We start from the raw sequence: 121,896 nt of genomic DNA on the forward strand, positions 1-121,896 counted from the left end.
TCTATTAATCACCGTGGTCATTTCTAGGTTCTCACAAATCCAATGCTTGATTACCTTTTCTAGCATTATCTTTCCTAGGATAAATTAGTTTTCTATATTCCTGTGAAAAGCACACTGGACATATCACTGCAATGACATACATGTGATGACCCAGAGCATGGCACAAAGGCAACACAGTCAAATAATCAATAGGAGTCCCTTTAGCTCCAACTTTGCCCCCAATGTCCTGGTTACCTTCTGGCTTGGAGAAAAACTCTTCCAGGAACAGCCTTTGGCTGCAGAGAATCAAGTCCAAAACGTGGTCAGCAAAAACTGTAACTATAAGTCCAATTAAGGCAAAATGACGTAATTATTCCTGCAGGGCAGGAGCAAGAATTCCAGATGTGAAGGCACGGCAATAACTCAACATGGTTGGGTAGATGGCAGGAACACAGATAAGCAAAGTCAACAGAAGATAAGTTCATGTTTGCTCCCAGCAGCTGCTACACTCAGCATGCATCTCTTTTAAACTCTTTTTTCAGCTGTGGCTAATAAAGACAATCTTCCCCCATAAACCACACAGCCCACGTTGCTCTCTTTCTGTTCCTCCCTGCATGCCCTAGGATGAAGAGGGGGTGGGCCTGAGTCTTCCTCTGAACTCCCTCTCCCTTGTTCTACTTCTCCCCTGCATTGCCCAACCAGACTTTGCCCTTCCCCGGTTTCCTCCACAGCCAATGGAGCCACACTCCCACTCCCCATCAGCTGTTCATCTTCCTTGGATTCAGACTCCGACAGGGGCATGACAATACATCTGAGTTTCCAAATCCAACTACCTGTAGATGGGACCAAAGTGTCTCCTCCCCGCACCCCTCTCCTACCATCTAATGATTCACTGAAATGTTGTAGTCCTCCATTATACAGAAGAAAGCAAATGGCTATATTGTGTTATCACTGAAGTCAATAATATATGCTAAGGCCTTTGGATACATATATATTCATTTTGATTCAATAGAAGCAGAAACTTTTAAAACAATTTTATAAAATTAATTTGAAAAATTCAATACTTTCTAAAATTACTCATTGGGAGCACTAATAGTGAAGCTAAACCTGATATAGCTTGGAAATATAATGCTATTGGAGAAGACCCTAATGCTTGGAAAAATGGAAGGCAGTAAAAAAGAGGCTGAAAGAAGACAAGATGTCGAAATAAATTTAAAAGACAAGTTTATAAACACTCAAGAGGACACTGATGGATGGTATTGGTGCAATGGTGTTTATTGGATAATTAGTGACCAAAGAACAATAGTTTGATACTCTAACCAGTTATCTACAATAGAAAAAGAGGTTGTGGTTGTCATCTGTTTCTCAACCAAAAATGCAGCCTGGGGTATTGGAGCTATCTGGAACTTATCTTTCTTAATCTAGATGGTTGTGAATTTTTACTTGAAGTCTTCAAATAACAAGATACAGATTTTATCTTTATATGAGATATAATTTATTTAGTTAATTAATTCTAAATAAAATTCTTAAATAAGTCAGATTATTTATTTAAACTTAAAAACACAGCCAAAACTTTTATACAATATATCTAAATTGTGGCTTGGACAGTGATGATCATATTGCTGAAGTTGAAGAAGTAGATTTTTTAGAGAAATTCCTTTCAGTTTTAATATTGTGTGTTATTAAAAAATTATAATATATTACTGTCATGAGAAATATGATTGGTGTTGGTATGGGTTTTCTGCTATATTTCTGCCAATCTCCTTTTCTTGCCAGGTTCTACTTCCAATAAGTATACATGAATTTTATTTTTAATAAATGACCACTAAATAGTTGTATAAACAGAATGAACTAGCAGCAACTAAGGATTATAATGAATATCTGTTACTGGATGAGTAATAAATTATTTATACTGGCTGGCTTTAGGCCGGCACCATCACCACTGGTGGGTAGTGATCAGCAATTTCTCTTGGTGAATAAGCCACACTGTAGTTCTTCCAAAATTTACAGCCTTGAAGCTTCTCCCATGATTATACATCCAGACATCTGGTTTTAGAAATATGACTATAAATACAAGGGTAATCACCATGCTTGCTCACTGACCTAGATCACTTTTACAAGACTTTCTCTGATATTAGAGCAGAGTGGCATTTATTTCTATGAAACTGGGAAACAGGCATGATTCTAAATTTAGGCTGCAACCCTATGCCAAATCATTGGGACTCTTTCCAGCTCCATATTAGTTGCTGCCAAATAGTTATGCTATGGCTTTAACTCCATGAATCAAAATGTCGGTGCAGAGGAAAAATTGAAATAATGAGGGCAACTGTACAACAAAGTTCTGAAACTTTTTTTAATCACTCAAAATTTTCTCAAAGAAGCCATTTAATTCTGCAGCCTTCAGCCTACTAGGATATTTTTGAAGTGCTGAGCAGAAATTATTTTAATTAGATTTATCAAAATGGCATGGATCTCAGTTTGTGGCTCAACTGTAATTCTAAAAAACACAAAAATTGATAAAGGCAAAATCATTACCATTAACTTGAAAATGGTTAGATTATGGCTTTTATTTATTAAATTCACATCCCCAATAAATATGTCATGTGTGGAGCAATAAATCATCTATTTTCATTAATGTATATATGAATTTAGGCATAAAATGGATATTTGCCAACTGTGTAATACAACGACAGAAAAAAGATCTAAAGTTCTGTTTAATTTTTGATAAAGTCTGTAAACATTTTGTTCCCCAAGTCTGTCTACCTAAATAGATTTTGAAGTAATATTATCATACTTTGGTGTCATTTATCAAGCTAATTTTATAGCTGCAAATTTTTTCAAACTTTTCTTGTTTCATTGGGTTTGAAGTTTGTTTCTTGGCAGTGGGGATATCTGAAGAAAGGAGAGGAGGCAATGGTGGATGGAATCCTTAAGTTTATTTGATTTGCTAGACCACAAGGTTTATCAACTGGAGTCAGAAAGAAAATATACAAAGGAGAGGGTAAGGAAGAGACTGTTGAACATATGATGTTGAACAATTGACAGAGAATGAAAGATACTTCAGGTTGTATATGTTAAAAGGCAAGAGTAGCAGGGAGATAGTGACTTATGTCATATGGTCTTCTTGTACCCAATAAGTTAAGCTGCTGCCTTTAGATACATGGGAAGACACTAACCCATAGCCGGCAGTGACACACAACCTGTTTTTTCTGCTTCTCTAGTTGTTTATACAAGGATGAAAAGAAGGAGCCATGAACAAAGCATGAAGCTTTGGATCAACCCTGACAGATAGAAATTATATGCAGATCTAAGTTATATCCCTGTCATTTTCTTTTCAGACTTTTATTTTCATAGCCTAAATGAAGGGGGAAAGCACATTTTTATTGGAGAATTAATGGAATTTGCTTCTTTACTGAAAATCACTGAATGATGTATGAGTAGATCCGAATATTCATTATTCTCGCCCTTGGGACAAAATAGGGTTCTATAACCTGTTCACAATTTTCCAAATACAACCCTCTTTTTGTATGCATGTTTGTTATTTAAAATATCTTTTAACAGATTCAGAGAATGATCAGGATAGATCTAGGGGTGGTGATACAGTTTTCATGTTCTCTCTACTTCTCTAATCCTGAAATTCCAAAACTGGGCATTGCTGCATTTGTCTAAAGGTGAGGAAAAGAAGATTCTTCTGCCATGCTTGCAAATGTACATAGAAAGAGAAGGTTAGAATGTTGAAAAAGAATTAAGGAGATGCAATTGGATTTAAATACTTTGGAGCTGAGAGTTTGAGAGCTTGCAGCTTTTAAAATATATAATAATACAAATAGAGCCAGTTCCTTTCTTATTCATTTTTTATTGCTGCTATCTGCCCTAATAAAGATAGTTGTAATTTCCCCCAATTTGTCAGGTCCTTCTTTATCTGTTGAAGTAATTTCTTATAATTGTTCTCCCTTATAGAGGAACATCTCCCTGATAGCCAAATTCCCAAATATTTAGGTTTTTTTGCCATCTGCAATCCCGTTTTTTCTTCTAAATCTTTTTTCTGTCTTTCTGTCAAATTTTTAGCTAACATTTTGGTTTCCTCCTTATTAATTTTTAATCCTGCTACTGCCCCATATTCCTCCAATTCTTGTAACAAATTTATACCTGTCTCCATTGGTTCTTCAATAAAAAAACACCAGGCCATCCGCAAATGCCTGTACCTTATATTCTTCTCCTTTAATCTTCTTCAATCCACCTATTTCCGTGTTTTGTCTGACCTGAGTTAATAGTACTTCCAGAGTCAAAATGAAAAGTAGAGGCAACATTGGACATCCCTGCCATACACCCCTCATTATTTTAAAACTTTCCATAGTTTCACCATTTATAATCACCTTGGCTTTTTGGTTTGAGTATACAGTGCTTATCATTTTTCTAAATTTGATTCCAAACCCCATATTATCTACCTGTTGAATTAGGAGCCAGTTCCTTTCTTATAAGCACTCCAATCCCCTCAGAGGTTCTGCTTCTGATATTACCAGTGATGATCAGGTTCTACATATCAAGTAACAAACTTTTTTTTTACAGAATGTAGAAATGAGTCAAAGATATTATTGTGTTTGAGTGGATGCTTTTCTGTCATATGGGTAATTGCCAGACAGAAGAAAATAGAAGTGACAGCCAAACAGCAGTTTGAGTTATGCTGAAGTGATTCCACACATGGTGTAAAAAGACAAAAGCACCAGCAGTTTGATTACACAGTTTTCTTTATTTTTAAGTACAAAGACCAAATTTATCACAGGTTATTTGGTGACCGAGTTTGCTGACATTTCAAAGTCTAACATGTCTGCTTTTGTGTCTGAAACTTGGCAGACAAGGACAATCTCTCTCCTACTTTTCTCCTTAAGTACTGTGAACTGATCAGGATTTCAGCAATATTTGCACAAAAGAGGTTGGTGAGATTAATTTCAAGAAAGGGTAATTAGTCTAAATTTAGAAACACAAACCAAAGTTAATAATACCTTTGAAATACAATCTACATTATCCTCATGAGAAAACAAGGAGAACTATAAAATAGATTGGTACTTATTACTTTCTAAAACAATTTATTATTACTGAAATTGAAACTGAAATAATATATGCTGATGTTTTTTAGGGAATTATTTTAAAAAGTGTTTTCTTAGGCCACAAATATTTCCTTGTGCTATTGCATGTTCCTCACCATTCTGATAGACAAATACATATCTGTAAAGTGAATGCAAAGATTGGGTACTAAGTGAGGACAGGGAATGACTGTGATAGAAGTATATTGTAGCCAATAGGTAGAGATAAAAGATTCAAGAAGAATCATAAATTGTGTTAACTGAATGCTTTATAACTCAGCTATGATGGTTGATTGTTATGAAACTGTTGACATGATATAAGAATGGTAAAAGTAGCTTTAAGCTAGCTACTTAAATGTTTGCTCCAGGGCAAATAGTAGAAATTTTATTAAACAGAAAATAAGGACATACCATGCTAAAAAAGAACCAACACAGCTTCTCCAAAGTCAGATTTCTCTAACCTTCTAGACTTTTAGGAGGGTATGAATAAGTATATAGACAAGCATGATTCAATGTTTTTTTAATATACTATAAAGAGAACGGTTACCAGAAAATTCTCATTTAAAATGAAGAAACAGAATGTGGATATAACAAATATAACAGATAATCAGAGTTGGAAGGGATCTTGTAGGACATCTAGTCCAACCCCCCGCCCAAGCAGGGGACCCTACACCATTTCTGACAAATGGCAGTCCAATCTCTTCTTGAAAGTCTCAAGTGATGGTGCTCCCACAACTTCTGAGAGCAAGCTGTTCCACTGGGTGATTGTTCTCACTGTCAGAAAGTTTCTCCTTATTTCCGGATTAAATATCTCCTTGTTCAGTTTCCATCCATTATTCCTTGTCTGGCCTACAGGTGCTTTAGAAAATAGCTTGACCCCTTCCTTCCTGTGGCAGCCCCTCAAATATTGGAAGACTGCTATCATCTCCCCTGGTCCTTCTCTTCACTAGACTAGCCAGGCCCAGTTCCAGTAAATATTCTTCATATATTTTATTCTCCATCCCCTAATCATCCTGGTTGCTCTTCTCTGTACTTTTTCTAGAGTCTCAACATCTTTTTTATAGTGTGGTGAACAAAACTGGATACAGTACTCTAGGTGTGGTCTTACTAAGGCTTTATAGAGTGGTATTAGTACTTCCCTTAATCTTGATTGAATCCCTCTGTTAATACAACTTAGGATTTCATTAGCTTTTTTTGGCTGCTGCTGCACACTGCTGGCTCATATTTAGCTGGTTGTCCACTAAGATTCCAAGAGTCCTCTCGCAGTTACTGCTATTGAGCCTGGTTTCACCCAGTCTATATGTGTACTTTTGGTTTTTCTTGCCTAAGTGTAGGACTTTACTTTTCTCTACATTGAATTTCATTTTGTTAGATATGGCCCAGTGTTCTAGTCTGTCAAGATCCATCTTCTTGTGTGTTAGCTATTCCTGTCAGCTTAGTACCATCTGCAAATTTGGTAAATTCCCCTTCTATTCCCTCATCTAAGTTGTAATGAAGATATTGAAGAATAATGGGCCTAAGATGGAACCTTATGGCACCCCACTGCTTACTTCCCTCCATGTAGACTTAGACCAATTAAGGATTACTCATTGAGTACGGTTTGCCAGCCAGTTGCAAGTCCACCTAGTGGTGGTGCTATCTATTCCACCTTTTTCTAGCTTACTAAGAAGTAGGTTGTGGTCTACTTTATTGAATGCCTTGCTGAAATCTAAATATATTATGTCCACAGTATTTTGGTGGTCCACTAATTTAGTCACTGTGTTGAAAAATGAAATAAGATTGGTTTGGCATGATCTGTTCTTAACAGATAAAGCTGTGCACTATGAAAATAAGGATTTAATCTGGAGAGGAACTGACCTTGCATACCAAATGAATAGATTATCTAATCAAGAATTCTTATATTACAACAATCAATAGCTAATTAGTAACAAAATTATAGAAGAATTAACATTCATAAATTAAGACTGTAGAAGACTCAATTTTCCAAAGCAATTCCCTTAGACAATGTAATGTACTTGCTACATATTTTGATATACTTTTGTTGACTCATTTACTTGTAAATTGGCACTCCAAGTCTCAGTAGTCTGCTTAAAAATGTAATTGTGCTGTGCATTTAAGTTGATTACTATAGTTCTAAATTGTTTGAAGAAAAAATATGTTAATTTAATAATTTCTGATTCAGGTTTTGTTATTGTAAATCTCTTCAGTGTCAACTCTTTGAAAAGCTATTTCATATATAAACATGTTGCCTATTTATCATGATCCAATATTTGTCAAGCTTCAAAAACAAATTGTTTCTTTTTATAAGATTAGAAACAGACAATAACAGATTCCTTTATTCTTTGATCTTGCACTGCCAATCTAGTCAAGAAAGACTAAGCTGTTCTCAGAAGATTTTAAAAAGACTTTCTAGGATATTTCCTAAATTGCTCCTAAAATCTTAGAAGCAGAATGATTCCCATAAATTATTATTGTGCCATCCAGCAAAAGACAAAATGATTTTGGATGATGTTTCCACCACCACCTCCTTCCTCTGTTCTGCAATTCTAATTTGTTTTATATGTAATTCTTGAAATATACAAATCTTTAACCTAGTTAAATTTTTAAAAAGTATTTTAGTTATAGTAGAGACAAAAATGCATTGGTAAGCATTACAGTGTGTGTGTGTGTGTGTGTGTGTGTGTGTGTGTATGTGTATGTCTGATATGGGGAAACAGTCCTTATGTTTATATACACAATGAAAGACACAAATTACACATGTTATGTGAAAGGTAAGATAAGCAGAAACAAGTGAAAACAGAGAGGCTGGGAAGGCAAAGGTGTTAGGAAGACTGAACCAATTATCAATTAGGAAGTAAATTCTTGAATCATGTTACAAATCAGCATATCCTACCAATTTATAGAAGAATGCACCAATTAGTGTCTTTCCAAAGGCTAGAGTCTCCATCATAACTTGGGTAAAACGAAATATTCAAAAAAAAAAAATCTAAACCCTAAAACATAATTATAAATAAAGTATCACTTTTGGAGGTGTATGTTTAGACTCATTCATGCCAGATTTGATTCATACAACCAGCAATCGTTAGAAGAACACTTCTGTTTCCCAGAAGAATAATTTTGCCAGCCGTTCAGTTTGGCCGTAGTTATTTACAGGAGCTCTTTATCCCGGCTGAGGAAGAGAGATGTTTATTAACTTTTCTAAAAAAAACTTACAACAATGCCAGTTATTTGTAGATTTGGAAAGAAAAGATGAAACACTAAATGTATACATGGGTGAGATGGTATGTAGTATTTATTTATAGTCAAAAGCTAAAATACTAATACAGCATGTCCAAATGAAAATAAAATGGTAAATTAGCATAATAAAAATCAAATTAACAAAGTAGATGAGTCATACTTAACACTAATGTCAATCTATAAAGTGGTTCATATTTCTTTTTTATTTTTTATTCTTTTACAATTATTAATATGCCAACATTATTTCTATCAGGCAATAGTGTTTCAGGATGATAATGACAGAACTGAACATTGCTACTGTGTATGTTGGGCTTTATCTATAAGAATAATTGTACATAATTATACATAGCCAGGTAAGACTATTTAATTTTCATAATGTCTGTTTTTGTGCCATCATCGTTATCACTACTGTATTTGCTATCCTTAGTTTTTACTACCATGTTTCTCCAACAATACGCCCCCCCAATAGGAAGACCCAGCACATTTTCTAGGCATAAAATGAAATTAAGCCCCTCCCCCCAAATTTAGGCCTAGTTTAAAACATGCAAAATTTGGGGGGAGGTGGGGGGAACTTGCCATTAGGAGTGCCCGTGGGCAGCTATGCCTCACCATCAGCCGCTACTAACAGCCAATCATGGTGGAACATGGAGGGCTCCCTTACCCAGGTCAGCAGGCAGGTGGCATCGGCGTGGACGTCTGGCAGCTTTTCAGCCACTTCTCAGGCCTCTGTAGCTTCTATGGTTCCCACTGGTGCTGGCACCTGTCTTGCCAGTGCCGTCTCCAACAACAGCGTCTGAGTCACTCCAAATTTTCCCCTGTCCCCATAACAACAGGAAAAAAAAACATTTTGAGGTACCTGGGAGTGCCGCGCGCTGCGTTTTGGTTTAATCCCAAGTGGCTGGGTAGGCGTGAGAAGAGCCAAGCGAGCATCTCTGCTGCTGCTACCCTTGGTGCTCCAGCCTCCAGCTCTGCAAGTTTGCAAAAGTCCCAGTGCACAGCCCATTCCTGCATTCCAAGTGCCCAGGCTGTCCCTCTCTCACCAGCGCTGTTTCCAATAACAGTGGCAGAAGCGGCGGGAACCACGGAAGCATTTCAGCCACTTCTCAGGTGGGGGAGCCACCTCCGTAACTTCCACAGTTTCCACCGCTGCTGCCGCTGTTATTGGAGACGGCACTGGCAAGAGAGGGACAGCTGCAGCTCGGCCTGGGCGCTTGGAATGCAGGAACGGGCTGCGCAACGGGACTTTTGCAAACTTGCAGAGCCCAAGGCTAGAGCACCAAGGGTAGCAGCAGCAGAGACACTCGCTCGGCTCTTCTCATGCTCACCCAGCCACTTGGGATTAAACCAAAACACAGCGCATGGTGCTCCCAGGTACCTCAAAATGTTATTTTTCCTGTTGTTACAGGGACGGGGGAAAAGCAGGAGCAACTCAGATGCTGTTGTTGGAGACGGCGCTGGTGCATGGGGGGGGGGAGAAATTAATTCACCCCCAAAAAGACATCCTAGCCATTTTTTCGGGGCTCAAAAAAAAAAAATAAGGCCTGGCCTTATTTTGTGAGAAACACGGTATGAAAATGAAAGAAGACTTGAACAAATTGATCTAACTTTGAGAAAGGCTATAATAATCAAATGTACCATTTTAATATCACATGCCATCAATGTTGGGTCATCAAAAAAGCACAACAAAGAATGTTCTTTCTGCAACAACTCAGAAAGCTCCAACTGCCCAAAGTGCTACTGATTCAATTCTACAGAGGAATTATTGAGTCTGTCATCTGCACTTCTATAACAGTCTGATTTGATTCTGCAACCAAACCTGCCTTCCATTGAGGACCTGTATACTGCAGTAAAAAAGAGGGCTGTGAAAATATCTACAGACCCCTAACATCCTGGACATAAATTGTTTCAACTTCTACCCTCAAAACAATGCTATAGGGCACTGCACACCAGAATAACTAGACACAAGGACAGTTTTTTCCCTGAATGCCATCACTCTGCTAAATAACTAATTCCCACAACACTGTCAACTTATTTACTAAGACTGAATTACTATTATTCCTCTAGTACTAGATTATAGTAACACTTCCTAGTATCTCTTCCCAATTATGACTATAACCATGTTGCTTGTATCTTTACAATTTATATTGGTTTTTTTTGTTTCCTAGTATTTAATTTCTATTTCAATGCTTTTTATCATTAGTGTTGCCTTGTATCATCCATTTCCTGTAATTATAAAATATTACTAAAAGTAGTATAAATATTATTAAATACAACATACAAGCAGATCAACTGCTGTCCACATTGTTCATCCCAGTTTCAAACACTACCATATTATCTGCTAGGAAGTTGCAATTGACTTCTTGTGGAAGAGAATCAGTAAAAGCTATAACTTAGAGAAATGAAATGCATTATTTGTTGTATGATTTGGGGCATTGGAGCATATAATACAGTAATATAAGCTACACAGAATATATAAGTTTTTACATGGTGGGTTAAACAAAAGACAAAAACCCATACAGTTTTCATCATCACCAGAAAGGAAAGATAGCAAATTCCAGAAATTCCATGGTTCTTGAATTTCAGTGCTGAGTGCCTATTTTTGGCAAAGGGCCGAAACATTACACATGTATATCTAAAAGGGAAGACTAGCAGTCAGGCATTGAAAGAACAAAGAGAGTTTGCAAGAATATGTCTTTCTATATTATTATTCTCTATACTGTATGGATATTAAGCACTACTGACTATCAAGTAGTTACATTCAACAGTGACACTGTTGTGTAAATATCAGGTATTTCTATAGATATACACATTAAATGAATTAATTTCAGTCAGATTAATACACATGTATTTATGCGAAGAACTATAGATAATTCTAAGAGCAAAGAGGATTAAACCTAGATGGATATATGACACTTAAAACAACATTTACAAATTTATTTTATGTACAAGTTTACAAATAACTGTAGCTATATGTGCATGTTAATTTGTAATTATCAATGATCTGCTGTACTTTTTATATTACAGATACTCCTAACATATCATTGATTTTTCTGAAAGAACAAAACATTTAATCTTAAACACATAAATAATTAATCAACACTCTTTTTAAAAAGTTAGACAATATGCAAATAAAAGCAAATAAAGTTTTATACCCAAGTATATTTATTTATTTATTTATTTATTTGGTTTGTCAATTGCTTACAAGATAACAGGTTTAAGTAAAAACATAGTTATGAATACATGGATACGTATAAGAAAAATAAAAGAAACAATAGGACAGGGACAGTAGGCACGTTGGTGCGTTTATGCACACACCCCTATAGACCTCTTAGGAAAGAGGTGAGGTCAATAGTAGAAAGTCTAAGGTTAAAGTTTTTGGGGTTTGGGAAACAAACCACAGAGTCAGGTAGAGTATTCCAGACATTGACCACTCTGTTGCTGAAGTTGTATTTCTTGCAATCAAGTTTGGTGCAATTAACCTTGAGTTTGTATCTATTGTTTACTCTTGTATTGTTAAGGTTGAAGCTGAAGTATTCATTGACAGGTAAGACATTGCAATGTATGATTTTATATACTATACTTAGATCGGACCGAAGGCGGCGTAGTTCTAGGTTTTCTAGGTCTACAATTTCAAGTCTGGTGGCATAAGGTATTCTTCAACGAGTAGAGGAGTGGAGAATTCTACTTGTGAAATATTTCTGAACTTTCTCAACTATGTTAATATCAGATACATAATATCTTTTTCCTTCCCCCCAAAAAAATTGGACAATGCAGCAATCATGTGAAAACTTCAAAAGTTCTATTACAGAATGAACATAGTCTAGAAATCAACCAACCAACAAAAATGCCTATACTTCTGAAATAGAAAAGTTTAGAACATCATCCTGTCCATTCATATGATATCCCCATTCACTGTGATGTTTGTATGCTCCTAAATAAATATAGTGCCTAGCTACCAGATGATTCTATAATAATAAAAATGATGATAGATAGAAATAGAGACAGAAACGGAGAGGGGGGAGGCCAGAGGGGAGAGAATCATCTAAGTTATGGTTTATAAAGTTGCTCGAACACTGAATTAGTGAATACCAACCATTGTTCCCACAGACCGCTCGTTTATAGCATGAACGGAAACAAGATACTATTGCATCCTTTTTTACAACTTCAGCTGGGAACATGCACATCAGGCAATTCAAATGATTGCAGGTGCATTGTGACAATTGACTTGGAGGTTACAAATATATTTTAGACAGTAACCAAACTCACCAATAAGAATCTGTGATTAATGAGGATCAGTTTGCATATTAAACATTCAATATTATATGCTTTTCCTTAGGGAACTCAAAATGACATATTTTGCATTCCCTCTTTTGTTCTTTCCTAGTATTTTTTTTAGATTGATCAGAATAAATAAACACAGAATTGTTCATCCGTGGTTGAGGGTGGATTCTCTGTAATCTTAGTTGAACCCTTCAACGAGTTAATCTAATCTGCACTAGTTACATTAGGATTTAACTGCCATCTGAATATGAGCTTCAGCGTTTAAAATTAGATTAGGCAAATCACAGAGGATATATAACCTTCTAAGAGCTATAACTATAATTCTTGATCAGAGACAATTTGCCTCTAAACATCCCTTAAATATCAAAACAATGGACAAAGACAATGAAAAATCTTTCTGAAATAATTTATCCATCAATAGTTAAAATCTGCCTCATTGAGAAAATGCTGCCTTTTCTGGCCTGGAGATCATCTAAATACCAACAGGGAACTAGTCCTCATACTGTAGTATTCTGATTTGTAGGGCTTTTGTTTTGTCATTTCCAAAGTAATTAAGCAACAGATATGTCTAGATTACATTCCAGAATTTTGACTTTTATAGCTCTTTTATGGATTTGAGCAGTAAATATCCCAAAGAAATTTAATTACCGGCATGTTTGCCAGAATAGATGTGGAAATATACAGTTATGCTTAGGTAATAATGCAGCTTTCCCATGCTCTGAGACCATATTGCTAAAATTTGGCATCATGATTCACTTTCTCTCTCCCCCTCCTCCCTTCCCCCCCTTAGGAGAATTCTCCCTTTTCCACTCTTAAAACCCTTCCAAAATCTGAAAAAAGACTTGAAACACCATGTGCTAAAATTCAGCAGCAAAAGGGAGACATTTGGAATAGTGTGAAGAATATTAAAGAGAAAGAATTGGAGGAATCCTTTGCCAGGCAAATAAAATTATTTCCATGCTTAAAACCCCTGACCTTTTCCTTAATGAACAATCTCTCTCTATAGATGATAGAGAGACAGACAGACAGATACAGATAGATGTAAGTATATTCATTGACTGCCCATCTTACCACAGGGTAACTCTGGCAGAGGCAGATCTTTAGACTCCTACAGAAGGGTCAGGAGGGTTGGGGCCAACCTCAGACCAGAAGGCAAGATTTTCCAAAGGACAGGTGCAATGGCTGAGAAGGCCTTTCTCCTAGACCCTGCCTACCAGAATAATTGGACTGACAGGACCAGCAATATGCCTCCTCTGCATGTAAGAGAGAGAGGAGGCGAGGTAAAATATGAAAAAATAAATAAATTAGATGCAAAGAAATGGAGGAATAGTACAGGACTTAGATAAAAGGAAAATTGAAAGAGTCCAACTTTTTTAGACATACTTAGAAATATAAAAACATTAACTTTTTGTCCTAAAATTAATAATATATGGTAATCTATAATCATAAACACATCTAATCATCAAAACCCAAAATTCAAATTTCATTTCTTTCTAGATGACATTTAGAGATATGCTGTTCTGAAAATAATAAACATCCAATAAACTAAATGTCACCTGAATTTCCATCCAGCAGATCTGTAAATTTAGATCTGGCACCTGATTTTTTTTTAAGTCATCCATACTGGCCTTCATATACAATACCAAGCAATCATTTGAACCGTTCCTTAATACATATCTCAAGGTTGTTAAAATTAATATCAGTATTCATTGTTCATAATTTTCAATAGTATTGTTATGCATGGCTCTCTGGAAATCCTATTGTTCATCAGTAATTAGATTCACAAGATCAGAGAGCAATCCCTAATCTAGGTTATTGTTGGGTTTGCTTTCTAAAAGTGAGTTTGGGTATAAATGCTAATAAAAATAAACTCACTACAAAGCAGAATGTCAAATTGGTTACAAAATCATCAAGATGTGTGCTAAATCCAAGAGATTAAATGAGAGCTCTTTATTGCAACTCAAATTTGTGAAATCAACTGCCACATGTACATTCTGAAATCATGAGAAAACACAGGGGAAAAATAAGAAATACAGACTAAGCACACGAGAAAGCAAAACTTTGCCAGTAAAATCTCAGAATTCCATCACTGCTGAAATTTGATTTGAATATACATTTATGTCTGTGTGTCCTCCCAAAGTAATGGCTTTTCATAAGTTAACATCCTCTCACAAAAGGAGAGTCAACAGTGTCTTATTTTAGACACTGGTATAAGCCAAGATTTCACACTGTGCTAAAAGCATTACAACATCTACCAAAAGCGCAAAATGTATTTTAGAAATGGTCAGGCCATGCACAGAATAGTTGTGGTTTCTGAACTCTTGCCAAGTCAAGTTGGAGGCTTCCCTCCTTCCCAAAGAAACTAAAGCACAAGCTGGAAAAGATATCTACATACTGACCTGTAGTCTGTTATATCAAAGCAAACAGATTGCATTTACTCACTGAAACACACTAAAATCAGGCCCACCCTCTAAATTTCATTGGTTGTTAATCTGCCATTATCCCATTCAGAATGAAATACCCTACACTACTGTTGTTCTTTGATAGTTTAATGACAGTAGCTTAAAGGCACTTTAGGGATTGGGGAGAACAAAGCATTGGGGACCAATGCTAGGACTGAAAGAAAAAAGAGGAACTTACTTCTCCATTTTTAGAAGTCTAACTTACTTTTTTAAAAAAACCTGCACTGACAGAAAAATAAAAAAATTCAATGTAGTTAACATTAATTGATAAAAACAATATTATGTATTCTGATGCTCTTACAAAAGAATTGGGTTATGTACATTTTCATAATATTTTCTTTTGTATCCAATAGACTATCAACAACAAACACATAATGTGACATTATTCCAAAAATACATCATGTACTTCATTAACAGTTTTCTAAAGATTAATAGAATGAAAGATACATGTGCAACTTAGAGCCAACAACACTTAGCAAAATGAAATCATGAATTATATAGTCAAAAACTTCATCAGACACATTGACATGCGAATATAAAAGACTACACTCAATACATTGTGGAAATATATTGTCATATCTACTCCTTAATACATTGTAAGAATATGATCTTACTTCAAAAGAAAGGCTATAGCAATTTTTATGTTTTTAATATGGAAATTAATCTGGCAGTTTGGACTTTTTTTGTGAACATGGACCTTGGGTTCCAGCTTGCTGCTTTAGAACAACAAGTAGGTAGTCACTATCTTTCCGGATAGCAATTGACAAAGAACCAATGTTGAATATTGATTTGTATTTATGTGTGCAATTTATCTAGTGCTTAAATTCAGGGAATTAACAAATTGGATGATAATATGGTAGAATCTTTCCAAATTATTCTAATTTACTCTTGAACAATAAAAGTTACTTCCGAGCAGAAAAAGATAAGAAGACATAAGATGGAACTTAGGAGAAACAAATAAAGTTGTCCACTTTCCAGTTAATATATAATATTGGTTAGAAAATTGGACACAACATCCAAAATGAATAGGTTGATGGATCAGGCAGTCTTTATTTCAGTTTAGAAATCCTAGGCAAATTATATACCCTACTCAGATTCTGTCACTGAATAAATTAATTGATCACAAGGAGATGTGTTGAACAAGGAAAGCAATTTTTTTCCTCAAATTCCCATCCTCTTTGTCAAAAAAATGAGGCTTGTATTTGGCATCTGCAGAATCTGCTTCAGCAATAGTCAGAAATTTGGGGTCAGGATTAGGGCATAGCGGGAACTGGCTGTGGCTGTGTCCAGGGGTGGGTTTCTACCGGTTCTGTCCACTTCTGTAGAACCGGTAGCTCTGAAGTTTTGGCCTACACTCCCGCCCGGGCTCTTACCTGACCTTTATTTCCTGCTTTTTCAACTTCAGCTGCCATGCAAGGCACAGCTGCAGTTTAAAAAGCAGGAAAAAAGTCCTTTTTCAAAGGCTGCTTCTCTGCACGCAGTGCTGCTCAGCTGTCCAGTCACCAAGCTGATGATGATATACAGGCGTGTGCGCCAAGTGCACTGAACCTCGTAAATCACTGAACCGATAGTTAACCCTGTCGGATCCCACCTCTGGCTGTGTCCCACCTCTAAGTTCATTGCCTGGTCTCACTGGTCCATTTGGTAGTCACTTAGTTCTGGTGCTTGATCAAAATATTAGCAACCTGATCAATAGTTAGAAGGCAAGAGGGCCTGTAGCTTCTTCTCTTATTATGACAGAAATAAGAGTGAGGGAATCAAGCTGAAGAGTGAGGGAATCGCATTATAATATTATTCAACTTTGAACATCAGACATGTAAGTGTTAAGTATTCAGCAGAAGATTCTCAGACATCTTTCTAGGTTAATGGATACATACCTAGAATCATAGGACAAAACTGATACATAATTACCTAAATAACAATTTTCCCTAGCCTAACAACTACAGATTCCTACTTTACTAGTTTCATTACATACATTTATACATTATTTTTTTTTCATATCTATTTAATGTATAGAATGGCCTTCAACAATAGCATGTTGAAAATGCAGAAGGTAAAAAAATCCTAGTATTTAAGTTCACCATATAATCAAACACTATACTATTACTTTTATGTAGTATTTACAACATATTATTAAGTAAGTGTGAAGCTAAGCTAGAGTGAAAAAAATACATGCAACAAACACTCCAAGAACAAGTTTATCTAGATTTTGTGGTCATGACCAGATAATGTGTTGTTCAGAAATTCATGAATCATCAAAAATCAATCATCACCAAGATAACTTTTATAAGACAACATTCCAGGCACTCATTTCAATGGAGCATCTGTGCCTCATTATTGTGAATTGTTAAGAAAAATGAAGTAGTGAAGTGTTTGTCAACCTTGGCAATTTTAAGACGTGCAGACTGCTGGCTGGAGATTTCTGCAAGTTGAAGTCCACACATCTTAAAGTTGACAAACATTGAAGTAGTGAATATGATTTCAGAATTCTTCAGAAATATATACATAATACTGCTCATACCATAAAAGTCATCTCATGAAATGTCCTGTACTCCTCTATGTTCATTCACATCCTTCATCCTTTATTGATGTGTTGATAATATGTATAATTTTATTCAATTATTTATTTCTTTGTCCGCATACTTATCTTGAATAATTCTCCAGAAACAATTTTCTCTGGTTTCTTATTTGTTGAGTCATAATAACACAGTTCTAATACTTCACTATCCTGACAGTAAAACAGAAAAAAGGTATAATTTCTTCCATTATTTCCTAAAGTAATAAACATGGTCCAGAAAACCAATGGTCTAGAAAATAACTTATAAAGATAGCTGTGGCATGCAAAACATTATAATTCTGTTCTACATGTGCTAGCATCGTTTTAGATCACATATGTAAATTAAATTAGCTCTTGGGGTGGCAGAACCCATTTAAAAATTCTTATGTTTTAATAGTATTTTCTTAATCTCTTTGAGATATTTAGCATACATAATCATGCCATGATTATCATTAACCATTAACCAGGTGTTAAAACTATGATGGCAAAGTTTAATTCCTTTTTAAAGAGGCAGTTTGGTTTGAGGAAAAAAAGGCACATGTGGAAAAACCATTTTTTCATGTTTATACAGAAGATAGGGGGACATAAAGGGGAAAATAACATCAGAAAAAATAAACATGCTGACACTTAAGTGAAAATGTATTTTGAAATGCATTAATTTAAAGGCATTAAAACATCATTTGCAACCAATTAATTATCTGCATTTTTTATAATTTTATTATCTAATAGCTTTGATTGAGTATAATTTAGGCTGCAAGGAAACTACTGAAGAGTTTCTGCAATGAAACTGTTAACTCTTTTTTAAAAAATGGATATTTCGTGGCTAATTTCATTTCAGACTCATGTCTGTTCCAGAATGGAAAAAGACTTCTCTATTTGCCTCTTCCTGATATAGGAAGTTTAGGCTAGATAAATTTTAAAGGAGGAGAAAGGCAACTAAATTTTAAACAACTCATTCTTTTTATTATTTTTGTACCAACTTAATTGGGCTTTCTTTTTCATAATGAAAGAATTCCTTTTGAGATTGTATGCATTCATGGTTGATGTATTTCATTGTACCCATTGTTGTAATTTATTATTTACTTTAGCCATCTATGTTTTTGCAACATATTTTCCCACTTAATTCCATCTTTTTCTTTTTTTTTTAATATAAATTTTATTTGGGTTTTCACAAAAACATAGTACAAATAAAACATCTTTTTTTGAGAATAGCATGATCCCGGCTTATCACTTCTTCATACAGACACAAACTCAATTTCATATTCATCTTTGTGTTCTATTCCATATCTTATTACTGTTTTAATATTTTCTCCATAATTTTTCCCCTACGTTGGTTCTCTCAACGTTATTTTTAATTATCTATCTACATTCGATTATATATCTTTTTCTAACTTTCAATGTCTTTCCAATCATTATATTTATACTTTTGTCTGTTCTGTTTCAATTTCATATTATCTATTCTCATTGAACAAATTTTCCTCTGTAGTTACTAATTGAAATATGACACCTTTATATCTTTTAATTTTATCCATTCAACTCTTATTTAAACTTCAATTTATTCCTTTAAAATTATAACATTCAATATAGTACATAACTTCCAACTGAATTCTGCTTGGTACATTCTTCAAACACACACTATGTTCTTAAAAAAATTATATATATATGACAATAGTAAATAAAACACTCATTCCATTCCAATTCAATTCTATCATTAATATTAGTTAGAATCTTAACATCTTTAATATTTCTTTTCAATTGAGTATCATACTTCCTTGTGAACTTTCCATAATTAATTCTTTTTTAAATCATTAATAATTAAAATGTTCCCATCCTTTCTTAATTTCATTCTCTCATTCACTTTATTTCATTTATTTATTAACAAATATTCCACTGCATTACAATAAGCATTTTGTCCATCATTTTAATCATACATTGTTTCATATTTTCTAAAATTATTTCTATTTCTAATATAACAATATTATGTACCCTTGCAGAATCCCCTTTTCAATTAAATTTTCACCCATTATCTCTAAATAGACTTATACTTTCAATCCTTATACTTTTTCCCTGTTTCTCTATATCTTGTTTCTGTCTTTTATAACTTCTTTTCCTTTCCTTCTTCCCCCTCTTCTTCTCCCTCCCCTTTTTGCCCCCTTGTCTCTCTACTTCTAATTCTCTCTTCTGTGATCCTCTCTCCTGTTGCTTCCTAATATTGTAATTATTTTTCAAACTATTCTTTTTTGGGGGTTGTTTTTTCAAATCTTAAACTTTTCACTCTGTTTCCCCCCTTTCCTTTTTTTTCTCCACATAAAATTACTTGATCATTAAAGATGGCTTCTTCTTTGTCCAAACCTTCTTGTTCTACAAGCATTTCTTGTTGTTTCTCATAGTTCCAGATCTCCATTTTTAAAAATTGAAATATGAAGCCAAAATAACCTCTTCCTTCTTGTGCATCTTCTTTCTGTTTTTTAAGTTCCATTTTCAGTTCTTCTAAAAGTGATGCCATTTTAAACACTTTTAAACAACCACCTGATTGATTTTAGTCATTTAAATCCAATAGCCAAAAATCCAAAAATCACCAAGTAATCCAAATAATCCAAAGCTGTTTCTTCTTGCTTCTTTTTTCCACTTTCTCTTCCTGGGGTTCTATTATTTTGTTACAAAGTTTCAGTTAAAATGTATCTTTTAGGAATCTTGTTAAAGTTTCACTGTAGGTTCCTTTTAGTTCCAGGCAGTCTCCTCCATTTTTCCAGATCCAGATCTCTCCTTTCCTGCTTTTAAAGGTTTTTGAGTATCCAAAAGTCTTTGTTATCCCTTTGACATTTTATTTTCAGCTTAAATACCTATTGATGAAGTGGATTTTTGTCAATTTCTTACTTAAATTGCTTAGCTGTCAGTATAAGGAAGGGAAGGGGGGGGGAAGCTAAATCCTTTCCCTTCCCTCTCTCCTTCACTGCTTCAAAGTCTTCTTTGGGAACAATGTTATTTTTTATAGTTGTACCTTACATTGTTGCTTTTTCAGTTTAACCCAGTCAACCAAAACTTTCTCTTCTTATCTTCCTCCTGCACATTCTTTTCTGGACGAATTCTTCTTTGAGATGGCCATTTCTGACCACTGCTGCAACCGCCTTCGGGAAAGGGAGTAATGGCCAGCTGAGGAGGAGAGATGCGGCTCTCCTTGACCCTGCTGGTGGTCTCCCCCCTCTTCACAACCTCTACAGGATGGCTTAGCCCCAAATCCAGCCAGCTCGGGGTGCTCCAGCAGTGAGCACGGATCGAAACCGCGCATGATCACGGATTTCGGTCTGTCACCAAAGAAGCTCAAACTGGAAGTTCCTTAATACCATCTTTTTCTACAGATAATTATCCTAGTCTATAAGTGGGCAAACTATTGACTTGAGGTCAAAATATAAAACAAAAATCTTTCAGGAATTTATTTCTAACCATTGTCTGGACAATGTCTGACAGTTTTCTTGGTAACATTTTTAGAAGTGGTTTGCCATTGCCTCCTTCCTAGGGCTGAGAACAAGTGACTAGCCCAAGGTCACTCAGCTTTGTGCAGGATTAGAAATCACTAGATGATGCTTTATTATTTTTTTAAATTGATTTTATTACAGTTTTTAAAAATATAAATCTCACTTATATTCGTAACAATGTTTTGGCATCGACAAATACTTACATCCTATATACATTATTATATACATGCCTATATTGATAATTTGTCAAGGTCTCTTGCTTTATTTACCACAAGGATTATGGTAAATAAAGCTCTAGTTGATGCTTTAGCCATTGCACCAAAGTGCGATTTAACTATCACTCTTAACCAACCTTATTTTGTTGTACAGTTTTCATAAATTAAATCTCTGATTTGAAAGAAAAGAAAAAAGAAAATCCAGGATCTACAGCATGAAACAACCCTATTCTGTTGGCCTAGCTATACTTCTTCACTTGACATAATTGGGAAAGGATAGTAATCATGTTTGGGCTGCAAAAGTCCAGTAAGCCACCAGATGGCAACAAAGAACAATAAGGAAAATGAAAGAAAAATACCAAAAATGGAGGAGGGGGGAATAGTTTCCCAGCCACTTCTGAACTTGGCTACAGACATAGTTAATCCAATCCACTGCATCTGAATAAGACTGCCACAATAACATGTTTTCTTTATGGTCTGAGGACAGTTGTGCCAGTTCATAATCCTTTGTGGAAAGAGAAGACTATTAGCAGCTATAAGAACTGGATCTCTATACAATTTAACTGTGATGACAAGCCTTCTTCAATCAAAACACATTTTGAATACAATTCTGAAGCACAAACATTTATTTAGCTAGCAAAGGTATTGCAGATAATCATTATAATTTTCTGCTAAAGTTTACATTTCAATTTGCATTTAAAGTACTTTATAATTTGGCACTTGAGATGCTTGAGTGCAATACTAACAGTCAAAAGACACGTTTATATCAAAACACTCCTTTCATGGCATAGAATTTATATATATTTAAATATTTATTTATATCCAAAGGAAGTGAGAAAAACAAGAGCAATAAGAAACGCAAGAACTAAAAAATATATATAAAACGTAACTATGCATGAAGAAACAAAAAAATTATCATTGAATATTAACGGTTTAAACTCACCCCAGAATAGGAAGAAAATTTTTGCTAAATTAAAACAGCTGAATTACAATATAATTGCATTGCAAGAGGTTCATATTAATAAATATCAAAAACAAATACTAGAACAGGCTAGTTTGGGGAAACTTTTTGTGGCCTGATCACAACAGAAGAAAAGAAGAGTAGCGTTATACATCAAAGAAACAATTTAGACTAAACAAATATTTCAAGATGAAGAAGGAAGGATTTTGATCACTGAAATAACATTGAATCAAAAAAAGGTACTGTTAGTTGTAATATATGTACCAAATGATAGACACGAAAAAATTTATAAGAAATTACATAGCATTATTGTGGCGCAGTGGTTAGATTGCAAGCTACTTCTGCAGCCAGCTGCCTACAATTTGGCAGTTCAAATCCCACCTGGCTCAAGATTGAGTCAGCCTTCCATCCTTCCAAGATCAGTAAAATGAGGACTCAAATTGTTGGGGGCAATATGCTGATTCTGTAAAATGCTTAGAGAGGGCTGTAAAGCATTATAAAGTGCTATATAAGTCTAAGTGCTATTGCTATTATCCATGAAATAGAAAGTGATAAGATATGCACAATATCTATGCATAGATTTTAATGCCATATCAGTTGAGAAATTAGATTACAAGAGTGAAAAAAAAGAAAAGGATCTAGAAGAATATTGTCCAGAACATTTTTTTCAAATGACAGAAAAGTTGAATATTCAAAATGCATGGTGTGAGATAAATTCAGAAAGAAAACAATATACCTTCTACTCGAATAGACATGAATCCTGGTCAAGGATCGATAGGTCAAGGTCTGGATTTCGATGGAACTGATTTTGGAAATAAGGGAGGCAGAAATTGATTCTAGTCTTTGGGCTGATCATAATCCCATGGGAATCATTTGGAAAGAACAAAAAAGAAGTCAATGATGGATATTTAATTGAACAATTCTAAAAGATAAATAATTTATTAAGAGAATAAAAAAAGATTTGGGATTTTTCTTCAATGAAAATAGACCAGGGGACACATCTATACAAAATCTATGGGACACAACGAAGGCATTTATAAGAGGGGTTATCATTTCTGCCACAGCTAGGAAAAGAAAAAGAACCAAAAAATAAGAGATCTAGAAAAAAAAATAGTAATTTAGAGACAGAGCTACAAAAGAAACCACAAAACAGAAGATATGGCACTAATTAAACATAAATTGGATATACTAATTGGCACAGTGTATAAAAAGGCAAAACAGAACTTTTTAAAAAAATGCTAACAAACCAGGAAGATGGTTAGCATATAAATTGAAGAAATTTAAGAAAGAGAAATGGATTAGCAAATTACAAGATGAAAAGGGAAATATCTGTCATCAAAATGAAGAAAAGAAAAATATAGCTCAGGCTTTCTATGAACAGTTATATGAAGAAAATCAAGATTATACAAAGGAAGAAATTCAACAATATCTGGATAAATCTGAGTTGCCCAAAGTATCAGAAGAAGTAAAAGATATGCTCAATGAAGAAATAAAAATGTCAGAGTTAATTAAAGCTATACAAAAACAAAAGATTAACAAAACTCCAGGACCTGGTGGATTACCAGCAGAATTGTATAAAGAACTTCAGAAGATTTTGGGTCCAACACTACTAGAGGTATATAATGCTGTACTAACAGAAGCAAAGATCCCACTATCTTGGACAGAGGCCAATATAGTATTGATACCAAAAGAAGATGCAGATCAAACGTTAATTCAAAATTATAGACTAATTTCATTGTTAAAAACAGATTAAAAAATCTTTGCTTCTATAATATCAGAACACCTGAAAAATTTCTCAATACGTTCATTCATTCTGATCAAAATGGTTTTTTACCTAGAAGATATATAAAAAACAACATGAGAATGATGCTTGATATATTAGAATACTATGAAACACACAATGAAGAACAAGTGGCACTGCTTTTTCTTGATGCCCAAAAGGCATTTGATAATGTAAATTGGGAATTCATGTTGCAACAATTGAGAGACATGGATTTTGTGAACAGATTAATAAACATAGTTAGAGCAATATATAAAAAACAAAAGGTCAGAATAATAATTAATGGTGAGGCGACACAAAATGTAACAATACAAAAGGTACAAGACAAGGCTGCCCATTATCCCCATTATTGTTTATTTTGACACTTAGAAGTATTGTCAAGAAACATTCATAAAGAAGATTAGATTAAAGGTCTGGAAATCAGACAAGAACAATATAAACTACAAGCCTTTGCAGATGATCTAGTGTTTATATTAGAAGAACCCTTAAAATCAGGGATGAAACTTATGGAGGAACTGACAGAATATGGTAATTATATTAAATTAATAATTCAAATTAAGAAGGATCTAGAAAGATGGAAGAATCTACAATTTTCTCTAATGGGCAGGATAGCTGTTATAAAAATGAATCTATTACCAAAAATACTTTTTTATTTCAAAATATTCCTATTAAACTAGAGAAAGGCTTCTTCAAGAATCTAAACAACTAATGGCAGGGTAAGAGACCAAGAATTAAACTGAAAGTGATGCAAGACACTAAAGAAAAGGGAGGATTTGGTTTGCCTGAATGGGAGTTATATTATTATGTAGCAAGAGTTACATGGATAAAAGAATGGATTACGTTGAGGAATAAAAGATTTTTAGAAGGTCATGATATTCAAATAGGTTGGCACACCTTCTTATGGTACAGAAAAGATACAGCACATAATTATTTCCAGAGACACTATTTAAGACAGACACTGTTATCAATTTGGAACAAAATCAAATTTCAAAATTACATGAAATATCTATTTTTCTTTCCACACTAGAAGCATTTATACATCCAAACTTGATAAATATGGAGAAAATAGTAACTTATAGAGATATACTGAATAAACAAGGAATACTGAAAACTAGATTACAACTAGTAGCACAAATATAGAATGGTGGTCTTATCTACAAATACAATCAAGATATACACAAGCCAAAAAAATATGGGGTATTAATAAAGAATTAAGAATTCTGGATAAACTATTGTTAGAGGCAGATGATAAATTAATAAAAATATTATATAGATAATTATTAGAATACAAACTTGAGGAAGAGCATGTTAAAGAAACAATGGTGGTATGGGCAAAAAAAATCGATTATAATATTGAATTGACTAAATGCTAAAAACTCTGGACCACAAATTAGAAAATAACATTGGCTACAGCTTATAAAGAAAATCTTTATAAGATGTTTTACAGGTGGCATCTTCTGCCAGCAAGGCTTTCTAAAATGTTTAAAAATATATCTCCAAATTGTTGGAAGTGTAAAGATGTATCAGGCACATTTTTTCACATGTGGTGAACTTGCAATGCTGCCAAAAAAATATTGGAGACTGATTCAAACATGGATAGAACAAATGGTGGGAGAGGGTATTCCATTTAAACTGTAATTTTTTATCCTAGGTATAATGTCAGAAAAAAATTAAGAAGGAAATAATGTATCTAATAGTACATGCATTGACAGCAGCTAGAATAATATATGCACAATACTGTAAAAATGAAATCATACCTCCAGAAACAGAAATAATAAGAAAAATTATGGCATGTGCAGAATCAGATAGGTTAACTTTAGAAATAAAAGACAAAGGGGAGTCTAAATATTATAAAACATGGATTAAATTTCATCATTGGTTATATAGCAGAAGAAATGTAAGTAGTTATGATTAGATTAATTAGTAATTCATATATTAAATAAGGAGATTACAAATTATGAAGTAATATGTATATATGTAAAACAAAGAACTTGGATGTATTGTGTTGTATTTTCATAATTAAAATTTAACAAAAAATTAAAAATGATCTTAAAAAAAGAATTTATATACAGTTACTTCGTATTGTATACAGTTGTGTTTCAGAAATTCAGGGAGCAGGATGAGAAGACAATTGAAACCAAAACGAAGTATTGTCAGTTTAAAAATGGAATATTGTCATCCATCTGTTTTGATGTGTTATTCAAAGGGATCTATAATATAACAACATTTCTAGTATTGTCAGCAGATGGATTTTTACCGCACCTGTAAATAAATCAAGCTATCAAAGTAACACTTTGCATTAGAGTAAAAAGCATTAAAATAGAATATGCAAAATTCACTGATTCAGAAATAGAACATTCTAAACAATTCCAGAATATTCCATTGTTTCTAGACCATGTCAAATTTTTCTGGATCACACCATCCCAAGTAATTTCTGCAAGTAAATTCTCCAAACAGAAGCAGTTGTGAGGTGCCCGGGACAAAGAACAAAACAAGTGTGTCATATCACTCAGATTGTTTTATTAAGAATTTGCTAAGAAATATTCTATTGGAAAATGATTCAACCGTTTCTGCTCTTAATATTGCCCATCTTCTGAGGCAAGCAGCAGATGACTTGCAAGCAGCAGATGAGAAGGCACGGAAAGGAACAAAAGAAAAAGAATTCCCTTTTTCAGATTCACTACATCCTTTAAATACTTTTCTCTTAGTTTGAAATTTCATTTGTATTATTCAACTGTTTCATTGTTCTCCAAAACCTTTGAATGCAGTCAATAAGATCTTCAAACAAATTTGCCAAATTGTAATATTTAGTGAGGAAGTAGGCAAATATTAAATATATAACTGGAGAGTTATATTGATTATTTTTAATTTTAATTCAGTGAATAAGCATAGAAAATAAAATTAAACCTTAGTTTCCTCCTGACCATATCAATTGCTTTTTTGCAGGTGGGACCATACTTTTTGGCATCCCATTGAAATGTTTTGCATTGCTGATTTTATACAATGTGCCCTTGAATGTGGATGGAAATCTGAACCAACCTAAATTAATATTAACTAGTACTATTCAAAATCATAAATGGTTTTTGCACAGACATGTCTATGGAAGTGCAATTGGGAGGTGGGAATGACTTCTGCATCATGATATCAATATGCAATTGCTACAATTTGTGTACTTGCGTTAGGGATCATGACATTATATAATTGACATTTGGTCAAAGATATCACGATGCTCTTGTCACTTTGACACCATCTTGACTTCTTATGAATCTTACTGAGATATTGTCCCTTTAGAATAGAATAGAATAGAATAGAATAGAATAGAATAGAATAGAATAGAATAGAATTCTTTATTGGCCAAGTGTGATTGGCACACAAGGAAAAACTGTCCTTGTGTCTAGTTGTTCTGGTGTGCAGTACTTTATAATGTCATTTTGACGGTAGGAGTTGAAACAGTTTATGTCCAGGATGTGAGGAGCCTGTAAATATTTTCACAGCCCCTTTTTTGACTCATGAAGTATACAGAATGGAAGGCAGGTTGGTAGTAGTTGTATTTTCTGCAGTCCTATTTACTTCCTGAAGAGTAATCTGAAAGTAATCTCTCTGTGTCTGTCTTGTTGGGTTGCAGAACCAAACCAGACAATTATAGAGGTGCAGATGACAGATTCAATAATTCCTCTGTAGAACTGTATCAGCAGGTCCTTGGGCAATTTGAGCTTTCTGAGTTGGTGCAGAAAGAACATTCTTTGTTGTGCTTTTTTGCTAATGTTTTTGATGTTAGATGTCCATTTTAGGTCTTGTGATAAGATAGAACCTAGAAATTTGAAGATGTCTACTGTTGATACTGTGATGTCTAGTATTGTAAGAGGTGCTAATATGGGAGGGTTTCTCCTATAGTCTACCACCATTTCTATGGTTTTGAGTGTGTTCAGTTCCAGATTGTCCCGGTTACACAACGAGGTAAGTTGTACAACCTCCCATCTGTATGTGGATATGTTGTTGTCTCGAATGGGACCAATCACTGTTGTATCATCTGCAAACTTCAGTATTTACCATATCAACTATCAGGAAGTCTGTTTCATTAATGTCCAAGATGAAATTTAGAAAGGTTTTATAGTAAACATTTAGAACTTCTGGAGATGATTTCATATTTAGTTTAGAGTTTCTTAAAAAGCAAAAGTATATTCATAGGCACTTTAAAGATAATGTGAAGCTAACTCCAAACCAGTTTTAAGCCTGCAGTGATCTTTTATTAATGTAAACATTTATTTCTGCAAACCTAAAGGATGAGAGAGCTTTCAATGTGCTAATATGAGGAAGCTATCCTAAACATAACTACTTGAGACTCAATGTTTTTCATGCTGCTGCTGAGAGGGCATATTTGCAAATGAAAGGAAATTCACAGTTCAGATGATTCATTCCAAGTTTATTGGGTGGTTCACACGCCTGTCCGGAACAGGAAGAGCCTTATTGTGCTCAACTGTTTTCCTGAATGCCTTTATGAACAACAGCAAAAGGAAATATTACAGTTTGGCAAGAAGCCATCAGCCTGTTTGGTACTGTGCTGCTAAGCATGCAGAGCCAAACGAAGCCAAGGCAAACATATCCTTAATACTACAGTTATTTTTGTCTGTATTTCAAATTAACTGCTGTGTTTCACCGGAAAACCAAATTGTTGACTGAATGATTTAGAAGTACATTTTGCAGGAACAGTTGTTTTGTCTTTTGTTTTTAAAACTTGGGTTTAATAGCCCCATGGGAGTTTTTCTGGCATTTCCTGATAGCCGCTGAAACAGACAGAGGACACTGAAAAAAGATCATCCCAACAAATTCTAGATATGTTCTGAGAATTAAGTGATGTCAAGGTTAGTGCTGAATTAGAAACAAGGAGAGCTGGCTCCAATTCCTTCCCATCAGGAAGTTGCTTCTTGAATATAAATAATTGGATTAAACAACAAAGCAGGGGAATACCCAGTCAGTCAGCCTTACAAGGTAGACCAGACAGGAAACATGACCAGATATATCTAGCTTTTCCAGTGAGCAGGAAATATAAGGCATGAAGATTTTACCTATTGGTTCTGTTTTTGACATAACTATTCAGAATAGTAATAAATCATTTAAAACATGTTACATTTATGTTGCACAATGTTAACATATCCATAATCAGATCTTTCCAAATAGGCATGTGAATTTGTTTTAAGACTTTTTCATGATGACGGGACTGCCCAATTCACAACCAATAGCTTTTACCAGTATAGGTATTTAAATACCAAATCTAACACCAAAAATGCACTGGCATAGAGTATATCTCTAGCCAGAATATTCTATATAGCCAAAAGAGCCAGAAATTTGACAATTACATATTATTAGATTATTAACTGAGAAATCTAAATTATTCTGCAAAAGATACATGGATTTTTGGTGTGCCAGTAGTTCACTCATCCTAAGCAAGAGGAAAACATTTAAAGATTGAATTAATAAGGCACTAAGAAGGCGCAAAAAATAAAGGCTAGTATGCTTTAATCCTGTGAAAAACTTCCAATAAATATTGGCCTAAGATATAATTTAATAATGAATTTATGTCTATTAATATTAAAATTTTCAGATGTTATATTGATTTTTAGAATATATAAAGAACATTTTTGATTGCTCTGTCATTCTAAATTGAAATTTATGAAGAATCCTGCTGATAGACTATAGGAGCTTTATTAGCTGCTATGTTAAAGGCACAGGATAGCATGTTTTGACTAAAATTGGGAAAGCATGATTGTTACTCAAAATGTTTTATGAAGATCTTCAATCTGGTATAACCTAATACCAGATACTAATATAGTAATTTAGAGCAGGTATAACGTAACAAGACTGAGCTTGAATAAGAAAGTAGTAGCAATCTTTCCTGCTCTTCTGTTCATCTTTCAGCTCTGTTCAAATCTTTAGCTCACTGAGAAGCCTTAATTCTCTCTGTCTTTTAAAACAAGGAAAGCAAATGTCTCACTCACTTTAGGTACAAATGAAGGGAAAAGTCTGCCCATTCCTCTCCACGAAGCCTTTATTTTGCAGGTGGTAGGAGAACAGTTCCTTTCTCCATCTAATGTAGATGTAACCTTCTACAAAAGCACTTTATCTTAGTCTCAGTCTTTCTCCACTTTCTTCAATATAGGCAATAATATTGTTTTATAGAATTGTTATATGGATTACTATAATAATGACATGAAAATATATCTAAGAAAAACATGTTAATGAATCCGGAGACTGAAGTCAGATTCTGTAATTACTTAAATTGAAACAATAGCTTTAGAATCATAGACTTCAAACAACCTAACACAAAATATGCAGATGATTCTCTTAAGGTAAAAGTCTTGGCATAGATTATAGAATACAATTTGCTAAAAATGGCAATGGGAAATTAGAGAAAGGAATGAGGATATACCAGGTTTGTTGAATAGTATGTTGCTTCAGTCATTACAGAAATATTTCCTAGACCAGGGGTCACCAACCTTTTAAACATCAGGGACCACCAAACTCATAATTTTAAATCCTGCAGACTACTAATATGAATTTTGACTCACGGTGGCTTGCTGACGTTGGTGGGAAGTTGGTCCCATATTCCAGAGCTGCAGTAGTCATAGACTGGCCCTTTGGTCATCCCAGAGTAGCTGCTCCTCCATCTGGGTGCACTGGCCTGCCATGGACTAAAGGAGCTGCTCCAGGATGACCAAAGGGCCAATTTTGTGACTACTGCAGCTCTGGAATATGGGACCGACTTTCCCACCAATGTCAGCAAGCCACCCCAGGGTGGATTTTCCTCCCCCACTGTTGGTCTTACCTTCCAGTTCCAGCTCGTGTGGCTCTACTCAAGGAAAGGTTTGTGCTCGATCGAAGGGTGGGGGCCAGCAAGTGGCCGGGCCATGTGGGCAACACAGACTTGTGTTCCTTGCAGCCTCAATTATTTGCTTTGAGGGGAGTGCTTTGGGGGTTACATTTCTCTGCAGACCACCAAAATTGTCTCGTGGACCACCAGTGGTCCCCGGCCCACCAGTTGGCAACCACTCTCCTAGACTACAATGACAATTACCTTTTCAGTGGCTCCCTATCAATCAGCTCTGCTTTTACTGTAGTATTGTACAATTGAACAAAAGTTTCCCATTAGAAAATGCTAGGTATGCGTAAAATGAAAGGATTGAAAAACAAAGACACATGCAACATTACAATGAACATAAAATCCCAGCCAATAAGCAATGGGGTTTTGTTTTCAGTTGGAGATGTGGAATTTTGATATGCAACGTTTAAGGCTATTTCTTATAAAAGAGAGGGTTCATACTATAGTTGGTTGGTTTTTTTTGGGGGGGGGAACTACTACTATAGTTACCAAACACTGACTTCAAAAAAGTACAACAAAGTCTTGAACTAAAGACTGGGTTCAAAAGAGCCAATTTAGCAAGCCCAATGAAATTATTATTTCCAGTCTCTCTTCTCCTGGCTTATCTGTCTGGCTTAAAGGTTATTTGATGGGTTTAACAGAGATTTGCTGTCCCAGAGAAGTTCATACGTTCCAGGCGGATTATAGCCAACACACAATAAGGTAGACAAAATCTTTCTGCAAGTTAGAAATTGTGCTTCTGTTATGCAGTCTAAATTGTATTTATCTTCTTTTGCAGCCACTTCTGACAGCTGACTCATAGGCTGTGTTCTCACAACGTGTTTAATATAGTTGCACAGCACATTGCAATCATAAATCCAACAAACGGCTATACATCAGGCAAAGCCATTAAGGTTAACAGTAATCAAGCTTAGTGTATTGTATAAATACAAATGCAGCTGTTTGATTTGTAACTGATCTGCATAGCTTGTAAACAGAGTCATACTTATTTTGTAAATAACTACTATTTCAAGAACTTTTTCACATGAACTTGGGAAGATAGATCCCCCCATTCTACAATGTGCATGTTATTATCACTGCATTATTTTTATTTCTCTAATTATCAATATTGTTCTAATGCATGCTTTCAAAATATTAGCTCTTGCTTGTTTTGTTTTTTCTTTAATAAACCATCCAGAATTTTTCTGCAAATTGGGTGGTTGCATACATGAATCAAATAAGTAAGTTTTCACCTCTAACTAGGAGTTCTAATTGCAAACATGTCATCTCATTGTTCAAGTCATTAATATAGAGTAAATGCTGAAGACTATAGGAACATGGCATATTCTTACTCCTCTTACTTGTTAGCTCCCTCCAGTTTAATGAAGAACAATTGGACTTTGGAGTATAGGGAGTCCTCAGCTTACACCATTTATTTAGTGACCATTCAAAGTCACAATAGCACTGAAAAAAGTAACTTATGATGGTTTTTCATTCTTGCAATGGTTGCAGCATCCCAATGGTCACGTAATGAAAATTCAGGTGCTTGGCAACTGGCATGTATTGATGACAATTGCGGTGTCCTGGGGTCATGTGATCACTTTTTGTGATCGTCTGAGAAACAAAGTTAATGAGAATGCCGGATTCACTTAACACCCCTTTTACTAACTTAACAACTGCAGTGATTCATTTAACTGTGGCAAGAAAATGGAGCAAAACTCATTTAATAACTGTCTTGCTTAGCAACAGAAGTTTTGGGCTCAGTTGTGGCTGCAAGTCAATGACTACTTATATAAGTTTCAAACAAGTTGGGAGTCTACCAAATACATATGTCACCCTGCCCAAACTTAAGTACTTTGCCAATCAAAAAGTCTTAGGATACTTTGCCAAATTGTTCAAACAAAACATATTATGCTCACTTAGTTTCCATATTTTATTAAGGAAATTACCAGATCAAAAATACAGATAGATTATTTATTAAGACTTATTCTTGGCAAGTCTATGTTGAGTTCACCACAAATTAGTACAGGTAGTCCTCAACGTATGATCACAATTGATCCCAAACTTTTTGCTGCTAAGTGAAACATTTGTTAAGTGAATTTTGCCCCATTTTATGAGCTTTTGTGCCACAGTTGTTAAGTGAATCATTGCAATTGTTAAGTTAGTAAGATGGTTGTTAAGGGAATCTGACTTCCCCATTTGACTTCCCTGGGACACTGCAACCATCGCAAATATGAGTCAGTTGCTAAGCATCCAATTTTTGATCTCATGACTATTTGGATATGGCAATAGTCGTAAATGAGAAAAATGGTCATAAGTCACTCTTTTCAGTGCCATTGTAACTTTGAATAGTCACTAAATGAACTGTTGTAAGTGGAGGACTGCATGTTATTGTTAAAAAGTCTGTCTGAATGTTCTTCTCATATATACTATAATTCATTAGCCATCTGGACAGGACCCAGTTTGATAAAGGTGATCTAGGTAATGTTTCCTGAAGATGCTAGAGAAGGAGTAACAAAAAAGGATTTCTTAAAAACTTGAGCTTCGTTAAGAAAGCAAAATAAGATAATTGTGAAGCATATTTGAAATAAGATTGTCATTAGTAGAAAAGAAGAGGGAGAGAAAAGGTATGCAACAAAATTTCATTTTGTTAAGTCTAAAAGAAAAATGGAGTCACAGCTTATCAAAAAGAAGAGTGCAACAAACTCATAGTATCCAGAGCTATCAGCCTTTACAAACTAGCCATTAAAACTATGAAATAAGCATTGTGGACAGAAAATGGAAACAAGCTGAATATGAATCTTATCTCTGGAAATTAACTTTTGATGTAAGACAAAACAAGTTCACCTTTTGATTATTATCAGGAGAAAATAATACTGTACATATCAATAGACATAAAGATGTAAAGTAAATGTTTTTTACAGGGCAGAAAGGTGACAGCATACTGCAAATAAAACTAAGTCCGATTGTACAATAGCCAATTCAAAAACTGACAGAAAAACTTAAGAGCTTTCAAAGCTTATGAAGGAATTTATATTTTCTCACTGAAGGTCATGGAAATTATGGTACGAAATCCACCTAACTTTCCATAGTTACTTCAGAGTTTGCCACTGATTAAGATTAACATCCAAATTCCCACCTACATTTGGATTGTAATTTCATAGGAAAAGTGAAGTGAAGCAATGAGGCAGGATAATCAAAACTATCACTTTGAGCCCTGGAAGCACACATCACTAAGCATTTTCTTTTTCTCCCAAAATTAGGTTATTCTAAGAGTATTTACATACATATGTATGTGACTGGGCTTTCCTGAACTCCTTTAACATTCTTGGAAGACTTATTAATTCAATATCAACCAATAGCACAGCAAGGGAGTTTAAAGAAATGTAAATAGATTGGGGTATTTTAGTGGTCCAAGTGCTTTCCTGTACTATCTGCATGCCCATTAGGAGATTAGCATCAGCTTTTTTAGAAATTTCAGAATTGATCCTTTGGGAAATTTGCTGCTGTTCCAACTGCACCCTCAATTAAATTATTTTCCTATGAGTCAGATTTCATAAAAAAATAGGTGTCTGCTGATAGGTGAATGTTAGGAGATATTAACTGAGGTGGACTAAACTGAGTTTTCCTTTTAAGGAACTACTTGAATATGCCAATCTACTTTTTAGTCCCTTATTGCCTATAAAGAGAAATTGGTTAAAAAAAAAAACCTGCTTAGTTTCATTGAACAAATTATTTGTCAAATATGTAGAAGGCTGTTTGGCCATTATCCAATCTGCCTATGTATTTATTTTCAATTCTTTAGACAGTAATATATTCTGGAAATATTAAAAAAGTATCTTCTAGGAGAATTGAAATAAAAATTATATTTGCCTACATCCAATGCTAGGGCAATTTCACAGAGAATGTAAAGATCACTTCGAGGTAGGAGATACTTCCAGAGATGGGATTCAAATATTTTAACAACCAGTTCTGTGGGCATGGCTTGGTTGGTGGGTGTGGCTTGGTGATCATGTGACTGGGTGGATGTGGCCAACCTGACATCACTTACATCAAGGGGTGCTTCTCCTTGCCTGGCCTCTTGTGACTGTGGGGATGCTGCAATGGTCGTAAGTGAGGAAAATGGTCATAAGTCTCTTTTTTAAGTGCCATTGTAACTATGAATGGTCACTAAATGAACTGTTGTAAGTCAAGGATTACCTGTACAAAAATACAAAAAGCTTCTTTGCTTGCAAAAAGCTGCCCTAAATACCAATTATTAGATTAAAAATACCTGCAAGCCAGAGTTACAAATCAGGCAGGGTGCCAAAGCACCTTGAGGAATTAAAATAGTTAAAATGCAATGATAACTATCAGCAGCCAATTCTTGCTCATAAAGTGAAACCCTTTAGCAGAGAAGTCATTTAAGTTCTCCCAAAAGAGCACACCCAGGAGAAGCAATCCTTAGATCCATTTGAACCACTTAAAGACACCAGCTGGTCTTACTCACCTCACAAGATATCCTAAGGAAATCATCAAGATTTAATCAAGATCACATGCCCCCCCCAGAAAGCAGTAAAAATATCAGTGCCAAACTTGCATCCTGCCTCTTGGAAGTACACCCCAAAAGGACAGTGCCAGATACCACTAAAGCAGTGAAGGAAGACCTCCCCCTCCCCAGATAGAAAAAGAAACCATGAGGCATGAAAAAAATTCAAACACAATACAAATAATTAAATCACAATAGTAGCTGTTACTTGTTAAACTAATTACCAGAACAAATTGACACAGGAACTACCTTGATTTCTCAACCCAGTGTCTTTTCAGGAACAGAGAATAATCTTTTTCCTTCCAAACAAAGCTGAACAGGGAAAATTATCCCATTAATAAATACAGGATTAAACGTCACCAAACACAGAATTAAATTTCACCAAAAAACAGTTTTAGACCATAACTCAAAAAGGGTATGTAAACTCACGTTTGAATGTCAATCTTTCTAGCCAGCCAAGAAGTCTTGCTGAATGTCACTCATCTTGATTCCTTGTCATTAAAAGCTTCTTTCTAGCAGCTCCATTTCATTATTCAATTATTTATTCAAAGTGCTAACTCCAACAGGAGAGTATTTCCTCCCAACTGCAGTATAAAAAGTTGAAAACAACCCTTCCTCTTAAAGTAAGTCAAGCTGTCAGGTTTCCAAGTGCAATGGCTACACATAGGTCAGTTTTGGGCTGGACACAAATAAAGTATCAGCAAAGGAAAAAAAAAACTCCAGAGAAGCTCTGGAGACAGGAAATCTAGTCCTGCCAAGAATGTAATAAGGCTTAATGAAGAGGCAGTTTCCGTAAGCAACAATACCTGAATGTTTCCTTCCAACCTTCCTTACAGGATTAGGCCTGTAAAGTGGAAAAAAAGCTATTGGAGATTTCTTCTAGCAACCGTTTCTGCAAACTGCTTAGAAAGTTAACAACAGGTTCTAGCAATTAGGTGCAAACTGGTAGAATCTGACCCCTGGATACTTCCAATGTAATCTACTGGATCCCCTGCATGGAATGAAAGAACACAAACAAGCGGTCAGACAAGGAGATCTGTAGCCTCATATTACAATGAGCAAGGACATGAATTCAATTTTTCAGCCACAAAGATTGTTGGACGAGCAGTCACAAAAATAGCTAAGAAAATGATTGAAGCCTGGGAAACGGGTCCCCCCTCAGTCAACAAGAGTGCTGATTTACCATCAGCTTATCAAGTACTTAGAAAGCAAAGGTTTGACAGCATAAGGAAATAACAGCCAATGAGTTAATAGCTGGCCATCAACACCCCAATCAACAACTAAAAAGCCACATACAACCAGGCACTATATAAATACCACACACAGAATAGCCCAAAGCACACACACTTCCAGAGAGAAGTTCCTTGAGGATGAGCTCTAGCATGAGTCCAAAAGCTCAGACGACTAAACCTCTGGTCCCGGTGACTGTCCCAGATTGGATCCTGAAACATTATTCTGGTACAGTGGTGCACATATGTTCACCTTCATTTGTTAAGAAATATTCTTCTTGAAGCAGTAAAGCTTAACCTGAGAATGTAGGTTAAGCCATAGCCAACAGTATGCATAATGACTAATAATTATGTTGTTTACATCATCTTCCATTGCAATGATAATAAGAATTATTGCAGTATAATTTGTTAACCAAGATGAATCTAATTATTTCTTATTCAGGGTCAACAGACTTTCAGCGTATCACATTTCTGTAATGAGAAAAAGATGAAAATACACTGTATATTTTCCACCTGTATATTCACTTGGGTATCATTAAATCACAATAACCACTTAGAAGGTCAGGTAGGCTTGTAGTTTGGGAATGCTGATTGGTCATTTCTATGAGAGGCTTTGTTCAGGAAGTATAAGTAGTCCTCAAGTTACAATCTTTCATTTAGTTACTGTTCAAAACTACTACATTGAAAAAAGTGGCATGATGGTTTTCACACAACCATTACAGCATTGCTAGGGTCACATGTTCCAAATTCAGACATTCAGCAACTGACTCTTATTTATGACAGTTGTAGTGTTCCAGGGTCATGTAATCACTTTTTGCAATCTTCTGACAAGCAAAGTCAATGGGGAAGCTGGATTCACTTAACAACCATGTTGCTAACTTAACAATTGACTCACTTAACAACTGTGGCAAAAAAGGTCATAAAATGGGACAAAACCTGCTTAACAACTATCCTGTTTGGCAGCAGAAATGTTGGGTTCAATTATGTTCATAAATCAAGGACTACCTGTAGGGCATGGAGATTACTGAAATCTGGTTTATTGACCAGTCGTATGCCACCAGGTTCCAGCTGATCACTGATGCTATTTTACATAATCATAAAACCATTGAAGAAAATCATTCAGAACCTTTGAGTGAGATGCTATCAATCTGCTAATGATTTCCAGATGTAGTCGTTCTTGCTATCCAATTCCAAATCAGTCAACATTGTCCAAGTTTGATAAACCAAACAGGATGAAAATGGTCTTGTTGCAGAATAAGAAACTAAACATAAAGCCTGAAATTAAAATTGGTTTGGATGAGGTTACATTCCCTCTAAAATAATAGGTCTGCACTTTGGAGCAGTCTTAGATCTTCAGCTGTCACTAGATTTACTGAAGCATACTTTCACATTTGCATCTGGTGCAAAGCTAGTCAAATTTGACAACAGTTATTCATCACCCAGAAATTATAACTGATATAAAATGCAGATCGTAGGCTGTTAACCAGAGCAAAATTCTGTACAGAGAGTCACATTATGTCTCTAGTAAAAGAAGAAGTAGTTAGCGGTCATTTACTGGATACAGTTTAACTTTTGGTTTAAATTTTAAAACCCTAAATTGTTTAAGGTTGACATTCTGAGGGTATTCTAGTTATGAATACATGGATACATATAAAAAAATAAAAAATATATAAAAGAAACAATAGGACAGGGACAGTAGGCACATTGGTGTGCTTATGCACGCCCACTACAGACCTCTTAGGAAAGGGGTGAGGTCAATAGTAGACAGTCTAAAGTTAAAGTTTTTGGGGTTTGGGGAAGAAACCACAGAATCAGGTAGAGTATTCCAGACATTGACCACTCTGATGCTGAAGTCGTATTTCCTGCAATCAAGTTTGGTGCAATTAACCTTGAGTTTGTATCTATTGTTTGCTCTTGTGTTTTTATGGCTGAAGCTGAAGCATTCATTGACTGATAGGACATTGCAATGTATGATTTTATATACTATACTTAGATCAGACCGAAGGCGGCGTAGTTCTAGATTTTCTATGTCTAGAATTTCAAGTCTGGTGACATAAGGTATTCTGCAACGAGTAGAGGAATGGAGAACTCTTCTTGTGCAATATTTTTGGACTTTCTCAACTGTGTTAATATCAGATATGTAATATGGGTTCCAGACTGATGAGCTGTATTCAAGTATTGGTCTAGCAAATGTTTTGTATGCTCTAGTTAGTAGAGTAATATTACTAGAGAAAAAGCTACGTAAGATTAGGTTAACAACTCTTAATGCCTTTTTGGCTATATAGTTACAGTGGCCTCTAGCACTTAGGTCATTTGAGATGAGTAGGCCAAGATCCTTGACAGAGTTTGGATCATCAAGAAGGTCTTGACTATTTAGCCTGTATTTTATTTTATGATTTTTTTTGCCAATATGTAAGACAGAGCATTTATTTGTTGAGATTTGAAGTTGCCATTTGTTTGACCATTCTGATACATAGTCAAGGTCTTTTTGAAGGGTAGCAGTATTGTCTGTGGTGTTGAATAGCTTTACATCATCAGCGAAGAGAACGCAGTTGGTCTTGATATGATCACAGAGGTCATTTATGTAGAGTATGAAAAGAGTTGGTCCTAGAACACTGCCTTGGGGGACACCACTGTTGACAGGTACAGAATTTGATAGGACGCTCCCAATTTTAACCATTTGTTGTCTGTTTGACAGGAATGCTTCTATCCAGTTATGCACATGTCCAGAGATACCATAAGATTTTAGTTTTAGTAGTTTGCTGTGTACCACTGAATCAAAGGCTTTACAGAAGTCTATGTAGATTGCGTCTATTGCTTTGCCCTGATCGAGTTGTGTAGTCCATATGTTTTTGCAGTGTAACAGTTGCAGATTACATGAGTTTTTTCCTAAAACCAAATTGTTTATTAGAGAGTAGTTTGTTTGTTTCTAAGTGGAGGATGATGGATTGGTTAATAATTGATTCCATGACTTTACAGGTGACACAGCATAAAGAGATTGGTCTGTAATTTTCAACTAGGCTGGGGTCTCCCTTTTTGAAGATGGGGATGACCGTGGCTTGTGACCATAGTTCTGGCAAGGAGCTGATCCTGAAAGATTTTTCAAAGATTATGTTTAGAGGTTCGGCCTTGGCAGTGGATAGCTTTTTTAAGAACTAGGCACATATTCCGTCCGGTCCAATAGATAGAGATGGTTTTAGATTGCATAGTGCTTTTTCAACACTGTCTTCTGTAAAATTGATATATATTAGATCATTGTAGTTATCTGTGGTTCAACTAGGAAATACTGGGCATGATCCATTGCTGTTTACAAATACTGAGCCAAAGAATGTGTTAAAGAGGTTGGCTTTAATAGTGTCATCATTGCAGTCTTTACTTCTCAAAACTCTATCTTCCTGATATAATTAAAAACTATTAGGAAATTTACTTATGTAAATTGCCAGGCTTGAATTGATTAAACTTAGTATTAATTTTATCTCTATACACTGAGTTTTATGTTTTGACTTTGTAAGTTCTTATTTTATTTATTTTAATATTTTTGCTAAGGTTTCACTGAGTAAAAAGATGGAGATGGAAACCCAAAAATAAACACAGAAACACAGATGGCTATATGGAATAACCATTAACTTTCATATTTGTAAATGCAGAAGACTTTTGATAAAATTTTTGAATATAGACTTATGATTTCCCTTCTGTTGACTGTGAGATAAAATGGATACGGTAGTTGACACAAGATTGTTTCCTGATCTTCTCAATTCTTTCTGAAGTTCTCCAGTTCCATGCCTTGTTACCTTATGTGTACAGTCATTAAACACCCCTAAAGTGATGCTACTGCGCAGTGTTAATGCCCATCACATTGTGTAGATTAATGCAAATTATTTCTTTTCAAAAGCATTCTTCCAGCTATGAAAACATGTCAAATAACATTTTGCTACCCTAAGGAATGAAAATAATTCTAAAGTCTTCCTCTTCATTTTTTACAATAAAGTTTTCAAGAAAAGTAGCAGTGTTTGACTTCAATAGGTATTCTGCTTTACGTATAGCAATAGCAATAGCACTTAAACTAACAGTATATACTGCTTCATAGTGCTTTATAGCCCTCTCTAAGCAGTTTACAGAATAGCATATTGCCCCAACAATCTGGGTCCTCATTTTATCAACCTTGAAAAAATGGAAGGCTGAATCAACCTTGAGCCAGTCAGAATCGAACAGCTGGCAATAGGCCGATTTAGTCAGCAATATTGCATTCTAACCACTGTGCCACCACAGCTCCAGATGTATACCTAGAAAGCTTTGGTTGGTTGTGAAATTCAATATCCAAATAAATCTGTCGTACAGTCAGAAAATTCCCTCTCCAACTCCACTTTTCATACAAATCATGAAATGCATATAACACCACCCCCACCTCCCCGCAAATATGCACTATTTGTGTTATGTAGGCTTGGGAATAGATATCAGCCTTTAAAAGATATGTCTCAGGTTCTTTGGACTGAACTAAGATGGGAAATAAGATGTAATCCAGAAATGCAACCTATAATACCATAAGGCATGATATTTAAACCCAGTCATAAAACTTTGCATGAGTAAGACTTTGAATTTTTTTTAAAAGCAAAAAAAAATTATTTCTCATATTTTTAATTTAATGAATGCTCTTGGCTACTGTACAGCAATCTAAAAAAAAACTTGCTGTAGCTTAATTGCCAAACAGGATGCTTTCTTTTTATTACAAAATTTCCCAAATGATGTCTGTCCACATGTTATTTGTATTTAGAGATGAAATATAGAAGCAAAATCCATTGATGCACCAGAAATGTTATACATAGGAAGCTGCTTACAGGTAGCACAGAAGACAGACTAATTTGATGATGCAATGTCAGGAATAGGTTCTGCTGAAAAGAAGCAATAGGTTTTCAAGATCTAAACATCCTCAAACCTGATTAATACTCAGATGGGAGACGATCAAAAATCTTAGTCTAGACTGGAAAGTTGAAAAATATTCAGAAGTCATGGTCCAACTAAATACCATAGCAATGAAGTAATCAGCAATCAAACTGTCCTTTAATATTAACCATTAGTCTAACTTTCATATTTGGACATGCAAAGTCTGTTTTTTTCATTGCTGTCAGTTATCGCTATGGAAAATTGGATATTATCACCCAAGGCAGATATGAGGGATTATGTTTTCTCATAGGTATAATTGAGGATTGATTTCAATAAAATGTTTTAAATTTTAAAGTAAATCTGTCTAACAGAAAAGTATAAAATTTTGCCATGGAGCCAAGTGTATTACCATGTATGGCATAGTGTCATGCATATGAATTATGTTTGTGTGTGCATATATGTGTATATATACTCCCTTGTGTTGAGATTTAGCACAAGCTATTCATTTTGTGTTAAGTTTGTTTCTCTGGTAGAAAATGTTTCAATGTACAGTGTAACTCAAAAGGAGCTTTTGATAGCAGCAACTGAGGCCAGATTGCAGCTTAACAGGAAACATCACTGAAGTCTTGGCTATAGCAATAGTCAGGCACATTTAGACATTTTCTGTTCTGTTTTTCAGAACCCTGTTAGCTGCTTCTCTTCCCTTATATGGTCTTCCACACATAAAAAAAAAACAAAAAGACTATATTTTCTACCCTGTAGGTGGGCTCCAGCATTTGACACTGTGTATAGCTTTTAAAAGCCTGCTTGCAATCAATGAACCAGAATTTTCTAATAAATTGCAAAGGGAATTTGACAGTTAACACTTAAAATATTTCTTCTTCTTAAATGTTGCATCTATGCAATCTAATGTCTGTCCTTAATGGCCTTTGACGTATTTACTGTTTATAACCATAAACAATTTAATCTAATCTTTCGTACCCCACTTGTGTTAAAAGTAACATGGCTCACCAATATAATTTGCATTTTGGATTTGCCAAACAAAGTAAAAAGTTAGAAAAGCTATGGAAATATTTTAAACCATAAGTCATTTGCTTATTCAATCTGTTGCTCAGTCTTCCATCCACCTTGTATAATGATGACCTTTTTCAGATATCATTCTTGTTGCAAGAATAGGCAAATCTGTCTCATGCATTTGATTTGGACATTTCCTTTTGGAAGAAAGTATTAAAGTAAAATGCAATTTGTGGCTTGTATCTCAATATTTCCTAGTTCTTCTCTATTATTCATAATATTACATTTTTAAAAAATCTTGAGATAAAATGATTGATAGAAATACATCATTTTTCACAGAACTGATTAAAAGTACATTATAGTGCAGTATCGGTGAATCTATCATGATTTTCTTCAAGGCTCCCAAAGAAGTTTTGTGAAATTGTTATCATTCTTTCTAAAAGATGCCCTAGTCATCCTCATAAAATAATCCAGATCTCCTGAGAATGCAGAAGCTAATTTGAATTCTTAATGCAAACTTTCTCTCTTGCTTAATTTGCTGATAAACTGATAATGTTTGCTGACTAGCAAACGTTATGCTAGTAAGGGTTAGAATACATAGACTATGTCCTTTAAAATTTAGTATTTGTTTGAAGAGTAAAATGTAACAGAAAGAAATGTATTTTTCAATCACAAAATAAATATGTTTTAGCATTTATGGACAAAATGCAAATATTTAAAAAGTAGCATTTAAAAACACATTTCTAAATCTTAAATAGAGGAGAATTCATGCAAATCCATAACTTTGAAGTGATATTCATCCTGAAAACAGAAACCTGGTTGTGTATCCTCTCTTAAGAAAGTGTATTTTCATTATAAAAAAAACTGAGCTTGAACCTGCTCATCTGTGAAAACACCAGAATTAACTTATCTTAATGTTAGCTGTGGTTCTATGAGAGATACTTCAGGAACTTAGGAAAATTCAGAAAGTGAACTAAGTATTTGAAATGACTTTGAATATTAGTAACTCGGGTTGGTGTTATATTGTTGGTCTGAGCTCCTAGCTTGGTGATTTGGTTGCAAATGGTTCATCCCCATTCAAGCAGTGAACAGCTCGAAATCAGATTAGGATTCAGAAAGGTATTTAAAGGCCTGTGCTCCCCCAGAAAAGCACAATCTAAAGTGCACTGAAGATGTCTCCTCGAATGGGGACAAAATATTTGCAACCAAATCGCCAAACTCAGAGCTTGAACTAAGTATTGTTTGCTTTCTAAGCAATTTTTTAGTTGGATGGGTTTATAAAATGCTTAGAAAGTGCGATCTTGTAGAATCAGTTGTGACCTCTTTTCTTACTCATTCATTATTTATAAATAGACAATGAGTTTTAAATAAAACATAATATTTTTATTGTTGAAAAATATTATCCCATCCAAGTTTTTACCAGTTAGTCTCAGTTTAATAAAACAAAAGTTATTTTCAAGAAAGTGACTTCAATCTACCTCATATTAACTAGACCTTTAACGAATGTACAACTGAACCCACACATGCAACCTTCTACAATGCAGTAACAAATCTGGGACTAGAACAACTAACAACCAACAACACTAGACTTAACAACTGCCTCAATCTCATCTTCTGCAATAGTTTGAATTCTATTTATGGAATACAAATTAAAGAACCTTTTTCTAACAGTGACCACAACATGATTGACTTTTGTCTCAACATACATCCACACAAAAATCATCACAACAATGTAATCCCCAATTATAACTTCAAAAAAGGCAACTATGATCTTATAAACAATGATCTCTCATCACTGGATGCAATACTGTAGAAGACCATTATAACATGTTTTTACTTGAAGTCAAAAGAGTCATCAAACTATATGTACCATTAACAGCTCCCAAAACCACAAAAAACAAACTATCCATAACAATAAGGAAGCTTCAATCCAAAAAGAGATCACTCTGATGGAAAAAGAAATCTGGTCACGTTGCCAACTTCAAAGCCAATACAAAATTTTATGCCAACAGATAAAGACTGAATGCACCAATTATCACATTAAATAAGAAGAAAACCTTCTACCCACCAATTCCACCCGCACTTTCTACAATTTTGTAAACAACAAACTAAAGGACTCAAGGTCCATCCCACCCCTGAAAGGACCTAATGGTAAAGACTGCAACGATGACACTATTAAAGCCAACCTCTTTAACACATTCTTTGGCTCAGGATCTGTAAACAGCAATGGATCATGCCCAATATTTCCTAGTCGAACCACAGATAACTACAATGATCTAATACATATCGATTTTACAGAAGACAATGTTGAGAAAACAGTACTCAATCTAAAACCATCTCTATCTATTGGACCGGACAGAATATGTACCTACTTCTTAAAAAAGCTATCCATTGCCATAGCCAAACCTCTAAGCATAATCATTGAAAAATCTTTTGAGGGCCAGCTTCTTGCCAATACTATGGTCACAAGCCATGGTCATCCCCATCTTCAAAAAGGGATGCCCCAGCCTAGAGAAGCTTGTGAGCATCCTATCAAATTCTGTACCTGTCAACAGTGGTATCCCCTAAGGCAGTGTTCTAGGACCAACTCTTTTCATACTCTAGATAAATGACCTCTGTGATCATATTAAGAGCAACTGCATTCTCTTCACTGATGATATAAAGCTATTCAACACCACAGACAATACTGCTACCCTTCAAAAAGACCTTGACTATGTATCAGAATGGTCAAACAAATGGCAACTTCAAATCTCAACAAATAAATGCCTTGTCTTACATATTGGCAGAAAAAAATCATAAAATAAAATACAAGCTAAATAGTCAAGACCTTGTTGATGATCCAAACTCTGTCAAGGATCTTGGAGTTCTCATCTCTTCTGATCTAAGTGCTAGAGCCCACTGTAACTACATAGCCAAAAAGGCATTAAGAGTTGTTAACCTAATCTTACGTAGCTTTTTCTCTGGTAATATTACACTATTAACTAGAGCATACAAAACATTTGCTAGACCAATACTTGAATACAGCTCATCAGTCTGGAACCCAAATTACATATCTGATATTAACACAGTTGAGAAAGTCCAAAAATATTGCACAAGAAGAGTTCTCCACTCCTCTACTCGTTGCAGAATACCTTATGCCACCACTCGAAATTCTAGACCTAGAAAATCTAGAACTACGTTGCCTTCGGTCCGATCTAAGTATAGTATATAAAACTATACATTGCAATGTCTGGCCTGTCAATGAATACTTCAGCTTCAACAATAACAACACAAGAGCAAACAATAGATACAAACTTAAGGTTAATCGCACCAAACTTGATTGTAAGAAATATGACTTCAGAAACAGAGTGGTTAATGTCTGGAATACTCTACCTGATTCTGTGGTTTCTTCCCCAAACCCCAAAAACTTTACTGTTTACTGTTGACCTCACCCCTTTCCTAAGAGGTCTGTAGGGGGCATGCATAAGCACACCAAAGTGCCTACCATCCCTGTCCTATTGTTTCTTTTTCTTTTTTCTTATATGTATCCAGGTATTCAAAACTATGTTTTTACTTATACCTATTATCTTGTAAGCAATTGACATAAATAAATAAATAATCAAAACCTAATTGCTTTATTGATTGCCATCTATATTGTGCATGTGTGGCATGGTGTGGGATTTATGTTACAAAAGTTAAACATAGGATTTAGACTATCTGATATGTAAAATCATATTGCCAGTTAGTTTTTCACTTGTATATTGTCATCCAAATCCAAAATTCAAACTTGAATTGATAACTATTTCTTAGTGAAAGAAAGGGAAAAGAACTGGTACTGTACCTAATTTATTTTCTTATGGTCAGAGCCCAATGATAAATGAACAGATTTTCTGTTCAGCTACCTGCATTTATAGTTCTCTGAAGAGTACGCAAACTATAATAATCACCATTGCATATGTTCTGATTTTTTTCTGATAAGCTAAGAATATTGTCCTCTAGAACCTATGCAAAATATTTGTAAGAAATGCTTAATACAGAACATGAATGCAAACAGAGCATCTTTCCTCAAAATGCTGAAGAAGTTATGTCTTCTAAAGACTCATACAACTACTTGAAAGCCACACTGGTATAGAGGTTAAGGTGCTAGACTAGAAGACATGTCCCTTAGGCATGAAAGATAATTGGGTGACTTTGGGTCAGTCATTCTCTCTCAGCCCAACCCTGCTCACAGGGTTGTTCCTGGAGGCAGAAGCATTAAGTATGTATGCCATCTTGAGTTGCACAAGCAAACAAGTGGGATATGAACATAATAATATTACAAAGGTGATCTAACTGTCACCATCTATAAATACATGTACAGCTGTTTCATTTTGCGGGCAGACTCAGTAGAATTGTTTTCTATGTACACACACACAGAGAGAGAGAGAGAGAGAGAGAGAGACATACACACACACACATACTTCAAATCTGCCAAGTTCTTCAGAGAACAATAGTGTTTTAATACATTCAGGATATATGTTTTACTGTGCAACATACCTTGGAAAGCACATTTCCTGAATGTATTGCATAACCAAATGGTCTTTTCCTGTACTTTGCTTCCTTTTGATTGTGTTAAGTTTGAGCAATGAGAGGCTGAACCAGAGCATGAGTGCAACAGTACTTTATTTTACAAATAAAGGGCTGACCGTGCTTGCCAAGCCTGGAACTGGCTCACAGCAATCAGCACCAGTTGGACCCCGCAGCCTGCTTTTATAGCTGGCTGCTGGGGAGAACCAACCAATGGGGAATGGGGGAATAACGCCCACACAAAGTGAGTGGACCTGAGTGAGAACTCCTTGAGTCCTCAGGACATAACACCCCTTCCCCCAGATGCGAACACGCATAGTCCTTGAGGTAGATGGGGGTTTGCGTTGGCGCCCGGAGCGGCGCAACTCGGGAACATTGTCTGACTGTTCGGTATCAGTCTGTGACGGTTGAGCTGGCATAGTGTCGCCAACACTCTCTGGACTGGGCATCCTCGGAAACCACCGGGTTGGTTTCTGGGGTCAAGCTCTCGAGGGTTGGATCCGGTTGGTCAACTCTCTGGGCACTGTCATCCGAGTTTGGGCTGACCGGAACGACGCTGGCGCAGACTGGTCACTGGGTGCGGTGTGGCTGGGTGGCGGATGAGACGGTTCCCCTTCGACTGGAGACTCTGGATTCTTGTTTGCGAGGTTGCTGAGGCGCCTTCTGAGTTGGTCTATGTGTCTCCTCCAGATGCGACCATCCTCCAGCCTTACTCTATACGATCTCGGCCCGGTGACGGCGATGACCTCGCCCGGAATCCAAAGTGGGTCCCCAGCGAAATTCCTTGCGAATATCGGCTCCTGTAACACAAAATGTCTAACCCCGAAGTGGAAGCGAGGGGAGAGTCAGGGCAGTATTGTGGGTGCAGTCTATCTAATACAGTCCTCAGGCGCCGGCCCATCAGAAGTTCCGCAGGTGACTTATTGGTGACTGTACAGGGGGTTGAGTGCTGGCTCATCAGGAACCGTGAGAGTTTGTGGTGCCAGTCATCTCTGCCAAACCTAGCGAGGGCCTCTTTGGTGGTCCTGACGGCCCTTCAGCCAACCCATTACTCGCAGGGTGAAATGGGGCTGTGAAAATGTGGCGAATGCCTAGGTTGGCTGCAAAACGGCTGAATTCTACTGATGCGAACTGTGGGCCATTATCGGAGACCAAGGAGTCGGGTAGTCCATGTGTAACGAACAGGCGCGTTAACACGTTGGTGATTGCTAGTGTGGTGGTCGTGGATAGCTGCGCCACGTCTATCCACTTGGAATAAGCGTCCATGACCACTAGGAACATCTTTCCATGCACGGGCCGGCCAGATCGATATGGATTCTAGACCAGGGCGCTGGCGCTCTCCCATCTAGTAGGGGTGGCGATGGGGGAGCAGGACGGGATTCCTGGCAAATGCTGCAGGAACTTACCCAATTGACAATGTCCTCGTCTAGACCCGGCCACCACACGTAGCTGCGTGCCAACGCCTTCATTCTCACAATGCCGGGTGTCCCTCGTGCAACGCTTCCAGGACTCGGGTACGCAGCGAGGTCGGAATGACCACCGAGTGCCCCACAGAAGACAACCCTGCAAACTGGACAGCTCCTGCATGCGAGTCTTAAAGGGTGCGAATTTGTTATCAACATTGCCTCCCGGCCACCCCCTCCTCACCCAGTCGAGCACCTGGGCGAGCGTTTGGTCTGCCTTGGTTTTGGCGGCGATGTCAAGGGCGGTGATGGGTAGGTCCAACTGGGTGATTTCAAAAATGGCATTGACAGGAGCTGGGTCTTCAGCCGGAGCGGGTAAGGGGCAGCGACTGAGCGCGTCAGCGTGGGATAGGGTTTTGCCCGGGCGGTGGATAAGTTTGTATGAGTAGGCCGCTAGGAAAAGTGTCCATCTTGTCATCCGAGGGAGAGGACTTGAGGTGTCTGTTTGTCGCCGGCCAGTAGGCCCAGGAGGGACTTATGGTCGGTGACCAGTTCAAGAAGTGGCCAAAAGGAATTCGTGAAACTTTTTCACGGCTGCAACAGCTGCTAGGGCTTCCTTGTCTATTTGGCTGTAATTTCGCTCCGTGGCCGAGCGTCCTGGAGAAAAAGGCGATGGGGGCCTCGGCGCCATTGGCGAGTCGGTGACTAAGGACCGCCCCAATTCCAAAGGGGATGCGTCTGCTGCCAGTACTAAAGGAAGGTTGGGGTCGAATTGTATGAGCACTGCCTCTGACGTAAGTAGTGATTTGACGGCGTTAAACGCCTGGTCTTCTTTGTGCCCCCAGTGCCACGGTGACTTTTTGTCTAGTAATCTGTGTAGGGGTTCGGCTACTGAGGCTTTATGGGGCAAAAAGGATGCATAAAAGTTCAGCAGCCCTAAGAAAGCTTGTAGCTCCGTTTTGGAGGTCGGTGTGGGGCTTCGTGGATCGCCCTGACCTTGGACTCCAGGGGTGAATGCCAGAGGCGTCAATTTTATAACCCAGAAAGTCCACCTGTCTAGTGGCAATGGCGCATTTTTCTTTTTTTTAACTTGAGGCCATGCTGTCTGAACCTCTCTAACACTGCTCGCACTCTCTGGAAGAGTTGGGGTCTGTCCCTGGCCGAGACCAAGATGTCGTCAAGTAGGGTACTACACCAGGAGGCCCTGTAAAATCCGCTCCATGAGGGATTGAAAATACCCGGGGCAACACTTACGCCAAATTGGAGACGCTTGCATCGGAAGGCACCCTGTGAGTGACGATGGTCTGAAGTTCCGCTGTTTTGGTTATCAACAGGAACTGTTGATATGCTTGAGACATGTCCAATTTAGCAAAAATACTGCCCGGTTCGAATGTGTGCAATAAGTGCTGAATGACGGCACGGGATAGGCGCTAACTTGTAAATATTTATTGATTGTTGTCTTGTAGTCCGAGCAGATTCTCAGGCTACCATCTTTTTTGAGGGTGTGACAATGGGCGTCTCCCACTTGGCTAAATCTGTTGGCTCAATGACCCTTGTTTTAGTAGTTTATCCAATTCAGCGCCTAGTTTTGGTCGAATAGCAAATGGAACTCTACGTGGTTTTAATCTGATTGGGACTGCCTGGGGTCAACGGTGAACGAGATGGGGTTCCATTATAACACCTCAGCTCCTCGCTGAACACATCTGCGTAGTCAGCGAATAAGGAGTCAGTGTCTGAGGTTGAGACAGCATGGACTCCTGTTAACCCTAGGCCGAGGTGGGGAAACCAATCGAGCCCCAATAAGGTGGGTAGATTGCCGTTAACTACCACTAGAGGTAGGTGGCCTTTAAAAGCTCTAAAACTGACAAAGAACTTGCCTCTGCCGATCACGGGAATGGTCTTCCCTGGTAGTCCTTCAGACCGAACTGGCATCTCTGAAGCCGGGTAGTAGATAGGCTGGGGTGGAGTCTCTTGAGGGTGTTCCACGAGATTATTGAGAGCGCTGACCCTGTGTCAACCTCCATGTGGCACGGTTTACCTTCTAGGGAAACGGAGAGAGAAATTTTACTAACAGAGTGACAAGTACGCCTGGCAAGGCGGTGCATACGACAGTTTAATACTTGCCTCTGTGGTCCCGAGTGCAGGACGGGGTCTTTGTGCAGCGCTTTGGGGGCTTGGCAGACTCTCGCAATGTGCCCCTCTTATGGCAGTTGTTGCAAACGGCTCCTTTAAACTTGCAGGTGGCCCTTTGATGTGATCCCCACAGGCTAGGCACAGGGTGATGTGCTTGGGTGGACCGGTGTATTCTTGTTTGGCCCCTACCTGCGACCGTCTGTCATTGGTGAGGCGATGGACATCGTTCTCATCGTTGTGCCTTCCTCCGCTTCCACCTCTTCGAATGGACTGGGAACGCTGCTAGCTTGGCGCTGGGCCCTGAATTTCGGTGGCTGAGTTCGTTGCTAGCTCGGCTGCTAGGGCCTCTCTACCGCTTGCTGCGCGAGGTTGAGGTCTTTTTAGCTAGCAGTCGCCTCTGTAGATTGAGATCCTTGACCCCACAAACTAATTGATCGAGGAGCATGTCCTCCAGGTATGTTCCAAACCCGCAGTGCAGGGCTGCTGTTCTGAGGGCGGCCATATATTGGTTGATGGTCTCCTTACTTGATTGCTTCCTCATTCGGAACGTGAACCTCCTGGCGATTTGTGAAGGCCTGGGAGCGTAGTGGTTTGTGAGGATCTCAAGCAACTTCGACCACGGAACGTTTTTCAATTTCTCTCGGCGCCACGAGTGCTGCAGCGGTATCGTAAACGGTGGCTCCGCAGTAGATTAGGAAATAGGATTTTTCCGATGCTCTCCCGCATCCGACAGGCCGACCGCATCGATGTAATGATTGAAACGGTTCTTATACGATTCCCACTTCTCTTCGCCTGGTTTAAACGCCGGAATACTGGATTGGAACTCATGGTGCTGGAACGGCTGGGCTACTCATGGAAAAAATCTCTCTGGGACTACGAACGCCGTGAGTTACTAGTGATATCAGCTCTGGAGAGGTTTTTTGCTACCCTCTCTTTCTCTCTCTCTGGGTTACCACGTTGGCTGCTAGCCGTTGGAGGTGTCTTGATTCGCGCAAAAAAGTGGGCGTTAGTGACTCTCTACAGCGCTGTGCTGTGATTCCTACTGGCTCGAAATTCAAATGACACCCGCTTGAATTTCGCGCCAAGTGCAGAGCGGCTGCGGCTCACAGCGCTTCACTTTCCTGAAGGGCTAACAAGCGGCTACAGACGCTTTTAACTATTTGACTCAGACCGCTTTCTCTGGCTGCGGATCTGCGTTTGCTCTTTTGATCGCTCGTTTCGCTAGCTGACCGCTCTCTGGCTGCGGATCAGCGTTTCCCTTGTCGCCAGCCGATCGCTCTCTCTGGGCTGTAGATCGGTGGCTAGTGACTCAGTGGTTGCAAGGTGCTTCTGGTAGCCATCCCATCCTCGTCGCCAGTGTTAAGTTTGAGCAATGAGAGGCTGAACCAGAGCATGAGTGCAACAGTACTTTATTTTACAAATAAAGGGCTGACCGTGCTTGCCAAGCCTGGAACTGGCTCACAGCAATCAGCACCAGTTGGACCCCGCAGCCTGCTTTTATAGCTGGCTGCTGGGGAGAACCAACCAATGGGGAATGGGGGAATAACGCCCACACAAAGTGAGTGGACCTGAGTGAGAACTCCTTGAGTCCTCAGGACATAACAGATTGCATTTGAGAATTTCAATCATCTTCTGAAAGGATGCTAAGACACCAAACATTTGTTCAATTCAGGAGTGAGAAATATCATGTTTCCTTATCTGTAAATAACTAAGCATCTCCAAGATTCTGGAATTGCTTTGCGAGTAAAATGCTGTGGTGTTATGTTATTCCCATGGGTCAACTAGCAAGATGAATGGTGATGCCATCAGCAATATTCGCTTTGTGTACCTGGGTGACCATTACATGCTACAAGAATGCCCAAGGCAAGGCAGGATGGTAGCGGCAGAAATCAGAAGCTCACACAACTCTCCCAGGAGAATTCAGGTCTGATAGTGGCTTAAATTTTTGATCGATCACCCACTGCACAAAAAAAGCTTAGTTACATGGAACCCATGGGCCACTTATTTAAGCCCTGACATACAACAAAAATTCAAAATAAATTATACTCCATGCAGTAGATTGAATTTGTTAAGGTACCACAAAGACTTTTTAAAATTGCAGAATGTATTGAGAATAAAACTTCAGCATAAATCCTTGTGGCTATTTGGAATCTGAAAGAGAAGAAACAGCAGTTGGGCTCAAAAATGATGGATCAGTACAGAAATAAAGATATTAATAACTTCAATGAATTTTAGTTCCTGACCAAACTTAAGTATTGCTTTTGTCAAGTTTTTACATTTTGGTGAGTGGAATTGGTGGCAATATATTAAAATTGTGACTGGCCATTGAGATTTGTATCCTTCACAAAATCTCAACTTCTCTCCAGCCTGCAGAAATAATTTGCACTAGCAATTACTATAAGCAGAGGCTTTCCTCACTGCAATGTCCTTAATTTCTTCCATCTTCTTGGTCAGTCAACCAGGTCATATGGAGGTTGCATTTTAACAAAATTTTCTGATAAACTCCGTGGAGAAAGTGCCCAAAGAAAAATTCTGTGTGGAAGCTCTGTGTGAAATCTTCTATAAACTCAAAGATAAACAATATGGCTTAAAAACAGTCTTTCATAGCGAATATCTCCTACTACTGCTTGGCCTGAATTTGATTTAATTTCTTCCCCTCAGAAAAGAGGAAGAGAGTTAATTAGAAAAGGTTGTCAACTGAAAAATAAGGTAAATTGCCAGAAAAATAGATTAAACAGACGCTCTGTATCAAAGTGAATGTTTTATTAATTAAAATACATTTAAACAAACTATCAAGAGAAGTGAGAAAATCCTGATTAATTTATTGCTTGGATTGATGCACAGGAAATACAAAATAAATCATATATTGATGCATTCAGGCCTTGAGGGTCTTGCCCATTTGCCATGATAAGCACAGCTATTGCAGATTATTACTAAGACAGAGGAAGTAGCTATTCAAGGACTGTGTATTAACAAGATATTCTAGAAAACAGACAATATTTGCTTAGCCCTGGAGGCATGTATTTATTTCTACAGATGGAAATCCAGAAGTGCAAAGGTAACAGATTTAATTCCCAAAGGATTGTTATTCCTGCACTATAATGGTCAGAACAAGCATATGATTATTGCCTGGTGCATTTTGAGTTCAGTAGTCCTACAGATCAGTCAGCATGGATTCAATCACAATCATCTAAAGAAGGAAAGTTTAACTGAATATGAAAACTAGTCTATGCTCAGTTTAGCTTATAGCAGCCAGGTACTGTAACCAGTTTCGTTTGTGACAGGTCCACATCTATTGAAATAAAGACCAGCAACACAAGGCTTTCTATAAAAATAAGAGGTCATCTAAATAATCCTCCAAGTAAAGCTATTTTAGAGATCTTGCCTATCATTCACAGAAAACATTTCTGGGTAAGTAATTACAAAACAAACAAGCAACTGCTTTTAGACCATCTGTTATGATACAACAAATTGTTTTCCAGGATAAAGCCAAAGTTTTTCTAGGTCACAACACTAGATAACAAAAGAGGGTGCGCAAAACCGCTAATAATTCTTCATTCCCAAATCTGTTTATTTGTAAATCAAATTAAAACATCCAATCAAATTAATTCATGTTTAATCAATTCAAATTAATTGATGTTAACATGCAGTTATATGTGGAAGATAATAAGAAAGATCTCATCAAAATTTGAAGTGCATTTTTACAGCAAACCAGATGTTTCTAACAGGGCTCAAAACAGATGTTTGCCGGGATACTGAATGTGCTAAAAGAGGATAATCTAGGAAACATCAGGTGTGGAGAATGATACAAACATTAACTTCCCTAAAGTTTATAATGTCTCTAGCAATAGACATTCTGTTTTAATTCTTGGAGATTAAAGTTATTACCAAGACAAAAGCCACTGATTATCCATTACCTTGTCTAGTTCACTTTATATGTTATGATATGTAGAACTATTTTAATATAAGAAGAGCCTTTATGAATCAGGCCATGATCTATTTAATCCAGTTTTCCTTGCTACATGGCAGCCAACCAGATATATTTGGGAAAGCAAATACCCATGATACCTATCCCAAGGGAGGAAATTTCCAAATTAATTATATTTTATTTTGCCACCTCTAGTTGAAGTAGTTCATTCTAGAGAAATTGGGAATTATCTAAATGGAAATTAATAATGCTTCCAGAAAGATGGGTCCAAGGGCTATAAATAAATAGAAATTATGCAAGAAATCAGACTTTTCTTCAACAGATTTTTCCTCTTCTTATATATTAATGTAACAAAGCAGTGAGAAACAAGAAAAGTGTCTCAGTCGAATTGTCATCTGGACCTCCCACAGAATTCCATAAATGAAGAGAAACAACTGAAAAATCATATTTGAAAGCCAACTGCTGTTAGTTTCAACAGAACATAAAGGCAACGTATCTGTGCTTAATATTGATCTGGAATAATGGTGAAATTCAAAAAAATTTACTCCTGGTTCTATGGGCATGGCTTGGTGGGTGTGGCATGGCATGGCAGGCACAGCAGACGAAGGGTACTGCAAAATCACCATTCCCTCCCCATCCCACTAACCTGCTTTCCAGCTCTGTTCTCCTGTGCAGGGCAACAAAAGAAGACCCAGCTGATCAGCTAGGACTTGGGAGGCAGAGAATAGATAGGGGCGGGGCCAGTCAGAAGTGCTATTTGAACACCACCTCTGATCTGGAACACCACCTCTGATCTGGAAATAAATTCAGCATTGGTTAATATGACTAGATGTTTAAAAGGGAAAGGGAATAAACTAGAACTTTCACATGACATAGTGATGCTCACCCACAATTTTTGGCACAGAAATGTACGTTTACATTTCACAGGCTTCATCTAAACTTTGCTGGGGATTGGCCATAATATTTACACTTTGAAAGGACAATTATGGAGCTGAGAACAGCTAAATGGAACAAAAGCAGAAGAAGTCTCATACTATTTTACATTTACATCATTTTTTCAATGATCCATCGGACCACACATGAATTATCATTTTGCATAGATCCATAAAGTGACTGCATTGCTTTGCTATGTTCCCATTTGTAGCAGAGCCTAAATATATAATTTATTGTATCAAAATATATTATTGGCAGATAATTGTATATTCCATAACACCATCTGTAAATAGCTTCCTTAATGAGCCTGCTTAAAGTTACCATCAGCAAGCAATTCCCTAGCAGTCCAAAATGTAGATAACATATATTTTGTTTTCCATTTAGTCAGAGCGGGGAGGGAGAGAGAGAGTTTATATTTTTATCTGCATAGGATCTCATTATGATACCATACCTATGTTAAATTAAATTTGAAAAGAAAAGAATAACAGTGGATCAATATTCCACTTGAAAATATCTTTATTTATAATTAGGAACAAGGAAAAACTGGGTAAAATGGATACTAAATAATTAGCAATGATTGGAACAGAAAGGACTCTATCCTTAGTGGCTAGAAACTGTTTCCTAAAACAAGCTCTAATATTTGAGCGCAGTAATCTAGACAAACATATAATGGTGGTGAATATTATCCGGTTAATAAAGTAATTCAAGGAGAACACACTGGAGACTTTTTTCAATGGCTCCATTATTGATGGGGCTATTTTTATTCTCCTTCCATTTATGGTTGTATTTAAGCTCAAATTTGGGTTTTTTAGAATATTTATTATTGGTATTATATTTGTATTACCTGTTATTTATACTTGTTGGTTTATCTATTATTGTGTGCCTCCTAGAGCTGCCTTGGTGAGATGGATGGCTATATAAATTTGAATAATAAATAGCCATAGTTCCAGGTGTCCCAACCCTCGCCAGATTTTCCTGCAAATCCAAGAGAATTGGGGAAGAGTGTATTGACAGAATGCAACCATAATTTTTCAATCAGTAACTTGGCCTACGTATCACAGGAATCCAACACATCACACTATCATTTTTAAGATCTACAAATCTAGCTTCACTGATTATATATAGGACAACTTATTTTGTATGGAAGCCACACTTAGTATCTGCAGAGCCAAGAGCTCCTGTTCAATGTGTTAGGGTTCCAAATAATAAATCCATTTCAAGCAACACTCCAAGGCAAGTAGATTCCTCAAAGAATAACTTGATTGGAAATACCATATTGGCACATATTTGGTGAAAACCGACTCTGAAAAGTCCCACAGTTTTTCACCTCATTAAAAATAAGTTTTTCTCTCAACTCCAATCAGTCACATGGTACAATCAAGGCACTGCCTGATGGTCCAGTGACATTACTCCGCCTTCCTCTGACCAGGTATGAGAATGTCCTTGGTTCCCAAAAGAAAGTATTTTATTTTGACTACACAACCCAGCTATCTCGAATCCCCCTCCCTATCCCTCAGCTCCAGTGTAGCAGCACTGAGGCTCCAAGATGCCTTCGGTGAGGCCAACTTCAGGGTTGACATGAGGATGAAGAGTGTTATAGTCTGACTTATCTGGAGAATTCTCTCAGAACATCACAGAGATTAAAAGTTTCTTTAATTAATCAAGTCATATGGCCATCCACTTGCCAAGGTTGCATCTCTAAGTGGCTATCAAAGGTTAAAAACATCCAATACTTATGGCTGAGCTCATTTCTCACCTAATCTGAATGGGCTAGTTAGGTGAGTAGGCAGAGAGTCCTTGAGAATCATTGCTCCTCAATCCTTTCTTCTAAATGGGTCAATAGTGTGACCTCCCTGGTGAACTTGTGGTCTTGATCTTCCTGGGGATTGCTGCAAGAGCAGCATAAAAATCAGGGAGAGATTGTGTCTGAGGCCTCCATCTCTATTGAGGGAAGGATTTTTCACTTTATCATAATGAAACTATCCTGGAGAACCTGTTTGCACTTAACAAATGTGGCAAAAAAGCAGAAATATGTGGCAAAACTCACTTAACAAATTTCTCACTTAGCAACATAAATTCTAGGCTCAATTGTGGTCATGAGTCAAGAATTACCTATAGTCACGTGTTTTTGGATTTTTTTTTACTTTTGTTTTCTTTTTTATCTTTTTTTCGTTTTTGCATCTTTTTTCTATTCATTTTATTTTTTCTTTCCTTGAATATATTACTAATTGTCTATGTAAAATCTTCTAGTAACAGTATCTTTAAAAAAAAGAGATAGAGAGGGAAATGTTTAATTCATTTGACAAATGTGGTCAATCATAAATAGTCATAATATTGCTTCTATAAACAACTGCAGCTGCCTAACTAGTTACGTTTTTTTAAAAAAAATCAACCTAGTCTGCATTAAAAAACATGGAAAATAATCTACATTTTATCTTATTAACATTTGTATGAATGTTGCAAGAAGTTTAATATACTAGCATTAGCATTAAGCCCAAAGGATAGGAAGAAACTAATTGTAATATAATTTACAATTCTTTATTGAAACACCTGTTCATTTGTTCAGGTACTATTTTAATTCTGGGGATTTCTGACCTTGCACTTATCAAGAGATTCATATTGATATAATATATATGAGATTAGCCATACATACATTTCTTTCAATATACATTATAAGGCAGGCTTTAGCATAATGCAGTTGAAACTGTATTCTTTAGAATATTGAGAAACGAAACCTCTAAAATCACTTTCTAAAAAAAATTAAAACCTAGAGACTTAGTTTTATTTCAGTAGTAGCCTCTGCTGTAATGTACTATATAACCTGAAGGCCACACATTTAAAAATATCCAACTTCTACAAATTGCAAAGAACAACTCTTTGATAAATGCAAATATGATAAATTACTATTTTACTGTACACTTCTTTTAAAAAGCCAGAGAAAGAAAAGAGAATTAATAGCTTGGAACATACTGCACTTGTATTGAACTCCTTCAACATATTTAAAGAAGAATTCTTAAAATATATAGTTTTAGATCCCTCACTATTCAAACTACACTATCCATCATGTGAAGATGGTTGAAGCCAGACCAACTCTGAAGCTAAAATCCAGGTAGTGCATGAAAATATAAAGCTTTTAAATAAATGGTTTGCTGATGCACTCCTAAAGAGCTACCATTGCTGTGTCATTCTGTAGAATCACTGGCTCATGAAGTTAAATAGAAGTAGCAGCAGTAGTAAATAGCTTCTCTCCAGTGCTTATACATTAACAAGTCTGCTTCCATTTCTGTTGGAGATATTCTAACATTCCAGCAGCCCACATATGCTCCAAAGCAGCTGTCATTCATTAAATATGAACTGCCAAAGGCCAGGGTCCTCCCAGAGAAGTTCACAGTTGGCTTTGCAAAGAAAATAAATAATCTCCAGGTCTTGCACATCCATTAGCTATGATGCAAAGTTCTTGTGCTATATATACACGTAGTGTATTTTTTCAGACTGGGCATAAGCAGCCATATTAGATCAGATAGTATATCTCTCTTGGACAATATGCATCAATTTTGAATGAAATATGCTGTTTTTCAAATATAAAGACCCAGCCATAAATCAGGAAGAAAAAATGATCTTAATAAATCATTGAGTATTGTGCTCCACAAGTGTTCAAAACTGTAAGTCTCGACATCCCAGACTCAAGGAAGAAAAAAAAGGAGACTTTTTTCAATTATTGTTGTGTTAATAATTGATGTTTCAATTATTTATACATTTATGTTTTCATTGATCACAATCACACTATTGTAGTATTTTAAATTGTATTCAAAATAATGGTGAGAAAATCATGGATTATATTTGGGAGAATTTGATCCTGAGTCACAGGACAATTCTCTTTGATTTTGGTGAGATTCACATAGGGTATACTTACAATGTCTGTATTATTAAATATCCTGGTAAATATAGGGCAGAATCCTTAATAGAACAGGGGAGAAGGGGAAATAGCAGATTTGTAGCTTCTATTTCTGGATTGATTTTCAGTCAGATGCATGTAAGAGTTTAAACCAAGGATCTTCAAATTTGGCAAGTTTAAGACTTGTGGACTTCAACTCCCAGAATTCATGAGCTAACATGACTGGAGAAGGAATTCTGGGAGTTGAAGTCCACAAGTCTTAAAGCTATCAAGTTTGAAGACCCCTGGTTTAGACCAATGGAGATAAATACATTTAAATCAGTCCCACTTTCTTTGCATTTTATTGTTTTAATGAATCTTATTTTCACCTGCTGTGAATTGATTCTACTCCAGGCTTTTTACAAAAAAATCAACCTGGAACGTTTGGGTTTTATAAAGAAACCAAAATTGGTTTCAGCACTTATAGAAGTATGAGATGATCATTGTATTGCTAGGTTTCTGTTTGAGGGTGGCTGTCTCTAGTAGTGCCTAAGGCCAAATCTCACCGGATAAAAGATGCATATTTGTGAGGAGCATGTTGAATACATTTCTGGTTCAATGTGATATCTAGCAAATCCCTTTCTGCTCAAGTTACCCTGTGTTGTATGGAACCTGATGTCTTTTACTGCACATCTTTAATGAACAGGCTGGTGTTTAGGTCATAATACATTATTACAGGAAAAAAGTAGCACAGGTTTATGCATAAATGGACATGAGGGAGAAAAATATAATCGGAGTCATAGCAGCCAGAACCACATGCAAACCATATGGCATGCTCAAACTGAGAAAATCCAAAAATAGAATTAAACACTTCATATGCCCAGGAAAAAGCTTTACCTTAACAACCAATGTCATCAAGATGAAAAGGCAAAGAAAGCAACATGTCCATTACTCAGAACATAAAGCATTGTTCATATTATCCTTACTAATCCCCTTGTCATAAAATAGGCCCTCCATATTTCTTTCAAAATCCCTTGGAATCAGTTCTCATTCCCTTTCCCCCATTTATGTAGGGTTCCTGTTACTGCTAATTCTGAGAATGTCTGTTAATCTCACTAAACTGATGTGTCAAGTTAGTTGGGGGGAGGAAACCCAGCTTTCTGTCTTGAACCCACCTACATTCTTCTCTCTGTTCCAAGAAAGTTGTCATAATTGAAGTCACATTTCCTTACTCTGACATCATGACTCTCATTACATTCTTTATTGCTCCTCAGAAAACAGACTTTTAAGGATGAGGTTTATAAAAACAGTGACCTGAGTTATAGTCAATTCACTAAAATGTAAGAATGGGGAAGGAAAGAGAGGGGGATACTATACATACACACACACAGAGTGAAGGAGAAATGTTTGAAATTATTTGTTGAAATATAAATATTATTGCAGAATTAATTTATATACATTACTTTTCTGAAACTTTCAGGAGTCAGAATACTTGGGAGACCCATAAAACAATATTGAAGTTGTTAATAGGTTGATATTATTAACATTATTAAGGAAGAAATCTCCAAGCTTCAATGTTAGCAACATTGAAGTGGAACTGATCTTTTGACAAACCTAACTACCATTACATCCCTCAGCTTCAAAGTTGTTTGTTATATTGTGCTAACCTGAAAAGCTTAAAAATTCACCATTATGAAATAAATTCAAATGCTGTGTTCCTATGAACATACAGATTTTTCTTAAGTTATATTTAAGATAAAACAGTTTAAAACATATTTTTAAGAAAGGAGAAGCCATGGGACTGTTACAATACAATAATAACTAATAAAGAAAGATTAGAATGAGAATATAATTAAAGGATCAAACAAGCTAGTCAACTTCTTTCACATGTACAGTACACCTCCGAATTTATTGTTATGTCAAGTCATTCTATTCGGTTCTATTGACTATTAACAATCCCAGAAATAAGGTGGTGTCCTAAGAATAGGATAGGATAGGATAGGATAGGATAGAACAGAACAGAATTCTTTATTGGCCAAGTGTGATTGGACACACAAGGAATTTGTCTTGGTGCAAATACTCTCTGTATACATTCGTCAAGAGTCAAGAATCATAAGGTACAACACTTAAACAGTCAATATAAATTAGGAAACAGTCATATAAATTGTAAGGATATAAGTGACAAAGTTACAGTCATACAGTCACAAGTGGGAGGGGATGGGTGATAAGGAGTGATGAGAAGATTAATAGTAACAATAGTGCTTTGTAAATAGTTGGACAGAGTTGAGGGAATTATTTGTTTAGCAGAGTGATGGCGTTCAAGAAAAAACTGTCCTTGTGTCTAGTTGTTCTGGTGTGCAGTGCTCTATAATATCGTTTTGAGGGTAGGAGTTGAAACAGTTTTTGTCCAGGATGTGAGGGGTCTGTAAATATTTTCACAGCCATCTTTTTGACTCGAGCAGTATACAGGTCCCTGGTGGAAGGCAAGTTGGTAGTAATTGTTTTTTCTGCAGTCCTAATTATCTTCTAAAGTCTGTGTCTGTCCTGTTGGGTTGCAGAACCAAATCAGACAGTTATAGAGGTGCAGATGATAGATTCAATAATTCCTCTGTAGAACTGTATCAGCAGCTCCTTGGTTTTCATTTGCAAAATATAAATGAGTAAATGATTAAACAAGTTAAGTGGTAGTGAAGCAAGTTATGGTCCTCTTGGGTATCATTTCAAAATAACTGACAAATTAAAATTGTTAAAAATGAAATTGCAAGAAGTAAAAAAGTAATTATTAGTCATGAAATTATTATTCAAATTTTTGCTGAATTGCAAGAAAACTGGCTTGCTATGCATGTACAAATAAATAAATAAATTCTTCATATTCATCATCTACCACTACTGGATATTAAATGATTACTTAAGAGTCAATATACTGCACTCTTAATCAATTAAATACTGCAAAATTAGAACACAATTTGCAACCTCTGCTTACCCATCAACATTGCTCTTTGAAGTGAAGTATGTGACAATAGCTGTGGGAAGTTGTGAGCAACTCTATATCAGCCTTAACAAGGACGGGAGAACATGCACAATATATTTCAGAAATTCTTTTCAATCATTTAGCTGCATAGGAAGCATCTGTATTTGCTTTTAGGTGTTTTGACTGTCTGTGCCCACGTGTATTTTATTTCTGGGGCTAGTCAGGTTGTGTGGTGCATGCATGTTGATTGTGTATGTGTGAGCATCCATGAGACTATAATTGAGGTGGCTATATCTAGATTGTCTCTGAGTAAATGGAATGTGAATTTGAGGATCTAAATTAGGAAAAAGTATGTGCAATCTCATTAAGGCTCATTAAGACCTTGAGGCTCAGCAATTGGACTTGGGGGAAAAACATCTCCCAGTGGTTCCACTGGAAAGGTTACCCAAACAAATTAAGAAATACAAGATTTAGGATTAACAAAAATGTGGGTAACAACTTTACAATTAGTTCATGGGAACTGGACTTAACCAATAAGCTAGCATCCATGGAATAGGATTTTTAAAAAAGTTATACACCCTTATGCAAATTGGGATATGTTTTAATATGTTTAACAGTGATCAAAAGCTGTCTTTGATTTTAAAAAAAAGTGCAAGAGAGAACAAGAGAAAATACTATTTATTTTAAAAATTACATTGTAAATGTTATGAATAAGATACTTCACCTAGAAATCTTACATTTTGGCTTCTTTACTGGGTGGAAACTTCTGTGAATAGGGCCAGTGGGATATTTTCTCTTTCAGCCTGTAAATATACTATTGGTTGATTTGGGGGGCCCCTGAAGAAAATCCTTGAGGGAATATGTAAAAGGTTCATCTGTGCCTTTACAAATCAGGACCTGATTATAGCCCTGTTTTTGCAATTATTTCAGATCTAGCTTGTCTGGCATCTATTTTTAGCAGCAAATTGTTTCCTCAAGAAGAATGTGTCTGCTCATTAACATTAAAGGGATGCACTGGCAGGGTATATTGTAAGGCTCTCTTTTCACTATTACCAAGACTGTCATTTAAGAATAAAACATACAAATTTAATTTTCAGAATAGAGAACAAGAGGGAATATTCTGCTGAGACATCTTTTTATTTCCAAGAATTAGCGGTATGAGGAAAAGATGAAACAAAGGCAACAAAATTTATGTATTCTAGTGCATTGTAAGTGTTCTAAAGAATAAAGTATTGGAACAACGTTTCATTAATATAAACATGAACTAGTCTGAATACTGGCAGATTTAAAGGATTCCTGGAGAAGAGGAGGCTGTTAAGTATTCACTGGAGAATAAAAGGGAAACCTATCATTTTACAACTTTTCATTCTCACCATGATAATGAGGAAGGAGACAGCCCAAAGTAGTTTAGTATTTGAAGAACATGAAAATAGTGCCCAATACAGAGGTAAAAAGATAATAATAAGGACTGTTTGCACATGAATTTATGATGACAGCTACTTCAGTTTTTATCTAAGGAAAAGATAGAAAGCAACAATTGATAGTGTCCCTGAGAAGGATCATGATCTTAAAGACAGCGGGCATGGTATCACAATCTAAGCTCACCATTATTTTAGAGCAGGTGAATAGATGATGAGATCTTCACTTCACCCAACATGCTGTCTTCTCTTTCCCCAGTTTTAAAACAATGTTATCCAGCTCTATGAGCTGTGACATGTGGTCCATCTATAGTACTTTGTGTTTATGTCAGATAAGAGATGAGGGCCAATTTTGCTCCTACTGGAAACTTGAGTCTCTGAAGACATCACCATCTTCTAGTCTCTAGTCACTGCAGATCTGTTGGAGGAAGATAAGTGTGCAGGAGAACAACTCTGTAATCATTCTCCCAGATGGAAAGAGTGACTGATCAATTGGGCTAGACAATGTTTGACCTGCAGGATACGCATAAATAATGCTTCCCTATCTGTAGATGAGGTGCCACACAGCCTAACCTATGAGATGAAAAAGGCAGGGTTATTTTTTTCATGGGACTGAAGAATTAATAGCACATCAGTCTGTAATCCCCCCCCCCCCCAATTCCTATGCATGCTTCTCTTGCTATCCTTCAATTGGCACATATCATTTTGAAATCAGTTTTCCCAGCAGGGGTGGGGGGGGAGGGGGGCTCTTCATCCAGGTAGAACTGCACTCTCAGGTACTAGCCAGATTAGACTCCCTCACAGTAGGATCAGACAATTTACCAAAAAAAAAGAAAGAAAGAAAGAAAACCAACCAGCTGCTCTTCATTTTCCCCCAGCTTTTCTTAAAAGCAGAGGGGACAAAGGGGAAGCATTAGATATATTAGATTACGCCCCTTCTCTCCCCATGGTGAGTGGGTGAAAGAGAGAGGTGAGAAGTACTAGAAAGTGATTCCCTCAAGATGGAATCATGAGATTTAAGAACTGAAAGCAGAAGAACGCCACCCCCACCCTCCCAAAAAAAATCTCTCAGCTCCTTCTCATGCAGACAAGAGCCTTCACTTGCTTTGCTTGGAGGCAGACGAGGAGTATAAAGTGGGGTCAGCATATTTTTATTCCAGCATACTTTCTCCGGCCTTACAGAGGAAAATAGATTTTAATGCTACCCTTCAGAAGAGCCCTCTGAGTCTGACACCTTTGTGTGTGCATTTTTTGCAAACAATGAAACAACCTCTTTTGTTTTATTTTGGATTGTAAAACAATTGGCTTTTCTTTCATCCTGTCCAAATTACCTGGTGACCAATTTTCCTAACTCTGTCAGTTTGACCCATAATATGATGATGTGTTACAACTGTTCACATTCTAATATTTTGTGAACTGAATTGCTATTTTTCTGAGCATCTAAAACACTGGCTGTCCACACGGAGTTCTTTACAACTATACTTAGAAGTTTTAAATACAATGCTCAGTCCTAGGTTGTAGGGTAAATATAAAGCAAATTACTGTTTAGCTGGTTCATCAACAGCCTGTAATCCTTTTGCAGACCAAACTTCTTTACATTAAAAATGGCAGTGGCCCAAATTAATATTTTCACTTTCTTCCCCAATAATGTTAATTTGATAAGGCTGAATCCTAGTCAAGCTAATGGCTGTTATTTTGCAAGAGTAGCCTATCATGCTTTTATTCTGAGAGGATTTTACCTTTATTCTGATTTAATTTTACCTCCTGCATGCTGAATATGAATATGAAAACTTTGCTATCTTCAAAAGAAGAAAACATCTTATTATCCTCTAGTCTTTCCTTCCAAATGCAAACCCTTGATTACAGGGCTCAGGGTTTAGGCAAACATTGCTTGCCAACCTACCCACTGGCATGAATAAGTTAAGGGCTTCTGGCAAGAAAAAGTACTTGTGTAACAAGGCAGCAACACAGAGGCCTAATTTAAGGCAAAATCACAAGGGAAGGAAGAAAAACCCTGATTTACAATCCAGCAGAAGCTGTAACTTTGGAATGCCTCATAAAAAGAACATTATTTCATTGTTTTATTTTACAATCAAAACACTTCGAAAGTTTCAAAGGAAAGTTGTAACATTTTTGAGCCCATGGGAAAGTTTTAATGGACCTTAAGAGTATAGGAAACTGCACATTTGAGAATGTGCCAAAGTTGACAATTAGATGCCACATTTTACTGTATTGCAGACATTCTTTTTTCCCTGTCTTAAGACTTTTTCTTACACCATTTTATTTCCCAGACTTAAGCTTGGAAGTCAGTGAATGAATTCCACATGTACTATATAGTTTGTACTTTCACAGACTCCTAAAAAGCCACAGTATCAGATTTCACAGTACTGTGAAAAAGTTGGAAGAACTTCAAAGCACTTCTGAGACATCTATTACTTTACTAGAGGAGGAACAATAGTTTCACCATAGAAGGATGAAATGATCCTGCAGTTCCCAGATGAATAGTGCATGAACATTGATATATGTATATTCACATACTCTGAACATCACTACAATAATGTAAACTGGTTTGAAAGGTTGCAGACAAAAAAAAGATATGGTCACCATTGCTAATCTTGTGACAAATATCAGAAAATGCCACTTAAAAACTGCCCAAGGTAATTCCTAATTTAATATTATCTCATTGGAGTGGAATATTATCATCTTATTGAAGTTAAATATTAGTTTTCTACAAAAAGAGTGGGATTTTTTTTTTTTTTTTTTTGCTTTATAAAACATTCCAGAATAATCTGTACAGGGTCATATAGTAGTGGTAACCTGTAGGTGCACCCAAACCCAAAAAAGTGCACCTACACTTCATTCGACACACCCCTTTTCACTAATATTTTTTTCCCTTGTTCTCTTTCTGATTCCTTCTTTTTTTGCACCAAAAAAAGGCACAGGGGAAGCTGCAAATCCATTGCTGAATTTGAGAGCAACGTGATATTAGGCCAGGGATCACATGTGGCATTAAAATTACAGGCTGTATTCCATTTTATATATTTTCTTAAATGTATTTACTTACCTTTGCAGAATGTGTATTATTGTAAAGGTCTTAAAATAAACAGCTATATAGACATTGCAATTGTATCATTGAAAACTCAGGGATCCAGATCAGGTCACAAGATTTTTTTTATACATACCTTGTTAACATAATATGTTAACTTGTCTTAATTTACGTAGCCTTCAATGTATTAGTAGTGATACAAGCAGGCTGTTGAAATTAATGGTTACACTGTTTAACTGAATTAATTTATTATTCTTACTGATTTATAAAGCACTGTTAAAGTTAAAAGGCTTCTGTTAAAATGCCCCACCCCTGCCCCCCAGCACCTCACTGCCTCCATTGGGAAGGCAGGAATCAGATTTTAAGCACTTTTCAGAATAAAGTTCTGAGTTTGGAAATGTCCCATATAAATTTCCTTCCCTACAGCTGCTACAGATTGATTCTCTAAAACAGGGGTCTTCAAACTTGGCAGATTTAAGACTTGTGGACTTCAATTCCCAGAATTTCTCCTCCAGTCATGTTAGCTGAAAAATTCTGGGAGTTGAAATCCACAAGTCTTAAAGTTGCCAAGTTTGAAGAACCTTGCTCTAAAATGACTTAGTTATGGGAGAAGGGGAGGCTTATCTTTTTGTCTTCCTAGCTATCCTATTACTTACTTGCTATGCTACCCCCGAAAGTTATTTGCATATCATCTGCTTGCATAAGTGCATTTCAGAATTCTCAATCCTGGTCAGTGAGAAAAGAAAAATATCTAAAGGTATATGACTTTTATTCTTTACCTGTGTGTTTTACCTTTAAAATCCTAAACAGGTCATGAGAAGAAGTTTACTGGGTTCCATTTTTGTCCCTTAAGATAGCATCTGACAAAGGTGAAAGGGGAGGGGAAGAAAAGTAAAGTTTGGCAATATTAAATAGCATCTCCATGGATAGGTATAGTCTATCTGAAGCAAGAAAAAATAATTTTAGTTCCGGAAACAATCCAGGCAATAATAATTACATTCTTATGGAGCCTCCCAGCTCTGCAAGATCTCATCCTATGAAATTATTAAGGAAATGAGAAAGTATTAAAATCCTTTGCAGGTGAAGTACGTAGGAATGTAATGGTCAATTGAAGTTTTACTTCAGAGTTATTTCATATACGTTTTGTCAAACAGTATAGAACTGCTCTGCAGTTATGCTAACCTCTCCTGATTTGTCTTTGCTAGGATAGAAAAAAATCAACCAAGCAGCTTTATCTTACTGGACATTGCATGATTGTGTAATTAAGCCTAACAACTATGGCTAGTTAACTAAATCTGGAACCTTTTCCATACCTTGCATACAAATTCACTTTTTGCAGGGAGTGGGAGAAATCTGTTTGGACTTTGAAATTGAACCATTCACAGGTACTTTATCATCAAGAAAAAGAAAAATGTGGAATTATGGCAAAAGGAAGGCAACCACTTCAGGTTCTGTTAAACTATGGCACATACTTTCCGCACCTGTGATTCTTCTGGGACCTGTAGCAATAGGCTGATATCCAAGCCAGGTGACTTGCCAGATTCTGAAGCTGGAAACAACCCAAGCAATTTATTTTTTTAAGTCTCTTTAACACTAATTTGTCTCCTGTTTGGCCATACATCATTCAAAGAAGCAAGCTAGTCACTTCACCTAGTCCATGCAATGGACATCCCCAGGAAAGGTTTGCACACCCCATGTATGAACAAGAAGAACCTGCTTTTCTGTGTACACAACTGAGAGCTACAGAAACAGACCTGGAAAATGCCCAGTGACATCAATATGGCACTCAATAACAATAAATGTATGGAGAATGTATCAATAGAACCCTGGTTCCCCCACAATAATTGTCTTTTCAATTCAGTAGACTTCCAATAGGAATCTATTAGGAGAAACTGCAGTCACTTCAGTATCTGTTCTCCAACCTCCTGAAAACTAAACAATTGAACTTGGTTAGCCTTCACCAACTAAACTGTTCGCTTGAATTTCTGCTGCACCTCCTTCTGATGAATACCATAGATGCCAAGACCAACCTGCATTTCAGTTACCAGACTGCCATTGCTGAACAACCACACGACTGATTGAATTCATACAATAACTGATGCTATATTAGCTTAATGGGATGGTGATAAAAGTGGGTATTGATCTTTATGCTTGTAATTATTGCTATTCTTTCACCTATTATTTGCATTTATTGTTGGTATGTCATATATTTACAACATATATATGGCCAAACAGGACCTTAGCAAACCCATTAAGTAAAATCCTAGGAAATACTTATGGAAGATTGGACATTTAGATTGTGAGGGTTGAAACTTGTTGGGATAACTTGCCCTGTGTTTACCATTTTCAATCTTTCCACACAGAACAGAGATATTGCATGGTTTGAGCAAGCTAAGCAATAGCCAATACGAAAGAAAAAGATCAGTGTCTTTTTCCCAAGCAAACATCTTTCATAAGGGAACTTGGATGGCAATAACAATATTTTTCTGCTCCCCTGTCCAATGCACACCCACTTGCCTAGTGGGTGTGCATTGGACAGGGAATGACAACAGATATGGGAATGTCTCCCAAACCCCAAAAGACAGATCACCACAAATAAAAGGTATTCAAATTGATCAAAGGTATGGCTACCATAACTATTAGAACTATTTTTATTTTCAATATTTATAAATTGGTTCTACCCAAAGGAGGGAATTGTTGAAAGATAAAAGACACCCCCCCCCATGTCTTTTTTTAACACTTCACTGGCTCCATAGGGAGACAGGAATCCCTTCAGGTTAAAGGAAAATACCAAATCCCCTCACAATAAATCCACACCTAGGAAGGAATCTATCTTAGGACAACCTTCCTTTCTGGATTTCACATGCACCTCAGGATCAAAACCCAAGGCAGGGCCAGCTCAATCTGCACAGGAAGAACAATTGCTTTTTGACAGAGTCAGAGATTAAAATCAGCACATACATAAACTACAGCCCTCAAGTCCACACCAAGGACCAATCCCACTATAAAACCAAATCTCTGGACCCCATTTTCTCGGTAGCCTATTTCCAAAAACAAACCTCTTTCTTCTTTGGAATAAATCTTCTTTCTCACAATAAGTCTGAATTTCATTTTTTATTTGTTGTTGTTCAAGTCCAGCTGGTGGAACCCCTGAATTATTATTCTAATAGTACTTTAGTATATATATTAATATATGCCTGTATATGATTTACAAAATCTCTATGAGATACATTGACTTAATATGTATGCATGTTTCATTAACAGTATTAAAGATTATTTCACCGTTTATTGGTATTTACTGGGTTACTTTTTTTCCAAATATTTATCAAAGGACTTCTGAGATCCACAATGAAAATAAAGTAGTTAGGTGACAAACATAGATCTGCTAAAATTTGGATGATGCATTAATCCACTGAGTACAAGCATGTTCTGTTACTTTAAGTTTATAATTCAAGACTTAATTTCTGCATTGTTGGCACATGAATCATCCCATCACCTAACAATCTTGTTTAATGATAGTACATGTTCCTCATATTCTCTGATTACTATGAAAAGTCAAAAATAGAGCTTCTTAACCTAATTCAATAATAAACATGAACAGCTCATGGATAATTTGTCTAGTTTGACCACCTTCCAAGCAATATGTTATCCTTGTAGATCAACAATTGGAATTGGCAACTCAGTCATTAACAGAACCAGTTGGTAAGTGAAACTGCAACTGCTTATGATTTTCAGCTTCTTTGCTTTACATACATGCAAAAGTCATAAATATGAACATGGATTGCAAAGGTATTTTTTACCATAACTGAACAATCACTAAACGAGACAGTCACTGAACAAGAACTACCTGTAATTTATTTGTCCAATGGATAGAAGAAAACAACTGTTCTGTTTCATGACACCTCTAATTTGTAATTTAGCTGTGCCCAATAGAAATATCCAGAATTCTCTAAGGAGTATGACCATTGTTGAAAATTCTGGTAAACATTCAAGTTACTGCTTTATCAACATAGTGCAGACTTCTAAGGTATCAGGGAAAACAGATGCCTCCCATCCAGTGTACCGTGAAGCTGTGAAAAAGAAACTGAGGAAGTTTAACTGTGATATAAAATTGGAGAGAAGTGGTTTGTATTTAACTTCTACTCTTCAATACTTTTCTCAGTGACTAAGACTAAGAGTTAGAGAGAATATTTATGAAATTTTAAGGGGACAGAAAATTGGGTGATTTAGCTTATACTCTGGGAGACAAATAAAGCTTACACTTAGATAATTGGGCTAAAAGGAACAGAATGAATTTAAAATAGGCAAATGTGAATTTTTTTTCACCTAGGGGCAAAATATCAATGGGTGTAAAATAAAAAAGTATCTGTCTAGGTATGAAAATGATAATTGGATAATAATTGAAAACTATATGAATCAGAAGAGAGATGCAGCTGCAAGAAAAGCAATGCAATTATAGAATTGCATATGCTTAGAAATATAATTTCAAATCATTCTATTGCATTTTACTCTGCTCTGAGTACTGTATCTAATTCTGTCCTAATTTTTAAGAAATATTCAAAGAAACAGATTCAGAAAATGAGAAGAAGGATAATCAGGACTAGAAAATAAGTGCTATGAAGACAGATTGAAATTTTTGAGTCAACTTACCCATGAGAAGACTGAGGGAGGATATAATGTCATTCTGAAAGAATATCACACAGAAAATCAAGATCTGATTTCTCTTGTTTTAATAATGAGTTGTTTTATCCTATTTGGTTGACTTGTAAAAAAAGCTAGAAAATTTCGGATTTAAATACAAAGGATGTTACAAAGGATTTTAAAGATTAATATTCAACTGAAACTAGAACTAATCTTAGAATACTTTAATTTAATTTCCTAAAGTATTAAATTTGAAAACGCTCCTTCAAACATTACGATCCTTGATTGGAGAAGATTGCATATTTTTTGAGGATATTGCCATCTGGGGAAAAAAAAAACCCAAAACTGATCTCTAAATTTAAAGAGTATCTCTCACAGACCCCTAAATATGAGGAAACTACAAATTATTTGTGAATGAACTAAAACTAACTTAATCTTTTCTTGGAAAGCTCATGTTTGTTGAACATATTCCTTTTATCCAGAAATAAACTTGTTCTGGTTTTTTGGTATAGAGGTATAGGTTCTCTTCTTAGATATGTTTCCTTCCTGCGATATTAGAGGCAGGCAACTGTTCAAATTGACAAAATGACGGACATTTTTTATTGATACAGCTCACCTTTGGATATAGTCCATTTATGACTTATTATTAGATGGATTAACAATCATCAAAGTTTCTGCAGCTAGAGAAGCCAACATATGTTTAAAATGATCTATTTTCTGTCTCTTGATAATTCTCTCATGCTGACTTCATACTATGCATATGAATGGCCACTGGCAAAAGTTCAAACACTTTTAATAAAAGTATGTTTCTAATATTCAAACCAACTTCAGAAATAAATGCATTGCTACTTAAGCAAGATTCTAAGAGTTGAAATTAATTTAAATGCATTTCAAGAATAAACTTGATTTTTTTCTAATTTTTAATGCTATAGGAAAGTTAGTCCAATGAAATGTAGATTGCTGTTGCATCTAGAGGACAGAAAGGGCTGAAATCTCTTTCCAAAAACGTGTAAGTCTGCAGTAGCAAGCTTTAGATTTAACAGAGTTGGCTGGTAAGAGCTGAACATCCGAGTTTGTTCCCCTGTGCTACAACAGCAAGCAATACCCGTTACTTAAATGAAACAGGTATGAAGGGTGGCTTATTCTCACAGCTGCTGTATTTTTTGAAAAGAAGCCCTGAAGGGCATAAAAAACTAAAGCCAAAGAGCAAACACTCAGGTAGAATAAACCAACAGGTTTCTGCTTATATGCTTCTGCAAACATAATCGTTGCTATACTTGGAAATCCCCTTCATTCTAACCTGACATATGTTACTGTTGGCAAAGGGAAATCCCACCTACTTCAATGAGACGTGGCCCAACTTGCCTGCTTCCCAGCTCTTGGCTAGCTGAATGCTAAATAAAAGAAATTGCACGTTTTGGATGGGAGACAATATGCTGTTTTAGGTATCATTTAGCAACTAAACTTTGCAAAACTTTTATGCAACAGACTGAAAACTGAAATTTGTATTAGGTTTCAGTTTGCAGTAGGTTGCATAGAAGTGTAACAAACCCCATGGAATGAAATCAAAAGGCATATGTAATATTTTATTTATGCTGTCAAATAAAAAACATGGAACATGTGATGACTGTCTTGAGTAATGTACAATAATTAATTACAATAATTAAGACCCATCCAGAATGAATATTTTAAACTAAACTCCCCCACTTCACAGCAAATTTCACATAACTGCAGTATTGTGTAGCTGAAACCATTTCTAATCAATAGACATTTGCTGTATAGATTGTTTCCTCACCGCTTATATTATTATTTCACAGAACACTAAAGCAACTATTTCCAGTCAAATAGTCTAGATACTATACAATTAATAATTATTTCTTATGGTAAAAAAAATGTCTAGTAATCAATAGTTAACATACAAATTGGAGACATACAAATTATTCACATTATGTAAGAGAAGCAGAGATTGAAAGTTTAAAGTACAATATAGATATTATATCATGACATATTAAATATGAAGAAAAGGGGGTTGGGGCTCCTATTTTTATTGTAGATTATCTGTGGAGATATGTATATACTATATTGTCACTATATTCATCTAGATTATTCTTTGGGAGTTGTTTGGAAATCACTGATGAATTATGCATAATTCAATGATATGCATTTCTAAATACATTTCATATGAATTCTACAATTTATATGAATTCTACAAATGACTTGTGGAATTAAATAAGGAGGAATTGAAGACTTTCCACTCACGGAAGGAGGATTTTGTACATCTATGAAAGGATAGATGTAATCAATAATTCTGAAACAAGAAAGACTAAAAAAAAATAGTTTCAACGAAGTTCCAGGCTAGTCATTCTCGTGAAGAATTGTACATTATCTATAACAAAAGCCAGGAGCAGTCTCAGGAAAAGCATTCTCAGTTTTGTTTTAGAAGTTCTAAGGCAGTCTGATGTGGAACCAAATTAGACCACAATCTAAGGTAGTAAACATTCAAAACAATTGATAGAAACCAAAGATTACTATTTTGCAAAGCCAATAAACCTTCAGTCCCCAAAAAGACTGTTGTAGGGGAACACTAAAGGTACTACTTTAGCATCAATACTGGAACAAATCTGCTGATCAGACTGTAAAAACCTGGTGCCAAGAAGACAATCAGTTGAGTGTGAGACAGCATAGAAGTGTATGAAAATGAGTGAGAATGAATGAGAATGGTGAGAATGTTTAGTAGGAAAACCTTCATTTCAGCTTTTCTGGTAAGTCAGGAAGTGTAGATAGGTAAGATATCCTCTTCTGAGATTGGCCATAAAAAATAACCAGTAAGGCTTGTATATTATGACTTCGTGAGACCATCAACAGAGAAACCAGGAAAACTGGAGAAGACTACAGTGGACACCTTGAAGCCATTGGATCTGGAATTATGAAGGGCTTCATCCTCCTTCTTCTTTTTGTTCGTACTAGTATTAGGCAGGGTAGGCCTTGCATGTTCAATCAGCAATTTATTCCATGACAATAATACCAAGCACCGTAAGAACAATTTGCAGATAGTGAAGAAATCAATATATGAAGAATTCATTTAAGGAGCCAGCAGGAAATATAGGAGATATGGTAGTGTTCCTTGAGCAAGTCAATGGCTTTTGGAGTCTGCTACCCTTAAAACTTCTTTCTAGTAAATTATTGCAAGCAAGAAGAGCTATTATACTTAGCCTGTTTGCTAAATGGGTCTTAGTATTTTATCCATGCCTGTTTGTCCATGGAATAGATTAAATCCAAAAAAGCTTGCTCATGTTCTCACAAAATTGCCAGTTGCCAAATGAGCCTGAAGGAATTAATTTAAACAGATATTCCTACTAAACAGATCAGTTGAAATCCCAATTTTAGAAAACGTGTAAATGCTCTACACATTTGCTGATATATCCCACAACATATACATAACATAAATGAAGAATGAGTTTATTGATTATAGATTTACTGCTATAAATATGAATATTCTTATCTCAATAAAATCTGATTCTTTTTCTATAGAAGAATTTATAAAACCAAATTTACTATCACTAAATTACAATTGTTTTATTTTAAGAAAGGTCACCAAGAAGGTAAGATGCCTTGGGTGAAATCCCTTCAGTAAAGGTACAAAGATGACAAAATCTAAAATAACTATATACCCAACAATAGACTATCCAAAATATATCCAACCAACAGCTATGTTTATAAATCATGTACTGATTAGAGAAGATCAGAGGTTCAGCTCTCTCCCTTCTGTCACAGGTGATCATGGTTTTTTTGTATTTTTGATGTTTTATTTTATTTTACAAAAAGAAAAGGAGGAAACATGTAAACAAGAAGTTGGAAGGAAATATTATAATGCATATTTTAAAATCTGTGCATTTTTAAACATACATGAAACCAGACCTTGACCACACAAAATCTGATCAATCTTTCTATGACATTGATAGAAGGTAAATATATATATATGTGTGTGTGTGTGTGTGTGTGTGTTTTCTTAAGTTTTCATGGATACTTACCCAAACAAAGCTGAATGCCATATATATATATATATATATATATATATATATATATATATATATATATATATATAAAAAAATAGAAGACAGTATATGTGTATCATTGACGCAAGATTACCAGTGTTTTCTTCTTTTTAAAAAAGGAAATGTGTGGAGGGGATATTTTGGTTGGAACATCCCATGTTTGATAAAGCCACAAAGTGCAGATCTTTAGTATAAAAGTCAAAATAATATTTCAATATTAAACCATGTTACCTTTACCCAAACTAGATTAACAAAATGATAGTAAATGAAAATGAGGAACAGTAGGGCAAGCTCACAGTATATGTTTAAGTCTACCCTCCTTCACTGTACACTGTCATGATAGTCACTGCTATCTGAACACTGTGGTCTCCAATAAATGGAAAAATATGTTGCTGAATTAGTTTCATTGGAATATCATAAAAACAAGTTTCCTGTAATTTAAGAACCTTAACTATTTATTTAAATGGAATATCCCAACTTTTTATTCCAAAGTTCATTCAGTTAAATATCTATCATAATAATACACTTTATTTGTCTATTAAAAATACTGTGGATTTGGAAACTTTCAAAAAAATTTAAATGCAGATAGTGATCCAAGAATATAAATTTTCCTAGTAAATCTGGACCTTATTGTGAAATAAAAATAATTTTTAATTGAATGTACTGCCACCTGCACTTTTTTTAGATAACCCAAATCCTTTTGGCAACCTATCGCATACTTTAAAATTTTGATTGCAAATATGATAATCTAAAAATTTAATATCCCAAAAGATAAAAGGCATAACTTTAATATAACTCATCATCATGCTGTGTCAATGTTTGAGTTCAAAAATAGTGTAGGTATGTAGTTAACACGCACAAGAAAACTGATTCCTTTTTCTGATTAACAGAATTTACTGACCAACAAGGCTTTGTAAGATTCTGTTTTTTTTTAACTGAAGCATATTATAAGAAAGAGGAAATATATTGGCCAAATGTATAATGTTACAAGTTAATAAAAAAAGATTAATAACAAATAAAATGGACCACGAAGCTAAACATTATATTTAAGTAGATAAAATAGAAATTTGCTTGCATATTTTTTATGAAAATCATCCAGACCTTAAAGCTTAAGCCTAATGAACAAAGGGAGACTGGAAGTAACAAAGGATATGCTTCACTAGATAATTATCAGGCCTTATTATTTTAACACTACAGAAAAACAATACGTGTTCTCTTTCCTTAATTTAATTAAAAATAGCTAAAAATGGGCGTTGGTAGAAGTTACCGTGAACGCCCTTTCTATCTATGCTGCAAGAGAGCCCAGGATGGGTTGACTCCTTCCTATGATGTCATAGCTGAGTCTGTACTAAGATATAAAAGCAAGCCCCTGGGAGAGACCCCAGCTTTGGCAAAGATACTTCACAGACTGAAAGGTGTCTCTGAAAGCCCAAAATAAATACAGAAACATGTCTTACCCTCTCTGGACGAATCATGGGAGGGGCTGGGTTCTCTCGCAGCATAGACAGAAAGGCCATTCACGGTTACTTCTACCAATGCCCATTCTCCTCCATGCTGCATCGAGAGCCCAGGATGGTTCATACCAAAGCTTGCATGTCCACAGGCAGGTCCTTGTCTGGCTCATCACACCGACTGTGGAACCACTCGTTGAAGCACCCGTCTGCCGAAGGCTGCAGTTGCCGAGGCAAAAGCATCCAGACGGTAGTGTCTGATGAAAGGAGACGGGGATGTCCACGTGGCTGCATGACAAATCTCCTCCAAGGATGCTTGGGTCACCCAGGCAGCAGAAGTGCCCACACTTCTGGTAGAGTGTGCCATCAGACCTAGGGGAACTGGAAGGGCCGCAGCTTTGTAGGCCTGCTCAATGCAAGACCTGACCTACCTGCTAATAGTAGGAGAAGAGGCCTTGTGCCCCAAGTGAGAAGGGAAAAAGGAAACAAACATGGCTTCCGACTTCCTGAAGGAGGAATTCCACTTAATGTATATTCTAAGAGCGCTTCTTACCTCTAGCGTGTGCCACTGCCGCTCTAAGTCATGGTGCAGGAGAGGACAGAAGTCAGGCAAAACAATGTCTGGGACCTGTGAAACCAGGTGTTAACCTTCAGAATAAATGAGGGGTCCAGATGAAGAACAACCCTATCATTGTGAAAGGAACAAAGATCCTGTCTGATGGAAAGAGCAGCAAGCTCGGAAACCCTCCTGGCAGAAGTGATGGCAACAAGGAACACTACCTTCAGAGTCACGAAACGGAGAGACACTGTTCTAAGGGGTTCAAAGGGGGGGCTTTGTAAGGGCATTAAGGACCAAATGAAGGTCCCAGGAAGGATACCTGTGAACCACCAGAGGAAGGAAGCGAACCTCATGAAAGGACTGAGGAGAGGGCCGCAATCTGCCTGTGTAAGGTGTTGGGGGCCAAAACTTTCTCCAGCCCATGCTGAAGGAAGCTAAGAACTTCTGCCAACTGGGCTGAAGCAGGAGAAAGACCCTCCCTGAGGCACCATCAGGAAAAAGCCTTCCAGATGGCATCATAGATGCGCCTTGTAGAAGGTTTGCGAGAAGTCAGGATAGTGAGGATGACTCCTTCTGGAAGATCAGCCTCCTCTAGCCGCTGCCGCTCAAGTGCCACACGGTCAGCTTGAACCACTGGGGCTCTGGGTGGAGCAGGGCCCCCTGGTAAAGGGAGATTAGATGGGCAGGGATCCTCCAAGGAGAAGCCACCGATAGGTTGATCAGGTCCGCAAACCAGGGCCTCCTTGGCCAATAGGGTGCCAGGAGGAGGAGCTCCGCACATTCCTCCAACATCTTCCGCTTCCCATCATTACTGCCGGAATGATGGGAAGCGGGGGAAGGGCATAGAGGAGACCCTTGGGCCATCTGCACCGAAAAGCATTGGTCCCCTCCACTCCCTGAACCCTGCCTGAACCCTTTCCAGGGGTTGAAGAATTTGCTTGAAGCCTTCAGCCAATCCCTGCCTAATGGCTGATGAGACTACATCTTGGATATCCCTTGGTCTATGCTCAAAGGTAGAGGCAGAAGGCCAAAGGCCCGCTGCTGTGGGAGTGAAGGTGGCTTCAGGCCTTAATTGAGAAGAGGTTTGAGGCCTGGAGGGAGGGGGAGGAGCATAGGGCACAGAAGCCTGTTGGAAATAAGGCCCAGATCTGCTTAAATCCTGAGGATCTGACTGTACAGCAAGAGCCTCAGGAGACCCAGATGGAGGATGGAAAGGCTCATAGATAACTTCTCCTCCCCTGGGAGGGCTTGGTTGGGGCCCACGAGTATCACCTGAAACATGCTGTGTTGCACTCCCTTCTGTTGAATAGTTCTGTTGAACTGCCTCTCTAGAGCTGCATGTCTGCACTTCTCTGCCCTCAATTCAGCCTGAGTTACCTTCTTAGGGGCTAGAGCCTTAGCTTTGATTTTTGCAGCCACCTCCCTCTGGACTGATTGGGTGCGCTGCCTACGTCTTTTTCTCCTATTGGGCTTAAGAGACTGTTCCACTGGGGGGGAAAGCTCTGCCTGAGCCTTATCTTGCTCCATTTGTAAAATAAAGGTTCTTGTGTTGGAAAGAAGCTGTTTAGGAATTTTTCTATTAAGCCCCTTAGGGTATAAATGGCCCCTGGGCTTACATGGTGGAAGGCTTGAATTCAAGATGGCCGCTGACTACAGGAAAACAGGCTCCAAGATTGAAGAATCGCTCCTTAGGCTATACAGAGCCCCGAGCGAAGTCAGCAAGGGAAAAACACAGCAACCAGCTACATGATCAGCTGGCTTGAGCTCTTATCAGTTTGCTGATCGTGTTTATGATCCCTCCAAACTGCAGGCATTGGGGAGGTCTGCAGACACTGCCCAGCTTGCCTGCACAGAGCTCTGTAAAGCTGCTCCCAACTTGCAAGAGAGAGGAGAGAGAGAGAGAGAGAGCCCTGCTCTCTGGAAGAGCAGCTGCCCAGATCCCTGGGAGCTGCTTGAAGAGAGGAAGATAGTACTGAAGATTGCTGGTGATTGCTATCTAACAGAACACTTTCAGTGACACAGCTACTGACTGAAAGGAGCTGAGTCAAAAGCTGGGGTCCCTCCCGGGGGCTGGCTTTTATATCTTAGTACAGACTCAGCTATGACATCATAGGAAGGAATCAACCCATCCTGGGCTCTCGATGCAGCATGGAGGAGAATTAATAGCTGCAAGGGTGATGATAAGAACTAAATATTTAAAAGTCACAGAATTAAAAGTCAATGATATGAAAATAAAGTAGAAAGCTACAAACGTAGATGTTTGCAACAGAGATAAGGGAGGGCCAACTTGCTGTGACTTAGGTACAGTACAAACCATAAAACCAGGTATAGCTGTATTAATCTGATGCAGATTTGTGTCAGTAAGAAATAACCTAGGTATAAATTCATTAAGAAAGGTTTTTTTTAAAATGTTTAAAATATTGTATAAAATGGTATCTCTTTAAAATTTCCATTGTCCATTGGGTGAAAACTTCCACTGTCATTGAATTGTTAAAATACATTAATCTGGTATTAAACAAAGAAAGCAAGCCAGGTATTTTCAGCTAAATTTCATGCAGCATCTTTGAGCTAATTTTGGGATGGGGAATTTGTTCATGATGAAGTCTGTTCTTAAAATGTGCTAAGATGTAAATTGTAGATCTTTTTTGCAGAGTAGATTATACTATGTTGATTATACCACCTGCAGGAAAAAGAACTATTTATATTCTCAGGTTGTGTTGTCTGAAGATTATACAGTAATCTTTAGAAGTCCATTATTTACCATAGCTTTTTTAAATGACTCAAAATGTTTCTAAGCCCTGAAAATTATGTTCTCATGACGTGCTACATCACGATTAATATGGCTCATAGAATTAACACAAGTTTCCTGCATTTGCAATACATTTCAACAAAAAGTTAACACAATAGTTTGGTTCACATGACACACTGGGCTAAAAAATTGCCTAATGGCAAATCTGCAATCAAACTGTCTCCAAAGCTCTTCCAAGGTGTGTTGCTTTCAGTCTTCAATTTGTAAAGAGAAGAAGAAAACCTAATAAAATCTAAAGGTGAATTTATACTCAATTTTAAGGACATGGTTTGCATAGGCTAACTTTCTAACAATTTATTTAAGGCCTTTAAAACAATGGTTTGAATACATTGTTTATATCTTGCACATGTCTTCTTTTAGTAATCATATTATGATGTATTTTTTTTAGTATTAATAGTTAAGAAGAAATGTTATCCTTACCACCAGGTGATGATGCTGTATGTCTGATTTTCATAGATGATTCAGTGAAACAAATTTGATGTAGACATAAAAATTATCTTGCCTACTTCATTTCATATGCTTGTGCGTTTCTGTCCTTTTAGAAGTTATGGGAAGTCATTGTAAAATTCTCACTGTAATAGCTATGAAGAGGATCCCATTTTATCAGATTGGGAGAAAATGGGAATGCAAGTTATCCTTAAGGAATGCAATCTACAGTATCACTGACCTTTGAGAGTAATGTGGTTTTTGAACCGAAACATTTTTTTACTCAGTAATATTTGAGCTATCATTCTTATTTGTAACTAATCAAGAACTCCAAATACAATGAGATGTATTGATTGGGTGTAAAGAGAGAACAATGAAATAGGAGAAATAAAGATAAAACAGTTCCTAGTTTATTATGTATAGAAAGAGATTTCCAGAATTTACAAAGGCCCACATATTTCATTCCAGGAATAATTTCATTTGAAGTATTTGCCAATGTTTCAGATGTTTTTTCTTTGTACCTATATAATTCTCTATGTATATATGTGTGCGTATGCATATACACACACATACCTATACACACACATATAATTTTATAAACACACACACATACATATAGGGGCACGCTGGCGCGCACACACATACATACGTACAATGGAAGACTTAGCTTTATTTTTCTGATATTGTCTACGTTCCTGTGCAACCAACAGTTTCAAATTCACACTTGCAAATACCATGCACAAATAAGTTCGCCTTTTCATAATGTTTCACAGGAAGAATAAAAAATATTATATTTTTAAAGAATTCAGCTGAATTGTAGTTATTGATGATATCAGTAAATATGACTGTACATCCAGGTTCATGGGCCATTGATCCATATAATATATTCTGAATTACAATCTTAAAAAGAATAGTACCCTAAGCTATTCTTAAAATGTCTTTTTAAGCAATTTCCCCCACCCATCCCACTCTGTTTATAACAGAATATAGTATACCTCAGTTCCACATCAAAAAGGATGTGCTGTAGGAAAAGTTACATTTTAATTAAAAAAGTACATGTATAAATCAAAAACCTATGTTAAATATTTAATACTCTTCAACCAACATTAACAGTTTGTATGTAATAATTTACACTTATGATTTGTCATACAGGTTTTTCAGCAGCAAATTAAAATTTCATGTTTTACATAGATGAGCTAGTAGTATACCCACTTTCACTATATTATAGTGGTGGGCACATAAGTTTACTGTTGCCAGTTAAATCTCTATGATAAAGGAGGAAGCAATCATAGACTCATTGTCCAGGTGTCACAGTGCTTTTGCATGGCACACACAAACAAAAAAATATTTTTAAAAAAGAAAGAGAATGTGCAGTTCAGTTAATTAACTCCTGAGGTTTGTGTAAAGTAAACAAATTGAACTGGATGCATCGTACCCATCTACTGGGGAAGAAGACTGAGGTCCTAGCTGTGATACACAAAACCAAGTGTGGATACCCATGAGTTCAAAGAAGGTTTTTTTCTGAGGTTGTATAGGTCATCATTCTGAGAAAAGAAGAAAGAAATATTACTGATATACTATGCAACATATAAATGCTAAGTATATAATTACATTTCTTATAAATATATAGATGTCCAAGTTTACAATTCCTATAATTATGATAGTCATGGAATATTTTCTATGTGAGAAAAAATACAGCAGATAAAATATAACTAGTTTATATATAGCATGGTGAGACTAAAATTGAACCATGATACTGCATAGTTTGATACATGAATCCAGACTATTTATGAAAACTGCCACAATATTCACATAACTTGTTTAGCATGTTATAAGAAGGAATATGATTTGCACTTTCAAAGCAAGTCCATGATACATTACATTACGTTACGTTATATCACATTACATGATTTAACGAATCTAACCACAGTGCTCTTTATGGGAGAGGTGGGTAATTTAATATTTTGAGAAACAAATAAATAAATTGCAGAAACTCTTGAACTTCAAAGTTTCAGACTGAGAAGAAGTGAAGAGTAGACAAGGTCTATACCATATTTATGTGGGGAGGGGGATAACTTGGAATTTAAGAAACTATTTCTCCAAGGACTAGCAGGTGGGGGGAAAATGAATAAACTATAAATACAGCCAAAATTCCTGTGCAATGCTCAGATTCCACATCTTGTCAACTTCATCTGAAACCAATCCTGAATATTTCCAAATTTTCCCTTTCCAAATACATGATGTCCACATTTCACACTCGGGTTACACACACACACTGGCCTCCATCAGCATTATTGCTAAGTTCCTTGCTCACAGACATGAGTATTATTCTCATATATTGAAAGAGTCAACACATAAACACAACCACACTCCTCCAATCATAGATATGGGAAAAGATAGCAGGGAAAGGAAGGGGAAGAAGTGTGAGACAGCAATGCTACATGGAGATGAAGAAAAAGAAATAGAATCATAGAGTTGGAAGAGATCTTGGAAATCTTCTAGCCTATGCTAGGACTGAAATCCTCATATCATCCAAGACAATTGGATTGGATAGTAAATGATAGAAAAAGCATTAAAAATAATTCCTATGCAAGACTTTCTCAAGCACTTGCTAGTGAATGAATGGGCAACAGGGTTGGCCCAACCTTATTTTTCAAGGTATCTATATCTTTCAATAAATGAGATGCAACCTTGTATACTCTCTATCCAGTCCTAGACTAAGTAGGATATTTATGGAGGTGACAAAAATTGCTTGGAAGACATAATTCTTACTAAATTGTTGCTAAACATGCCTTTTTAGTTTCTATCTAAAATCATTTAAATATATACATTAATATAATTATATATCTACTATACCTATTTGATAATATTTGGCTTATTTGGCTTTTTTCTTCCAATCTCGATAATGTCAAACAATATGTGGATGACTTTCAGGAAGAGGTTTACATGCCAAGATTAAAATCTAAGCATTATGAATTTACAAACCTACTGCAGAAATCTTTGTTTCAATAACTACACAAGAATCAAGATAATAAATGCAAATAAAGATGATAACCAGAACAAGCAACAAGTGCTGTTGCCTTGTGTAATTGTAGCATTCATATTTTTGTCATTAGTATTTAAGCCATTTTGCCTTGTCTCCATCCTTCTTCCTCTTTTCTGCTCCAACAAATAACAGCAATTCTCTGTTTCTGGTCAATTTTCTATCCTTGCTGTTTTGTTTGGAATATTCCTCTGTCACTCTTTAGGTTATGCCTGCATGTGTGGAAACCAAAAATGTTTCACAAATAATAGCTGTAAACCCCAATCACATGATGGACTTCTGTATTTCTTCAAATGTTTGCTACTTTAGTTTACTGTACTATAGACGAATGTTATTAATATTTTGTAGAATGAACTCAGTTTAAGAGTACACATAATTCCTTTTAGGTGGAAAGCTATTATGAACTCCCTCATTAAATGAAAGAACCAAATTCCCATACATGGCTGTTTAGGAATAGATACCCATGTACGTGGAAGTATGGGGCTGGGATTATTACAGATATTTTACACATGTACACATTACAATATTTGTAGGAAAGGTCCGCAATTCAGCTTGCCTTTTACTGTTCTGTTATTAATATGTTACCCCTTTCAATAAAAATTTTCTTAGAGATACAGTATGTAAGGATTGAAAGGACTGTCTGTGCTACACAATTTGCCCAAGAAATCAAATGTATTCGGTGTGGTTTTTCACATTAACTGAAAACCTGCATGGTATAGCATGAAGAATTTCAAAAGAATATTCTTGCAGAACTTCTCCATATTCACAACTTTCTTCTGAACCTCTTACCAATTTACAGGGGAGTTCCGCTTAGAACTGCTATATGAAACTTAATATAGAGTCACAGCTCTAAACTATGTTGATCCTAAAATTAGACAGTGCTACCATACTTCGTTAAAAGGGCCAGTGACAACAAAAATTTGCCTCCTTTAAACTGGGAAGGGTTTACTTTTCATATTTGGCTGTTTTCCAGAATTGCTGAATAAAGAGTTTGGTTATAGGCTATACAGGCTATACAGAGTCTGTATACAGAGCCTCCTTAGGCTATACAGAGCCCCGAGCGAAGTCAGCAAGGGAAAAACACAGCAACCAGCTACACAATCAGCTGGCTGGAGCTCTTATCAGTTTGCCGATCGTGTTTATGATCGCTCCAAACTGCAGGGGGAAGTCTGCAGACGCTGCCTTGCTTGCCTGCACAGAGCTCTGTGATGCTGCTCCCAACCTTAAATTAAAATGCATTTTTTTAAAAAGTGAAATTTCTTTACTCATTAAGTCTAAACATTAGTCCTGAAAGAAATTATAGAAATTTTTCTTAAGTAAGTTTGAACAAAGAAAAACAATAAAAAATTTCCCTTCCATCCCACATGCTCTTTTTTATTCTTTTTCCTTTTCCTAGTTTCCCACTATTTTTATTTTCCTTTGTATTTTATATTCCAATGAACTAATAAAATTTGTAAACCAATAAAATTCTCAGTTTTTAAGTCAGCATTTAGATATCCCAATTATTTTTTGTCAACAAAAAACCAATGCTATCTTAACAACACATAACATCATGTACAAGACAGAATATTTAAGTTTTTTTTTATTCCAATATATTGTGGTATCATTAAAATGACTGACATCATTGCTGGCAGCTTCAAAACTGGGTAAACCCTTTCCCACTCACCACAGGATTTAAACTGGATTCTCCAATAATAGGGCTTGGAATTTACTTTATGGAACTTTACGGAAATAATTGGTAATGCAAGAAAAATGCAATTGAAGAAAAAAAACTAAAATAAAAAACCAAAACTTCATTTACAGAAAGATATTTTTGACAAGTAGTCTCTGATCAACATCTCCTGCAAAAATATTCAGAAAGCATTCTCGCTCCCCATTTTCAAAGGGGAGGGTGTGACAATAATGTGACATTAATGCCATAGTTCCACTACTGTTGCAGAATACATACACATAAGATAATCACATATTCAACAATGAAAGCTTGTTTTTCTTCTCTAATAGTTTTTAAAAGATTGTAAACATTTGGGCAGTACAAAACAAAAGTTATATGAAATCAACAAAATATGTTGTTTATTTTTAAGAATTGAATTTATGTTGAATTTCACCAATGTTATTTTCTGGTAATATATTAGTTAAATATAAAAATTTTCAAAATCATATTATAGAATGGGCTATTCAAATAAAAAGTAATCATTGGCCACACAACCACCTGCCATGTTTGTGAGTTCATTGAAGCCTGGCAGTCCACAAGCAATTCCACCAACAGACATGTTGACCTACAACCAGCCTACCCTACCTTAATCCTAACTCATCATAAAACCCATCACAAGACCCTCATTTGATACATTCACACCTGATGCATCACAAAACCTACTTACCACACAAAGCCCTTATAAACATAACACTGACACTAACATCCCCTAAACTCCCCTGAAGACGTTACCTAGTCTAGTAATGAAATGTTCAGAAACCAACCCTCAAGTTCGAAGAATGAACCATCCAAAAAACAATAGCTATCTTACTTCTGCAATTGCTTGTCAAATGGACTGCAGTGGCTATACCTAAATTCAGCAACCAGCACATCAGAAGTTCAAGAAAATCATCTTCTATCAATTCTTCAAATTTAAATTTCGCTTTCATCTTGATCTTTGGAAAATAATCAGGTCTCATAACATCCACATTAGGAAAGTCTGTTCCTATCCAGCAATGATCCTATCTCAGTCAAATTTTTACACCATCTGAACCCACTCCAAAGCTCAAAAAGACAAGAAGAATTGTTCATATTGTGCAAAGCTTTGAAGTAAACAGAAATACTAAGAAGAAATTCACAAATATATCAAAAAAATAAACATACGATAACATATATAAACAGTTCAAATGTTTGTAGAACTGTTTTTTTCTATTGTAATAAGTCCATTTTCTGTACAAGCATATAAGCTTTTTTAGTTTATTACCAAAATATTTTGATTTTCAGTGGAATTAATGCAGAAACAGCAAGGTATTATTTAATCAGCTCACACAAGAGTCAAACTAGTTCCACATTTATCCCTGCAATTTTCCTATTAATCTTTCAAAGCCAATTGTGACATCAAACTTATATTGGAAAGCAAAAAATTCTTTCCAAACTGCAATTTATTGAAAACTGAAGCACTGTAAGAGTTTAAATTAAATAAACAAAAAAAAATTCTGAACAGCTTGACTTGCACCCAGTCACAGATAAAATTATCAGCCATTTTATTTTTTCAGTTTTTAAATGTTATTATGAATTTTAAATCTATGTGAATTCAGAGAAATCAGTTATATTACATTATATGATATTAATGGAGTTCCTTTCTTTTGATAGTTACTGGAGAATAAAGTTTTTAGTGTTTTAAGTAAGCTACAATAATAACGATTAACTATTTTTATAATTTTGAAGCACATTTAATAGAGCAATAATTTTGTCTTGCATTAGTATACTGGATACAAATTATCCTGACAAATGTTGATGAATGATGTTTCAACTGAAAATTTCCTGAGATTTTAAAATTATGTTTTAATGCATTTCAGCATCTGAAAAAGTATGATTTAAAAGATGTTTTTAATTTTAAAGTACACTGTCACAGCATATATCGACATCTTTGAGTTACATTTCAAATACTTAGATTTTATATTTAATTTATTGATTCAAATTTTGCCAATTAAGAGTAATTATGAAACCTGCTGGATGTCTTAAATATTTATAGTGTTAAGGCATATTACATCAATCACAAGCTGTAACATTACTTTACCTATCTGCACTATGAGCTCTTCTACTCAAAGCCAAGGCAGATGCAGATTTATAGCAAAAATAAAGAGAAATACATTCATGGCACAATCATGAACAGATGCCAAGTCCCATCACAATGCACGTAATTGCATTGCACATAAATGTTAAAGTTGTTGTAACCCAACAAATAATTTCATTCCGAGAACCAGAATAACCAATATTGCACTATTAACATGGCAATTGTGTTTAGTAGTTGACAAGAATGTGTATCAGTATTTCATCAATTGCCAAACTAAAGAGAAGATTGAGAAACAAGTAAATTATTTATTTCATCTATCACAAATAGTGTAGTTGCATCACATCTTACATCCTAGTTTTATTACAAACTTGTGGTTGTTACAAAGTTTCTTCTGGCTCTACCTTTTTACATGTAGTAGTAATGTAGTGAAATCTCTTATAAATGATCAAGTTATTAAAAAAACCTTAAAATTCAGAAAAAAAATAATTCATAGAAGAAGAAAATGTAATTGAAGCCTACATTTAGGAATTTACAGCATCTACAGCAAATATTAGAATAGAATAGAATGGAATGGAATGGAATGGAATGGAATAGAATAGAATAGAATAGAATTTTTTATTGGCCAAGTGTGATTGGACACACAAGGAATTTGTCTTGGTGCAAATACTCTCTGTATACATAAAAGAAAAGATACATTCGTCAAGAGTCAAGAATCATAAGGTACAACACTTAATAATAGTCATTTTATTTTATTTTATGTTAGAAAATAATCATTTTCTAGATTAACAAAATAAATAGGAGTCAATAATGTATTACAATTTATGAAAACAAAACAAACTTTATAGCTAAAGTCACTGCTATTCTGCTTGACTATGAGGAGGTAAGAAACTCTTTACCTATTATGACAATCTTCTCTGATCCAGTGCTTCCAGAACAATTGAAATACAACTTCAATCTGAAGAACATCAGATTGAAGAAATCTACTCTGTAATTAAATAACTGGAATGATTTTTTTTAATTTCAAGGAGTGCCAATCATAGTGCAGAATACAATCAAAAACTTTATTTCAAATTTTTCTTCCATAAATAAAATCTTATTGAGAGTTATTCACACATCCCTGGTTATTTATTCCCATACTATGAAATAAATTCCAAAAGGTTACCTTAAACTGCCTATTTGTGATGTTACAAAAGCAGAGAAAACTATTTAATAATTACTGAATTCCCAAGAAGGAGAATGTGTGTTATTGTTGAGGGGGAATTTCATCTTTCAAAACAGTTGAGCTGTTCTGAGTACTTCACAAAGTGTTTACCTTGACGGAGGAGCATGTGGAACATGCTACTAATACAAAATATATCTTTTTATTTCTCTCTTTTAATGTGATGTACTTGATCATAAATTAAGCAGGAAATTTCCACAATACTACTCCTGCAACTTTCATGATACAGGGAGTACATCTGAAGCCTATCAAGTTATTTTATTAAATCCAAAGTGCAGTAATAATGAGAAAAGAAACAAAATTGGTATAAGAGAATGCATCCTATTGACTTCAGTTTTCCATATCTCTTCCTTTTCCTCAGTTCAACTGATGAATTCTCAGAAAAACAGTATTCATTAAACTCATGAACAGCAGGCCATTCTACTTTATAATAGTAAATGTCATCTGATTTCTATTACTCCACATTGCATACATTTTCAAACCGGAGCTTCTGAGCAGATTTTTATTAAAGGTAGTCAAAAATTGCTGAACCAGATAAACCAATCCTTTAAAAAGAATGCACATATGATTTGAATCTATTATTCTAATTATCACTGATATGATAAAATTTAGACTTTTATATTTTGTAAATATGGCATATTCTATAGGCCATAAACTCTACAACTTGTTGAACCAGAAGTAGTGCCTCTAATTTCTGATGAATAAATTTCTTGCTGCTGTAACTAAGTCTATCCACATTTCTCTCTCTATCCTTCTACCTTTCCCAGCATTACAAAGCTAGTGTCATGCCCCTGGTGGAGACTGACTCTGAGGGAGAGGAGGAACAGTAGATAGGGAGTGGAAGTGTGGCTCCGGAGGTTGTGGAGGAGGCTGGGGAAGGGCAGAGGCCGGCTGAGCAGTCAGAGAAGGACCCAGGCCCATTCCCTATCCATCCTAGGGCATGCAGGGAGGAAAGGATAACCGAGAGACATGGTCTACTTGGGAGGAGAGGGCCTTGATCCTCTTTGTGGGCTGCAGGTGTGATAACTGCATAAAAGTTTGGACCTGCGTACTGGCAAACGCTGGAAACAAAGCGTGTTTTATTTTGGTCTGAAGTTACCTTGGTTGGTATCCTGCCAACAGACTGTGCCTTGTTATCTCCTTGAATTTAGTAAATACTTCGCTTGTTCCGTTGTGGAAATTTCATCATTGTAGTTTGTTTGTTTTTTATTTCTCCTCTATCTGCTCATTAAGTTTGGAGTTGGACTGTATTGTTTTCTTTTGAAGACTATTTTTGAGTATGTTTTATCTCCAACTGAGTATTATTGAACATTGGGGCCAAGTTGGAGGCATTAAAGTATATTTATTTATGTTTTGGATTTTGTTACGTTTTGTTACACTCTGGCTCATCACAGCTATGTCTTTACATAAAGTGTACAAAGTATGATAATTTGAGCCTGGCCTTCATTTCTTTGTTAGAGTAGCTCTAATGCCTGTGTGCAGCTGAAATTGCATTGTTTTAGTATATTTATTAAATTATTTCTTAAATTTATAGCCAAACTTCATAGCAGCGGCTTAGAAGTAGCTGTAGGAGAGTGACTGGCTTGGTAACATCAAAGCTAGATAGTGGTTTTAACTCAGAATTTTGTTGATACTATATGCTCATGACTATATCACACTGGTTTTGTGTGATTGGTTCAGCTTAAGTTGAAGCCAATATCTCTCTCTGGCCAACTAGCAGCTGAAAGAATATTAGTCTTTAGGCAAAGTCTGTTAGTATAAAAATGAAAACGAAAAGAGATAAAGTTCTTTAAAAAGAAGGAAGAAATTTAACAAAAATCAAAGATATTTAACAAATACACATGTACATACTGGGCCATGATTAAGGGAGTGCTTCTGCCTATTTCATTATAGGGAACTGAGAGTTGGATATGTCAAGAGAAACATTAAATACGGTAATGAGAAACTGGTATAAAAGGCCAACCAAAATTATTATGCAGTTAGGCCTGCTCTATCTTGCAAGAAAATATGAAGGTTGCAGGTGTTTAGCTTTAAGAAGGGGCAAGTAAGAAGGACCAGGATAGTTGTAGCAAATTATGTATATCAGTTTGATGGTGTTTTTGCTTCAAGAATTGGAAGTTAGTAAAATTGTATTATGCGATATTAGGAAAGATAAATGTATTTATTCCTTCTATACATATCCAATCTTTGTTTTGCAAGTTACACTGCAATTGCCAGCTGAATAGTTTCTGAGGGATTAGGCAAGGATGAAGCTATGAGTGGATATAATAATAATATCTAATATATCTGTAGCAAAAAACAATATCTCTCTGAAAAATCAGTTGCTGATATTGTAAGAAGAAGGATTCTATTATGCTCATATTATGGTTATGGTTTTATACAAACCCAGTTGGACATTGTAGAAACAGAAACATTTTTGATAGCAAGACTCATTTATTCTCTTATTTATCTGGAGGTTAATTTCCACAGGTTCTCAACCTATCAATGTGAAATCATCATTTGAAATTAGAATATTCAGGCCAAGGATGTGTTTTGTTTTGTTTTTTAGCATTCAAAGGTAATTCCAATTTGTCCTAGGGAAGTTACAGATTTGAAAGAAAGCCCAGACTATTTTGCCAAGTCACATGCAATGTGCTAGTTTAGTACCAGGGTGGTGTCCCGCATTTCACTATGATGGGATAACTAGGTTCAAGGCTCACTCCAGTGAATATTTCACATGCATGAAAATGGTGCTGGAGGGCAAGAAGCATATACTACGCAAAGAAAAAAGATGCATGTTTTTGAAATAGTAAAACTTTGTAAAGCGATAGTAAAACTAGTCTTGAGTCTTTTTTCTTAAGGAAAAAACATATCTACATAAGTGTTTCTGTAGCTAAGCAGATGAATGTGTGTTTGTTTTCACATTCTGAAACAATCAAAATAAATTTAAAGCAGTTCAAACTGCTTTAGGCAAAGTAAGGCTTGTTACTTATCATGGACACTATCCAACAGATGTCAGTCAGTACCAACTGAAAACATACACGTCGACTGTCAACTGCAAAACTGCTGGTCACACTCCCAGTCAGAAATGTCTGCTGGTGTTATAATTTTTCTCTAGAATGTTACCCACCAATGTGGAAGATTTTTTCCCATCTAATTTAAGGGCCTCTTCACAATATAATTCCACAGTAGTTGAATAGCAAGCAAAAGATCTCCAAGTTTAATAATAATAATATATTATACAGCAAAATTCACTAGTTTCAGTTACAACATCTGGGCACCAAGTCAGTTCACTGTGTTTATAAAGGATGAAATATAATCTGGACCTTTGTAATATTATAAGCCATGGTTTCTAATGTACAGCTAAGTTTCCCATTATATTAGAGAACATAAAAATACTCAAGATTAAAACTTAATAAAAAACAGTTGCCATTTCCTTTTCCTATTGTTTATGTTTCTTCTGAGGCCACCACTTTGTAAAATATTCCCAATACAGATCAAAACATGCTGTGCCTGGATATGTGCTAAACAATGACGCTACTTCTCAGGCATTGCCAATTTTGCAATAGAATTCAGCCACATTTATGAGTATGACCTCAACTGACATTAAATACAATGCAGTAATAAATAAATTATAATCGCTTGCAGAAAACTCTGAAAATATACACAAACCAGAATCTGCAATTCACATATTTTGCTATTTTGGTGGTCTAAGCAACAAAAAATATAAACTACAAAATTTCCAGAAACAGAGCAAACATTTCTTCAGAGTTGTATTAGGCCAACACTTCATATCAGGCTCATGCTGAATGCTTGAGATGCATTGGTCCATAAAATAATGAATATTAAATTCAGTCCAAGGCAACAACTAATAATTTATAGCTCCCTTCTGAAAAATATCTCATTTCCAATTTGATAGAAAGGCATTTAAGCAAATAAACAACAAATACCATCAATTTTTTTTACAACCTGAACTTCCTGTTTCAGCAAGGACAATTTTGCACATATTATGTTCAATAACATATCAGTTTCATTATTCTAATATTAGAATAATGTTCTAATATTCTAATACAAAAGGTAACATGGAAAATTTCTCAGGCTAATTCATACATGCATCTTTATCGTTTGATGACTAGAAAATAAAATGATTGCATGTATCATCTATATAAATTATCACTGGATATTTAATAGTCATGCAAGCAATAAAGTAAATGATTGCATGTGGGTAAATAAAAATATATAAAATTAATATTATTTAACCTGAAGAAAATTAGAACTTTGCATTCCAATTTGATAGGAAGGAAGGAAGGAAAAAAACTTTTACTGGATTAATTGACAGAAACTCCTTTTTTCAACTTAATGCAGAAGTATATACAAACAAAACAATAACTTAAAACAAATTATAATAAAAACATATTGACTAATCCCTTCAACATTTTCATGCTAGATATAAGTTGTAAATCACCAACATGGCTGATTTTTAAAAAAATGATTTACCTTATCCTGTTTAAATTGCATTTAATTAACAGCATAATAAAACTTTTGCAATATGAGTTGAAATGTATTATAACCACCAAATTTATGCACAGATTATTTGCAAACTATGCTTTTATAGAATAATGGAATACAGTGGCAACCAAAATAAAGAAAACACTATACATCTGGATTGAAAGAAGGTAATGGAAGTCAAAAACTTTATAAAGTTTTTATTATCAAATCTGAAAGAATTACTGTCTTACCAAAGTCTTTCTGAAAAACAGCATAGACCTATTCTATGTTTATAAAGCTTTGTGATTTAACAGAAATACCATACTTTTAAAAGAAATTGTGCAATATAATCTGTACTGCAAATTTATAGATAATTTTATGTGCCTAGTTCTGCCAAGCTGCATGGAGTTGCTCTTTTTTAACTGACTTAAGAATAACTATACTGCTAGGTATTCTTGCTGGCTGTTTATGTGGAACTAAACTTAGAAAACAAGCCCAATAACTTCATCAAGAAACTGTCAAAATGCATAAGATACATATGGGTCAGTCAGTTTTCTTATAGCAAAAAGTGCCTTTTTAATGAAACTCCTACCAGCTACAAGTTATTTCTCACACTGAGAAAAGGACTAGCAACTACTAAAACAATAAATGCATACAAACTGCCAATTCTTCATAGAACAGAGATTTATCTAATCTCCAACATAGAAAAAGTATAAAATGAGCAATATTTTAGTTGCTTTTGCAGCCTATATATAAGTAACTACCGTGTTTCTTGTATAATAAGGCCGGGTCTTTTTTTTTTTTTTTTGAGCCCCCCAAAAACGGCTAGGACATCTTTTCGGGGGTGAATTAATTTCTCCCCCCCCCGTGCCTAGGGTACCCCGCCACCAGCCACTCCTAGCGGCCAATCATGGCAGAGTGCAGAGGGCTCCCTACCCCTGCCAAGCGTAATTGCTGCAGACCTGGGTCAGCGGGAGGACGGCAGGGAAGTCTGCCAGCAGCATTTCAGCTGCTTCTCAGGCCTCCATAGCTTCCACGGTTCCCGCCAGAGTTGGCACCTCTCTCGCCAGCGCCATCTCCAACAACAGCATGTGAGTCGCTCCCACTTTTCTCCTGTCCCCGTAACAGGAAAAAAAACATTTTGAGGTACTTGGCAGGACTGCGCGCTGCATTTTGGTGCTCCAGCCTCGGACTCTGGAAGTTTCCAAAAGTCCCAGTGCAGCTGTTGAGGCCGAGCTGCAGCTCTCCCTCTCTCTCCAGCGCCGTCTCCAACAACAGCGGTGGCAGCAGCGGGAACCATGGAAGCGTTTCAGCCGCTTCTCAGGTGGGGGAGCCACCTCCGTAACTTCCATGGTTCCCGGCACTGCTGCCGCTGTTGTTGGAGACGGCGCTGGCAAGAGAGGGACAGCTGCAGCTTGGTGTGGGCGCGCTTGGAATGCAGGAACGGGCTGTGAACCGGGACTTTTGGAAACTTGCAGAGCCTGAGGCTGGAGCACCAAGGGTAGCAGCAGCAGAGATGCTCGCTCGGCTCTTCTCACGCCCACCCAGCCACTCAGGATAAAACCAAAATGCAGCGCGTGGCACTCCCAGGTACCTCAAAATGTTTTTCCTGTTGTTATGGGGATGGGGGAAAAGCGGGAGCAACGCAGACGCTGTTGTTGGAGATAGCACTAGCGAGAGAGGCGCCAGCACTGGTGGGAACTGTGGAAGCTATGGAGGCCTGAGAAGTGGCTGAAACGCTGCTGGCGGACATCCACGCCAACGCCGCCCGCCTGCTGACCCGGGTCTGCAGTAAAGGCTCTTGGTTGGGGTAAGTAGCCCTCCACGCTCCGCCATGATCAGCTGTTAGGAGCGGCTGATGGCAAGGCATAGCTACCTGCGGGGTGCTCTTAATGGCAAGTTCCTCCCCGCCTTCCCCCCCAATTTCGCATGTTTTAAAATAGGCCTAAATTTTTTTTGGGGGGGGCTAAATTTCATTTTATGTCTAGAAAATATGCTGGGTCTTCCTATGGGGGGGCATGTTGTTGGAGAAACACGGTAATTGAAAAATAGACCACATTTTGGGAGTCTTGTGCTATATCCATTACCTTCTTTCTAATAAACACTAGTATCCAGATGCAAGGATTGTCCAAACAATCCAAAGCACAAGGTAAAATGTGACATCATGACCATTTTCTATACTATCTACTTTTAGTTTGCCCAAAGAAAATTCTCATCTAACCAAATTAGTAAACAAATTACAAATTACATTTGTTTAGATGTACAAATTTGTAAACAAGTTTCCACACACAAATGCCACAAGTCTTGTCATACTGGTTGGAAATCAAGAGCATTTTGGTTCTTTCTGGCTTATCTAAAAATATCATATTAGTGAGGCATTAGATTTCCTGATTGCCTTTTCTCATAAGGTATATAATTTTATCATAAAAGGAAAACGTTTGCATTCAGCAAAGAAGCAAATAAAATAATATAGCAGTTCCAAAATTTTATTTATCTAATCAAAGGAATTATCCTGCACTATCCAAAACCAGATGTCTTGCCTATTTCAATCATAAAACAAAGGCAATGCTAATCTCTTGAAGAAAATACAGAAATTCCACCCCTGCTGAGTATTTCCTTTTCCCATAAATTACAAAATATTAGTGAAAAGTATTTTTTTGTTTTTGTCAAAGTACAGTTTATAAAATAGTACAAACTAATTTTATTTTAAATTGTTAAATTACTACACATACTCCTAATGCTATCCCTTTTTGCAGTAAGACATGATATATTCACCTATTTATGTATCCTCTAGGAATAACTTTTCCTCCAGATATTTACCTCTCATTCACTGATAAAGTTGTACAATTCTTACCAATATTCATCCTACATTTATCACCATTTACTCTAGCATAACATGCAGATCTTACTAGTCATTTCTATATTCATGCACAGCAAAACAACCGGAATGGTATCAATTTGTAATACCTGATACATACTGTAGTCTTTCTGTTCACAATTAAAGCTATATTTTTGCTGCCTTGTGTGTAATCATTCCATAACATCATGTCACATCCACTCGATTTCCCTCCTTTGTTTTATAAAACAGAACAACTACATTTATTTCATTTGATAAATCATATTCTATGGTATTTACTTGACTTATATTCAAAGCTGCAATTTTCCTTATGTCATGGTCTTCAACAGATATGCCCAGAATTACAAGTAGCTCTTGTTTAGCAACCACTGCTTAGAATAGCAACTCAGTCATTAAGTGGTTTGGTGAAACCATGACTGTGCTTACTATCTTATTTCTTATTTCCATTTGTGAAAGTTGTAAATGTGAGAATTGGTCACAAAGTTACTTTTTCATCTCTGTCATAACTGTGAACAGTCACTGTACAAGACAGTCACTAAACAAGGACTACCTGTATTGACTTCTGCCATCCATACAGCTTCAATCTATCAATGCTTTCCGTTGATCCTTTTTCATAAGAGAACAAACGAGTATGTTTTCCATTTTAATCATATGCAGCAATATAAGTTTTGGCCAGGATGACATAAATGCAATAATAATCCAGTTTTATAATCTAACATGCATGTGCTATTCTGTACAAGTTGGATTTTTTTCCGTAGAGATTCAGCATATTGTTTCTTGTAACCTATTAACCAGTACATGCAATGTTTCGACATCTACAAACTTCTGTTCATTTGTTGCTTTTAACAAAACTTTGTGCACGCGTGTGTGCACAATTGATATATGTATATTTATATATCTATATCTATCTATCTCTATAACTATGTATCTAAATATAAATAAAAATAAAAATACCTAAATTCCTGGACAAATATGTATTTTCAACTCTGTGTAATAAATCTGCATACCAAAGGCTAATTACTCATTATGTTTTGACCATGCCATCAGTTATAACATATATTTTTAAAATTTATATCATGCCTTTATTTTTATAAGCAACTCAAGGTAGTAAACATACTTAATATTGCTTCCTCCTCTATTTTCCCAACAACAACCCTGTGAGGAAAGTTGGGCTACCTTATCTATGAAGAAATGGCATAAATGTAATGACAACGTGACTATACTAAAGAGCGACCGCAGAGTTAATCTCCAAAACCAACCGTCCTGTGATTTATATTTATTATGATTGACTTAATTGTTGGTTTCACTTAACAAACTAGAACAATTACTCTCTTAGAGATAACCTAAAGTCAAGTCTAACATAGGATTATGAATGGAAATATTTCACACATTCACCTAGGCCTTCAAATGTCAACTATGCTCATTATAATTAATTAGCATGTTGATGCTAATATGTTTGCTGCTGCTGCTGCTGCAAAATGGGAAGCTTGGTCAGAATCTTCTACTTGAAGTTATAAATGACATTTATTGGATTTCTCCCACCTACTATACATTTGGGCTTCTAATCAAATAAATGACATAAAACCTGTTCCTGTATCTTATTTTCTTCTGTAATAATCTCCAAAAGAAAATAATCCCAATTTGATTTGTTGCGACATATACATATTTTTGCTCAATGCTTTCCTTTAATGAAGTAAAAAGCATTAATAAAAAGAATCCAAATGGAGAGAGACCAAAAAAAGGACCCCTCTAAGATTTTCTTCAAATCTGTGACTCTGAGTTGGCAAAGTATATTCCTCCAGGGTTGGTATTTATTGTTTCAAACTGGAATGAGGTCTCTGTGCGTAATCTTATCTTGCACAAGATATTCTTTTGGATTCTCCAAGCCTAATCATAGCATATTGATAAATATGTATTAGATTTTAAATATGAAATTAAGCAAAGTGCATTTACCATCAATTTTTAACTATGATATCCAAGATCTAAGATCTAAAAGCATAACAAAAAGATTGTATGTACAATCTTTATACTGCCAGTTACTGTGTTCCATTCAATGAACTTCAGGTTTACTTAGACTACTACAAAGTAATTCTTATAGTCAGTTATTTTATATCAGGATTAATAGTATAGCTAGATCTTTTAGATCATGGTGAATTTGTGTCTAATCAGAAGATTGGAAAATTAGCCTGAATCCCGAATCAAAGGGTGATCTAATGTTACTGCTGAGCTTTGGACTGCCCAAAACAGCAAAAGACTGCCGCAAAGTCCAACACAATATAAAGAGTCTTTTCTATAATTTGTTGACATAAGCAGAAGACTTGAAGTGAAGACTTCTCATATTGCATGAAATGTTGACATACTGATTCTGCCTACTCTCAAGGAAAACAGCAGAATCTCAAAGAAGATAATTCTCTAGAGCCCCATTCAGACATTTGACTTAAAAATGAATGGGTTAAAGTAGAAAGAATACATAGGGAATCTGAATGGGAAACATACCTGGGTTGATTTGAACATGAATATTAAAGCAATACATACTTCAAAAATGTGTTCTAGTAGTATTTGGGCGCTCATGTGAGCAGAGGACTTCTCTATTAAACACTAATAACACTCTTCCATGATGACTGTAAAAAAAATTGAAAAGTACAATATACAAGGTGATGCAATGAAAAGAATGCCCTCTAGAATAATTCTGTTTTCTGTAATTTCCTTAAAAATAGAAGGAAAGGGATGTCTCTAGGGGATGTCTCTAGGGGAGCCATACCAGAGTATCTGGTCCATGGAAAAATTGTTCTTCAAGAAATCGGTCCCTGTAAAACAAAAGGTTGTGGGGTGCTATTGTAGAGATGCACAATATTAATTGAATGGGTTGAGAAGTTTCAGAAAGAAAACTGTCAAGTGTTTCTCAGCAAAGTGAACTAAAAAACAGCTAAATAGACATTCAGGCATACAAGAGACTCTGATGAGTAAATTTAGAATAAACATACACAGTCTTGAAATATACAGTTAAACCGTGAAAATATTCTTTAAAAGTTGCTCCTCCTTTGTTTCAAATACACTCCTATACAAATACACACATATATGCAAATGCACAAATCTGTACACTTTTTCATATTACACTGCTTAATGGAATAATGGAGAATGCAACAGAACATTGATAAGAAAAGTAAAATAATATGGGTTTCAAATGCATTAAAATTGCAGGGTTAGAAAGCTGAAACATCCTACAATGCCTTTGTGAGATCAACAGGAAATGTCATCCTTCTTCTCACAGAACCTCCATAATTCCATGTGACAGTATTACAGAGCTAGAGCAATGACTGAACAGGACTTGGGGGAAAAGAAAAGTTAAGAGGTGAAGCAAAGTAGCAGAAGGGTCACACAGAGGCAGAATGCTATGAAAGAAATAGAAACTTGAAGAAACAAAGCCTGGGGAAACTAGACCTAGCAAATTAAAAATCAATAGGAAGAAAGGGAACACAAGTGAAAGACTACTAGGATCAGAAAGGGAAACTGAGTTTATATTTAAATAAATCTTCTGGCCATATTTTAATATTTACTTATACTTTTCAAATACATAGCTGAATAAAATATCATAAAACTGGTTCACTGCAGATACAGTACAATAATAGCAAGTTTCCTTTTGACTAACATCGAAGTCTACAATTCCTATTGTATGGAACAAAAAGTCTCAAGATAATGTTCTTTTTATTCTTGCCTATGATGGAGATGAAATTCCTCAGTGGTACAGGATCTATTAATACAGGTTTTATCAAGGGAATAAACATATGCTTGTGTTACAAGATACACTTTCTGTGTGTGTGTGTGTGTGTGTGTGTGTGTGTGTGTGTGTACACGTACATACACATACGTATGTACGTACATACATAAATACACACACATACATACATACATACTGCGGGAATTGTACAAGCAGAACTTTATAGAATGTTAGATTTACTTCCCCACTTTTTTTTTCATCAGTGGTAAAATGTCATAGAAATGGCTCCATTTGGTACAGCAAACAACAGGCATAGGCTGTTTTGGTTCTGTGTTTCCAATTTCTGTTTTCTGCAGCACTGCTAATAATAAACTGCCAGATGGCAAATGAAAGGAAGAGTGTGCTATGTGACCTTCACTTGCTAAAGCAGAATGAACTTAAGGGAATCCTGTCATTGAGTGACACAGAAAGATTAGAAGGTGCCAAAATAGTTGATACTGCCAGAGTCACCTCAGGTAGAGGAAAACTACCACATACAGTGGAATCATACAAGAGGGTGGGAGGGGTAATGTAAAGTTACCCATAGAATTCTCTGTTAAAATCAAACTTACAATTAACCTTCAGTTTTGTGAATAAAATAGTGACTTTTACACTGAAGACAGTATGTAATATTTATTCTTGAATCAATGTATATAAACAAAGAATACATTAATAATGGCAAAAACAGAACCACATTTATATAATATTAAACTACATTTGAGCATTCCATAATTTGTGATTGCTGGACTATCCTGTATCACAATCTGATAGTTCCTCTTCAATTTTCTCTCTTTTAAATTAAATTGGAAATTTTGAAGTTCACATAACTTTTAACAACCATCTTTAACCCTTAATCAGATCTTATTTCAATTTGATAGCTTCCAGGTTCTTTTTCCCAGAAAAAAATGTATTTTGCTTTTTCAATTCCTAATCATCTGTTCATTTTATCTTTTATTTAAAGATAAAGTCTCCAAGTTTGTCTCTTTATAACTTTATACCCACTTCAATGTACTATCTTGACAAGAATATGGTTTACCACTGCTTATTCTAGGATTATTTTTTGTCTTGATATATCCTATAGCCCTGGTATTCTAAGGTAAGTTTTTTATCCCACCCATGCAGTAACCCCGGCCCTGCTTAGCTTCCAAACTCTGACAATGTCAGTGAGTCCTACCTTTGGACGAAACTTTTCAGCTTTAAATGAATAACTATCCAAACATTGAGAATATGCTTCTATACCTGCAAAGTAAACTTCTGGCTATGAACTTTCATTCAAAACCTGAAGGAACTTTGGATCAAGGTAGCTGGTTAATGATTTCCACCAATTCACAGGAGTGACTTTGTTCAAAACATTAGTACCATTCAAATATTTTCCTTCCGGCCATTAAAAATAGTGGCAGACAAAACTGAGGACTAATATTAGAAGGCCCTTACCACTGCAACAGCATTTTGTTCAGGATTTAGATATGCTTGTTCAAATAGATGTTGATAGTATTGAAATACTATGAGAAAAAGTTAAGGTTTGATATATTTTGTTCAGTTTAGTTGTTCAGCTAGGTATTTCTTCAGCTTCCTGAAATGACTTATAAATTACAGTAGCAAAATCTCTTGAGGTTAAAAATATATATTTCTTCACAAAATTTGAAACAAAATGATTATTAAGAGTGTAATCTGAAACTTCATTTTTTAAAAAATTAAGAATTACTTAATTCTTTGGTTAAAGTCCATTATGAGAGTTTCTTTTTACTTTTTTTCCTATATATTTTTTCTCATTTTTGTCAGAACATTGCCTATAACCAGGGGTGGAATTCTATCAGTTCGCACCTATTCGTTAGAACCGGTTGTTAACATTCTTAAGCAGTTCAGAGAACCAGTTGTTAGAAGAAATTACTGGCCTAATCCTGTAAGGAAGGCAGGAAGGAAACATTCTGGTGTTGCTTACAGAAACTGCCTTTCCATTAACCTTTATTATATTCTTGGCAGGACTAGACTTCTTGTCTCAGGAACTTCTCTGGAGTTTTTTTCCTCTCCTTTGCTGGTACTTTGCTTGTGTGGAGTGACCATTTAAAGTTACAATGGCACTGAAAAAAGTGACTTATGACCATTTTTCACACTTACGACTGTTGCAGCATCCCCACAGTCATGAGAGGCCAGGCAAGGAGATGCGTGCCTTGATGTGATATTGAGTTGGCCACACCCAGCCAATAACATGATCACCAAGCCATGTCCACCCAGTCACATGACCACCAAGCCACACCCACCACCTAAGCCATGCCCACAGAACCGGTTGTTAAAAATTTTGAATCCCACACCTGCCTATAACTAAGTACAGTGTATATAGCACTTCTATTCACAGCTTACTTTTAGAACTACTTTTTGAAATGTATTGCAGTGTGGACATTTCTCAATGCCTCAATCATTTTTAATGATATAAAACCAATCTTCACCCACATTAATTATTCCACTATTCATGTTTTTTCTTGTACACTGAATATAGCAATTTTCTATTCAAAATGTCTGTGCTACCTGAATGAAAGCAGGCTATTTGTAAGAATTCAACTGTATCAATGAAGTGTTTATTGTTTACAAAGTGGAAGGCAATTTGTTTGACATTAATAAACTGAGAAATATTTTCATGTTTTGTTATTAGCATATGGAGTTCTTCATTATAATTTTGTGATAGTTGAGATATTTTGCTTACTTGCTTGTTTTATCACCTGTCATACAGCACTACATATAGCACTATCACTGAAGTATCAAGTTGCTAGATAGTTAAAATCTCATGCTAAAATGGAATAAAAAAAACAAAAATGAATATAATTAGTCATTCCATTCTTGTCACTATACTAGGCGTGATTTCTTCCCATTAATCAAAAATGGTGCAACATGTTTCTTTTTGGCATAGGCTTTATTATATTTTACAATAATTGTTTTCCTAATTTGAAATTTTCACATATTGTTGAATACTTAACACAGGTGACATGACTAAAAGGTTTCTAATATTTCTTTCTTTCTTTCTTTCTTTCTTTCTTTCTTTCTTTCTTTCTTTCTTTCCTCTTTTATTTCCTTTCCTAACTATTGCATTAACATGATCTGTAATTTTAATCCAAGAAAGAAAACATGATTTCCAAATCTTAGTGGATGATTTACACATCACATACTGTCAAAAATAAATCATATTATGCTTTGCCACAATGTATTAGCCAGTTTTAACTAATTCCTGTGCCTTGTTTGCTCCATAACAATAAACCACAATCTTAGTAAGCCTTTATTTTCACAGAGTGAATCAGAAACTAAGTACAAAATTATCTAGAAACAAGAGCTGACAGAGAAATTCAACCATCCCTTCAAGTGGTTTTTTGCAGAGTAGTGGAAATGACAATGATATCATGATATCTCTGGTTAACACAGCATTGATGTGCACTATCCCCTCCCTGCCACAGTGATACTTGCTGGAGTCATGAAAAAGTTATTAGATCACACTGAGGTATCAATTCTGTTTATCTAATTGCAATTGAAATATTCAGTTCATACTCAATCAAAATCTTACTAAATGCCTGTTATCTATTTAAAGATAAGACTTTGACAAGGCATAAAACACATATACATATGCAAACAGGCTTATGTCTAAGAGAGTTGGGACATGCAAGTTCTTCATTAGTATTTGATAAATTTACCCCCTTCTTTCTTAAGAATTTAAATGCTTAAAACACAAAAAGTAAAATGTCACTGATATCACAATATCTCCTCAGACTCAATAATAAAATCTGGTAAATTACCACAACAAACAAGCAAAACAGGGTCCTACCAATAAGGAGCTAGAATGGGACTGGAAGGTCAGGATTCAAGGTCAGCCTCTATTATGAAAACTCAATGGAAACTCTGAGCTTTAAAACATCTCTCAGTCCAGTCTATCACATAAGAGTTGATCTTATGAGAGAGTTGATCTCTAAATATATTTAGAGGAATGTGTGCCACTGATATACTTTCAGTTCATGGAAAAAACTGAGTTATAAACTCAGTTAACCAACCAACAAATACTGACTGGCTAATTCATATTTAACTGGACTAAAATATCAACATTTTGAGACAATGTTAGAAATGCTTTTTTAGATTTGCCATAATATCCTAAGATGAAGGCAGTTTATATAAAATTTATGAATTCTATATTCATAAATCTTAAAAACAAGCAGTGTTGAAAAATGACCAAGTCTCATTTCAACTTACTAAGTGAATTTGTACTAATCAGTTTCTCTCAGCCAAATCTTCTCACTTGGTGATTGTTGTGAGGGGAAATGAAAAAAGGTCTATTGTGTATCTTGAGTTCATACAGAAATGTAATAGCTATGCATTTCATAAATATTATTTAATAAATAAGTAACAATGCCATAAAATTTGGAAGATGACATGAGAAAGCAAATAAGGAATCAAAAATTAAATAAAATATTCTTCCTGTACCATCAAATTCAGGTAGGGTTAGTGTTACTTAGTTATATATAATCAGAATTTAATAATGCCATAATTAGAATATTCTGTCACTAATAGATTGCTCATTCCATTCATATTTTACACATTTGATATTTCAGTAATTACATTTGCCAAAATACATGCTACTTTTTGCACATTCATTAATAATACAGATCATTAACAATAATTCATTATCAATCATAAAATAGGTTCGTATTGAATTCTGATTTCCTCAACTTAATCATAGAAAATGTATTGGGAATAAGTAATGATGTATCCATAGTGATATTAGCAACAAATTGATTTGTGCTATTGTAATTATGTGAACTTAATTTTCTCATGTAATTAAAATTTTAAAATATTAAATTTATAATTTGCACACATCATCATGCAGTGAACATGCTTTGGAAAGATCCCTTTTTGTTATTAAAAAGAGTTTGTTAATAACAAAGACTTTATGCAGGATCTTGTTCAAAGAGGTTTGTGAAACAGGACTTGAATACATGATAACATTTCCTTTTGAGTTTTAAACCCTGGGGCAAAATGTGCCATCCAACCATTCATTCTTCCATCTTGGGAAACATCCCTTACTAGTTCACAAGCCTGGGAAACCATATACCACAGACACATGCCTGTACATCCTTTCCCTTGTAGAAACATGCAAGACACAAGTGGGACAAAAGAGATGTTTGTAACACTTACTTAAGGATGTTTAAACAGCTAATGTTATTAGAACATATTAATTTATAACTGCAACATTTCATCTTTCACACATTTATCATCCACAATATATTACAACATAAAAGTACTAGCTTTTCTTTTTCAATCTATCTGGATATTAAGATTACGCATGCTTTGAAAACAATTGTGAAAAAATGCTTCATATAAACACAGCATCTCTAGTCTGTCTACTGCTATTAAAATAACCTTTTGTGCCAGAAGAGTTGCACCCATAAGAAATGAATGTATTCTTTAAAACAGTATCTTTTTTTCCAGCCTGATGTGGAACCCTGAAAAAAACGTGAACTCTTTAACAAGCAATAGAGGTGCTATCATTGTCCAAACCATTTTCCAAGTGTGATGAGACCAAATTGATATACATACAAATCTCTTCCCAAAAGCACGATGAATGAAATGTTTTTGTTTAGTCAAAACTTTATGTAAATACCAAAATTGAGTTTCTATCTGATCAAAAGTAATTTATTTGTAGGATTGAAAGCATAGCTTTTACCTCTATTTCTGTTGTCCTGTCAATTATTTTATCAGGTACAATGAATGATCCAAAAATAAAATTTAAGAAAAAGATTGTACCATTTTTTTTTACTTTCAAAAAGGGCAAGATATAAATTTTATACCTCAGAATTCTCCATTTTGTTTTACAAAAATAAAAGTTGTTACTAGAATCTATTTATGAATCTCAAGAAATTGTAGTACATATACAAATTGGTTTTGGTCTAATCCTAAATAATATCCTTGGAGCATTCTGGCTTTAAATGTTGATCACTTTTTAAAAGATATATTTCCAACCAATTAGGCGACTGGTATATGGTTTACTTTCTAAACAAAAGAGTGCGCACATACCCGGTGTGCACCCTGACTGCTGTATCAAAAATATTGTATTCAGTACATGATCAATTCACATTATTTATCTTTCTCTTGAGCAGGGGTGTAAAACTCAAGGCCCAGGGGTTAGATTCAGCCTGCAGGGTGCTTAGATCTGGCCCATGGGGCCACCCTGGAAACAGCAAGGGACTGGCCCATGGTGCCTTTGCCAACAAAAATGAAGCTTGGGAGGGCCACTCTCCTGAGCTCCCTTTTCACTGGCAGAGGTTGCAGGAGGCTGTTGCAGCCAAAAACGGAGCTCGGGAGCCTGTTTTCACTGGCAGAGCATTCAAGCCACTACAGCTACCCCCGACACATGTGATGTTGAGCTAGCTATGGCCAGCCTGGCCCTCTGAGGTCAAACACAACCTGATGCAACCCTCAATGAAATCAAGTTTGGCACCCCTGCTCTAGTGATATGTATAAACATTTTCAAAAGGCAAGGACCATGTTAATGCTATGAGTCATACAACAATACAATGAAGAAAAATTAATGCTAGATAGCAACAGAAGCTAGAAAGAACAGGAAATAACTTTTTGTGTTTTACTTTAATTTAATAAATGATTAATTTTATCTGTGGTAAGGAAAGAATAAGATTAATGTAATGGAGATTTCCACACTTGGAATTCCAAATCTCTATCCATCTCCACATAGGGCATGGCCTACTCCTTTTTAAAATGTTTAGATTGATTTTCATTCCTAAACATTCACAATTGCTCCCAGAACAAAATGGCAAGAATAAACAAAAATGTAATAATTTCAACTCATCCTACTGATGGCAGCTAGCTATATGAGTAAAAAGTATCTCTATTCAGTTAGCGATAAGAATACTGCCAATTTCCTTCCATTTGTAGCCACAAAACATTTTTTAAAAAGTTTACTTTGGAGAATCCTAAATTTGTTTGTTCAGGAATGCGCATAATGCAAGTTAAGTCATGAAAACTTCCTACACTGTGTTCCATTCAAGCAGCAAAATCCTGAGTGGCTGTGATTTAATTACTTGTCACGTTGTTCTCAAATATTTCTGACAAGCATATTCTACCTTATACTTACTTGCTCAATTTGCTCTTCTCTTAAACTCAAATGTTATTGAACATGACAACACAAATGTTAAACTAAATATATTTATAGTACTTAAAATGCAAGATATCCAATGTAAATGTTTTGTTGCAAATTCTGTTTTCCTGGAGGAAATCCAAATGTTTGATGTAACACAGAACATATTCCATTCTATACATAATATATATTTCTCCAAATTTTATATAATTGCAAACTAGCTGATTCTTTGGTCTTAAAATGATGTCAACCTAATATAAAATGCAATCAACAGGGACCTTTAAGATGAAAACATATAATGTACATCGGGGAATTAAAACCTTACCCTTTCTATGTTTTGGACCAAAAGCTAAGAAAAAAATTAATAATGGAAAAAGAAAAAAATAGAGGAAAAATTAGAAGAAAAAGGAAACTGTGTATTATAATCAATTGTCATTGCTTTACTAATAAGCACCATACACTACTATAATATGATCAGTTAAAAATATTAGTGTAACATGTAACAAAATTCTGCCATAGTAATACATGTGTTTGTTTGGAGCAGGATTCAGTCAATAGCAGTTGTGGGATTACTTACTAGAGACCTCCTATTGGGGTGCTGGAGAACCCTAACCGTCTCTTCCTATTAACATCCACATGAAAGCATAGGCATATGCCAGCTTTCAAGAGTAGTAAACAATCTGAGCATCTTCTCTGATTCACAGCTGAGATGGCAGCTATGGTCTAGAAGCCCTTTGCATAGCTTCACCTGGTGAACTAGTTTTGCCCTCTCTTGGATTGGGAGACCCTAGGAAGGAGAGCCTTCACTCTTGTTCTAATCACTTAATGGCTCCATTACTGTAAGGTTCTTTATATGGGTCTGCCTTTGAAAATTACTGAGAATTGTCAACTGGTCCAAAATGCAGCTGTGCCTCACAATATGCATATGTGACAATCCTATTCTGCATGCAGTACTCACAGATCACTTGCCCTTCAAATTGTCATAACATGTTGCTTTATATTAATTAGATTGTCTTATGATGTAGATAAGCAAACTATGTTTCCTAATAGGGTTTCCAAATAGGGTTAACTTCTCCTGTTTTATAGCACTGAAAGTATAGACTTAGATTTGTTTTGATTCATTAAATGAAATGTAATTAATTACCTTTTGTCAATATCTCTCTCCACTTAGTAAAGTGACTATTCCATATGTATGGATGACAAATATCCAAGAATACGTAGAAATGCTAGATGTTCATTTCCTGATTCCCAGTCATTAAAGTAAATGTGTAGACACAGACATACATGCACAAACATACACACACAAGAACACATACAAACACAGTAGCAGGGATGAGGTCTGAACATGCAGCTTTCTCTCATATATGAAACAGAGGCACTAGAATGAAGAATGAAATGACTGTTGGATAATTTTCAACAATTAGGATTGTTATTTGATTTTTTTTAAAAAAAACCAGATGGATTGCTTTGCAACAATGCAGAGATCAGGTTTCTCAAATTTAAATTCCCATCCTTTTCTTCAAATAATGCAAATATTTGCTACAAAAATGAAACTGTTTCCAGATAGATGCTGAAAACTAGAATATATTATTGGGGGGAGGGAGGAAGAGACCTGCTAGTAAAAGTTCAATATATCGTTTTATTAGTGGTTTTCACTTGAATTGTAATCTACTATGACCATTATCCTACTACAATCACTACCTTAAAACACTGCATTAAAAATCATGCTAGTTCTGAAATTAAAACAATGCACGCATGCAGAGTACATCTCTAATACAACACTGAGTGAAACCATTAAAGAATAAAGGAATGATAATATTCCCATAATGTTAGCTATAAGATATTCCTTTCTGCTAGCTGATTAGTATAAATTCCATAACTAACTGGATATTGGCACGCTGAATGAACAGTTAAAACAAGTAACTGCATATAGTTCTGTAGCATCAATGCTATAATATCTATAGCAGTTCTGTGACTTGGATAGGTTGCCTCTCATTAGGAACAAAAACAAAATGGGAGAAACAATTCTGTTGTAGCACACTGGAACATAGAGAATGTTGCAGGCAAATAATTTAAACTATTTCTGAAAAGATGTTAAACTAATGAGAATTGCTGGATACAGTCACTTGGTTATTATTTCTCAGATATTGGAACTGTAACTTATCTGCCAAAGTTGTGTGGTTATTATTTTTGTTTTAATTTTTTATTTAAAAAATTATTCAGTGCCATGTATTTTCTGCTCTTTGCTCCTCTCATGCTGAAATTTTAAAAATGCCTTGGTGCATTTTTAAGAGGAACCATATTTTCTTCATATTTTACATAAGGTAATATGTAGTTAATTACTTAGCTGAAAACAGTAATAAGATGCTTGATTTGTTTTTCACAATGAAAAGTGTTCTGTCGTTGATGTTGTTTATTCAAAGGGTTTAGTATTCATCTGTAGGTCTCTCAAGTTCAGCTGCAGGAAACCTATCCCAGGATTTTTTTTAAAAAGCCATTACTCTTGCCATCCTTCAACACTGTTTATACTTGGAACCAGCAAACAAGCAATTAAAACACGTCACAGAAGAATTGTGTTATGACATTTTAAGATCAAAAGCATACTGCTGAATTCGCTTCCATCTGTGCCAGTATAAACATTTTTTATGGCTCACCAGTGATCAAAGATAACGTGGGAGGGCAAAAGGGGTAAGTTCCAGTCAAGACAACTGTGATGGTAACAAAGCTTGGAACAGAATCATAGTTGTGATATTGATGAAATATGCAGTAAAAGAAATATTTTTTAAAAAAGTGGCTGCTACAATCACTTCCCCTAAAACACATACTTCAAAAAAGGTCCAATATTGGAAGTGGGGGGAATCTTGGGTTTTCTGCTTTGCTCTGCAGACTTGAGCTACAAACAACCCTGCCTCTCTATTTAATGCTTTTCTTGTAGTGCAACAGGCTTATAGAAATTCTACATAGCTTATGACTTAGGAATTGCTGGTCCTGCAATTTTTCTTGGTGCAAACATTCTTAACTGTGACAAACACACACACACACACACACACACACTACAGATTAGTAGTGTCAATTGTTTCACGTCTACAGTGCTTTTCAAACATTATCTAATTAATCTTCATAGCAATCCTTTGAGGTATTACTACATGTATGTAAGGAAACTTGCCCAGGACCACAAAACTTTTCACTAGCATTCAGAATTAAGACTGCAGAGGTTTCCATTCTCAATGGAAATGTAAGGCCACACCTCTTTTTCATATGCAGCATACATGCTAGTGCGATCACACACACACAGTGGGCTTCTTTCTTTGCAGCTGCAATTGTCTGAAGGTTAAACAAGTAGGGCAGTAGAGCAGTAACAGACACTTCTCAAAATTCCAGCCAGAAGTAGATTAAGAGATTTCATAAGAGAATACACCCACATTACAACTAGTAAAATAACAACAACAAAAACATCTAGCCTGGACATGTTACAGACTTAAAAAGAGACTATGCTTCAGGGCTGCTCCATTATATGCTGCCTTACTTCCAAAGGAACTTTTAAATTATAAAACCAAGATATGTAACAATTTACCCAGTGTCCCATTATGGGGACTTTTAAATGGCCACAATGTTCTGCAGTTGATCTTTGGGCAACTGGCACCATAATCAAGATCAAATGTTTTTCAAAGGTTAATGCACAGCAAAATATGGAGCAAGAGAATTTTAGGCTGTTATGTGCTCATGAACACATACTTTTCTGTAATTAACAGAGCCTAAAATCAAGAACAACTTCTCTCTCTACAAGTAACAGCAGTTTTATAAGACATTTTTTGAACTACGCTTGTAGCGTAACATTAAACAGAAGACTGTATTCTAATCCTTAACCTTCTTTAACTAGAATGAACACTTTCCTCATGCCTCTTTTAAACCAAGTAACACATACTGATTCATTACCAACCCATTAATTAAGGTGCTATCAAAAAAAAAAAAAAAGGATAGTAGACAGCAAACAGGGCAGACTAAAGGTAACAGAACAGCCCATTATATAATCTGTGCTGACAGAATATGACCTAGCTGTGGTCAGTCATTAGGTGTAACACCAATGATTCAATGCATTCTAGCTGATGATACAGAACATCATGTTCCCCATCCCAAAGCTAGGAACTAGTGATTAGCTTATGACATGCTCACCTTGTCTCCGGTTTCTACTGGATGTCCTCTTGCTTGTGGAAGCTAATGCTGGCATATGCACTTAATTCATCACTCAAGTGGTTACTCCCACAAGGCTGCTTTGGAGATTTAGGTGGCTGATGCTGCTGGGATGGTTGCTTGACTCCTAGCAGACCAGTACTCTCCTGAGAGTGGAGGTTGTGGTGGTGATGTTGGCTGTGATTAAAATCCTTCACTAAGTCCAGGTCAATGTAATTGAGCCCATTCTCAAAGCCTCCCCCAGGTCCACTAGCTGCTTGCTCCCTCCGCAATGCTGTACCAAGACCCAAAGAAGCAACTCCAAGTGCCCCAGATGCAGGCTTCAGCCAGACGTTTTCAAAGGAGGCTGAACTGTGACGTTTTGGATCGTCAGGACCTCCTCCTGGTCCATGGAGTAGAGCTGAGGCTCCAAGATTACTACTAGGAGTGACAGAAGAAGCAAATGTCTCAGAACTATGGCGCCGCCGACCTCCTTGGGGGTCAGCACGGATCACTTTGGCACTCTGGGTGCTGCGATTGGGACCAAGACTGACATGTGTAAAGGCGCTGTTCACACCTGGGCCCCCAATCATAGACGAGGAGCAGGAATGGGGTAAAATCTCAGCCAGTTTGCTTGGCTGAGCCTGAGAAGGTGAAGAAGGCAGCTGCATGGGTGGTGGGCTTTTGTCAGAATAACTCAGGAGGGCCGGGGAGGAAGGTGATGGAGTATGTGCACATACTACATATGGTGCTCCGCCACCCAGCTGCATGCTCATATAGTCCCGGTTGCCACTGTGGGTGGTCCCACTCCGGCTTGACTGCATGGAGGCCAAGCTGGCTGGGCAAGCAGTTCCCCAATCCATATTCATATACTCCTCTGAACAGGAGCCAGTCTCTCCATAGGATAAAGGTGAGGGGAAGACTGGTTGCTTAAACTCAATGTTCACATACTCTCCAGGGCTCTTGGGCTCTGGGAGCTGTTCCCGAGTGCGAGGCAAAGTGCTGGCCTTTGGGCCGTCCAGGGATAAACGAGTAGGTCTGGCCAGATGATTCTTGGTCCGCACAGCTGTGTCCATGGTACAAGCAGCAGGCTGCAATGGCTGTGTTTTAATGAGAAGAGAATACCCACCCCCCTCTTGTCCCCCAGGGCATCCAAGACTATCACTACTAGTAGAGGAAGAAGAGTCCTCAGCAGCAGCATAAAGCAAGTGGCCAGAGCTGAAGGACATATGCATCTGGGTGTTTTCTTCTTTGCCTGTCTTGCGTTGGTTGTGCTTGAAGGAACGTGGCAAGGAGAAATAGGAATAGATGGGTTTATGTTGGGATTGGGCAGAACCATGTGCTAGTGGTTCTTCCGGGCCTGGAGGTCCTGGGCTGGTAAAGTAACAGTCCGGAGGAGTGCTGGTAGCAGAACCACTAGCTGGAGACATATTAATATAATCACTGCCTCCACTTGGCAGCTTGCCCTCATTACTCTCCACTGAGAGTTTTGTATGGTTATTAGTCCCGTTTATCCATAGCTTGCTGTAGCCAGTGGGACCACTATCTGGAGAACAACTGCCACTGGGAGACATCATCATGTAGCCATTTGAGTCCACCATTGCCTGCACATGGCGACCTCCTCTCCCAGGATTGATGATCTGTTGTGGAGCAGACACGCTCTTGGGGCTCATGGGCATGTAATCCCCACCTTTGGGTGTACTACCTCCACTGGGCATAGGTGCCACTCCTGGCAACATTGGCATGTAGCCATCATCAGAGTTGGTCCGGTGGAGGTTTCCTTCCACCTGGTGCATCTCTAGACACTCCTCGGGGTAAGACTGGGTTGGCACAAAGGCAGAATGTCGATAAGAAGAAAACTTGTTGCCACTACAGAAATATGAGGGAAGCATCTCAGTATACTCTTCAATGGAGGTCACTGAGGACTGTGAAGGAGTTTTCTGATGGGAGATGGTTGGAGAGGTCCCAGCAGAATGTGTCCGCTTCCTGAAGCCTTTTTCCAAATCACCTACATCCTCATTTCCAAGCCGAAGGCAACATGGGACAGCAGGGTAGCGACTCTGCTGCTGCAGGTGGGAGGCGCGGGGGGCAAAATGACCATTAGGAGCTGTGACACTGCAGCAGGATGAGGCAGCCTTTCCCCCCATACATATATAGTTGCTAAGCTCCTCATCTCCCCGGGCAGGAGGGGTATGTCCCAGGGAATCGGGGGTAACACTGCGAAATGAGCTGCGAAAGTCACAGGGGCTTGATTCATACTCATCAGAGGAGATGAAACCTCCATCACTGGGAGAGCCAGAGACTGATGCACTGGATCGACGTGGGAAAAGACAGTCTGAAGTTGACCCATGGCCACTGGTACTGCTGGACGACAAGCTGACCGGACTAGTGGCTGAAGGGGAACAGCGTGAAGAAGGCATTGGGATGGAGCGACTGTGGTTGAGAGGGGGGTGAAGCCTGGAGCTACCACGGTGCCTATGCGAGTGGGTTCGGTTGACACTCGGACTCATTGGACTTCCATCCACTGAAGCTGGTCTGGACATGGTTCCTTCTCCATCACTAGAGGCTCTGACACGGAAAGAGCTGGGTCTGCCTCCAATCCCTCCTCCCACGCCACTGCCAGCAGGAGAAGTGGCAGTTATGCTCTCAGTCCTGGACCTACGAGTAAGTCCGACCTGGCTGGGGGGCGGGTTGTTAACATGATGCCTGCTGCGGAGAGGCACAGATATGGGATTGGAGCAATTGGAAGATGACTGGCTTTTGCTACGAGGCCGAAATTCCTCACTCATTGCCCGCATAGCCTCCAAGATGGTCTCATGCATATTCTGTGCTACTACTGAGTCATCTACCTGCATCCAGAACTCACCTGGTCCCGTGACAGCAGAGCGCCCCACCTCAATGAAAAAAAAATTCTCCGAATGGCCACAGCGCCGGATGTTGAGCAGCTGCAACACCACAGCTGCCGCATCAGAATTTAGCTTGACAAAACTGATGGTCTTGTTGGTTAGGCACAGGCGGTAGATTCCAATCAGGTTCTTAGTTTGCCCCAAGCCCTTTGGTTTCAGGATCACTTGCCAGACCTCTTTGAACGCTGGGCCAGGAGCCGTATCGCCATAGCTATCCTCCCCTGCCTCTCCCATTCCCAAAGTCCCACCTCCCACGGTGACATCTCTGTGGTGGTGGTGGTGCTGATGGTGGTGCTGGTGGTGATGATGATGGTGGTGATGGCTCTTGGCACGGTTATGCAACTGCAGCAGTGCCTGGTACCAGCTTTCTTGCTCCAGCTCATTGTCAGCAGCAATGGCAAAGTGCTCGTCCTTGGTGTAGAGAGCCACCAGATGCTTATTTTTGGAATCTGCCCTCTTGTTTATGTTGAAGCAGCTCTCCAGAGGAATGGAGCGCTTGGGAGCCCCTGATTTGTGTCTCCATTTCTTTTCGTTCTCGTAGTACTCCAGCCGGGCGGGTCCCGCCTCACTGGCTGCTCTCAGCACGAAGAAGCGCTTATGCATGCTCTTGGGTTTGCGCAAGTAACCCACCTTCCTGACATCGGAGAAGAAGCCCTCATTATTATCTGTGGGACTAGCCATGCTGGAGAGAGGAAAAAAAAAAAAAAGACAAGGTACAGCAGTCCCTGCTGCAAAGAGCAGCTTCGGAAAGCAACAACAAAACAGAAATCCACGCAGCAGCAGCAGCAGCAGCAAATCCCCTCCTTCACTCCAAAATAAAAATAAAAACGACGCAGAAAGATAGTTCTGGAAATCCTCTCCAAAAACAGAGGGGCGGAGGAAAGAGTGGCAGGGAGAGAACAGCTGTTCAGTGGCCAGAGCCTCCTCCCAGCTCCAGGAGCAGGGCTTGGGTGGCAGTTTTTATTCCCAAATCACCCTCCGCATGAGAAACGCAGCTTTCAAAAGTCTAGTTTCGATGTCGCCCCAGGAGAAACTGGTCCGGGAAGCCGACGACGGGCAGAGAAAAGCGGACATCGTTTCATCCATGCGGGGTGGAAATTCCTCCAGCGCCAAAAGCAGGATGGGGTTTCCCCCGTCTCTTCTCCCAAATAGCCCTTCCCTTTTTCTGAAGTTATCCCTCCGAGAGATTTCCAGGAGCCGATTAAAATATACTCACCAGCAGGAGAGGCACGGGGCAGGGCAGCGAAGAAGAGAGCTTGTTTTGCAAGAGAGGGAGGGGAGAGAAAAAAACGTGGGACGCCTGAGGGACACCAGCAATCCCTTTGAAATAACAGCAACGATAATAATGGTAATATAATAACGGCAGTAAGAAGAAGCCAGCTAGTCAACACCACGGAAGCCACCGGGTTTTCTTCCTCGCCCAAAATGCCAAATACAAATATCCTTCGCGGGAACCACGGCGGCGGGGTGGAGAACTCCAACAAACAAACAAACACATCAATATCCCAAATCAGCGTCGCGATTGCGGGCGCTTTTTCTTATCCAGCCCGTGCAGGAGAAGAGAGCGAGCGACCTCATTCAGTCCCGTCTGGTTAGGCAGAAAAAGTGTCATTTCCACACCAAATACACGCAGGCGGCTGCAGCGGGGTCGAACGCAAAGCAGACAGAGTGGAGAAGCTGCCCGAGGAGCGAAGGAGGCGGAGGCACATTTTCGCGGCGGCGGCGGCGGCGACTTCCACCTCCTCCTCCTCCTTTTCTTCATTCCAGTCGGAGAAGTCTCGGAAGGCAATATCGGCGGCAGCGAAGTCCCTCCGTCCCGCACCACCTTCCCGTCCTCGTGCGCTCCACAACGGAGGAGGAGGAGGAGGCAAAAAGCGCTGCCAGGGCAGGAATGGGCACCGCTGGATCGCTGGCTTAGCGCTTGCGCTCCTTTGACTGTGGACGGCGAGGTGCTCCTGCCGCAGGACTCGCAGCTCCGCAGACTTTTATTGAAAAGCCCCCGAACCAAAACAATCGGCTGCGTCTGCGTTTAGGAGGGCAGCCCCCTCCAGTCGCCGCCGACACTCCGTCTCACTCCGAGGAGAAAAACACGTGACGGCGTCAATGTATGGACCATCCCCATCTCCAAGCCTCGGCGGCGGCAATATAAGCGGGAGAAGGGCTCCCGGCAGCCTAGCTTAGTAGTGCGGCATTCCAATCCGCCCTCGCCTGCCCGCCTGCCGCGGCTTTCATTCAGTACCGCAGCGAAGGCGCTTACCTTTGGGCGTCGACCCCTTCGCAGCCCCGAGGGGGTCGTTCTCCGATTGGAGTACCTACCTGTCCTTCAAACCATCTAAAGCTGTGGGAAACCATAGGGGAAGCACCCATGCTTGGTTGAGAAGCACGGAGTATAGTATTTTTTTTTTTTTTAGTAGCGAGGGAAAAAGAGGGAGGGAAGGAGGAGACGCCATTCAGTCGTATTATTTACAAACGAATGGGTTGCGAATTGCTCGACCGCTCTCTGCCGAGCGGTCGCTGTGATTTAAACAGAGACAGAGGCCTCTGCGTTACTATTTCTTCCGTCTTTGCCTCAGCTTCTTTACCGTTTGCGTTATTAATAAATCTTACAAATCTCTTACATGCATTGTTTAAGCCGCTCTTTATCTTGACGAGGAATAGAATGGTGTACAAAGGGTTTGGACAAACTTATCAAAATAAAATGCAGCAATATAAGTACCCTTTCAAGACAAGCTGGGCAAGCAATGAGGACATGACAAGACAAATCCATAATCCACAACTGTCCAATTATTTTATTAGGATCGATTACATGCTACAGGAGAATAACAAGCTTTCAAGTTCCAGAATACCTTTTAACAACAGAAGTAATACAGTTTCATACTGAGTAAAACAAAAGATTATCCAGCAGGCATTTACAATCAATAGCAATCTATTTTAAATGTCTGCTTCCTATTTAAACAAACCACCACCAACATAGATAGCAATCTGTAAATTAAAGCATTTTTAACAAGCCTTCATCAATTTTAGTTTTACTGCTTATTATTTCCAACTGTAGGAAAGACAGACTTCATAATGTATTGAAGTCTGTAAGTCTTCCCTGGCTGGAAATAAATTTCACAGGTCTCATTTCTAAATACACTGTGTTTAGGATTAAGCTGTTTATTTTTTCAAGAGGCAGGACCAGAAAAGACGTCCTTAACAAGGTAAACAGAAAGGAAATCATGGATCATGATTGTTAAAATACCAATTTCAAGAGGGAAAAAAAGCAAATACTTTCATTTTGGGATCATACATTCTAAAAACGAACCAAAACAGGCTATTTCATTGTAGCAATGAATTGTAGCACATGAATTAATGAAGTACTTTGTTTTCTTCCACAGACTTGCATATTTCTAAATAAATAATATTATGTATTAATAAACTTATTAAAAAGTTATTTACAGATGCCGTTTTTAATCAACTTGTAAAAAATTGGATGTCTAAATGATGACTTTTCATTCGTAGCTTTAAAAAAAAAAATTTCCCCTCTTTTCCCATATTTTTTTTCTTTCCAGAAACATTCAGTTACAGGAATAACAATGTTTCACAATGTCTTTTCATGGGTACTGCTGGGAACCAACTGTTTGGAAGCATCTTAAATACAGTGTGTTCCTGTTGTTATGTCTGACTTTGTGACCTGATGTGTAACATTTTGCAAGAATGTGTCACATTTTGTGTCACTGTTTTATTGAGTTCTTGTTGCGGGTTCATGCTACTGCTATTAGGGAGACTATTTAGGACTATCTAGATATCTCACACTATTTAGTACTTTTAGACACTTTTAATACTGGTTAAAATGGATCAAATAAGCAAAGAGGACAGGTCTCTTAACACACTATTTTTAGATAAGTGAAATTTCAATGTTCAGGAGCAGTGTGAAACCCAGCTCTCTACAATCTAAAGTTATCTCTTTGAGATGAAGCTGCATTTTGCTAAGATTCTTGACTTTTGATGAATGTATCTTTTCCTGAGAGCATTTGCACCTGAGAGCATTTGCACCAAGACCAATTCCTTGTGTGTCCAATCACACTTGGCCAATAAAGTATTTTATTCTATGAGAGCTACGAAGACCCAACCACTAGGCTGGCTAGGAGCTCTGAGACCTGTGGTTTGAGAGGAACCAAGTTCAAGAAAGTTGAAACATGCTTCCAGGAAAATTAGAACAAAAATCAATTACTCCAGAGTTTACAAGGTTCTCCTGCAGATATGCTTGAACAGAATACTTAATTTTAATCATCATAAATAAAATCAACTGTAGTATCACCTACAACTTTGGGAATATTTCCCACAGAACAGTTGTTGTATTTGTTGAGATCAGAGAATATGTCAGATTATTCGGTAGATTATTCAGCTAACTTTATTAAGTAAGCTTAGGTGTGCAATTTCTCAAATTTCACTCTTAACTTCCACTTTCACTTCTAACATCAGTAGAAGAAAAATAATAAAGTGGAAGACCAATTTATTTCTTTCATTGCTACATATGCTCACAAAGGTGTTTTGTAACAGCCTTTACTAATACATTTTTTTTCAGATCATTATGTGCTTCAGAAAAATGATAGACATTGAAGCTTCTCTTTATTAGATACCTTCCCATGTGGCAAAACACAATTCTTAATTTTGAGTCTTGAATACAGTATTTGATCTGATGGCTAGAAAATGTAGGCTGAGGACCAATTAGCAGAGTTTGTTGTATCTGCAACAATTAACACACAATTCACTTCTTTCTGAAAGGTTTGAAACAACAATGCATAATATTTATATGTAGTGCATTATTACCAATTTCATCATTAGTATTTGCATGCCATAGCTTGTTGTAACATCTTTAAAGCTAAATTGCTTTATGTTTCATTGAGTGGTATGGTGGTTATCATAAGATTAGCACTAATAACAATAATTAATATTGTTGACAAAAACACCCATTAACCTAGAATGAAAAATGTTAAGAATTAGTCTACAAACAAAAAATTCAGTCATATGTTTTTAAAATCATGAGTTTATGATATCAGAGAGGATGGTATGAAAAGTTGTTTTTCCAGAAACATGTAATAACACCTATATTTTTCCTCAGTGAAATTACATTATGGAAACATTATTTTTCATGTATTTTAAAAAAATAATAGACTGAATTAAGAAGTACCAAAAGATTGTTAAAATATAAAGCAGTTGCTTTCTGTGTATGCATTCCAAAATTTTGTACATTCTCCTTTACATGTGAAAGATATAATGTAAATTAAATTTAAGATCATAGTAAATAATACAGATAAACTATCAAAACCCAGAACATATGTTTTCTAATAGTTTCTGTCAGTAGTTTTTGATGAATGAAATTAGTTCACTGACATGCTTAATACTGAGCTCTCATTACCAGCTGATAAGATCACTTCTCTGGTTATTTTGGAGAAAGTTCCATTTATGTCTAAGGAATAAATGTTGTGCCATTCAGTAATATAAAAGATGTAGAGTTCAAGTTAACCCAATGTAATGTATTCTATTACTTTTAAAGGAATTTAGCATCAAGAATGCAAGTTGTATTCCATCTTTCCCTCAAAGGCTCAGGATGGTGTTCACAGTTCTACCTACTCCAGCTTGATCCCTATAACAATAGGTCTGTGAAATTCTACTATTATAGGGACAATGGCTGATCTGAAGTTAATCAAAGCTAGGAGTCCTCATTTTCTTAATTAGCCAATTCTTCACTAACTTTACTAGCATAGCAATCTAGGAACTGTCCATCTATTCTACAGACTTGCATATTTATATTATACTACAGACTTGCATATTTATATTATAATACTGTAAAAATAGCTTGTTTCTCTGTTGTGAAATAATCTCAGATAAGCAGGAACAATGTAAGGAGTGTAATGGCACTCCTGAGAACAAATGTAGTTGAGTTTTAGAAAGGGTAATGTTTCCAAGTCAGGTATGAGGCCTTTTCCTCTGATAAAGTAGCACCTCATTACAAACAGATTCCCCCCTCCCACTCCAAGGAAGTTGTTTGCTAAATGCCTGCAAAGCACTTAAACCGTGACTTTAAAAATGGGAAGATTATGAAGTTTTCTCCTCTACTTTTTGTATGTGCATATACTGACATTTCCCCCTCCTGTTCATAAGAAATAAATTCACATTAATATGTTTTAAAATAAAAATAAGCTATATTATTTTAAATGTGGCACATAATTCTTTGGTACACATATATCAAGAATCCAAAAATGGGGGATATATTGCTCAATTCTGCCATCTGTAGGCCATTTGTTTGAAGTTTCTGAATGCAGTATTTGTATTGCAAAGGTACTTAATCACAGGAACTCAAAATGTTTGTTCACATACTTTGTGCAGTATGATAAATTATTCAGTGTGATCCCTCTGAATTAATGAAATAAAGAAGGTAGAATTCAGTCATTTTATTTCAATCTACCGGCATTTCTGATCAATAGCTACCAGATAGGCAAACTCATCCTTTTATCATCTGTGTACAAGACAATGGACCAGATATGGCTGTATTTTGGTAATTATGAATAAAAATTGAAGGAATACACACACACACACACACACACACACACACACACACATTAACTTGATACATGCAAATCTTTTGTATATTTCCTTTTGTTGTTCAGATTACAGATTGTCCTTGATTTATAACAGTACTGAAAAAAGTGGCTTATGAACATTTTTCATACTTACGACCGTTGCAGCATCCCTACAGTCACATGATTTACATTTGGATGCTAGTTCATATTTATGACGGTTGCAATGTCCCAGGGTCATGTGATCACCTTTGGCAACCTTCTAACAGGCAAAGTCAATTGGGAAGCCAGATTCACTTAACAACTGTGTTACTAATTTAACAACTTCAGTGATTTGCTTAACAAATGTGGCAAGAAAAGTCATAAAATGGGGCAAAACTCACTTAGCAAATTTCACACTTAACAACATAAATTTTGGATTCAGTTGTCATAAATTGAGGAATACCTGTATTTGCATCCATTGGAAATTTATCCATCCATAATGTCCATCCTACTACAAAGTGTTTCCCTTCTTTCTATTGAAAGACATGGCTATACTATTAAAAATGCAGTAAATATAATTGCAGGGTGGCAACCATGTTCATTATCATAAAATCTACTAGCAATTATCTTTATATATTTTTCAGATAATAAATGAATGAAAAGTAAATACCATTAATATGTTAGTGATGCTGATCCATGTTGTACATTCTGAAATTATCTATCTAGAAAGAATCTGAATTGCAATAATAAATTATCACCAGCAATCAGAACAAGTAAACAGATATACTTAGAAACACACATACAAAAATAAAGAAACATAAAAGTTTAGAAGAACGCAACTCTAAAGTTGTGTTGTATCTAGTTTTATTTTCAATTACATAAAAATTGCTAATTCAAGATAATGGAAGGAACTCTTTAGGATTGTGAAAAGAATTATAATTATAGGTGAAAAAATGCATGTTTTTTAAAAAAGATAATTTTAAAAAGATCATACATTTTTTCTAATCTTTTAAATGATAAGCATATTTTAACAGGCCCTGGAGTGTAACACATTTATTCATTAATAACTTAAGCATATCTATTAAGAAATATGCAAGAACAGTTAAAGAAATAAATGGAAAATTGGATTACTGAGCACAATCAACCTATTATTTTGAAGAGATAAGAATCCTAGTTATGTCTTTCCAACAAAATGTCTATTTTTCACTTTCATTTGATTTGCACAATAGTGAATATTACTGAATGCAACATGGATCAGGATCTCATATGCAATTTCCATCCCATGGCCTAACTTCAAAAGCCTCATT

The 121,896-nt window shown here is 36.5% G+C and overlaps 1 protein-coding gene and 1 long non-coding RNA gene across 3 annotated transcripts; both read right to left on the bottom strand.

Moving 5' to 3' along the window:
- Positions 1 to 57,722: 57,722 nt before the first annotated feature.
- Positions 57,723 to 73,062, bottom strand: LOC148125859 (uncharacterized). The gene is made up of 3 exons (XR_015743570.1): positions 67,571 to 73,062; positions 63,920 to 64,163; positions 57,723 to 61,987 (listed from the first exon to the last, which is right to left on the bottom strand). It is a non-coding gene; the product is annotated as an uncharacterized LOC148125859 (long non-coding RNA).
- Positions 73,063 to 81,120: 8,058 nt separating this feature from the next.
- On the bottom strand, positions 81,121 to 116,496 carry IRS1 (insulin receptor substrate 1). Of its 2 annotated transcripts, none has more exons than XM_026701523.2 (2): positions 111,142 to 116,495; positions 81,121 to 82,276 (listed from the first exon to the last, which is right to left on the bottom strand). In XM_026701523.2, the coding sequence occupies exon 1, from the start codon at positions 114,723 to 114,725 to the stop codon at positions 111,156 to 111,158; it is 3,570 nt and encodes a 1,189-aa protein (XP_026557308.2). In that variant the 5' UTR covers positions 114,726 to 116,495; the 3' UTR covers positions 81,121 to 82,276; positions 111,142 to 111,155. The 2 variants fall into 2 exon arrangements, with proteins under 2 accessions (XP_026557308.2, XP_087789347.1); XM_087933221.1 differs by lacking the exon at positions 81,121 to 82,276 and adding an exon at positions 82,294 to 83,987 and having other exon boundaries at positions 111,142 to 116,496.
- Positions 116,497 to 121,896: the final 5,400 nt, after the last annotated feature.

Source organism: Pseudonaja textilis, chromosome 4 (genome assembly GCF_049901715.1).
Source record: "Pseudonaja textilis isolate UNSWEBS1 chromosome 4, rPseTex1.2, whole genome shotgun sequence".
NCBI classification, from domain to species: Eukaryota; Metazoa; Chordata; class Lepidosauria; order Squamata; family Elapidae; genus Pseudonaja; species Pseudonaja textilis.

Excerpts from the sequence above, each read along its gene's own strand:
- IRS1 (XM_026701523.2), bottom strand. The coding sequence starts at position 114,725 with ATGGCTAGTCCCACAGATAATAATGAGGGCTTCTTCTCCGATGTCAGG.